This window comes from Crinia signifera, chromosome 12, assembly GCF_055691185.1.
Source record: "Crinia signifera chromosome 12, ASM5569118v1, whole genome shotgun sequence".
Lineage (NCBI taxonomy): Eukaryota > Metazoa > Chordata > Amphibia > Anura > Myobatrachidae > Crinia > Crinia signifera.
This window is the reverse complement of record NC_139228.1, coordinates 10,098,311-10,221,650: the sequence shown is the minus strand read 5'-3', so window position 1 is coordinate 10,221,650 and position 123,340 is coordinate 10,098,311. Positions and strand designations below refer to the sequence as shown.

At 48.2% G+C, this 123,340-nt stretch overlaps 3 protein-coding genes and 2 long non-coding RNA genes across 6 annotated transcripts; 4 read left to right on the top strand and 1 right to left on the bottom strand.

Moving 5' to 3' along the window:
- Positions 1-22,256: 22,256 nt before the first annotated feature.
- LOC146049447 (uncharacterized) lies at positions 22,257-93,937 on the bottom strand. 2 transcript variants are annotated; one of them, XR_014466134.1, is made up of 5 exons: positions 93,519-93,937; positions 86,641-86,739; positions 43,469-43,633; positions 29,459-29,646; positions 22,257-23,112 (listed from the first exon to the last, which is right to left on the bottom strand). It is a non-coding gene; the product is annotated as an uncharacterized LOC146049447 (long non-coding RNA). The 2 variants fall into 2 exon arrangements; XR_014466133.1 differs by lacking the exon at positions 22,257-23,112 and having other exon boundaries at positions 27,761-29,646.
- On the top strand, positions 24,088-45,815 carry LOC146049444 (coxsackievirus and adenovirus receptor-like). The gene is made up of 7 exons (XM_083165972.1): positions 24,088-24,322; positions 38,133-38,302; positions 41,517-41,721; positions 42,102-42,260; positions 42,699-42,821; positions 43,528-43,663; positions 45,032-45,815. The coding sequence occupies exons 1-7, from the start codon at positions 24,274-24,276 to the stop codon at positions 45,447-45,449; spliced, it is 1,260 nt and encodes a 419-aa protein (XP_083022098.1). The 5' UTR covers positions 24,088-24,273; the 3' UTR covers positions 45,450-45,815.
- LOC146050664 (uncharacterized) lies at positions 55,123-63,746 on the top strand. Its single transcript, XR_014466343.1, has 3 exons — positions 55,123-55,219; positions 62,677-62,810; positions 63,687-63,746. It is a non-coding gene; the product is annotated as an uncharacterized LOC146050664 (long non-coding RNA).
- LOC146049446 (uncharacterized) lies at positions 65,710-81,349 on the top strand. The gene is made up of 6 exons (XM_083165973.1): positions 65,710-65,839; positions 69,396-69,529; positions 73,500-73,633; positions 75,594-75,727; positions 76,518-76,576; positions 80,483-81,349. The coding sequence occupies exon 6, from the start codon at positions 80,546-80,548 to the stop codon at positions 81,128-81,130; it is 585 nt and encodes a 194-aa protein (XP_083022099.1). The 5' UTR covers positions 65,710-65,839; positions 69,396-69,529; positions 73,500-73,633; positions 75,594-75,727; positions 76,518-76,576; positions 80,483-80,545; the 3' UTR covers positions 81,131-81,349.
- Positions 93,938-97,531: 3,594 nt separating the features above from the next.
- On the top strand, positions 97,532-120,928 carry LOC146050566 (NACHT, LRR and PYD domains-containing protein 12-like). Its single transcript, XM_083167635.1, has 13 exons — positions 97,532-97,803; positions 103,308-103,355; positions 104,379-104,593; positions 105,798-105,975; positions 107,654-107,719; positions 109,088-110,798; positions 112,147-112,317; positions 113,036-113,206; positions 115,211-115,381; positions 118,002-118,172; positions 120,054-120,200; positions 120,482-120,576; positions 120,892-120,928. The coding sequence occupies exons 2-12, from the start codon at positions 103,331-103,333 to the stop codon at positions 120,501-120,503; spliced, it is 3,048 nt and encodes a 1,015-aa protein (XP_083023761.1). The 5' UTR covers positions 97,532-97,803; positions 103,308-103,330; the 3' UTR covers positions 120,504-120,576; positions 120,892-120,928.
- The last annotated feature ends 2,412 nt before the right edge of the window (positions 120,929-123,340 follow it).

Genomic DNA, 123,340 nt, shown 5'->3' with positions numbered 1-123,340 from the left:
TTGGTTCCGAGCCTATTGTGCGAAGTGCAATATCCAATGTACAGCAAAAACTAGGTTTGTCATGGAACCAGATAACACAGAACAAAGCCCCAATTTTCCTGTATGCTGAGTGGCCTAGTGAGCTAAAAGCAGCTCTCTATAAAGGTAATGGTGATGGGTTCCCTGGTTCAAGTCCCATCTAGGTCATTATTTAGTTCTGTGGATTTTACCCTGGCCTAGACAATAACATTTAGAAACGAAGAATTTAGTATCAGTTGGCTGCGTAGCCCAGTGGTAAGGTCCCTGCTTTCATTACTGGCAATGATGGTGGGTCCCCTGGTTTGAATCCCATGTAGGTTACTATTTAGTTCTGTGGATTTTACCCTGGCCTAGACAATAACATTTAGAAACAAAGACTTGAGCATCAGTCGGCTGCGTAGCCCAGTGGTTAAGTATCTGCTCTCGTTACTGGCAATGATGGTGAGTCCCCCGGTTCGAATCCCTCTAGTACAGGCCTGGCCTGCCTGTGGCTCTCCAGCTGCTGTGTAACCACAAGTCTCAGCATGCTGGGACTTGTGGTTTCACAGCGGCTGGAGAGCCACAGGTGGGCCAGACCTGCTTTAGCACCCGGATAATGATCCCGCTGGATGATGGACACCTGTGTGCTTGCGGGATGATGACGTAAGTCGGACCGCAAGCACACCCCCCACCCGGACAGCACAATGGAGAATCCCTATAGTTAGGTGTGTAGCTAGAGATGTGTCAGGGCACCGCCATCATTGCCAGTAGAGAGGGTAGGTACAGGGCAAGGTACGCAGCCGAATTTTAGTTAATTTATTGAATAATAATAATAAAAAAAACTTACAAGACACATCGGGATTCGAACCCCGGTCTCCATAACCACAGAGGACAAGGCACCGGTCCACTTACCCACTGAGCTATGGCAGATGTTATAGTGATAGAAGATTTTTCTCATTGTTATCATTACCCAGGCACTACACAGCAGGAAAATAGGTGTTCCACCATGATACTAGGAAACGGTTCCTTGTGTGTCAGTGGTCTCTTTGGCCTAGTGGGCTAGTATCTGTTCTCTGCACTGGGAATGGTGGTGGGTTCCTTGGTTCAATCCCCCACTTTTGTGGATTTTACACAAGACTACAACACTCGGGTAAATATAAATAACATTTGTCTGTTTGAGATTGCATTTTATTTACCAAAGACTGCATCTCTGTAATTTACTAAACACAACACCTTCCAAATCACAGCAGAACACACATTTGGGAATCAGTAGACCATCGGCCACACTCAGTAGGACTTTCCATAGGCACCAGTGCACCACGATAATTTATCAACATTCGTTTTGTAACTTTTCCATGAATTCAGCTTAAAACACACTGTTCCAATGGACCAACTATGGTCTGGCATGTTTGCAGAAGCATGCGCAATCAGTTATATAATAAACAATGGAAGTGAGCAGCGCTACAAGTAAAAATAAGAATAGAAAATAAAAGCAGATTGGTAAATCTAGTACAAGAATTTATTTTATAAACTAAAATGATATATTAAACCAGTGATAGATCAGTATTACACATGGATGTCAATACATGTGATTGACATGACTTTAAAAGCTGGATAAAAAGGTGTCACCAAACCAGGCAATGTATTGAGACGTGGCCAGGAGAGTCCCAACTTTATATATCCGAAATGGAGCAACAGTCCCCAATAGCACAGTCCAGAGGGAGGACCAGATGGAACAACCAGGAGTGGCCCAGGATGGCACAAATTACCAACTCCTACCGCTGAATGGATGAACAGAAGATGTTTTTACTTTGTATCCAAATGGAAGATGGAAGAAAGTTTGTATCCAAATGGAGGGTGGAAGGGGGATCTGGTGGTGTGTAGTCGGGTCTGCAATCCAAAGCCTCTTAGCTGTAAGGAGTGGTGAGTTTCCTGACCGGTTTCGCTACTCCAGGTAGCTTTATCAAAGGATAGCTGATACATGTTGGTGTCTGGCTTTAAATACCCTAATACAGGGGTTCCCAAACTTTTTTGAATCACGGCACCCTAGAGTATCAGAAGTTTTTCATGGCACCCCGAGGCCAAAAAAAGAAATTACACAATGAAGTAGATTGTGTTTATATGTGATCCTTAGGTTAATTTATGTAGTAAAGGGGACTATTTTCTTCTGTGTGTACACATATTCTATGATTGGCAGCCACCAGCACTGGTTTTGTCCATAAATAATTGACCATAAATATTTGAATTGGTCCAGGACCGGACCACCAACCCGTGGCACCCCTGCAAGTGTCCCATGGCACCCCAGGGAGCCACGGCACACAGTTTGGGAACCACTGCCCTAATACATGGGTCATGTGACCAAATAATTAGATCAACCAATCTATACAAGTAACAATAAAAATAGTGCTTGAGAGAGAGGCAAATAATAAATTCATAAACACAATTCTGTTCCCTGATACATTTCCAATTTTAAACAAAGGGTGAAAGGAACAGTAAGTAGAAGAATAAGGTGTGTGAGTTTGTTAACATACATTTGTTGCCGTGACACCGGGACTTCCGGGTCACGGATCCGGCCAATCTCCGTTTAGTGCGTGTTAATACTTATTACGCTTCTAGCTGGTGTGTAGAGTTGTATACTCTATTGAAGTGCTGGGTAGCGGTACTTCCGGGTCCCAGATGGAACCAATTTGCGGGACTCGCGAGTGTGGTGCAGCATACATACTTGTAATACTGCCGGGTGGCTACTTGTTGCCTAGGAGATGGCCTCAGGATGTGTTATCAACTTCCGGGCGGCCGTGCTGAGCTGTCTCCGTAGGTGATAGAGGATTGCGCATGCGCCGTTTGTTATCCAGGGAAGCTGGTAACGATGCGCTGATTAGACCCGCTAGGTAATGGGCGTACCTTATTCTCATTCACAGGTCAGCGACTTCTATGGCTAAATGGCTCATAAATGTATGGAAATGGTGACTCCTTGTGGCGACATTTTATAGTGCATGTTATATAAATATGAAAAGAATATGCAGTCAGAAGATCGGTATATCGATACATATTGTATAGATATAAAAAGAATGTACAATCAAAAGATCAGTATATCTAAGGAATAACAAGAAATGGAGGAAGGAATGCAGAAATATGTATATATATTTTCTACAAGACAGGGTGCAAATAACAGGGAAGCGGTCATCTATTAGAATGAACTTAGGTCTACAGTCATTAGGTCGACCCCACTAGGTCGACTGGCAGGAAGGTCGACCTGACTTAAGGTCGACATGGGCCAAGGTCGACATGACTTAAGGTCGACATGGGTTTTTCACTGTTTTTTTGAGCCGACATGTGCCTACAGGCGGTATTTCATGCCCTACCATCCACTAGGGCGTGGAGGAGGTTATTAAAGCTGTGGCGAGCGAAGAGAGCCACCGTGCCCGATGCATAGCGAGCGTCCGATTCTCATTGCCAACTGTGTCCATGTCGACGGTGTCGACATTCGGGTAAAAAAAAAAACAGTGAAAACCCCATGTCGGCCTTATGACCAGTCGACCTTCATGCAAATTCGACCTTAAGTCCTGTCGACCTTGGCCCATGTCGACCTTAAGTCAGGTCGACCTTCCTGCTAGTCGACCTAGTGGGGTCGACCTAATGACTGTAGACCTAAGTGTGGTCTGACAGATGTACCGATACCAAATCAAACTAATCATTAGTGAAAGGTATATAAGGAACAAAGACACATTGAACACATCCATGATCATAGTTGCCACCAATAATAGTCTCCGATGTATTTATGTTTTTAGAAGACAAAAACAAAAAAAGGGGGGGGGGAGTAAAGGGGGAACATGGGGAAGGAGTGAAACGGGGAAGGGAGGGAAAAAAACCGTAATAGCTTGAAATAGTATGAAATCCGGATATGCGACCCGTTCACACTGCCAAAAATCCTGTGTTAAAAGGAAAATTCCCAAGTCTACATGCTAGACTTGGGAATTTGGCTGCAGTGGGGGGCAGAGATGTTCTCCATCCTGTGGTAGAGGGGACGTGGGGCTGGGCTTTCCTCTCTGGACGTGGCCTAGGTATACCAGTAGGGGGAGCACGTCAGTCTGTGTTACTGGGTGAGATGTGTACATGAGGAAGAAAGGCTGTAGGTGTGCATATGCTGGGGCAAGAGGACACATTTATACTGTGTGTGACTGAGTCTGTATACTGTGTGTGACCGAGTCTGTATACTGTGTGTGACCGAGTCTGTATACTGTGTGTGACTGAGTCTGTATACGGAGCAGAACAGATCTTGTATTGGGAAAGGCTGCACATTGTAGCACTTTCTGTACAGATCGGAGACTCAGTGGCACACAGACATGCACGTGTCCTGTATCACATTTCCCAGCACTGTCCCCTGGTACACCTAATACCCCTTTTACACCAAAATCCCTGGTCGGACCCTGGTCTTTCAACACAGGAGTTTCCAGGGTTGGACCCAGCTTCATACCCCATTTACACAGCACTGTGACCCAGGTCGGACCCAGGTCTGCGCCGTTTCCACTGAACCTGGGTCAGCCCTGCTTTTCTTTTAAAAATGTCCATTTTAGGACTGATAAACTGCCAACCAACCTTTCCTCAATGATTTAAAATAAAAATTAAAAGACATGACAAGTTAGCATTGAAAAATGTTGGTTTGTTTATTTATTAAAATGATTTTTCAAAAAGTTATATCCAGTGCTCAAGGACACATAGCGGTATCAAAGTGCAGCATCTCCCATGTGCTCCCCAGCCCCTTCCCCTGCAGCAGCAAACCGAATCTACCATGTGCTCTTTTTATTTATTTATTTTTATTTATTTTAAGCCATGTGACACACAATATTTGTTATACAAATGCCAATTCAAATTGTGTACATGTATATACGTCAGTATATAAATAAAACCAGATTATTACATGTTTCAATCGTCTACGTTTGTCTTTTACAATGGTATTACAAATGTAACAAAAGTTCTCTTCTATTGTATAAAACTGCTGGTCTATCCCGGGACACCCCTTGTATATGCAGCTTGTGTGCGTCCCACTCTGGGGGAGAGAGCAGAGGATTTTTCAAAGTTAATATAAAAACTTGAGACCGACTCCCAGTCAGAAAATCATTCCATTGGGCCCATGATCCGCTCTGACAGCAGCCCTGATGGTGCACAGTCAGCACATGCAGGGAACGTCCCATACCCAGAGACCTGAATTAGGACACCCCATCATTGCCAGCAGGGGGGGCAGCTTCATGGCGCAGATTTTATTTTAAGTACCTTCAAAAGGAATTAAAAAAATAAACACAATCACCTGTAGATTCTTGCTGGGACCAGCATGGTGCAAGTAACAGCTGTGAGGCTGCACCAGGAACTCCGCGTCTACAACACACTTACCGACTGTCTTCCCAATAGAAAATGAGATTTTACTTAGTGTTCTCTATTACCTGAGTGTAATGGCCCAATATACTGCTCATAGACAGCAATACTGGAGGCTTTGGTTCCGTGCCTATTGTGCGAAGTGCAATATCCAATGCACAGCAAAAACTATGTTTGTCTGGGAACCAGATAACACAGAACAAAGCCCAGATCTTCCTGTCTGCTGAGTGGCCTAGTGAGCTGATAGCAGCTCTCTATACCGGTAATGGTGATGGGTTCCATGGTTCAAGTCCCATCTAGGTCACTATTTAGTTCTGTGGATTTTACACCGGCCTAGACTATAACATTTAGGAACGAAGAATTGTGTATCAGTCGGCTGCGTAGCCCAGTGGTAAGGTACCTGCTCTCATTACTTGCAATGATGGTGAGTCCCCCGGTTCGAATCCCATGTAGGTTACTATTTAGTTCTGTGGATTTTACACCGGCCTAGACAATAACATTTAGAAACGAAGACTTGTGTATCAGACGGCTGCGTAGCCCAGTGGTAAGGTACCTGCTCTCATTACTGGCAATGCTGGTGGGTCCTCTGGTTCGAATCCCATGTAGGTTACTATTTAGTTCTGTGGATTTTACACCGGCCTAGACAATAACATTTAGAAACGAAGACTTGTGTATCAGTCGGCTGCGTAGCCCAGTGGTAAGGTACCTGCTCTCATTACTGGCAATGCTGGTGGGTCCTCTGGTTTGAATCCCATGTAGGTTACTATTTAGTTCTGTGGATTTTACCCTGGCCTAGACAATAACATTTAGAAACGAAGACTTGAGCATCAGTCGGCTGCGTAGCCCAGTGGTTAAGTATCTGCTCTCGTTACTGGCAATGATGGTGAGTCCCCCGGTTCGAATCCCTCTAGTACAGGCCTGACCTGCCTGTGGCTCTCCAGCCGCTGTGTAACCACAAGTCTCAGCATGCTGGGACTTGTGGTTTCACAGCGGCTGGAGAGCCACAGGTGGGCCAGACCTGCTTTAGCACCCGGATAATGATCCCGCTGGATGATGGACACCTGTGTGCTTGCAGGATGATGACGTAAGTCGGACCGCAAGCACACCCCCCACCCGGACAGCACAATGGAGAATCCCTATAGTTAGGTGTGTAGCTAGAGATGTGTCAGGGCACCGCCATCATTGCCAGTAGAGAGGGTAGGTACAGGGCAAGGTACGCAGCCGAATTTTAGTTAATTTATTGAATAATAATAATAATAAAAAAACTTACAAGACACATCGGGATTCGAACCCCGGTCTACATAACCACAGAGGACAAGGCACCGGTCCACTTACCCACTGAGCTATGGCAGATGTTATAGTGATAGAAGATTTTTCTCATTGTTATCATTACCCAGGCACTACACAGCAAGAAGCCGGTGTTCCACCATAATACTAGGAAAAGGTTCCTTATGTGTCAGTGGTCTCTGTGGCCTAGTATCTGTTCTCTGCACTGGGAATGGTGGTGAGTTCCTAGGTTCAAACCCCCACTTTTGTGGATTTTACACAAGACTACATCACTCAGGTAAATGTACTAACATTTGTCTGTTTGAGATTGCATTTTATTTACCAAAGACTGCATCTCTGTAATTTACTAAACACAACACCGTCCAAATCACAGCAGAACACACATTTGGGAATCAGTAGACCATCCACCACACTCAGTAGGACTTTCCATAGGCACCAGTGCAACACAATAATTTATCAACATTCGTTTTGTAACTTTTCCATGAATTCAGCTTAAAACACACTGTTCCAATGGACCAACTATGGTCTGGCATGTTTGCAGAAGCATGCGCAATCAGTTATATAATAAACAATGGAAGTGAGCAGCGCTACAAGTAAAAATAAGAATAAAAAATAAAAGCAGATTGGTAAATCTAGTACAAGAATTTATTTTATAAACTAAAATGATATATTAAACCAGTGATAGATCAGTATTACACGTGGATGTCCATACATGTGATTGACATGACTTTAAAAGCTGGATAAAAAGGTGTCACCAAACCAGGCAATGTATTGAGACGTGGCCAGGAGAGTCCCGACTTTATATATCCGAAATGGAGCAACAACAGTCCCCAATAGCACAGTCCAGAGGGAGGACCAGATGGAACAACCAGGAGTGGCCCAGGATGGCACAAATTACCAACTCCTACCGCTGAATGGATGAACAGAAGATGTTTTTACTTTGTATCCAAATGGAGGGTGGAAGGGGATCTGGTGGTGTGTAGTCGGGTCTGCAATCCAAAGCCTCTTAGCTGTAAGGAGTGGTGAGTTTCCTGACCGGTTTCGCTAGTCCAGGTAGCTTTATCAAAGGATAGCTGATACATGTGGGTGTCTGGCTTTAAATACCATAATACATGGGTCATGTGACCCTCCCCTATATAATAATATCACATACGCAGCGTGTGCCGGGGGATTATCCCTCATTATATATCACTATACAGTCCCCTCCCCTATAGAATAAGATCACATACACAGCGTGTGCTGGGGGATTATCCCTCATTATATATCACTATACAGTCCCCTCCCCTATAGAATAAGATCACATACACAGCGTGTGCTGGGGGATTATCCCTCATTATATATCACTATACAGACCCCTCCCCTATATAGTAATATCACATCCGCAGCATGTGCCGGGGGATTATCCCTCATTATATATCACTATACAGACCCCTCCCCTATATAACATCACATACGCTGCATGTGCTGGGGATTATCCCTCATTATATATCACTATACAGTCCCCTCCCCTATAGAATAAGATCACATACACAGCGTGTGCTGGGGGATTATCCCTCATTATATATCACTATACAGACCCCTCCCCTATATAATAATATCACATCCGCAGCATGTGCCGGGGGATTATCCCTCATTATATATCACTATACAGACCCCTCCCCTATATAGTAATATCACATCCGCAGCATGTGCCGGGGGATTATCCCTCATTATATATCACTATACAGACCCCTCCCCTATATAACATCACATACGCTGCATGTGCTGGGGATTATCCCTCATTATATATCACTATACAGACCCCTCCCTTATATAATAATATCACATACGCAGCATGTGCCAGGGGATTACCCCCCATTATATATCACTATACAGACCCCTCCCCTATATAATATCACATATGCAGCGTGTTCCGGGGGATTATCCCTCATTATATATCACTATACAGTCCCCCTCCGCTATATAATATCACATACGCAGCGTGTGCCGGGGGATTATCCCTCATTATATATCACTATACAGACCCCTCCCCTATATAATAATATCACATACGCAGCATGTGCCAGGGGATTATCCCTCATTATATATCACTATACAGACCCCTCCCCTATATAATAATATCACATACGCAGCGTGTGCCGGGGGATTATCCCTCATTATATATCACTATACAGACCCCTCCCCTATATAATAATATCACATACGCAGCGTGTGCCGGGGGATTATCCCTCATTATATATCACTATACAGTCCCCTCCCCTATAGAATAAGATCACATACACAGCGTGTGCTGGGGGATTATCCCTCATTATATATCACTATACAGTCCCCTCCCCTATAGAATAAGATCACATACACAGCGTGTGCCGGGGGATTATCCCTCATTATATATCACTATACAGTCCCCTCCCCTATAGAATAAGATCACATACACAGCGTGTGCTGGGGGATTATCCCTCATTATATATCACTATACAGTCCCCTCCCCTATGGAATAAGATCACATACACAGCGTGTGCTGGGGGATTATCCCTCATTATATATCACTATACAGACCCCTCCCCTATATAGTAATATCACATACGCAGCGTGTGCCGGGGGATTATCCCTCATTATATATCACTATACAGTCCCCTCCCCTATATAACATCACATACGCTGCATGTGCTGGGGATTATCCCTCATTATATATCACTATACAGACCCCTCCCCTATATAATATCCCATACGCAGCATGTGCCAGGGGATTATCCCTCATTATATATCACTATACAGACCCCTCCCCTATATAATAATATCACATACGCAGGGTGCCCCGGGGGATTACCCATTATATATCACTATACAGACCCCTCCCCTATATAATAATATCACATACGCAGCGTGTTCCGTGGGATTATCCCTCATTATATATCACTATACAGACCCCTCCCCTATATAATATCACATACACAGCGTGTGCCGGGGGATTATCCCTCATTATATATCACTATACAGACCCCTCCCCTATATAATAATATCACATACGCAGCATGTGCCAGGGGATTATCCCTCATTATATATCACTATACAGACCCCTCCCCTATATAATAATATCACATACGCAGCGTGTGCCGGGGGATTATTCCTCATTATATATCACTATAGAGACCCCTCCCCTATATAGTAATATCACATACGCAGCGTGTGCCGGGGGATTATCCCTCATTATATATCACTATACAGTCCCCTCCCCTATAGAATAAGATCACATACACAGCGTGTGCCGGGGGATTATCTCTCATTATATATCACTATACAGTCCCCTCCCCTATAGAATAAGATCACATACACAGCGTGTGCCGGGGGATTATCCCTCATTATATATCACTATACAGACCCCTCCCCTATATAATATCCCATACGCAGCATGTGCCAGGGGATTATCCCTCATTATATATCACTATACAGACACCTCCCCTATATAATAATATCACATACGCAGGGTGTCCCGGGGGATTACCCCCCATTATATATCACTATACAGACCCCTCCCCTATATAATAATATCACATACGCAGCATGTGCCAGGGGATTATCCCACATTATATATCACTATACAGACCCCTCCCCTATATAATAATATCACATACGCAGCGTGTGCCGGGGGATTATCCCTCATTATATATCACTATAGAGACCCCTCCCCTATATAGTAATATCACATACGCAGCGTGTGCCGGGGGATTATCCCTCATTATATATCACTACACAGACCCCTCCCCAATATAATAATATCACATATGCAGCGTGTGCCGGGGGATTATTCCTCATTATATATCACTATACAGTCCCCTCCCCAATATAATAATATCACATACGCAGCGTGTGCCGGGGATTATCCCTCATTATATATCACTATACAGACCCCTCCCCTATATAATATCACATACGCAGCGTGTGCCGGGGGATTATCCCTCATTATATATCACTATACAGACCCCTCCCCTATATAATATCACATACGCAGCATGTGCCGGGGGATTGTCCCTCATTATATATCACTATACAGACCCATCCCCTATATAATATCACATACGCAGCGTGTGCCGAGGGATTATCCCTCATTATATATCACTATACAGACCACTCCCCTATATAATAATGTCACATACGCAGCGTGTGCCGGGGGATTATCCCTCATTATATATCACTATACAGACCCCTCCCCTATATAATAATATCACATACGCAGCGTGTGCCGGGGGATTATCCCTCATTATATATCACTATACAGACCCTCCCCTATATAATATCACATACACAGCGTGTGCCAGGGGATTATCCCTCATTATATATCACTATACAGACCCCTCCCCTATATAATATCACATACGCAGCGTGTGTCGGGGGGTTGTCCCTCATTATATATCACTATACAGTCCCCTCCCCTATAGAATAAGATCACATACGCAGCGTGTGCCGGGGGATTATCCCTCATTATATATCACTATACAGACCCCTCCCCTATATAATAATATCACATACGCAGCGTGTGCTGGGGGATTATCCCTCATTATATATCACTATACAGACCCCTCCCCTATATAATAATATCACATACGCAGCGTGTGCCGGGGGATTATCCCTCATTATATATCACTATACAGACCACTCCCCTATATAATAATATCACATACGCAGCATGTGCCGGGGGATTATCCCTCATTATATATCACTATACAGACCCCTCCCCTATATAATAATATCACATACGCAGCGTGTGCCGGGGGATTATCCCTCATTATATATCACTATACAGACCCCTCCCCTATATAATAATAATATCACATACGCAGCGTGTGCTGTATGACTGTCTCTCACATACAGACCCAACTCCAATATACTAATGATAATAAAGCCTCATTATACACAGGGGGCGTTAGGGATCCCCGTTATACCGCACAGTATAATATCCCGTTCTCATATCTCCGCCCGTGAGGAGAATAATAACATTATCACACAGACATTACCTCCGAGTCCGACCAGCTCACTGACCCGAAACTACATATACAACATGCATGAGTCACATCCGCTCGCCAGCTTCCAACATGGCGCCCGGGGGAGTGCGTAGTCCCGTCCCCTCCGCAGCATCACGTGTTGTGAGAAGGTTGATGAAAGGTTGCAAGGCAGGCTACAAGAAAATGGCCGCCAGTGTATTAAATCTCTACCAATATCAGCAGCAACAGTCTGTACTAATGTTGAAATTTGCCGGATAGTAGTAAAAATATTAGTCAGTATTTACACATAGTTTTCCTGATATTATTAACCGTCCAGAGTGACTGAGCGGTCAGGAACTTACTTTACTACATGTTGTATAATTTACTGTAAGCTGCTTTTACAGCTCTTCTGTGGGAAGACTGAGGGGACCCTGGTTTCATAGAGCCAGCTTGTTGTCACAGAGGCCAGTGGGCCTGATTCAGACCTATTCACAAGGCTTAATGATGCTGCGCTGCAGGTGGGCCAGATTAGAGGTGCAGAGAGTTACATTTGGTTATAGTGTGTTAATCTTAATCTAAATTGCAGTATAGAGAACAAAGCAGCAAGTGATTTATCTGCACAGAAACAAAATAACTCCCCCAAATCCATACTTACCTACCCTCCCGGCCATTCAAGTCACCGCTGCAGCCCCCACTTCCCCCTTCCCTGTTGTGTAAAATCCAGAATTTCGCGGGTAGGGGCTAAAATGGCCCAAATCGTGTCCTTTCCCGTCATTTTAGCCCCCAATCGGCGTACCTGACTGTCATGGGGGCAGGGCATGGTGATGTTAGCCTCATCCAGCCCCCCCTTTCAATCCTCTCCTGGCTTCTCCAGGAGAGGAGTGATAAAAAGTAGGCAGGTATGCCCAAATCTAACTCTGCCCCATGTTACATCTGCCCCTCCTGCAGTGCAGCTGGGTTTTTTCCATCTGCAAACACTGGGCTCAATTCAGACCTGTTAGTAAGGCTGCAGAGTCAGACCCCGGGCAGAGCTGGATTCAGGCTCTGTGGTTAGAAAGGGGGCCCTAAGGTCTAAAATTCAACAATAACATCAATCACTACAAATAATAAGTGGTTCCTGCTTGACAGCTGTCTTGGCCTGTGCTGGTTCTGCAGCACCAGCAGCTGTGACGACATTCTTTAGAGAGATTGGTAGCAGCTGGTGGGAGGCCCAGGGGTACTGATCCCCAGAGCCCACCTCTTAAACCAGTTCTACCCGGTGGAGACTTCGGTGTATGGGGCAGACGTAAAAATAAACCAGAAGGGTTTAAGTGAGTTCTAGGATGCGCAGGATATAAACTTGGTGTACAGGAGAATATGGGGACGCACAGATGTAAATTAAAACAACTTTTATTTCAGATATAGTCAAATTTCCTTATAAATGTACAGTGAAAATCTAGAAGTTAAAAATCACACACACAAACATAGACACAATAGTATGAAAGAAGTGTATTAAAATTACAAAACTGTCCACTTGAATATGTCCTTTCAATTTAGCATGAATTACTGTATGCAGGCAGTTTCCATATTATTACTTTAATAGTGTGGGTTCATGGGATTCTGGTAAAGCATTTGCTTTAATAGTTGGATTAACTCTGTTTCAATTTAATTTATGTCAGGATATATTCCAGTAAAGTACTGAAGGATATACAGATATTATTACTGGATTATTACTCTACCATCTACTCTCGGTCCTATAGCAATGAGCCACTGATCTGGCCTTGATAAAGAAGTTTTGAGAGTGAAACACGTGTTGGCATAATGTCCTTTGAATGTCTTAGATTATTAGACTTTTAGATTAACATTGTGAAATATTGATAATAGGGATCCTACCTATGCACCCAAATGCTCGGAACCACAAGCATTTTGGATTAGAGATTTTTGGTGGTCACCCAACATCTACAGTGCCCCTGGCGTCCACGACGGTCTTGGGAATCCTCTTCAACGGCATTTATGGTCCCAGGGGTGCATTGCGCAAGTGTGCGGGTGATGTCACCTGCTTGCCCGCGCAATGCATCCTTGGGACCGGCGATGGAGGGGGAGACGAACAAAAATAAGGAGAGACTGAACCTCTATTGGGAAAATTTTTGCTATAAAAAGTAATGTCAGTTAACGCTACCCTACTAGATTAGAATGTGGGCATTGAGTGAAGAATAATAATTTGGTGATTCTGGTTAGGATTTAACTCAGTGATACAACATTGCATTCGGCAGCAATTTAATGCTTATTATGTGGGAAACTGGCATGACTAAGTTTGTATCATATGACCAGCAGAAGGGAGCAAAGATCTACCAAAGTAATAAATACCAAAATACAAATATAATTTTACCTGCTGATCATATCTAATAACATAAATAAATTGGGTATTTTACCTGCACTATTTGCAATTACAAATAATCACTGGTTAATTATAAGTGTCTCTACTGATAGGACCCTCACTATAGGACCGAGAGGAGACTGTAGAGGTCCAGTAATAATCTGTATCTGTATATCCCTGAGGGGTACATTTATTAAGGGGTGATAAGGGGCATATGCGCTATCCCCATGCGCTAAAGCAGGGGATAGCGCTTCCACTGATCGATGACACCCGCTGAGCGGGTGTTTTAACGCACAGCGCTGTGGGGCAGGAGGCATAGCGTAGCTACGATATTTCGTAGTGCGCGCCTGCCTCCTGCCTAATTTATGAACGGTCAGCATCGCTGACCGTTCCGCTGCCTGCAGCTATCGACTTCGATGCCCTATGCCCACAGCAGGGACAGCGCTGTCCCTGCTGGCTCTGAGCTGCGCTGGGGATCTCGAGTGAGCAGCGAGATCCCACGCATGCGCAGTCCAGCTGCCCGGGGAGAAGCAGACAGCGCGTCAGTGTTAACTGATGCGCTGTCAGCTGGAGGAGGCATCGCCGGAGGGGGGAGTTAGTAGATCTTGTCACTCTCCCCTCCTGCTTCGCCTCGCTACTGAGGCGAAGCAGGAAGTGTTATAGTGGCGCTCTTAGCGTTGGCCGACATGTGCCGACAGGCGGTATTTCATGCCCTACCGTCCACTAGGGCATGGAGGGAGAATAAAGTAGTGTGCCAAGCGCAGCGAGCCATGCGAGGGGACGTGGTGCTATACTTCAGGGTCCACATTCGGCACAAAATTCAGACCTGTTAGTAAGCCTGCATTTTTCTCAGATGGACAAAACCATGCTGCACTGCAAGTGGGGCAGATGTTACATGCAGAGTTACTTTTTTTTGGGGGGGGGGAGTTATTGTTTCCATGCAGGGTAAATACTGGCTGCTTTATTCTTACACTGCAATTTAAATTTACAGTGGAGATAGCAAGAGTGTAGCAGGAGTGGAGGAGATTGCAGAAGCAGGAGAAAGAGAACAGGAAGCGAGACATGGGGGGAAAGATAGCGAGAGCGCAGGTGAGAGAGGTACAGAGAGAGAGAGTTGGAGAGGCAGTAGATCTGTTCTCTGGGTTGCACTGCAGGATGCTGAGCTTCATGCTGCCTCTGCTATTAGTTATACAGACAGGTGTGGGAGACTCTGGGACCGATAGTAGTGGTAGAGAATATTACTAATAATAAATATAACAAGAGTTTGCTTAAGCAAACTACCTAAGTGTGAGGTCATGGCTCCAGGCACCTGAATGATGCAGGAGATAGCGTGAGGATGGTCTGGGGCCAGTCAGTCACACACTGCCAACTCAATGGAGGAAGGAGTTGAGACTGAGTGAAATGGCGCCACCCCACTCTCAGCTCCTGCGGCGGTGACTGCGAAATCGCACAAGGGACTGACAGTGACTTTAAGGATAAACTATGGATATTTTGTACCTAGAATTTTAATCAGATTTACAATGAACCATCACAAAGTCAAAGGAGATGAATAATGAAGGCATATGTGCTCAAGCATGGCGGCTATCCTTATAACCTGGACTGGTAGTGTGCTTTGAGGACTGAGGGTAGAAAACAATGATATAGGGCAGAGACCCCAATTCCTGTATTTATGTGACTTGACTTTGGGTTCTATATCATTTCCAGAGACCGGATTCCACCCTGCACGTCCTGAAGTGTCAGGTAAAAATGACAGACAGCGGTGTCACCATGGGCAGTTCGGCCCGTACCAGGGTTTCACCACAGACCTGACTCCTCCCCAGGAGCTGGTAACTGAATTGTAACACCAATCCTTCCATTTGTAGGAACCGGCTCTGTAACCAAGTCATTATACCAGGGCAGCTTGGTACCACCTGGACCCCTGGAGTGACTAAAATGGGGGTTCAAACCACAAGGCCACGCCTGCTAAGTCACACCCCTTTTTGCCAGCACCACATGTTTTGAAGTCACTGCACTGGATGTCTGGAAAGGTAGGAAAGACACTGATGACAGGCATACCCTAATGGGCAACAATTAAAAATGTAAAACCAGGTTGGCTTTGACTGTTAAATTGGTGTCACTTTAAAATACGGGCGCCCGTGTCCTCATCTAGCCATACAGATCACATGAATTAGGTGTGTCTATGTAAAAGGCCAGGATGGACACTAGCAAGGCTGGGAAGACATCAGCCATAAGCCAAAAGTGCTGTGTTCTACAACCTGGTGCTTGGTATTGTTTGGTGATAAGACCATGGATTTACTTTTTCATGAGTAAACTAGTCTGTGGACAGAGCAATAAAATTAACTGTAATCCTATATAATACAAGGCTACCATGGCTCCTCCCTTCTGTCAGGGATCCAAGTGTTGTGCAAGACGACGGTCCCTAGATGGCGCCAGGCGGAACTATTCAAGCGTTGCGCTGTCCCATGACTCTTATGTCCCTATAAATGACATCATCTGGGTTTCCGATGTTGTGCATCTTTCATTTGTAATGCATTCAGTGCAGATAACAACATTGCCCAGCAAGCAGTATTACAATAAATCCTCAATTACAGCATACAGTAGTTAATAAAATACAACACCTGATTCTTATCTAATTCATTCTTAATTAGATGTCTAACTAAAAATCAGCATAGATTAACTGTATTACAATGGCAGTCACGTTGATACTCAAAAAAGATAATGATATGCTGATTAAAGGGGGAGGGGCCATGACAACATAATTTTATTTATGGGTCAGTCACATTGATGTATGAATGTGATGATATGCTGATTAAAGGGGAGGGGCCATGACATCATGTTACTTACGGGTCGGTCACATTGATGTATGAATGTGATAATGATATGCTGATTAAAAGGGGAGGGGCCATGACATCATGTTACTTACGTGTCGGTCACATTGATGTATGAATGTGATAATCAGAATCAACTTTATTGGCCATGTGTACTTGCGCATACTTGGAAGTTGACTTGGATTGCTGTGCAACAGCCAGTTAGGTACAATTAAACAGTGACAGATATACGAACACATTCAGGTATACGCTAGAAGTACCCTGGGGGATATAGACGCAGGGGGCACATACCTGCTGAGCTGTACAGCGCCTAGGCAGCCATCAGCGGTGTCACTGCTCGTTGCAGCAGCCAGGTAGGTGACAATATAAGAAGGGACAGTACAGTTATCACACAGGAGACGGGGTTACATTATCATATGGCCAAGTGCATAGTTCCTAGGCAGCCATTTGCGGGGCAATCTTGAAGGGCTCAACAAGCCATCTTCCTGTAGGGAGAGCCAGCGTGGGTTGTGGCAGAGGGGGGAGGAGAGTCAGTCAGTGAGGTCGGGGGAGAGTCAGAGGGGGCGGGGGAGGTGCGGTTCACCCGGAGCTGGTGCGGCCTGCTGGTGGGGGGGGGGGGGGGTAGCTGCAGTGCTCTCCTTCCTTCGGCCGGTTCTGTCTCCAAGCGGCCGGGTGTCGCCGCGTCCCGGCTCGGTGCTCGTCTCTGCAGCCTCTCTTTCCTTCAGCCAGGTGTAGCCGCATGCCAGGTGCCCGCCTCAGCAGCCTCCCTCTTCCTCTGGCCGGGTGTCGCCATGTCCCCGACTCTCGCCTCAGCATCCTCCTCCTTCAGCTCCCCTCTGCCACGCCGCATGCTGCTCCAGAGGCCGGGTATGATATGCTGATTAAAAGGGGCGTGACCATGACAACATCATGCGTTTGGCGGGGCGGAGATCACTGGTTTTGGTATAAAACATAGTCTGACTCGTGATAGTCATATGGTCGACCACTAATGGTCGACAGGGTCAAAAGGTCAAGGTAAAAGCTCGACAGGTAAAAGGTGGACATGGTTAAAGGGTGTCTATGTCGACATAGGCCATGCTATTTTATTCACCCTCCATGCCCCAGCGGATGGTAGGGAGTTAAATACCGCCTGTCGGCACATGTCGGCTGAAAAGTTTGTAAAAAAAATGCATGTCTACCTATTTCATGTCGATCTTTTCCATGTTGACCATGTCGACCATTAGACCCTGTTGACTGTCTACCTTTTGACCATTAGTGGTCGACTATATGACTGTCTATCATGAGTCAGTCTATGATCAGTCTGGGTACCGAGATTACCCGCTCACCAGGCAGCGAATTTACGCAGGTCTGAATGACCCCCCTTAATATTTAATAGAACCCAGATCTCAGGCTCAGCAGATCCCCAGTGATAGATAATGGGAATGTGATAATGAAGTGTCTTTGTTGTACATTGTTTCCGGCATGTGTGGAATAAATGTTTTGTATTGAATGTGCACTAGGTGTGTACTCGAGGTGGGGTGTGCCCAGGCATCTGACAGCAAAACATGTCCTGTCGTCACAGGTGTATTACTACATCAGCACTTCCCTGTCTACCTGCACCCACACACCAATACACGTCCTGTCGCCACAGGTGTACTACTACTACATCAGCACTTCCCTGACTACCAGCACCCACACACCAATACACGTCCTGTCCTCACAGGTGTACTACTACTACTACTACATCAGCACTTCCCTGTCTACCTGCACCCACACACCAATACATGTCCTGTCCTCACAGGTGTACTACTACTACTACTACATCAGCACTTCCCTGTCTACCTGCACCCACACACCAATACACGTCCTGTCCTCACAGGTGTACTACTACTACTACATCAGAACTTCCCTGTCTACCTGCACCCACACACCAATACACGTCCTGTCGCCACAGGTGTACTACTACTACTACATCAGCACTTCCCTGTCTACCAGCACCCACACACCAATACACGTCCTGTCCTCACAGGTGTACTACTACTACATCAGCACTTCCCTGTCTACCAGCACCCACACACCAATACACGTCCTGTCGTCACAGGTGTACTACTACTACATCAGCACTTCCCTGTCTACCAGCACCCACACACCAATACACGTCCTGTCGTCACAGGTGTACTACTACATCAGCACTTCCCTGTCTACCAGCACCCACACACCAATACACGTCCTGTCCTCACAGGTGTACTACTACTACTACATCAGCACTTCCCTGTCTACCAGCACCCACACACCAATACACGTCCTGTCGCCACAGGTGTACTACTACTACTACTACATCAGCACTTCCCTGTCTACCAGCACCCACACACCAATACACGTCCTGTCCTCACAGGTGTACTACTACTACTACATCAGCACTTCCCTGTCTACCAGCACCCACACACCAATACATGTCCTGTCGTCACAGGTGTACTACTACTACATCAGCACTTCCCTGTCTACCTGCACCCACACACCAATACACGTCCTGTCGTCACAGGTGTACTACTACTACATCAGCACTTCCCTGTCTACCTGCACCCACACACCAATACACGTCCTGTCGTCACAGGTGTACTACTACTACTACATCAGCACTTCCCTGTCTACCAGCACCCACACACCAATACACGTCCTGTCGTCACAGGTGTACTACTACATCAGCACTTCCCTGTCTACCAGCACCCACAAACCAATACACGTCCTGTCCTCACAGGTGTACTACTACTACATCAGCACTTCCCTGTCTACCAGCACCCACACACCAATACACGTCCTGTCCTCACAGGTGTACTACTACTACTACTACATCAGCACTTCCCTGTCTACCAGCACCCACACACCAATACACGTCCTGTCGTCACAGGTGTACTACTACATCAGCACTTCCCTGTCTACCAGCACCCACACACCAATACACGTCCTGTCCTCACAGGTGTACTACTACTACTACTACATCAGCACTTCCCTGTCTACCTGCACCCACACACCAATACACGTCCTGTCGTCACAGGTGTACTACTACTACTACTACATCAGCACTTCCCTGTCTACCAGCACCCACACACCAATACACGTCCTGTCCTCACAGGTGTTGTACTACTACTACATCAGCACTTCCCTGTCTACCTGCACCCACACACCAATACACGTCCTGTCCTCACAGGTGTACTACTACTACATCAGCACTTCCCTGTCTACCAGCACCCACACACCAATACACGTCCTGTCCTCACAGGTGTACTACTACTACTACTTCAGCACTTCCCTGTCTACCAGCACCCACACACCAATACACGTCCTGTCGTCACAGGTGTACTACTACTACTACTACATCAGCACTTCCCTGTCTACCAGCACCCACACACCAATACACGTCCTGTCCTCACAGGTGTACTACTACTACATCAGCACTTCCCTGTCTACCTGCACCCACACACCAATACACGTCCTGTCGTCACAGGTGTACTACTACTACTACTACATCAGCACTTCCCTGTCTACCAGCACCCACACACCAATACACGTCCTGTCGTCACAGGTGTACTACTACTACTACTACATCAGCACTTCCCTGTCTACCAGCACCCACACACCAATACACATCCTGTCCTCACAGGTGTACTACTACTACTACATCAGCACTTCCCTGTCTACCAATACTCACACACCAGTACACGTCCTGTCCTCACAGGTGTACTACTACTACTACATCAGCACTTCCCTGTCTACCAATACTCACACACAAATACACGTCCTGTCGTCACAGGTGTACTACTACTACTACTACATCAGCACTTCCCTGTCTACCAATACTCACACACAAATACACGTCCTGTCGTCACAGGTGTACTACTACTACTACATCAGCACTTCCCTGTCTACCAATACTCACACACAAATACACGTCCTGTCGTCACAGGTGTACTACTACTGCTACTACATCAGCACTTCCCTGTCTACCTGCACCCACACACCAATACACGTCCTGTCGTCACAGGTGTACTACTACTACATCAGCACTTCCCTGTCTACCAGCACCCACACACCAATACACGTCCTGTCGTCACAGGTGTACTACTACTACTACTACATCAGCACTTCCCTGTCTACCTGCACCCACACACCAATACACGTCCTGTCGTCACAGGTGTACTACTACTACTACATCAGCACTTCCCTGTCTACCAGCACCCACACACCAATACACGTCCTGTCCTCACAGGTGTACTACTACTACATCAGCACTTCCCTGTCTACCTGCACCCACACACCAATACACGTCCTGTCATCACAGGTGTACTACTACTACTACATCAGCACTTCCCTGTCTACCAGCACCCACACACCAATACACGTCCTGTCCTCACAGGTGTACTACTACTACATCAGCACTTCCCTGTCTACCAGCACCCACACACCAATACACGTCCTGTCGTCACAGGTGTACTACTACTACATCAGCACTTCCCTGTCTACCAGCACCCACACACCAATACACGTCCTGTCCTCACAGGTGTACTACTACTACATCAGCACTTCCCTGTCTACCAGCACCCACACACCAATACACGTCCTGTCCTCACAGGTGTACTACTGTTACATCAGCACTTCCCGGTCTACCAGCACCCACACACCAATACACGTCCTGTCCTCACAGGTGTACTACTACTACATCAGCACTTCCCTGTCTACCAGCACCCACACACCAATACCGACCTTCCAAAACCTCATGTGAAAGTGTAGAGGAGCCGTCTACAGGCTTCCAGGCACGGGTGCGAGGTCCTGCGCAAGGTCTGCTGGTGTAATGGAAGAGCCGGTCTTGGGGTTTGTGCAAGTGTCGATTGAACATCAAAAAAACGCACCAAGAGGGGTTTACACGCCACTAAAGGCTGCAGGAGGGCGTCACGTCCATGTGGGATTTAGAATAATGCTGCTCCTACACTTGTGAGAATGCAATCGTTCGATTTCGACCCATCTGTTTGATAAATCAAATGATCGTATGCATATTTAAGGGACCATTCAACACAATGCACAGTGCCGCCGTTGAATATCTATCGAATTAACCACATGCAATCGCTCTAATGCAATCCGCGGATGGGGGGCAGAGGGATTGCTTTTGACAGCATGGCGTTTGGGGAGAGGGGGCAGGAGGGACTGCTGTTGGTGTCCGTCTGGGTACTTTTGTGCTGTGAAGGAGAGTTGGCTGGCGACGGGGGTCACAGCGGTGGTGGCAGAATTGTTTAAAACACTTGGCAGCCCTCTGATTGGCTGAGCTCTCTGTCAGCCAATCAGAGGGCCACCCAGTGTTTTTCATTTTTTTTTCAAATTCTGCCGCTACACTAACCACCGCCGCCCGATAGCGCTACGCTTCCCGCCTTCTTTCAGCACCTGATGTGCCATCACAAGATGGCGTGCGACATCGGGTGCGGAAAAGGGGCACTTTTGGCACCATAAGATGCAATCCGTTTCGATGGGCATCACATTTTGATGTTGCATCGAATCCGATCGCATAGGTGTATGGGCGGCATACGGCCCTGTGTCATTTTACTTCAGACAATCTGCATTGCAATCGGAGCTAAACAAACACACAAGGGATTACAAACCAATACAAGCTAAAGTCTCTGGTTTGGCGACTCAGTCACCCGCGGCAGAGTCTCTTTCATGTGGGCTGCGCGATAAACAAACCAAACTCATCGGCTGAGGAAACACTTTATAACAAAGTACAGAAAGAACATAAAAGTGAGATTTCCACTGTAAGCTTCTCTGAGGCATTATCCCGCACCTGAAATCCAATCTCTGTGGGAAAGTAACATATTAAAAAGCGTACGGCCCTTAAGTACCCCAGGAATGTTACCGATTTCTAATGTACTGAGTGGATCCAAACTATACATTATACGATACAATCGCTCAATTCCTCCAGATGTGGCCGACTCCCTGACACCCCCCTTCCCCCACACTCGCTCACTGTGCCACTGGCCAGGCCTTGAGCCTCTTATGTAGGTGGAGCCTATTGGGTGCAGTTTCCTCCTTCTCACCTTCTTCAGGCTAGGCACGGCCAATGCAAATGTTTGCCAAAACACAAGCTTCCTTTTTGTAATATTGATTTGCAGTGACCAGCGCTGCAACACACAGTTTAAGGGCCCCAACTTGTTCCCGAACGCAGCCCGGGTGTGCCGAAGTTCAATCCTTCCAGGAAAACTACCGGAGGCATGCCAGCATTGGAATGCACAATGAGTTACATTGCTGATAGATATGTAAAGCGTTGTTAGGCCTGTAAGAATGATATTCAGATAAGTGAATAAGAATTCTTAGTAGATATTTGGAAGTATATAGGGTTTAGTTTACAAAGCTAATAGCTAGTACATTAACATACTCGATCTTAATTGAACTGTCCAGTGGATTTGTGAATCAGTCTTATGTAGCCTGCAGTGCTAATTAAGTGTCATTATTGTGACAAATCTGTTTTGCAAATCTGTTTTGCTTGCTAAACCCTCAAAACTATATCCTAAGTAATACTTTAAGCTACATGCACCTTATATTTATAGCGTTGTCCTTAGAAATAAATGCTGATTCTCGAATTAGTGTCTGGGGCAGAAATCCTTACCTCTCTGCTGTGGTGTGAAAGACACCCTATCAGCCCGGAGGGTCTAGTACTGGGGTAGCCAACTCCAGTCCTTCGGAGCTACCAACAGTTAATGTTTTCCAGGTCTCCTCACAGAATCACAAGTGAAGTAATTAGCTCCACCTGTGGATCTTTTAAAATGTGTCTGTGAGTAATGTGTGCACCTGTGCAGCAGCTGGGTAACCAGGGAAACAGGTCAGTGAGTAACGAGTGCACCTGTGCAGCAGCTGGGTAACCAGGGAAACAGGTCAGTGAGTAACGAGTGCACCTGTGCAGCAGCTGGGTAACCAGGGAAACAGGTCAGTGAGTAATGAGTGCACCTGTGCAGCAGCTAGGTTGTCTGGAAAATGTGAGCTGTTGGTAGCTCACGAGGACTGGAGTTGGCTACCACTGCCCTAGGATAATCCATACACAACAAAATTTTGAAACAAATGAATGTAATGGGTGTACCACATATTCTGGAAACATAGTTATTTATTAATACAAGTCTTTAAGTTGCCCCATACATTGCATGACGAGAATATTATCTTATGTACATAACCTATAACCAAGAGCGGAAACGACTGGTACAATGTCTGATGTAGCCTTGGAACATCCTCACTGGGCGTCACAAGGCAAAGAACAACAGTGTAATCTCTGTGGCAGAATACCTGCCCTCTCCCTGCACAGGTGTGTCTCCTCTCAGAACTCGCTACACAGGCTCTGCTGCTTCCGGGCTGTGTACCAGTAACCACAGGTGAGGTCTCACCATACACACAGATCTGAGGTAACACAGCTGCCGGGAAGTACCGGACACCCGCTGGGACCACAATGGGTGACCCTTGGATGGCATCGCTGCTTTTGGTGGGATTAATGCCGGGTGAGTACCCCTTTAATTGCTTTATGGAGCATATCTGACAGTTCGGTCATTGTCCGATCGGTGTGACTGTCACAGACAGGTGACAGGGAAACAGGTGTATCTTGGGTAGCAGATCACATCTTTTCAAAGCAGACTAATGTGGTATCAACGACCGTTTGTGGAACTACAAGCACCAGCATGCCTTTTCAGGCTCAGCTATCCCATCCGTCACTGGCTACCATTCTGGGACTTGTAGTTCCACAGCAGCTGAAGCACAGATTGCTTGGCTGAACCAGACCATAAGCGTTTGTCGGTTGTGGTCACTAAAACATCAAGTTTGCCAAAATCAATCTGCCATTCGCCATTATTTACGCCATGCAAAGCACACTTAGCGCGGACATGGATATGTAACTTACTGGTTGTCGGTACGCCACGCAGTGCGAGAAAACCGGCGTGACTCGCAGGCGCAAAGAAAGGCCGCTCACAGTACCTGCGACACCAGGCTGAGACTGTAACCACACAGGAACTGGCGTTACACATGTACCAATGTGCAGGAAAAGCCGCAGCTCCGGGGCCACTGTTACACAGAATCAGTCGCACACATGGGTACAGAAGTTGCACAATGCAGTGACCCGTGTATACTAGCAGAGTAGCTTTGTCGTTCTGTGTGGTTTTATCATACAAAATAAGAGGCACATTTTTATCTCGCCTGGCGCACCAAGGGGGACTTTAAAATGTGCATCACACTGGTTTGACGCAGTGACGGATCAAAAGGGGGGGGGGGGTTGCAGCACAGTCCCAAATGCGAATACGGGAACCCCACCAACTGCAGTGGGTCAGTTTAGAAGGGCAGTTGGAGCCATTTTCTGTGTCTCCCATTTGAATTTTGAACCCCCCCCCCCCCCCTCATGGCGAGGGCACCACCTCCTCCTCCTCCCACATTGTTGTATAGAGATAACATCAGCTGGAAACAGCGCTACAGATTAGCAGGAAGTGTTGCTTTCCGTGACAGCCTAGCACACAATCATAACTCTGCAATCACTGTGAGGTGTATTTAGGAAGCCGCTATGATCCCTTTATCTGACAGACTATCACCCCTTCCTCCTATATAGCAGCACAGGTGATGGTAATCATATAGTCAGAAGCAAGGATCAGAGCGGATTGCTGCAAGCTGAAAGGTTGTGCTCTGGCTACAAGGAAACCCTCAAATTAGACAATAAAATAATGACAACGGTACAAAGAAATCCCTTATGCTGCTGTTTTATTGGTTAATATGGTGTCTGTAGCACCTGAACAAACTCTGCGGGTGGAAGTCCTAAATGCCATCACCGGAGACGTATTTATGGGCCTCACACTGAAAGACACAGACACACTTGCTCCTGAGGAAGCTGGGAGATATTGCCCAGGGAACCCATTGAGCCTACTTGACAGCCACCTTTGCCCATTTGGACGCCCTTTATGTTTGGATGCCCCACTTGGACCTTGCTCCAGATTTCAGCTTGCAGCAATTAGCTCCAGACCAACAAGTGAGGAAGGATACCAGTGCCTAATCATCATTGGGGGACTGCAATCAGGATGCAGTTACTATCCTGGCGGTCGGAATCCTGGCGGTCAAAATCCCACCCGCCTGAATTTCTGACACCCATAGAGGAAGAATAAATGAGTGTGAAGAGCGTAGCGAGGCACTGGGCCCGCTGCGTTGCGAGCGCAACGGGGGCCATCCACATCCCCCCCTTGTCGGGATTTTGAATGCCGGGATTTACTACCAATTCCCTGCAACCTGCTCCTAAGCACTAATGCCGCCCATACACGTCCTGATACGGGCCTGCGTTCCGTGCTTACCTAGCACACATCACATCGCATTGCATTGCCTGTGCATGCATTGTGCATGCAATGCGATGCAATATGATGAAAACAAGCACATACTTTTTGTATTGTGCGATGAGGTGCCGCGGGAGCGCGCACCTCAAAGCACACATCGGACAGCCCGCATCGCAGCGTGTATGCTACTTAGAGACCTGCCACTCAGTGGACTACAGTCAGGATCTAGCAATTTACAGCTGCAAATTATCTATGGAGAAGGCCCTAGTCCTAGAGCAGTGGTCCCCAACCCTGGTCCTCAAGTACCCCCAACAGGGCACAGTTTCCAGGTGTCCACACAGAATCACAAATGAAATAATTAGCTCCACCTGTGGATCTTTTAAAATGTGTCTGAATAAAGAGTGCACCTACTGCTGGGTAACCAGGGAAATAGGTCAGTGAGTAATGAGTGCACATGTGCAGCTGCTGGGTAACCAGGGAAATAGGTCTGTGAGTAATGAGTGCACCTGTGCTCCTGCTGGGTAACCAGGGGGACAGGTCTGTGAGTAATGAGTGCACCTGTGCTCCTGCTGGGTAACCTAGGAAACAGGTCAGTGAGTAATGAGTACACCTGTGCAGCTGCTGGGTAACCAGGGAAATAGGTCTGTGAGTAATGATTACACCTGTGCAGCTTCTGGGTAACCCGGGAAACAGGTCAGTGAGTAATGAGCGCACCTGTGCAGCTGCTGGGTAACCAGGGAAATAGGTCTGTGAGTAATGATTACACCTGTGCAGCTTCTGGGTAACCCGGGAAACAGGTCAGTGAGTAATGAGTGCACCTGTGCAGCTGCTGGGTAACCAGGGAAATAGGTCTTTGAGTAATGAGTGCACCTGTGCAGCTGATGGGTAACCAGGGAAACAGGACAGTGAGTAATGAGTGCAGCTGCTGGGTAACCAGGGCAGTAATTAGTACACCTGTGCAGCTGCTAGGTAACCTGGGAAACAGGTCAGTGAGTAATTAGTACACCTGTGCAGCTGCTGGGTGACCTGGAAAACAGGTCAGTGAGTAATTAGTGCACCTGTCTGTGCAGCAGCTGGGTAACCAGGGAAACAGGTCAGTGAGTAATTAGTACACCTGTGCAGCCGCTGGGTGACCTGAAAAATGTTAACTGTTGGAGATATTCAAGGACCAGGATTAGGGACCACTGTTCTAGGTAGGGTATTCCACCTACAAACTCTATTGGGCAATTCTAGTAGCTTATAATTATTGTAACATTATATAGCAAAAATGATATCCATTTTTATGTCGAACATTAAACTAGACATAAGAAACCAATAAATACATCCTGTTAGGCCAGCGCTGGCAACCCTATTACCAGCTGCTGTTGGTAGCGCACCACACAATATTTTACTTTAGCCATTAGGAGTATCGCTGCTCAAGGCAATACTGTAACTGATGTGATTAATGCTTCCAGGGACAGTACCACAATCACTTAGGCCAGGCATGTCCAATCTATGGTCCTCCAACTGTTGTGAAACTACAAGTCCCATCATGCACTGCCACAGTTCTGCTATTAGGGAGAGGTAAAACTATGGCACGGCATGCTGGGATGTGTAGTTTCACAACAGCTGGAGGGCCACAGTTTGGACATGCCTGATTCAGGAGAATACTAAAGCCAGCTGGAGTAGCACACAATTTGTGCATAGCACATATCATATCAATTCATCTTGGGACAACAGAGATGGGAGCATGACAAACTGGGAAGTGATGGCACAGCACCACAATATGGGAGAGTACTCCCTTCAAATAAAATATATATATATATCTAGACCCAGCATCAGTTCTGCACCCACCATTTTCCAGAGGATTTGCGCAGGTGCAGTAGAGTAGTTACCAGGAACATGGTGCCATGTTCCCAGAGATTTGCCTACTTTTTTCTCCTCTCTAGACGCCCAAGGGCACACGGGAGGCTTGCCCACCTTCCAGATTGGCTGGGGATGAGGAACCCAATTTTCGGAATCCTCCTGGCCATTTTGGGTGGGTAGGCAAGTGTGCCTTGTGCCTGTGCTGCAGGACACAGTGTCAACATGTACTCACAGAGAGCAGAGGGACCACATTGAGGCTGCACACACCTCCCCTGCCTGGGGTAAGGAGGTTACTCTGTAATTCTCCTTCAGATCCTGGGGATATTTTTAACTGATTTTTGACAACATGATTTAAATCTCTGTATGGAGAACACGGGGACCAGGCCCTACCGGTCATGAGAAAGCGAGATTCTCTAAGCTGCCTGACCAGTTCCTAGTTTCTATTTGTCTTCTGCTGGAAATGCAGGTGAAAGTCCCTCGTATCAGCAGAGATTGTGTATATAATAGGCCCTGATTCAGCACCGCAATACCCGCACTATTGTCAGGAGCCAATCAGGACGTTTTCATGTCACCCTATACATTAAAAGGCAATCCTAACAAGGCGCAGTGTGGGTGGGTCCTAATGATGCAATTCACTGCGCAGTGGGCGGGATCTGACCGGGGTCTCTGCTGTCCCTGAAGTAAAAGTCTCCCTAAAGATACAGGAATCCCCTGGACCTTCTGATAGGAATATGGCCTTACACCAGAGGTTCCTAAACACGAACCTCACGGAACCCCAACAGTCCAGGTGTTACCCATGCTTAGCTACAGGTGACTTCATTAGTACCTCAGTCAATTTGATTTAACCATCTATGCTGAGCCAAAGATATACTTAAAACCTGGACTGTAGCACTCCCCCTGTCCATGTATAGAGCAGTGCACAGTATCACTTCCCCTGTCCATGTATAGAGCAGTACACAGTAGCACTCCCCCTGTCCATGTATAGAGCAGTGCACAGTAGCACTTCCCCCATGTATAGAGCTGTGCACAGCAGCAATTCCCCTGTCCATGTATAGAGCAGTGCACAGTAGCACTTCCCCTGTCCATCTATAGAGCTGTGCACAGCAGCACTTCCCCTGTCCATGTATAGAGCAGTGCACAGCAGCATGTCCCTGTCCATGTAGAGCGATGCACAGTAGCACTTCCCCTTCTGTATTCACAGTGCACAGCAGCACTTCCCCTGCCATGTCTAGAGCTGTGCACAGCAGCACTTCCCCTTCTGTATTCCCGATGCAGTTCCTCTTTTCACACAGCCCCCTCACCTGACCCAGTTGTCTTCATGAGGAAGCCCCGGCTGCCCACATTATTAGTATTGTAATTTAAATTCATTGGTTGCTACGAGCAACGCCACCATTCTTTTTACTGCTTCATACATCAACCTTTCATCCCCTTTAATCGGTCTCTGCCCAGTCATACTATAAACATTGGCAAACCCTCCTGTTCTCCTCATACCTGGCATATTCCCAGCAGCCCCAGGGGCTGACAGTAGCTAGCGTCACTGAAGACTTATTATGGATGTGGCAATGGATGGCGAGCGTATGTCACTCAGGATCGGCGCCGATCATACAGGTCACTCGTCACTAGCCGCTACATACCTGAACGCTTCTGTGCCTTCCATTTACATCTTAGGCAATATGCATCTGTGTTGGAAGAAAAAAAAAAAAAAAGATTTATGTTAAATAAATATATTGTAAGCTGCTTAATCCCAGAGATGGCCGTAGGGAAACAACAATGGACTACTTGTGTTTACATGAGAAGTTGTACGCCGTGTCGCAATCAGGAATGTGGTAATGGATTACCTGGCGCACGTGCGTCCATATAAAATGTACACTCAGATGACAGGGATATGTTGTGTTCCAACTAGGTAACAGTATAAGGCAATGTGTGGTACTCTGCCTACCATGGAACTACTACTATTAGGCATGCTAAAACTATGGCAGGGCATGCTGGGATGTGTAGTCCTACAGACAGTGGAAAGCTAGGACACAGTATCTGACAATACACAAAACAAAGATTATAGTTGATTAACCTCCAGCAGGAGGCTCCCATTTCAGTCATAAATCCCCTGCTGCCTGGCATTGTATTCCTAATCTCCCGGATTCTTAAGATTCTGTAAGGGAGATTCTTCACAAGGACAGTTATTTTCTGTTATCACTGTGAGTTGCTGTAGCTGCTCAGTCCCTACTGACAACTATCATTATATCCCCTCTTAGGAATGCCTGACAGGAGATAGAGATAGCAGAACTATGATCACACAGGGTCTTATCTGTGCTGGTGTGCACTGACCCATAGCATGCTGCTGCTGTTGGGATAAGAATATTTGTTCGTAATCTTTCTTTAGTTTAACACATTTGTGGTTTCCATCTGGTTTCCATCCTGATTTGGCTTATGTTATAATGATATGGAAAACCGCAAATCCAATAAATATAGGTAGTGCCTACAAGTTACAGACAGCCCAATGTACATAAACACATTTATATGCTTAGGGATGAATTCAAACAAGGTCAAATTGCATTTGGAATTTATTGCATAGGCATCACCTTATTAATATATACTGAGTGAAAAGAAAATATTATAGAGAATATATAGCTGCAAACAAGAAACCCCATATTGCAGACAGCAATGTTCGTATTGATACTTGCAAAACATCCCAAAATATACTGTTACCAATGTTATATAGAAATATCTCACACTAACGAGCTTGCCGTCAGTGAGGATAGAACAGGTTTTTGCAAATGATACAATGATTTATAACGAGGTTGAAGAGGAGTAAAACAGATGTATAACGATTTAGGAGCTTATTCATTGTCCTTTATGGGTTTATTACACATGCGGAAATGATAGCTTACGCATGTTTTAAGTAACAGGCCCCTTTTTTATTATGGATCCGATAGGGCTGCTTGTTATACACCAAACTCCAAACAAAGGGCCTAATTCTCTTACGATCGCACGGGGCCGAATTCATCCCCGAGCAGATAGTTGGGGGTTTGCGCATGCGTGTATTTGTGTATACCCCAGCACGAACGTCTTTGGCAAGTTATACACTCACCAGGCCGTTCCTTGTGGGGGAGGGAGGGTCCGGGGCGGACACGGCGCTCGACCACGCGAACTCCCAGTGTTTTATGGGCATCCCCATGGGAAAGCTGGGCTCTCCCATGGGAATGCAGGTGGGCTGATGCCTGACAGGACGTCAGTGCCCACCCTGTCTTCGGCGATTGGTTCCTGGAGTTCTGCTCCTTCCTATGAGATGGGCCGAGGATCTGCCAGGATCCTTCTGCCACCACCACACCATATCCCCTGAAGCCATGTGTGCCCAGTACGTTCCGGCAGGGAATGAGTCTGGTTTAGGCTGCGCATTCTGGAGCTTGGTAAATTTTACAATTTAGAAACCTATGGGCGCAGCCGTTACCTCCGATATATGAAGCAGTGTGCATAATTTAGACCTGATCGCAAAGCTGCTTTTTTTTTTTTTTAAAGCAAATTGACAAAATCATGCTGCACTGCAGTTGGGGCAGATGTAACATGTGCAGAGTTACATTTGGGCAAGTTATTTTGTTTCTGTGCAGGGTAAATACTGGCTGCTTTATTCTTACGCTGCACTTAAGATTATAGTTTGAACACACCCCACCCAAATGTGACTCTTTGCACATGTTACATCTGCCCCTACTGCAGTGCAGCATGTTTTGTCCATTTGCTAAAAAAGCAGCTTTGCAATTGGGACTGCATTAAGCCCGGTACCCCTACATACATGAAGGTCAGGACGCAGTGCACCCAGCAGGGTGAAAGATAGTAAAACACTATACTGTATATGTCACATAAAATTTAAGAAATTTGCCTAGGCATGCCCCACACAATGCGCCACACGCCAGGCACTTTTTTCATTTCCGTTTCTCAGTGTGGAGATCCAAGGAGGCATCGTAGGATAACTCCAGTCTCACATTGTGTTGTCAGAATAAATTGTAATAACAACAAATACACTGTTTATCAGCGTAATATTAGTATCCTGCCCCTTGCTGGTAGCAGCATGATACCACAGCCAGGCATAACCTTATTTGTTGTACTAGGGATGGCCATCGTTGTCGTTGCCATCGATGGCAATAGTGCAACTGCTCATCGATAGTGCTAAACCATGCAATGGAGGACAATCGATATATTTACCTACCTGTGTTTGACTGATTGGCCTGTGGGACAATCAAAACATGGGGGTGGGGCTTCATTGGTGTTGTGGGTGGAGCTATGGAAATGGTTGACACAGGAGAATGTTGATACATTTTTCACAGGTTTTTGGTGTATGTGTCGATATGGACCCCCAATTGGTGTAATGCGTACCCTTGCATTGCTAACTTTGCTTGGCACATATTTATCGTTCCCATGGACTGTTGACCTAACAACTGAAACCAGTGTAGGGTTGGCATACAGGGACTGGCTGGCATGTGCAGGTGACATCACTGGGAGGCACTGGCGGTGAATTGTAGAGATACTTTGAGAGTACAGATGAGACACAAGACTTACACTAGACTAGAAAGTATGTACATTCCTTTCCTGTTCTGCAGGTGAAACCTCCTCCAGGTCCTGTCAGAGCTGCGTACTTACCCTGCAGCATCCACGCCTGACAGAAACTGGTATTGTCCTCTCAGCGCCGCTCCCTCAGCCCCGGTGAGCTGCACGCTGCGGTGACATTACCAGTTCTAGAGCGTAACTGGTTTGTGTGCCTGACATTCCTGTGTGCGTGTTCATCACCCGCCATGTCTGAGGAGACACTCACCAGTGACAACGTCCTCTGCAGGAGATATAATGGACCTCACATGGGAATACACGAGTAAGATCGGAATTTGTGCTCGCCGGTCACAAAAGCGGAAGAGCTCACTTTCATGTTTGGTTAATTGGTAGGAAAAGTTTGACATAAACCTGTGAACTATACATACCAGCATGCCCTGCCACAGTTTTAGCATTCCCTAATGGCAAAACTGGTGCAGAGCATGATGGGCCGCGTAGTTTCACAACTGCTGAAGAGGCATCAGTTGGCCAGGCCTGGACTAGAGGGCTGCCCAGCTACATCCTAGTCTGGGCGGTACTGCTCCACATCGTGACGTCATCATGACCTCACATGTTTGGGGGCGGGATTGGCTCAGGGTGGATTACTGCTCTGCTATGGACCCGGACTGGATATTATTATATATAAAAAGTACAGGAGAGGAATAATGTACATACGATATCCGGTCAGTCAGGATGCAAGCGGTCAAAAGTACAAACCCGGCACGCAAACACTGACAATCCTGTCAGGGGTTCTGTATGTACCCTAACCCTCTCCCCCTATCCCTTCATTGCTGCAGCCTAACGATAACCCTAAACCAAAACCCCCCTGACCCCCTTCCGCCAATTCCACCCCCCCAGCGGACCCCCTCTCCCGCATTTCACGTACCCCCGTGACAATGGGGTATCCTGTACCGCCACAAGCAGGTGCCGCCCCTAGGTGGGAAATCCGGCCCTGACTGCCGCGCTGCAGGTTCCCCCACTGCCAGAAGTGACCCCACGGTCCTCTGCACCAGCGCCACAACTTTTATCAATGTCTTGCCCACATACCACTATTATACAGCCTCCTGCTCTCATGCACCCTCACTCCCTCCCAGTGGGAGGAGACGCTCACCCACTGCCGGGAGCTGCATACTGTCCCCCACCCTCCTCCAGTTCTAGGGATGCCCATCGACCATCAATGATTTCAAATAATCGATGGTTTATGGCCGATGTTGAATACTTTTGCCATCGATGTGGGAGGACCAGATGGTTTCTCTACATCGATGGCGAAGGAGAACCGAGCAAGTTTCAAATTTTTTTAAGGTGCCGGCACACGGAGCATAGCTCCGCCCCCCACACTCGGAAGTCCCGCCACCAAGTTCTGATTGACCCACGGCCTATTCAGTCAGATATAATGGATGACCAACTATAGCTACAACAATCGATGGTTATCCAAGTAATATGTTACTACTATCGATGGCAGGGTGCAAAATCGCCATCAATGCCAACCATCGATGGCGTCTGCACCAATGCCCATCCCTACTTAGCAACAGGCAAAAACCTTTACTACCCCTCATGCCCACACACCTCTATCACTGCCCTGACTCCTGTTCTCCTGCCCCGTAACTTTGACCAGTGGGGACCCGCTCACCCTGTGTTGCCCACATGCCCCTATCATGCTTTACCACCCAGCCTCCTGCTCTCATGCACCCTAACTCTCACCCAGAAGGAGGAGACACTGACTCAGGGCCACCGTCCTGTACTCCTGTGCTGCCACGCTGGACCCTCACCCACTGGCAAAAGCTGCACAGTGTCCCCCACCCTCCTCTTTAGTCCCCCTTATGCCCACACACCCCTATCACTACCCAGCCTCCTGCTCTCCTGTGTCGTGACCTCCGCCAGTGGGGAGCCGCTGACTCAAAAACACTTTATTATAATAGTGCACACACACACACACACACACACACACACACTACTCAACAACATGCACGCACCCCCCCCCCCCCACACCCACAAATGTCACTGTACCCTCCACACTATCAATTTACATCTTAAGGCCCATACACACTTGAAGATTTTCATTTCAAAAGACTTTGCCAAAATCTTTGATAGCTATATCTTTCACCAAAGTAGTGCGTACACACTGAGCTATTTTCCCCAAAGAGCAAGAGATTTTCAGGAGGCGAAAGACTTTGCTGAACATCTTTCATTATAAATGGGCTGGGTTTGAATTCCAAGGGTTCCATATATACAGTACATTGGTGGCAGTGGGCATATAAATATATAAACATTGGTGGGCATTGTTGGCACTAATGTATGCATTGCTGGCACAGACCAGCAATATATACGTTACCGCCAACACTGCCCATCAATGTTTATATATTTATATGCCCACTGCCACAAATGTATATTTATTTAAATGACCCCCCCCCCCCCATGTGCCCCTGGAGCGACTCGGAGGCAATCACCGCATCACCCTCCAGCCCCTTCCCTCCCTCGGAGAGATGTGGCCGCATAATTTCCCCGTGGAGCAACGCGGCAACCCCCCCCCCCAGTGGAGTGGGTAAGCGCCAAAGCGCCCTCCCTCCCCGCCTGGGGCACCCCGTGCCCTACACTATCCATGGCCGTCCCCAGCAGATAGCGACGCACACAGCTGCCCACCAATGTATTTAAATGCACCAACAATATATTATAATATATCATATAATAAATATATATATATAAATAAAATATATATTAATATATATATATATATATATATATTATATATGGGATGCAGTTAAGATCCCGGTGGTCGAGATCCCGGCGTTCAGAATCCCGACCGCCGAAATCCCGACCGCCGAAATCCCGACACCCCTGGAGGAAGAATAATTTAGTGTGCCGAGCGATCCACGTCCCCCCCTTGTCGGGATTTCGGCGGTCGGGATTTCGGCGGTCGGGATTCTGAACGCCGGGATCCCGACCGCCGGGATTCAATACTGAATTCATATATATATATATATATATATATATATATATATATATATATATATATATATATATATATATATATATATAATATATATATGTGTATATATATATATATATAATATGTATATATATATATATATATATATATATATATATTATATATATATATATATTATATAGGTGCATTTAATGAACACATTGGTGGCAGTGGGCACAATAATATAAACATTGGTGGCCAGCAGGGTGTTAGCACGGAGCAGTGCTGTCTGCTCCGTGTGTTTAGCCAGGCTGGGGGCGGGGCTAGCCTGGCCGGGGAGCAGGGCTCTGCAGCAGCAGCAGCAGCATCCATCCAGCCAGCCAGACGGAGCACAGGGTGAGTATGACAGGCGAGGGGGCGAGGGGCGGTCCGCCGGGCTGAAAGTGGTTAATCTTTCAGCCCGGCAGGCGTACACACACGGCGATGATGGATGGAAAACCATCCATCATCGCCACATCTGCTGGTAAAACCAGCAGATGACCCACTTTCCTAGCGATGATGCGGGAGCGCGCATCATCGCTAGTCGGCAATCTCCGGGGCATACACACTGGGCGATTTTCGGACGAAAATCGCTCAAAACGGCTGTTTTGAGCGATTTTCAGCTGAAAATCGTTAAGTGTGTATGGGCCTTTACTCTGTAACCGCTTTAATTAAACAAAACAACACACACCCCCTTCCAAATCAATTCTAACCATATTTCTCATATACAAACGTTCACAAATTAAGGGGGCTCAGCCCCTTACGCCGGTGTGAAGAGCGTCCGTAGGGCGAGATGAATCACCTAGTGTATATATCAGATAAAGGAGTTATGTATCCAGATATTACTATGATTAGCCGCCTGCATTAATTCCCGTCGGACAGGACACGGCAACCCGGGTAAGTATACCCTGTACCTTTCACACCAGCCAGGTCCCCGGGTTGAATCCGGGAACAACCCTGGTACCTAGCCGGGTTGAAATTTGCCCGGGATTTTGTCCCGGGAACCTTTCACACCAGCGCTAGTACCGGGTTGTTCCCAGACTCAACCCGGGAATTTAGGCTGGTGTGAAAGGTACAGGGTAATTATTAGGGTGGCAGAGTCCTGGGGTTAGGGGCTGAAAATATAGATAGATATTCTCACGTGCAGAGGAGAGAAGGCCCTGCACGTGAGAGCTTACACTCTGAATGTAATATAATACAGAGAGAGGAGTATTTTTACACGTTTTCCCGTTGTGTACACTAGTGTGTGCGACTGCTGGGAACCTCCAGTGTGGCCCCACAGGCTGTGGATATTGTGTACATATGTAACACTAATCACCAATACTTCCATGTCAAACCTACTACGGACTAACAGCCCCAGGAGCAATGGAACAGGTCTGGCCAGAGATTTGTACATCTCCAACTACACAAGGCCTGAGGCTGACTTGGATCCTCTGACAAGGCCTCCATGTCTTTCCCAGAGTCACCCTGACTTCCCACGGTATCTGTGGTGACATGTGAGGTATTACTTCCCCCGCCCTATTACAGGTGGATGAGGCTCCATACAGTACATTATAGAGTTTCCCAATGGGATCTGACAACAGTTGGACAGCAGAGACCAGTTGTGGTGACATCCTGGTGTATGTCTGCCAAGCCGGTCAGTCCCTCTGTGTCTGCTCTTACACAAGGACATTCTACGGGGTAAATTTACTAAAGGAAATTTGTAAAAAAATAGCACATCAATACGAATACGAATTGCCGTATTTTCGTGATAGTAAATGTCAAAAATAAATATATTTCTGGATACAAATACACCTATTTTTTACAAATTTCCTTTAGTAAATTTCCACCTACATTGTAACTGTATTATTGACTATAAATGTGTGTAGGTTTGTCTTTACATTGACAATGTAATAAAGTTTGACGCGTTTCTCTGCCTCATGTAGCGTTTCTCCCCCTCATGTAGTGTTTCTCCCCCTCATGTAGCGTTTCTCCCCCGCATGTAGTGTTTATACGCCTCATGTAGTGTTTCTCCCCCTCATGTAGCGTTTATACGCCTCATGTAGCGTTTCTCCACCTCATGTAGCGTTTCTCCCCCTCATGTAGTGTTTCTCCCCCTCATGTAGCGTTTCTCCCCCTCATGTAGCGCTTCTCCCCCTCATGTAGCGCTTCTCCCCCTCATGTAGCGCTTCTCCCCCTCATGTAGCGCTTCTCCCCCTCATGTAGCGCTTCTCCCCCTCATGTAGCGCTTCTCCGCCTCATGTAGCGTTTCTCCCCCTCATGTAGCGTTTCTCCCCCTCATGTAGCGTTTCTCCCCCTCATGTAGCGTTTCTCCCCCTCATGTAGCGTTTCTCCCCCTCATGTAGCGTTTCTCCCCCTCATGTGGCGTTTCTCCCCCTCATGTGGCGTTTATCCCCCTCATCTAGCGTTTCTCCGCCTCATGTAGCGTTTCTCCGCCTCATCTAGCGTTTCTCCGCCTCATGTAGCGTTTCTCCCCCTTATGTAGCGTTTCTCCCCCTCATGTAGCGTTGCTCCCCCTCATGTAGCGTTTCTCCCCCTCATGTAGCGTTTCTCCGCCTCATGTAGCGTTTCTCCCCCTCATGTAGCGTTTCTCCGCCTCATGTAGTGTTTCTCTGTCTATTGCAGCTCTGCTCACCGCGGTTACCATCAATGATCCCAGCACACAGACCATTACCAAAGCGAAAGGACAATCTGTAACACTGGCATGTACTTATTCCCTGGAGCCCACTGAGTCTGGGCCGCTGGACATCGAGTGGTCACTGATGAACCCGGACAGCACGGCACTGGACAAACTGGTGGGTGTCTAAAACAACATCTCTTCAGCCATGTTTTCCTGTTTGCCGCCATCTTGACTTTCTTTAGCGTGACTTTACAGAGTCTATGACCTCCCCGATAATTTTACAGCTGGGGTTCCCAATCTATTATGGGAAAACATCTCCACGGCTTGATACATCAACCCCGTGTCTTCATTGGCTCTCGAATGTGGGGTATATATACAAATTTTTGATATATCGCCCCCGCATGATTTTTCAGATGAAACTTTCCTGTATTTCACAATAATGTGACAGGAAACCGGCAATTATTGGCTTCTTTCCTGGATTATTACCCCGGCTGGCTGTATATAGCAAGTAATCTGCCACCTTCTCTCATTGTTAAGGGGATATTTATCGAAGCTCGGAGAGAGGAGCCAATCAGCTTCTGTCACTTTCCAAACACAGCCTATAGCACGGCAGTTAGAAGCCGATTGGTTGGAACTTTATCTCTCTCCAGACTTTGATAATTCTCTTGCTTAGATGAGTATGGGTCATACCTGTAGGGTCTACACAATTTAGGTCACTGTGCATTGGTTTGACCACTGCAGGTCGACAGGTCTTGGGTTGACACAAGCATTCGGTCGACAGTCAAAAGGTTATCATATTCTCCATCAGCGCCCTAGTGGATTGTAGGGCATGAAGTACCGCCTGTCGGCACATTTCGCCTCAACCCCCCCCCCCCCCATGATACTCATGTCGACCTTATGCTTGTGTCAACCTTTGCCATGTCAATCTATTTCAGGTGTCGACCCTGTCGCCCTTTAGTGGTCGACTCAATGCATTTTGACTGTCTGACCTACTGCATCATTAGTGCCGGCACAGTTCTGTTGTAACGGTCTGTAGCCACCCCCCCTCCCCTCCCCCCCAATGTACTAGGTAATTATCTTAAGAGTCACGCTTATATTATCGCTGTAGAACAGGGGTGTCAAACTCAAATTCATCGGGGCCGCATCAGCAGTTTGGTCACCCTCAAAGGGCCGGTTGTATCTGTAGGACTATGTGTCCACTCTTTATTATCATAAATTATTGTCACTGCATTCAATTATTACTGTTTTTTGGAATAATGTAAGTAATAACTAGCTCTGAAAGCAGAAACATAGTCAGAATAATGACAAGTAGATATTCAAATGTACAATTTTTTGAAAAATGATTTTGGGAGGAGTTACCTGGATAATACTTGAGAAAGTTCTCAGGAAAGATATTCCTTCCTGATAGGGGAGATTGGGGACCTGAAAATGACTTATTGGGCTAATATGAGCTGCTTGGATTTTGAGAAAGATGGAAATGGTCACATAGCTATCCTAACACGTCTTAAGTGGCTCAGTCGACCTGAACACGGTTTGGCCTTGAAGTCAAGTTAGGAGGAGAGCAAGGCCTGGTGTGTAAACGTCACCCTCAGTGACAGATCCCCATGTACAGCGGCCAGCCCGAGCTTGACACTACTAACCTATTCCAGTCAGCCGTCTCGCACACACGGTTACCACATGAATTCCACCAGTAGTAGCGACCAATCACATACTTCCATTGCTCCCATCCGCTACTACCAGCGCGGATCGCCAGCTGCGTGACGTCATAGTCCCAGCATTTCCCAGCTCCAACCCCGCAGCTCCGGCTATGTGAGCTGATTGAAGGGAGAGTGACATCACACAAGTTCCACAACTCCATCTGGATGCACGCCCTGATTGGCTGCTACTCCATGCAGTAGTAGTGCAAGCCGTCAGACGTGCGGCATGATGTAGGAGTCACAGAGCTTCTGGTAGCTCTCATGCATCTCATGGGACACACTGCCCCTGCATGCTATCTCCTCAGCAGACTGCAGGCCAGGATCTCAAAAAAAGAAGCGAGAATAAAAGGTGAAGGCTGGCGGCGGCTGCGCGGGCCACATGACGAGGTCTGGCGGGCCGGATTTGGCCCGCGGGCCTTGTGTTTGACACCCGTGCTGTAGAATATGATAACATTATTCACCCTCTGAATGCCAACATCTAAAAGATGTGCAAAATATCCACTACAAATGCCAGCGTTGCTCACATTTGTTATATAAATTCAAATAATAGAAAAAAAGATTGCTTGGCAGCTGGGTCTGTGTGGGTGCCGTAACCCGCTTGACGCACGGACATGCTGCTGCCTGCCGATGGCCACTGGCTAAGCACCGGAGGCGAGTCAGCCGCAGCGCGGGTGCGGCCATGGCAGAGATTACAAATCCCTCCACTGATTCAAGTGACTGTACACAGAGCCGGCTATTGGCTACTGTATACAGGATGGGCGGGCGGATGGGTGGCCTGGGATGCGTCGTTGCCAAGGGAAGCAGCAGTGTATGCTGGTATCTTTTCTGCTTCAGCTTCTCCGTTATCATACCTCCCAACTTTTGGAGCTCAGCAGTCGGGACGCTGCTGCTGCTGCGCGCCGGAGGCGTGCCCTAATTTGGGGGCGTGGCCTATACGTGCGGAGGCCACGCCCCCATTTTGCCGCTATGGGGGCATGACCCAGAGGCTCTGTGAGCCTCTAGCCATGCCCCCAGCCCCCTGGCTGCGGGAATAGAGGCTGTGCGCATGCGCACAGCGTTTATTCCACGCTGCTTAGCAGCTGACAGGGGGGACTCCCAACAGCCCCCCCCACACCGTGGGACACTGCCGCCCGCGGGTGGGACAGCGGGACAGGCCCTGACAATCGGGACTGTCCCGCTAAAATCTGCACTGTTGGGAGGTATGCGTTATGTGTGTGACGACGGGGAAACAAGCTGGAGAGGAGTCCGGGGGGGCGCCGCCACACATTTTTTGGCAGGGGGGAGCAAAATTTATAGCTACGCCACTGAGGGCTCCCTATTGTCTTGGTTCAGGTGGGACAGTGTTAATAATAACATCTCCGCACCCGCATTGCGTAGTATGTTCTCTGTCAGTGTTATTTAGGTAGGTATTCACAGTTCTGATGTACAGTATTATAATCCTAGTAACAATGCGGGTTATACATGGCAGATAATTACCTGTATTTGCGTTCTTACAAATTTGGCATGTGCAGTATTTACATTAGGAGCAGATTCCCATAATTGTTCATAGAACCTTGTCTACGAATCTTCCCAGAGGCCTCTCTGTCTGAGTTACCGGTGCGTACAAGCCAATGGACAAGTCGTGTGAAGGTGGAGGACCCCTTTAAAACAGTTTGGGAGTCTCCTTATACTTTTCCTCTTCTTCCTCCCCAGATCCTCACCTACATGGACAATGCTATTATCTCCAATGGACCACCGAGCCTCATGAGCCGCCTGTCGTTCGCGGCTACAGATCCCAGCCAGGGCAACGCCTCGATTACCATTGGCTCTCTGGAAGCCACAGATACTGGCACTTACCAATGTAAAGTGAAGAAGAACCCTGGGTCGGCTTCTAGGAAAGTCACGTTAATTGTCCAAGGTATAATGTCGTTATCTGTATGATACCTCTGCTGAAGAGGGGGGCACCCTCCCTACTACTAGCAGCAGATGACACCCAGCAAGTGACAGCCGAACCAAAAGCTCTGGATATACAGAAAAGTTGCTTACGGCACCTTGCCATATTTTTGTGAAAGACCACCCCACATTCTAAAGCCAGCTATTAAGCTGAGCACCCATTAGGCGACTTGGTCGTCCGATGCGCCAGACTGTGTGTATGTCCGCACCTGCAGCATGTACGTAAATAAAACCAGGCTGGTACGCATGGTCACATTTGTGCATGTAACTAGATGTAGCCGCTATGTTAGAACAAGTGCTTATTCTGCCATTTATAACAATGTGCCCCTCTCCCCCTGCATACAGTGATACCCGCTCACCCTCACTGCTGGATAGCAGGAGAACAGACCGTCGGACAAGATGTGACTCTGAAGTGCAAATCGGACGACGGGACGCCACCTCTGTCTTTTAAGTGGGAGAAGATAGCAGGCCCCCCCAACCCGGCCACCCCGGTTCTGAATATGGGTAGGTGGCTTTTATCAGGGATCGGGGTGAGGAGAGTGCAAAGTGCTTTGTGTAATACGTAAGATATTGGACATACGTGGAACATATTATAACATATTTGGTGGGTAATGATGTCGTCGCACATACTTTGATAGTGGTGATGTCACTACAGGAAAATTACAAGTTGTGTGCGGATTCTATTGCTGGACTAAGGGGTGGATGAGAGGGTCTTGTAAGATTTGCCCATCCTTACGTGACACCACTGAACATAGGCCTCTTTTTTGGGACCAGCTCATGGTGGGACCCATTTCTAGAATGCGGCATATGGGTTAATGTCAAGCCTTAGGTAACCAATGTCTTCTTTGCTGGGTACATCCATTTCCCTCATTACCCCTGCTAACCTGATTTATGTACAGTGACATCACAGACCCGAGTCTCTCATTTCATGTGTTTATACAGCTACTCTTACCGGGGATCTGCTGATCAAGAACATCTCTGATGCCTATGCTGGGGCATACCAGTGTACAGTGGGCAACATTGTGGGCAGTGGGACGTGCATCGCCGACCTCTCCGTGTCCTCAGGTAAGAAGACGCCACATAATCAGAGATTCCATATACTGCAAACTTCAAGGAGAGACCCAGTTTTTTGCCTTATCCCAAGGATAATGCCACCCTAGATCAGATTGTTAGCTATAGGTGGTGCTGGTTGAACAAGTGGATGTTATTAATGCAATGACAGATGTATTTGTACATTGGGCGTTTGCCATGTTTAGGACATTCTGCCCATAGAACTGCTATTTCCCCAACATGTTTCTTAACTGATCATTAGAACCGGAACCGGAGATATGATTACAAATCTGATGTTATAGTGTTCATCCTAACACCCTGCAAAACCCATACAGTTCCTCTTCCCTAACTGAGGTCTCTCTCTCGCTTATAGCACAAACTGGTTTGTATCTCAGTGCTGACATACAGACAACACTGTGCTAGAGCACCACAGCAGAGAGCGACTTCCCAGGCTGGACAGAGAAACTGCATGGGTTTTGAAAGGTGCAGGGTGCTTCCGTGATATTCTGTACACCTTAAAATCAGTTACAGGGGACACTTAGTGCACAAAGATATGCTGTAACCCATAGCAATTGGACTGTTCTAGTACAGCTCAGAGACCATGGGCATAAAATGCGTTTGGTTGCTATGGGTTACGCCAACTGTTCTAGTTACACAGTTACCTGTTTCGGTTTCCCTGCTGGATATCTGGTGGTGACCATCTCTCTCCTCTCTGGACCAGCTAACCGCACCGGGATAATCATTGGGGCTGTTTTCGGTGCTCTGCTTCTCCTCCTACTTCTCCTCCTCCTCATCTGGTGCATCATCTGCTGCTGCAACAAGAAGCGCTACGAGAAAGAGATGGCAAATGATATCAAGTGAGTGATGGCAAAATAAATACAGCTATTACATTCGTATTTATTTATGTGGCAGATCTACATTACAGACAATGGAAATAAGCAAGTCTGCCTGGCAGGAAGAATCCCTGAGAGTAGCGCTCCCTTAGATCGAGAGTAGCGCTCCCTTATATCGTTCCTACTGTCAGTTCCTTTACCTGCACTGACCACAATGGGCACAAGATGGCGATGTTGCTTCAGTTTTACGCATTGCTTCATCTTTGTTTCTGCCCCACTATATTGAAAAAAAAATTAGGTTGACAGTCAATAAGTCAATCACTGCTGGTCAACAGTGAAAAGGTTGACACATACATTTTTTTTATCAAAAAACAACATGGACTAGACCAGCATGGAGGAAAAGGTCAACAAGCAATAGGTTGACACACATTTTTTACAGGATCTGTTGACATGGACCGCCATGCTTTGGGTATGGTGCCTCGATCCACTTTGCTTGGCACACTTTACCGCTTACAATTGTATACCGTGTTGATTGTAGTAGTAACAAGTCATTTGGATGAAAAAAATCGTGAAAAACTAATTTTGGGTGCATATTGATCTTTTTACCATGTCGACCAACAGTGGTTGACCATTGAGCTAGACTCCTTTGACCTTTTATCAGGAACCAATAGTAAATATAACCAGGATTGTCTCTCTGCTTTACTCAATCCTTGTGAGCAAATATGGCGTACAAGTGCCGATATAATGGACTATCCCAGGCCTGTGGCTCTCCAGCTGTTGGGAAACTACACATCCCAGCATGCCCTGCCACCGCTTTAGCATTCTCTAATAGCAAAACTGTGGCAAGGCATGCTGGGACTTCTAGTTTAATAACCGCTGGGGAGCGGGTGCGGTAAAGCACACCGACAGTTGGGATCCACAGTCATTAGCCCGAAGTCAGGATCCCAACTGGCCGGACTCAGACAGCGAGGGGAGCGCAATGAAGCCCTTAGCATCCTAGTAAATGCTGCAGGCACAGTGGCTCACTACCTATTCTATTCTCCCTCTATGGGGGTCGTGAACCCCCAGGAGGGAGAATAGCCGGTGGCCATCATGACCCAGAGTGTCAGGGTTGTAACAGCCGGGATTCCAACGTCGGTGAAATGACTGTCTGTCAGTCATCCGGCACCCTGGAGAGGCACAGGTTGGCCAGGCCTGGACTAGAAGATCCCAGGGGACAGACATCCAAACGGCGCAGATGCTAATAACTACAGTTGATAGGTGTGGAAGAACAGGTGTCCTTATTAGATGTAATATCATAAAACCCCAGGTGTGGGCAGGATGGGGTGACACATAATACAGAGCGTATACATCTATGTGACTATTGTGCCTGATCATGGTGTCTCCTTACAGAGAGGACGTGGTGGCACCTCCCCCAAGCCACAGCAACAGCCGGGCCAGCAGCGTCCGCACCGCCGCCGGCTACAGACCTCACAACATCAGCTACTCTCTGAGAAAGGCCTACAGCTCACCACCTATAGACGAGACCCGGAACTCCTCTCCGAGACAGGCCTACAGCCCGGCACCTAGAGATGAGCCCTGGAACTCATCCATGAGACAGCCCTACAACCCGGCACTTAGAGACGAGCCCCGGACCTCATCTCAGAGCAGCAATGAGCTTGTTAAACCCGTGGTGGAGAGCAATGCGCCATCTCCAGAACTGGTCTTCGGCGTCCCCGAGGTCACAACTTACCACCCGTACAATATCCAGAGGGTAGGAGGAGTCCCAGTGATGGTGCCGGCACAGACACGAGAGGGATTCATCGTGTGACCTAGGAGATTACCCAACGCTACTTTCTACTGGCCTTCAGAACACTGCTCCGCACATAAATGTTCTACGCTCTGCATCTGGGGCCTGTACATTGGAGGGTCAGGAGGATCGTTTGCTATTGTTATAATAGACACTGGTTGTTCTGTGTAAGGGGGGTCCAGCTACTTCTAATTGGGACAGCACAATTCCCTCCATGGCCAGACAGGAGAATGGACAGCTGTACAGTGGACCTGTGGAGGGACGGAACCAGCCACAACTCCATACTTGCCAGCTATCGCTGCGTCTCTATTTTGTATCCGGGTTGGAAGTTGGGATATTCTAATAATTCAAGTGAATTTTTGCTATAAAATAATTGTGTGTTATTAATATGTTGTTGGAATGTGCTGATGGTGGGTAGACCGGCCTTTCCCAGGTGTAAATATATATATATATATCTAAGAGTAAACTCTTGTGATGTAACTACGTGGCAATACATGCTTCATGCATGGGCGGATGTGGGCACACAGTACAGTATAGAGGCAGTTTTGTTAGTGTGGGCATACATACACATGGTAAGGGTGATACTAATGATCAGCTACCCTCCTGTCAGCATCATTGCACCTGGGCAGCTCTCTGATTGGTGCTTCCTGTCTCTTATGTTCAGGCCGGTACTTGTGTATTATCAGGGCGCCCGATTTAATGTAAATCGAATACGATATCGCATACGATTTATCGGCCGATTTGCAGCAGATTCGATCCGCAATGCGATTTAGTGGCCGATTTTCGGGCGATTTGATTTGTATGCTATTCCATCCTTGCACACCCCCAGGTACTTGTTTCCTAGCATGGCACCCATCGCATACCATGGCATAACATATGCCATGGTATGTGATGCAATGCGATTTTCGGGAAAATGCCCCTGATTGTACAATTAAATACCGCATAGCACTGCGTGCCAGCAAGTGGCATGCGATGCGATCTGATTCGATTTTTAATTGTACAAGCACCCTTATGGGTGCTTACAATGTTAAATGCACCCCCATTGTCAACAACAAACCGAAGCGCAGCGAACCCGCAAGGGGCGGCGGTACGAGTCCTCTGACCTTTTCATACCCCCACTATCCACGTCGCGTGGAGTTGATATTAGATAGTGTGGCGAGCGCAGCGAGGCACTGAGCCCAAAGCGTGTCGAGCGCAGCGAGCCCCGCGTGGGGACGCGGATTACTTTACATGTATTCCGCGTCCGCTCGCCACACTTCGGGCTCGGTGTCTCGCTGTCCTCGCCACACTATCTAAAATCAACTCCACCCCGACGTGGATAGTGGGGGTATGGTCGGAGGATGCGTACCACCGCCCCTCGCAGGCTCGCCACGCTTCAGGACGGCGTTGATAGTGGGGGTGGCATTGACAATGGGGGTGCATTTAACATTGTAAGCACCCATCAGGGTGCTTGTACAATTAAAAATCGAATCAAATCGCATGCCGCTATATTGCATGCAATGCGATATGATGAAAATCGGGGGCGCCGTGTTAGGAAACAAGTACCCACCCCCATTATCCCTCAGCCCGAAGCGTGGCGAGTGGACGCGTCCTCCTGACCTGTTCATACCCCCACTATCCATTGCGGTGTGGAGTTGATTTTATAAAGCGCGGCGATCGCAGTGAGCCACCGAGCCCGAAGCGTGACGAGCGAACGCCGAAAACGATCCCGAAGCGTGGCGAGGGGACGCAGAATACACGTCAAGTAATCCGTGTGCGCTCGCCCCACTTCGGGATCGGTATACGCGCGCTGCGCTCGCCACGCTTCAGGCTCGGTGGCTCGCTGCGTTAGCCACACTTTATAAAATCAACTCCACGCCGACGTGGATAGTGGGGGTATGAACCGTTCGGGAGGACGCGTACCGCGTCCGCTCGCCACGCATCGGGCTGACTTGGATAGTGGGGGTGTGCAATGATGGAATAGCATGCAAATCGGCCGGAAAACCGGCCAAAATTTTCGGCCGCTAAATTGCATCCGATTTTTGCATGCGATTTGCGGCCGCCCTGATAATACACCTTCAGTCCTTTTCTTCCTATGACAACAGGTGCCAGTACTTACATATTCAGTCCTTTTCTTCCTATGACAACAGGTGCCAGTACTTACATAAACTCTCCTCCTGACGTGTGATTGGCCGGGCCTCTCTACCTTGTCCCCCAACCTTTGATAACTGTTCCTTCTGCACAGATGCCCATCACCTCTGCCAGGTAAAGTACACCTGCTCTCCCGTGGGTGGAGGTGTATCCTTTGCTGCCCCACCCATGCCAGGTGAAGGACAATTGCTCTCCCGTGGGTGGAAATATAACCTCTGCTGCTCCACCTCTGCCAGGTGAAGGACACCTGCTCTCATGTGGATGGAGGTGTATCCTCTGCTGCTGCCCCACCTCCGCCAGGTGAAGGACACCTGCTCTCCCCTGGGTGGAGATGTACCCTCTGTTGCTGCCCCACCTCCACCAGGTGAAGGACACCTGCTCTTCCCTAGGTGGAGATGTACAATCTGCTGCTGCCCCACCTCCACCAGGTGAAGGACACCTGCTCTCCTGTGGGTGGAGGTGTATCCTTTGCTGCCCCACTTCTGCCAGGTGAAGGATACTTGCTCTGCCCTGGGTGGAGGTGTACCCTCTGCTGCTGCCCCACCTCTGCCAGGTGAAGGACACCTGCTCTCATATGGATGGAGGTGTATCCTCTGATGCTGCCCCACCTCCGCAAGGTGAAGTACACCTGCTCTCCCCTGGGTGAAGGTGTACCCTCTGCTGCTGCCCCATCTCCGCCAGGTGACGAAAGCCTGCTCTCCCCTGGGTGGAGATATACCCATTTCTGCTGCCCCACCTCCGCCAGGTGAAGGACACCTGCTCTCCCCTGGGTGGAGGTGTACCCTCTGCTGCTGCCCCACCTCCGCCAGGTGAAGGACACCTGCACTCCCCTGGGTGGAGATGTACCCTCTGCTGCTGCCCCACCTCTGCCAGGTGAAGGATACCTGCTCTCCCCCGGGGGAAGATGTACCCTCTGTTGCCCCACCTCTGCCAGGTGAAGGACATCTGCTCTCCCCTGGGTGAAGGTGTACCCTCTGCTGCTGCACCACATCCACCAGGTGACGAACACCTGCTCTCCCCTGGGTGGAGGTGTACCCACAGTTAGCTGGAGAACCTCTATGAGATGCCACTGGGCTGTCCGAGATGTTGGGGTATATTACATACTATTGTTACTATCCAGCCATGTATGTACCATCTATTCATCTACAATGCATAGTAACACATGAAAGGGGAAGGTGGAGCGGATTTTACCTACGCTCTGTCTGCCATGGAAGGGGGCTCATCAGTTTTTTTAAAGCGGCAATCATTTACACTGCAAAATCAAACTGGATTTGCAGTGTAAATGATTTTCGCTTTAAAAAAAACAGGAGGAATTTTACCAAATCTCTCACTATCTGCATCTCTCATCCTGTTAAATCTCACCCAATATATTTTGCACAGACGCGGTTTGTGAAACATGAAAGGTGTGTACGCACAGCCAGAGTTCCCATCATGCACTGGAGATGATGGCTGCAATCCCCTCCTGGTTCTCTCACAGTAGTAGCACCAAGTACTATTTGGCACAGGACAGAAGCCAGGGATCTCCGCTGTAGGATGGAGATATTATGGCCTCTGCGATGGGCGTCTTTAGCATCCCCATGGGTGCCGTAAGCCACCTGATGGTGCCGCAGTGATCCGATGCTGTGTCCCAGTGCTGCCTGGTGACCAAAGTACACACCCTACTAACTGTCCTCCTAGCCATACACTGCCTCAGTGCTGCCTGGTGACCACAGTACACACCCTACTAACTGTCCTCCTAGCCGTACACTGCCCCAGTGCTGCCTGGCGACCAGAGTACACACCCGACTAACTGTCCTCCTAGCCATACACTGCCCCAGTGCTGCCTGGTGACCACAGTACACACCCTACTAACTGTCCTCCTAGCCATACACTGCCCCAGTGCTGCCTGGTGACCAAAGTACACACCCTACTAACTGTCCTCCTAGCCATACTTCTGCCTCAGTGCTGCCTGGTGACTATAGTACACACCCTAAGAACTGTCGTCCTAGCCATACACTGCCTCAGTGCTGCCTGGTGACCAAAGTACACACCCTACTAACTGTCCTCCTAGCCATACACTGCCTCAGTGCTGCCTGGTGACCAAAGTACACACCCTACTAACTGTCCTCCTAGCGGTACACTGCCCCAGTGCTGCCTAGTGACCAAAGTACACACCCTACTAACTGTCCTCCTAGCCGTACACTGCCCCAGTGCTGCCTGGTGACCACAGTACACACCCTACTAACTGTCCTCCTAGCCGTACACTGCCCCAGTGCTGCCTGGTGACCACAGTACACACCCTACTAACTGTCCTCCTAGCCGTACACTGCCCCAGTGCTGCCTGGCGACCAGAGTACACACCCTACTAACTGTCCTCCTAGCCATACACTGCCCCAGTGCTGCCTGGTGACCAAAGTACACACCCTACTAACTGTCCTCCTAGCCATACACTGCCTCAGTGCTGCCCGGTGACCAAAGTACACACCCTACTAACTGTCCTCCTAGCGGTACACTGCCCCAGTGCTGCCTGGCGACCAGAGTACACACCCTACTAACTGTCCTCCTAGCCATACACTGCCCCAGTGCTGCCTGGTGACCAGAGTACACATCCTACTAACTGTCCTCCTAGCCATACACTGCCCCAGTGCTGCCTGGTGACCAAAGTACACACCCTACTAACTGTCCTCCTAGCCATACACTGCCCCAGTGCTGCGTGGTGACCAAAGTACACACCCTACTAACTGTCCTCCTAGCCATACTTCTGCCTCAGTGCTGCCTGGTGACTATAGAACACACCCTAATAACTGTCCTCCTAGCCATACACTGCCTCAGTGCTGCCTGGTGACCAGAGTACACACCCTACTAACTGTCCTCCTAGCCATACACTGCCCCAGTGCTGCCTGGTGACCATAGTACACACCCTAATAACTGTCCTCCTAGCCGTACACTGCCCCAGTGCTGCCTGGTGACCAGAGTACACAACCTAATAGCTGTCCTCCTAGCCATACACTGCCTCAGTGCTGCCTGGGGATGTGGGACCAATGTTAGACAGCCATTACATCGTCACCATTAGTTCGACAGCTCAATAGGTCGACATGCTTTTAGGTCGACATACCATTAGGTCGACATGTCATTAGGTCGACAGCTCATTAGGTCGACAGTGTCTATGTCGACAGTCAAAAGGTCGACATGGTTTTTTTCACTGTTTTTTGGCCGAAATGTCGACACAGTCGACATGGACACAGTTTGAAGTGAACCGCAGCCCCTCGCATCGCTCGCTTCGGGCACGGTGCCTCGCTGCGCTCGGCACACTATTTTATTCTCCCTCCACACCCTAGTGGATAGTAGGGCATGAAATACCGCCTGTCGGCACATGTCGGCTCAAAAAACAGTGAAAAAAACCATGTCGACCTTTTGACTGTCGACATAGACACTGTCGACCTAATGGCAGTGTCGACCTAAAAACATGTCGACCTAATGAGCTGTCGACCTAATGGTATGTCGACCTAAAAGCATGTCGACCTATTGAGCTGTCGAACTAATGGTGTCGATGTAATGGCTGTCTATGTAAGTGCTGTCTAACAATAGTCCGGATACCGCTGCCTGGCGACCATAGTACACACCCTAATAACTGTCCTCCTAGCCGTACACTGCCCGAGTGCTGTGTGGTGACCAGAGTACACCCTAATAACTATCCTCCCAGCCGTAGACTGTCCCAGTGCTGCCTGGTGAACATAGTACACACATTAATTACTGTCCTCCTAGCCGTACACTGTCCCAGTGCTGCCTGGCGACCAGAGTACACACCCTAATAACTATCCTCCTAGCCGTACACTGCCCCAGTGCTGCCTGGTGACCAGAGTACACACCCTAATAACTATCCTCCTAGCCGTACACTGCCCCAGTGCTGCCTGGTGACCAGAGTACACACCCTAATAACTATCCTCCTAGCCGTACACTGCCCCAGTGCTGCCTGGTGACCAAAGTACACACCCTACTAATACCCCTTTTACACCAAAAACCCTGGAGTTTCCAGGGTCTGACCCTGCTTTATACTGCATTTACACAGCACTTCGACCTGGGTCGGACCTGGGTCTGCACCATTTACACTGGACCTGGGTCAGCCCTGCCTTTCCTTGTTGAGATACAGTATATATATATATATATATATATATATATATATATATATATATATATATAGATATCTATAGACATATATCTATATATATATCTATGGATATCTATATATATATATATATATATATATATATATATATAGATATATATATATATATATCTATAGATATATATATATATCTATGTATATATATATATATATATATATATATATATATATATATGTATATATATCTATATAGATATATATATCTATATAGATATATCTATATACATATATATATATATATATATAGATATATCTATATATCTATATAGATAGATCTATATAGATCTATCTATATAGCTTGGAGGGGGTAGAGGGGGGAAGCTGTCCCCGGGTGCAGTGAGGGTAGAGGGGGGAAGCTGTCCCCGGGTGCTGTGGGGGTAGAGGGGGGAAGCTGTCCCCGGGTGCTGTGAGGAGTAGGGGGGTCCCTGCGGCTGCTGAGGGGAGAGGGGGTACCTGTCAGCCTGACACTATGATTGCCGGCACTGCCGCTGCTGTATTTCCCCCTGGCGGCCGGTCCTTGCGGCGGATGGACAGTCAGTGTCGGCACCGCGGTCCCTCTGGCGCAGGGGAAATAGTACTATTTCCCCTGCGCCAGAGGGACCGCCGACACTGACTGTCCATCCGCCGCAAGGACCGGCCGCCGGGGGGAGATACAGCAGCGGCAGCGCCGGCAATCATAGTGTCAGGCTGACAGGTACCCCCTCTTCCCTCAGCAGCCGCAGGGACCCCCCTACTCCTCACAGCACCCGGGGACAGCTTCCCCCCTCTCCCCTGCGCCAGAGGGACCGCCGACACTGACTGTCCATCCGCCGCAAGGACCGGCCGCCGGGGGGAGATACAGCAGTGGCAGCGCCGTGTCAGGCTGGCCGCTGACAGGTACCCCATCTCCCCTCAGTAGCCGCAGGGAACCCCCTCCTCCCGCAGCACCTGGGGACAGCTTCCCCAGCGCTGCACCCGCAGCGGGACCATTTACACCGCCATTTACACGGGTCCCATCCGGGTTCTACCCAGGACCTGGGTAGAGGACCCGTGTAAATGGACACGGATACCCCCCATTTACACCGCCGAGGATCCGGGTCTGACCCGCCGCTGACCCGGATTTTTCGGCGGTGTAAAAGGGGTATAACTGTCCTCCTAGCCGTACACTGCCTCAGTCCTGCCTGGTGACCAGAGTACACCCCCTAATAACTATCCTCCTAGCCGTACACTGCCCCAGTGCTGTCTGGCGACCAGAGTACACACCCTACTAACTGTCCTCCTAGCTGTACACTGCCTCAGTCCTGCCTGGTGACCAGAGTACACACCCTAATAACTATCCTCCTAGCCGTACTGTCACGATCCGGGTATTACGTCAGGTCATCTTACCGGCTAAGTGCCTCCGCAGGCTCATCTTGCGCTTCAGATCTCGTCACAGCCGGCGTCCTGGCCGCCGTGCGCCATCATCGCTGCCATCCTCCAGTCCTCTCAGCGCTGCTGAGTCTGCGGCTGCGCGGTGCACCGCTTCCTCCACCCACAGAGACAGTGTCCAGTGCTCGGCAATCCGCCTGTCCGCCGCCATTGCTCCCGGCCACGAGCATGGTGCATACAAACAGTCTTTCCCGCCATAGCCTGACATGGGGGCTGCCATGTTTTCCCAGTCACATGTCATTCCTGTCCAATCCTGTTTGATCTGATCTCCCTGTCATACCTGCCCGGCCAATCCTGGCCACACAGTGGGTATAAGTATGCTGGGAGCTCTCAGATCAATGCTAGTGCTTCAGTTGTCATTTGTCTATGCAAGTGTTACCTGCTGGTGCATGTTCTCCATTGCTGCAGTGTGTTCCAGGTATTCCATCTCCTGAGAAGTCCGGGTGTTCCATCTCCGTGATCCACTATCTGCTGCCCAGCAATCCAAGCCTAGCTCCAGGACCTTGGTCCTATTCGATGTTCCACCATCGGCCCTGAAGTCCGATATTCCGGACCCACAGTCTACAGCTTCCGTCCGTTGTTCCGGACCTACAGTCTCAACTACAGTCCGTCATTCCGGACCCACAGTTCCATCTTCAATCCGATATTCCGGATCCGATGTTCCACCATCAATTCCATCATTCCATCCAGCTGTAAAGTATTGCTATCTACAGTGACTGTATATATTCCATCATTGCATACTTTACTGCCTGTACCGTGACAACCATCTGCATAATAAATCTGGTTGTACTTTTACCTCTGTCTGATTACTGGCTCTGGGTGCACTGTCTCGCATCACATGCGAAAGGGTCCTCTACAACCTCCCCGGTTCAGGTACCGGTCCAGGTCCCCACCAGAGGTCTCAGTCTGTGCGACTCAGACCCCTGGTGTGACACGTACACTGCCCCAGGGCTGCCAGGTGAACATAGTACACCCTAATAACTGTCCTCCAAGCCGTACACTGCCCCAGTGCTGTCTGGCGACCAGAGTACACCCTAATAACTGTCCTCCAAGCCGTACACTGCCCCAGTGCTGTCTGGCGACCAGAGTACACCCTAATAACTGTCCTCCAAGCCGTACACTGCCCCAGTGCTGCCAGGTGAACATAGTACACCCTAATAACTGTCCTCCAAGCCGTACACTGCCCCAGTGCTGTCTGGCGACCAGAGTACACCCTAATAACTGTCCTCCAAGCCGTACACTGCCCCAGTGCTGTCTGGCGACCAGAGTACACCCTAATAACTGTCCTCCAAGCCGTACACTGCCTCAGTGCTGTCTGGCGACCAGAGTACGCCCTAATAACTGCCCTCCTAGCCATACACTGCCTCAGTGCTGCCTGGTGACCAGAGTACACACCCTAATATAACTGTCCTCCTAGCCATACACTGCCCCAGTGCTGCCTGGTGACCATAGTACACACCCTAATAACTGTCCTCCTAGCCGTATACTGTCCCAGTGCTGCCTGGTGACCAGAGTACACACCCTACTAACTGTCCTCCAAGCCGTACACTGTCCCAGTGCTGTCTGGCGACCAGAGTACACCCTAATAACTGCCCTCCTAGCCATACACTGCCTCAGTGCTGCCTGATGACCAGAGTACACACCCTAATAACTGTCCTCCAAGCCGTACACTGCCCCAGTGCTGTCTGGTGACCAGAGTACACCCTAATAACTATCCTCCTAGCCGTACACTGTCCCAGTACTGCCTGGTGACCAGAGTACACACCCTAATAACTGTCCTGAAAGCTGTACACTGCCCCAGTGCTGCCTGGTGACCAGAGTACACACCCTGATAACTGTCCTGCAAGCTGTACACTGCCCTAGTGTTACCTTTGTGCAGCATGGGATATACCTGTGATATTCTGGTTACACTAATTGCCTAATGCTGCCGCCGCAGCTGCTGCCCAAGCAGCCTAATACAGGCCAATCAGGTGTGCTTATAACACCAGCCTTCATACCTGGCAGTTGAGTGCACGTGAGGTCTAGCTGCATGGCAGTGGCGTTCTGTTACTTCTGTAGGAACCTGCGTATATTGAGGAACGGGGGTGAGGTTTGTAAGATTTAATGTTTGGCTCAAAACTATTACTTGCATTTATCTAGATCTGTACTAGGGAGGAGAAGCTCCAAAACATTTTTGTTAAGCAATGAACGGATTCCTTGTACCCCACATTTCCCAGGTCCCCCAGCAGGTGCACAGGTGTACTCGTCACTCACTGACACATTTCCCAGGTCCCCCAGCAGGTGCACAGGTGTACTCGTCACTCACTGACACATTTCCCAGGTCCCCCAGCAGGTGCACAGGTGTACTCGTCACTCACTGACACATTTCCCAGGTCCCCCAGCAGGTGCACAGGTGTACTCGTCACTCACTGACACATTTCCCAGGTCCCCCAGCAGGTGCACAGGTGTAGTCGTCACTCACTGACACATTTCCCAGGTCCCCCAGCAGGTGCACAGGTGTACTCGTTACTCACTGACACATTTCCCAGGTCCCCCAGCAGGAGCACAGGTGTACTCGTTACTCACTGACACATTTCCCAGGTCCCCCAGCAGGTGCACAGGTGTACTCGTTACTCACTGACACATTTCCCAAGTCCCCCAGCAGGTGCACAGGAGCACTTATTGGTACTTGTGTATTATCACGGCGCCCACGATATTAAGTCGTACGACATATAATCGCATACACCCGATGCACAGTGATGCGATGCGATTTTAAATTGTATAAGCCCCCTAATGGGGGCTAACAATGTTAAATGCACCCCCCACTATGAACACCATAGTGGGGGTAGCGTCCTCCGACCTTTTCATACCCCCACTATCCACGCTGACGTGGATAGTGGGGGTATGAAAAGGTCGGAGGACGCGTACCACCGCCCCTCGCAGGCTCGCTGCACTCGCCACGCTTCGGGTTGGCATTGATAGTGGGGGTGGCATGGGGGTGCTTTTAACATAATAAGCACCCATCACGTTTAATTATGTTATAGGGGGCACTTTTAACATTGAAAAACCCATTAGGGTGCTTATACAATTTTAAATTGTATATGCGATACAATGGCATACAATGCGATGGTATACAATTTTTTAAATTGTAGAACATTGCCTGCCATCGCATCGCATACCATCGCTTGCCATGTTCTCTACCCAATTAAATGTGTTAGCGCCCAGAATTCTAATCTTCCTTGTTCACAACAGGACAAACTAAGAGCCACAGGACCATAACTGACAATTATCGATTGCTGCCTCCGACTATTGAACAGTTTCATCACAGATATGAGGGAGTGCACTGATACTAGAACAGTGTTGTGCGTTACAGATGTAACGTAGTATGGGTGTGTTGCTGACAGTGGCTGCATTGCTCACTATGCTGGACATCCTCAGACTGGCATCTAGCACATGGCTGGTGAAGTTCCAATGGTGGTGTCTGAAGATGAAAAAGGCGTGATTGCAGCATCTGTAGGCACTGACAGCGGACATCTCGGTCCTTTATTCGGACACATGGATGTACACTAGGGAAAGGCTTTGTAGTGACATTATCATGAACTGCAGCAGGCGCAAAGCCCACAACTGCATCCAACTCCTAATCCGGCGCTAGTGGGGACCCCGCCCCCTCAACAGACCACACCCCCTCCAAAGAACCCTCTTCTCCTCCTCCACTCTGCTTCCATCCCAATGCGCTCCATGTCAGCAAAAACATGAAGTGTAGAACTCTCCGGCCCCGGTGATGCATTAATGGCTAAGTCTTTCTACGCCTCGGGAATTTTACTGCTCAGACCGGAGTTTTTCACCTCAGCTAAAACCCATGTTTTTGCTGGATGCCAACCTTTTTGGGCAGTGTCTCTGTAGCTATGGTGCCTTGGCAGCTATTACACACAGCAGTGCGGACGGCAGCAACATGACAAGCACCCGGGATTGCTGCTATGTCCGACAGGGCCTTCATTCTCACCAGCCAGCCATATCTCCCTGCATCCCGCCTGGTGACCTGCTCCAGGAGCACAGTCCAATCTGAAATGCTGGTTCTGAACTAGCTGCGTAGGATGAGGCCCACTCTGCAGATCACCATGAGGCCTGATCACGGACACATAGGAGGGTAGAGTAGGGAGGGAAACAAATGTCTGAGGGTCCAGGCTTGCAAAAAGGCAACCCCATCCCAAATATCTCCCCTTCTTCAGTCTCTACAAATGTTCCCAATGTGGCTCTATCATGTCTCTCCAGTACAGGGGCCCTGATCTGTCCTGGCTACCAGGGTATGATACGGTTGTGCCCTGTCTCTCCAGTACTGGGGCCCTAATCTGTCCTGGCTACCAGGGTATGATCCTGACGTGCCATGTCTCTCCAGTACTGGGGCCCTAATCTGTCCTGGCTACCAGGGTATGATCCTGTTGTGCCATGTCTCTCCAGTACAGGGGCCCTAATCTGTCCTGGCTACCAGGGTATGATACGGTTGTGCCATGTCTCTCCAGTACAGGGGCCCTAATCTGTCCTGGCTACCAGGGTATGATACGGTTGTGCCATGTCTCTCCAGTATTGGGGCCCTAATCTGCTGTTGTGCCATGTCTCTCCAGTACAGGGGCCCTAATCTGCCCTGGATACCAGGGTATGATCCTGTTGTGCCATGTCTCTCCAGTACAGGGGCCCTAATCTGCCCTGGATACCAGGGTATGATCCTGTTGTGCCATGTCTCTCCAGTACAGGGGCCCTAATCTGTCCTGGCTACCAGGGTATGATCCTGACGTGCCATGTCTCTCCAGTACAGGGGCCCTAATCTGTCCTGGCTACCAGGGTATGATCCTGTTGTGCCATGTCTCTCCAGTACAGGGGCCCTAATCTGTCCTGGCTACCAGGGTAGGATCCTGTTGTAATGTAAGTGGAGGGTGGATCCGCACAGACTATGGTTCATATCAAGTAATTATGTTAGACTAATTTGAAAGACCAATATTTGAAACTATTGACGAAAAATCTCCTAGTCATCAATTGGTGGTGCGCCCAAACATTCAGAGAATACAACTGAATAGAAGGGGATTGACTTGCAAAGACGCAGGTCACAAAAAAGCAAAATGTGCTTTTTGGGCGCACTCTTTGTATATGATTATGTAATGTAGTATTGATTCATTAAAACGTAACTTTTATTAAGACTTTACCTAAAAGAAGGATGACTATCTAACTCTTCTTTGAAAAGAAAAATAAAAAATGGCGCTGGACTGACGAAGCCTACCGGCGAAACATGTTTCCGCGTCCTCCGCAGGCTTAACTCCCTCCGTTTGTCCTGAACTCCGGCTGCCAGGCTTAGAGTGACATGCCAGTAGCGTATAACAGACGCTACACCTCTTGATGTGAACTGAACAGCCGGCTACCTCGGACCCCCTCCCGACACGGCTATCCAGCCTGCCGGGTCAGGTACCACGCAACTGATCTCTGATTACAGAGTCAGTAGACATTCTGAGGCAGGAATCGTTTATATGCTTGTGGTTAGATAATATCCTGGTGGTATATGCACACCATATCCATGTGTACACAGCACCTCTTTCGCTCTGTAGATAATTAGTTTTTTTTGTGTGAATTTGCCCCAAACAGCTGATGTCAAACAGCGATATTTGATAGGAGACTACAGGTTGTAGCCTGAATACAGCGATGCTAACTGTTTGATGTGACAGCCCAGTGGTGGATATCTGTATATGGCACAGGTGGCTGTATGGTTATAGCACCATTTCTGTGCAAATTGACATATACAGAGTATTTGACTTCTGGTGCTGCTTTATTTCTTAAAGTGGCAATATTGATCCAATCATCTCATGATGTGTATGCGCTGCAAGTAACCAACCTTGTATGTAAATCTACCCTAACAGCTGCAATCAAGTAGCAGTAGTTGGTAGGGGATCACAGGCTGTAGCCTGACACAGTGGAGCTATCTGTGTACCATTTCTGTGCAAATTGACATATACAGAGTATTTGACTTCTGGTGCTGCTTTATTTCTTAAAGTGTCAATATTGATCCAATCATCTCATGATGTGTATGCGCTGCAAGTAACCAACCTTGTATGTAAATCTACCCTAACAGCTGCAATCAAATAGCAGTAGTTGGTAGGGGATCACAGGCTGTAGCCTGACACAGTGGAGCTATCTGTGTACCATTTCTGTGCAAATTGACATATACGGAGTATTTGACTTCTGGTGCTGCTTTATTTCTTAAAGTGGCAATATTGATCCAATCATCTCGTGATGTGTATGCGCTGTAAGTAACCAACCTTGTATGTTAAATCTACCCTAACAGCTGCAATCAAATAGCAGTAGTTGGTAGGGGATCACAGGCTGTAGCCTGACACAGTGGAGCTATCTGTGTAGTGTGATAGCCCAGCAGTGAATAGATGTATATGATACAGGTGGCTATAAGGCTATAGCACTAATCAGTACAACGTATGTATGCAGAGCGTTTTATTACAGGTGCTGTTTGATCTCCAAAAGGTGGTGACATCGATCTAATCATCTTTTTATGTGCACAGAGGAGTTATAAGGCAGCTTCAAATAAGGAATACGTATTATTGTGGTAAAAGACTGTTATGACAAACGATTAAGTTTACTAAAAAATCTATGTGCACACTGGGAATATACCCAAAAAAATTACCCATGTATGTATGTGCACTGTTTGAGAGTATCTAATAATTCCCGGGATCAGCAGGTGACCAGCAACAGGCTCTCTCATTGGGGATTCGATGTATTAATACAGATCCTCAAAAGCAGAAGCCTTGGTACACAAGCAACCCGACTATACTCCAGTAAACTGTGATCTCTTCAACACTCTCTCATCTGGCCAGGTTATATGAATAGTTCCCCTGCACTGCTAGACGCATCAGGGATGACATATATCTGACCCGACAGCAGAAGTGTTCTATTTTTTCCCCACAGCAGTCAACCTGACATCGTATAACGGTGACTACAACACACAGTGTACCTGTATACCCCTAAATACTTCTATATAACAATAGAATATATATAGGGGGCCAGACAAGTAATCAGAGGCCAAGTCCCTGGTGAACACCTGGTATGGTACACGCATGGTTGGTCATGACATGATGCCAAGGAGAAACCTACTGCAGGGGAATATTTCCATCTGTGTGTGAGATTCCTTTAATGAATGCGAGCCAAGACTCCCACATGGCTATTTTGATTGTCCGTTGCACAGCGAATAATTAAACTAATGGTTCAAATACTTAGACCTATTAGACCATCAATACATAACCACAAGCGTTGAACACAAGGAGCAACCTGACAGTGACCACAATAGGACATATATTCCACTATTAGTCACAATAAAATTGTCAGCACTTGCCCTGAAAAATAATCAGAGGGAGTGAGTAATCACGGTTACACAACGCCTCAATAAATAGGCAGCGTTACAAAAGGAATGCCTATGACCAGTAACGTTAACTGCATGCCTGACCAATTTATGCTCTGACTCATTCATAGCAGAGCAAAAACTGGCATTTGCGGACATTTTAATCTTTTTCTCTTTCAAGTGAGAATTTTTCTTTTCAAAGAAGAGTTAGATAGTCATCCTTCTTTTAGGATCCTGTTGTGCCATGTCTCTCCAGTACATGGGCCCTAATCTGTCCTGGTTACCAGGGTAGGATCCTGTTGTGCCATGTCTCTCCAGTACAGGGGCCCTAATCTGTCCTGGCTACCAGGGTATGATACAGTTGTGCCATGTCTCTCCAGTACAGGGGCCCTAATCTGTCCTGGCTACCAGGGTATGATACGGTTGTGCCATGTCTCTCCAGTACAGGGGCCCTAATCTGTCCTGGCTACCAGGGTATGATACGGTCGTGCCATGTGTCTCCAGTACAGGGGCCCTAATCTGTCCTGGCTACAAGGGTATGATCCTGACATGCCATGTCTCTCCAGTACTGGGGCCCTAATCTGTCCTGACTACCAGGGTATGATCCGGTTGTGCCATGTCTCTCCAGTACTGGGGCCATAATCTGTCCTGGCTACCAGGGTATGATCCGGTTGTGCCATGTCTCTCCAGTACTGGGGCCCTAATCTGCCCTGGCTACCAGGGTATGATCCTGTTGTGCCATGTCTCTCCAGTACAGGGGCCCTAATCGGTCCTGGCTACCAGGGTATGATCCTGTTGTGCCATGTCTCTCCAGTACAGGGGCCCTAATCTGTCCTGGCTACCAGGGTATGATACAGTTGTGCCATGTCTCTCCAGTACAGGGGCCCTAATCTGTCCTGGTTACCAGGGTATGATCCGGTTGTGCCATGTCTCTCCAGTACTGGGGCCCTAATCTGCCCTGGCTACCAGGGTATGATCCTGTTGTGCCATGTCTCTCCAGTACAGGGGCCCTAATCGGTCCTGGCTACCAGGGTATGATCCTGTTGTGCCATGTCTCTCCAGTACAGGGGCCCTAATCTGTCCTGGCTACCAGGGTATGATACAGTTGTGCCATGTCTCTCCAGTACAGGGGCCCTAATCTGTCCTGGCTACCAGGGTATGATACGGTCGTGCCATGTGTCTCCAGTACAGGGGCCCTAATCTGTCCTGGCTACCAGGGTATGATCCTGACTTGCCATGTCTCTCCAGTACTGGGGCCCTAATCTGTCCTGACTACCAGGGTATGATACGGTTGTGCCATGTCTCTCCAGTACTGGGGCCCTAATCTGTCCTGGTTACCAGGGTATGATCCTGACGTGCCATGTCTCTCCAGTACAGGGGCCCTAATCTGCCCTGGCTACCAGGGTATGATCCTGTTGTGCCATGTCTCTCCAGTACTGGGGCCCTAATCTGTCCTGGCTACCAGGGTATGATCCGGTCGTGCCATGTCTCTCCAGTACAGGGGCCCTAATCCATACCTCCCAACTTTTGCAGCTCAGCAGTCGGGACGAAATTTTCGGAGGGCGTGGCCTAATTTGGGGGCATGGCCTATACTCGCGGGTCTCCCATGAGGCCACGCCCCCATTTTGCCGCTATGCACTGTGAGCCTCTAGCCATGGCCCCAGCCCCCTGGCTGCGGGAATAGACGCTGTGCGCATAGCGTTTATTCCCCGCTGCTTAGCAGCTGACAGGGGGGACTCCCAACAGCCCCCCACACCGTGGGACACTGCCGCCCGCGGGTGGGACAGCGGGACAGGCCCTGACAATCGGGACTGTTGGGAGGTATGCCTAATCTGTCCTGGCTACCAGGGTATGATCCTGACGTGCCATGTCTCTCCAGTACAGGGTCCCTAATCTGTCCTGACTACCAGGGTATGATCCTGATGTGCCATGTCTCTCCAGTACAGGGGCCCCAAGTGATATCTCCCCAGCTGCTGTCTCTGTAATGTATACAGACGGCTAGAGATAAGAGCATCCACCCTACATTTAAAATCTGTGTTTCCCCCGTTGTATAAACTTTCCTTGACCTGGCGCACCACGCCCCCCTAAAGCATATACAGGATAAGATGAGAATTGGCAAAGTACTACACTGACCTCAGTCAGACCTATTTATTCTTGTTTCACTTTTTCTTTTGCAGGGAATGTTTATCCCCCGTTGCCGGCCCCTGGGAGCTTTATAAACCAAGGACGAGCACCAGCGCTGGGAGTCTGTCTGGTGGAGACACACAGCGACCTATAACACGCCAAGTCCTCGGGATCTCCGTGCTCTGGGGTAATGGTGCCCATAGACGGTCCGTTCCCGGACCGTCCCTTTAGTACTATGCGATGCGCGCTCCCGCGCATCGTATAGTACGGTACAAAAAGTATGTGCTGCACATACTTTTTGTACTAGCTATGCATCGCATCGGATCGCATTGCATGCACTAGGCATGCGATCCGATGCGTGCTAATAAAGTCCCAAACGGATCCGTTAAACGGACCGTGTATGGGCCCCTTAAGTCTGTAACTCTTCATCTCACCCCTGAGTCACACTTGGTACACGGTAACTTTACTTTTAGGGTAATACCTTTTTATTTTCTCTATCTTGACCGCCCACTAGCACTCTAAAAATGAGCAAACCCCTACACTATAGCCAAGTAGCCACAGAAATCTTGCATCCCCTTTACTTGTAGCACTGTCCTACAGGTAACCCCTATAGTGTGTGGGGGGTGAGATGTCCTCGCCAGTCTCGCTGCCATGTCATTAAGCCTCCAACGGCCTATTTTATACCTGTTATGTACTAAGATGGGAGTTTTGTTACCGATGGGATGTTGCTATGGGCAACCAATCGAATACCATCTATTATCTTCTAGAACAGGGGTGGGCCATAAGTATTCCTCCAGCTGCTGAGGAACTACACATCCCAGCATGCCTTGCACCAGTTCAAGCATGGCCAAATAACAAAACTAAGGCAGCGACTATTAGGGGGCTGAACGCGGGAGCGCGCACCCGGCGATTTATTGCTGCAGCACAAACAAATCACTGGCAATATGGTCGCTCAGCAACCATATTGCCAGCGATATTGCACAGTGTGTACACAGCTTAACATGCTAAGTATGGAATGTTAATGTTTATGGAACACTACAGAGATGTGTATCTTATATTGCAGGTCTAGAACACAGCGGCCTGGGTGTTGGCAGAACGCCAGTGTTGTGTCCTGAGAACAAGGCGAGTAAAGGTGCCCATACACGTTACAATTATTGTATACAATATTGTATACAATATCGCATCTCATCGCATCTCAGTTTTGCGATGAGATCAGATGAGATGAGATCTAGTACAAAAAGTATGTGCTGCACATACTTTTTGTACTAGATCTCATCTCATCGCAAAACTGAGATCGGATGAGATGCGATATTGTATACAATAATTGTAACGTGTATGGGCACCTTAACAGGATTACACACTTGTGTAGCAGACAGACAGGGGTGCGACCCTCCCGTGTGTATACCACTGTGGTTTCTAGATGTCTGTTACTTATATTGCTGTATACGAACTGAAATATTGCCTAGTAAATACATAGATAGGGGACTTCCTTATCCTATGGGACCAACTCAGACCTGATTGCAAGGCAAATTAGTTCTCAAAATGGGCAAAACCATGATGCGCTGCAGGTGGGGCAGATGGAACAGGTGCAGAGAGTTAGTATTGGGTGAGTTATTTTGCTTCTGTGCAGGGTAAATACCGGCTGCTTTATATTTACACTGCAATTAAGATTTCAAATTGAACACAACCCCCCCCCCCCAAATATAAACCTCTCTGCACATTACATCTGCCCCCTGCAGTGCAGCATGGTTTTGCCCATTTTGAGAACAAATTTGTCCTGAGCTGAAGTCTGAATTAGGCCCTATGTACAGTCAGGCACGCAGCGACCATACACTCTTGTTGTTTCTTTATGAGTAAAAGCTGCATACACAATGGCCAATATATCAATACACCATCGGTCAGCTTAGTGGGTGGGTGCACTGAAATGTGCCCGCCCAGTTATGAGGTCAGTCCTGACGGATCGGGCAGTGTGTATGGAGAACACTCTGCCCAATCCGTCTGTAGACGGATCTATAAGTGTGTACCCAGCTTGTAATTGTATGTACCTGCAGTAATTACTGATTTATGCTACCTGAGAACCATTAGGGCTGTTGTGGGTCTGTGCATTGGCAAGCCGCACCACCCGCCATCGGTTGTATTGGCAGCTGAATGACCCCCATGCTAGATGCAGAAGCTCACTCGGAAATGACAGATGTGTCCGCACTTACCCGTACGCTATACGGCACAAGACGCTCTGTGTGATGGAGATCCTCCAATGTGTGGCGTCCTGGCCTTGGTCGATGCAGGGCTGCTCGCTGTACCAGAGAAACCGGGCAGTGACGGGGATGGCGTAGAGTAGGGAGGGAAACAAATGTCTGAGGGTCCAGGCTTGCAAAAAGGCAACCCCATCCCAAATATCTCCCCTCCTTCAGTCTCTACAAATGTTCCCAATGTGGCCCTATCATGTCTCTCCAGTACTGGGGCCCTAATCTGTCCTGGCTACCAGGGTATGATCCGGTTGTGCCATGTCTCTCCAGTACTGGGGCCCTAATCTGTCCTGGCTACCAGGGTATGATCCTGTTGTGCCATGTCTCTCCAGTACAGGGGCCCTAATCTGTCCTGGCTACCAGGGTATGATCCGATTGTGCCATGTCTCTCCAGTACAGGGGCCCTAATCTTCCCTGGCTACCAGGGTATGATCCGGTTGTGCCATGTCTCTCCAGTACAGGGGCCCTAATCTTCCCTGGCTACCAGGGTATGATCCGGTTGTGCCATGTCTCTCCAGTACAGGGGCCCTAATCTGTCCTGGCTACCAGGGTATGATCCTGACGTGCCATGTCTCTCCAGTACAGGGGCCCTAATCTGTCCTGGCTACCAGGGTATGATCCTGACGTGCCATGTCTCTCCAGTACAGGGGCCCTAATCTGCCCTGGCTACCAGGTTATGATACGGTCATGACAGTTAGAGATCGGAGCACCCCCCCTCCCTCCCCCCTGAAGCATTTACAGTAACAGTAAGATGAGAATGCAGAATTGGCAAAGTACTATTACTACACTGACCTCAGTCAGACCTATTTATTCTTGTTTCACTTTTTCTTTTGCAGGGAATGTTTATCCCCCGTTGCCGGCCCCTGGGAGCTTTATAAACCAAGGACGAGCACCAGCGCTGGGAGTCTGTCTGGCGGAGACACACAGCGACCTATAACACGCCAAGTCCTCGGGATCTCTGCGCTCTGGGGTAAGTCTGTAACTCCTCATCTCACCCCTGAGTCACACTTGGTACACGGTAACTTTAATTTTAGGGAAATCCCTTTTTATTTTCTCTATCTTGACCGCCCACTAGCACCCCAAAAATGAGCAAACCCCTACACTATAGCCAAGTAGCCACAGAAATCTTGCATCCCCTTTACTTGTAGCACTGTCCTACAGGTAACCCCTATAGTGTGTGGGGGGTGAGATGTCCTCGCCAGTCTCGCTGCCATGTCATTACTATTTTATACCTACAGTATTATGTACTAAGATGGGATGTTGCTATGGGCAACCAATCAAATACTATCTATTATCTTGTAGAACAGGGGTGGGCCATAAATGGTCCTCCAGCTGCTGAGGAACTACACATCCCAGCATGCCTTGCACCAGTTTCAGCATGGCCAAACAACAAAACTCAGGCAAGGCATGCTGGGACATGTAGTTCATCAAAAACTGGGGGGGGCGCATTGTTCACCCCTGTTCTAGAACATGCAAAATAAGAAGTAGAATCTGAATGGTTGCTATGGGGATACGTGTAGCAAGCACCACACGTTTCAGGGGGGAGGCTACGTGTAGCAAGCACCACGCGTTTCAGGGGGGAGGCTACGTGTAGCAAGCACCACGCGTTTCAGGGGGGAGGCTACGTGCAGCAAGCACCACGTGTTTCAGGGGGAGGCTACGTGCAGCAAGCACCACACGTTTCAGGGGGAGGCTGAGTGTAGCAAGGACCACGCTTTTCAGGGGGAGGCTGAGTGTAGCAAGGACCACACGTTTCAGGGGGAGGCTGAGTGTAGCAAGGACCACGCGTTTCAGGGGGAGGCTACGTGCAGCAAGCACCACACGTTTCAGGGGGAGGCTACGTGCAGCAAGGACTTACATCCTGAGTATGGAATGTTAATGTTTATGGAACACTACAGAGATGTGTATCTTGTACTGCAGCTCTATAACACAGCAGCCTGGGTGTTGGCGGAACGTGAGTGTTGTATCCAGATAACAAGGCAAGTAACACGATTAAACACTGGGTGTGGATCACCAGCAAGTAGTTAGACATGCAGGAAGGTCGACATGGGGTTTTTCTCCCTTTTTTCTGGACCCGAATGTCGACATAGTCGACATGGACACAGGTTAAACTGAACCACGTCTGCTCGCAATGCTTTGGGCTTGGTGCCTCGCTGCGCTCGGCACACTATTTTTTTCTCCCACCACGCCCTAGTGGATGGTAGGGCATGAAATACAGACTGTCAGCACATGTCAGCTCAAAAAAACAGTGAAAAACCCCATGTCGACCTTTTAACTGTCAACCTACCCATGTCAACCGTATGACCCTGTCAACCTAATCCAAGTAGACTGTGACCGGACGCCTGCCCTTACGCTCTGGCTACACCCTTCAGGTCCACAGATAGCGGTTCCTGGACTTACGTGACCTGGCCAATAGGTGGGGATATCGCTGCCACCACCAGGCTCCTACTTAGGTGACACCTGGAATCACCGTTACCTCCTCAGGCCCAAATGCTGGCACCTGAGTACTACCTGCTGGAGTGGATATGTCGACCCGCTGCTGACAACCTTCCCCCCCCGACTGGCGTCAGTTGGTTCCCCACTGGTCACGGACCAGACCTCTGCGTTGGTAGCTAGCAGAGCAGAACTCTGAGACGCTGGATACTGGTACCCAGAACAGCCGGAGAACGGAATTATTGCAGTAATTCTGTTGGTCGCAAGATGGAAGTAGTCGTCTTGGGCAATAGATGGTTTATTTGCTCAAAATAGAAGCTCTTAAAAGAGCCCTCTCCTAGATCCCTAGGAGGCACAGCATACAGATGTTACAGCATTCAAGTCAGGGGAGTGCTGACCTGGCCGGGCGTCGATGTTCATATATATCAGCAGTGCTGCGGGAGTCGGGAGGGGACGTGGTGCCGGCCGTTCTCTGATTGGCTGAGAGCTCTCTCAGCCAATCAGAGAACGGCCGGTCATTTGACAGGTATTTTAAAAATCTAATAGCCGCCACTGCACGTCCCGTCCCCGCTGCTGCTATTTGTTATCACATGCCCGGCCAGGTCAGCCAGCAGCACTCGCCGCACCCGGCACCACGTCCCCTCCCGACTCCCGCAGCGCTGCTGATATATATGAACATCACCGCCCGGCCAGGTCAGCACTCCCCGGCGCTCAGGGACCTGCTGCCCGCCCCACTGCTCCCCCGGTGTCTGCATGCATATGCCTGTCAGGTGGGCAGGCATATGCATACAGGGAGGTCGGACGTGATCGTATGTACTGACCGTCCGACCTCCCTGATCCGGTCCGATGCGCACGGGACCGCGCATTGGATCTGATCAGATATCACACAACTGCGATTTTGGGCCGATTTCACCCAATTATCGGCACAAAGTGCTGAAATCGGATGAAATCGTCCCAAAATCGGATAGTGTATGGGGGCCTTTACACTTGTTAAACAGATAATAAAATTGTGAATTTATACCTCTATCAGAATCTTACATTTATTATAAAGGGAAGGTACACGTGACAGCGGGGTCCCACTTTGTAGGGATAGTCATATCCCGTTTTAACTACGTTTGTGTTTGTACGTGTAAATTTTGTGTGTTTTTATTTCGCTCTTTTAAGAAATATGAATTAAAAGTTAATTTTTATCAAATTTTTCTCTTTGGTGCGCCACAGAGAGACATTCTATTCTCTGTCCACCCTCTTTCTATGATCCGGTTGTGCCATGTCTCTCCAGTACAGGGGCCCTAATCTGTCCTGGTTACCAGGGTATGATCCTAACGTGCCATGTCTCTCCAGTACTGGGGCCCTAATCTGCCCTGGCTACCAGGGTATGATACGGTCGTGCCATGTCTCTCCAGTACAGGGGCCCTAATCTGTCCTGGTTACCAGGGTATGATCCTAACGTGCCATGTCTCTCCAGTACTGGGGCCCTAATCTGCCCTGGCTACCAGGGTATGATACGGTCGTGCCATGTCTCTCCAGTACTGGGGCCCTAATCTGTCCTGGCTACCAGGGTATGATCCGGTTGTGCCATGTCTCTCCAGTACTGGGGCCCTAATCTGTCCTGGCTACCAGGGTATGATCCTGTTGTGCCATGTCTCTCCAGTACAGGGGCCCTAATCTGTCCTGGCTACCAGGGTATGATCCGATTGTGCCATGTCTCTCCAGTACAGGGGCCCTAATCTGTCCTGGCTACCAGGGTATGATCCGATTGTGCCATGTCTCTCCAGTACAGGGGCCCTAATCTTCCCTGGCTACCAGGGTATGATCCGGTTGTGCCATGTCTCTCCAGTACAGGGGCCCTAATCTGTCCTGGCTACCAGGGTATGATCCTGACGTGCCATGTCTCTCCAGTACAGGGGCCCTAATCTGCCCTGGCTACCAGGTTATGATACGGTCATGACAGTTAGAGATCGGAGCACCCCCCCTCCCTCCCCCCTGAAGCATTTACAGTAACAGTAAGATGAGAATGCAGAATTGGCAAAGTACTATTACTACACTGACCTCAGTCAGACCTATTTATTCTTGTTTCACTTTTTCTTTTGCAGGGAATGTTTATCCCCCGTTGCCGGCCCCTGGGAGCTTTATAAACCAAGGACGAGCACCAGCGCTGGGAGTCTGTCTGGCGGAGACACACAGCGACCTATAACACACCAAATCCTCGGGATCTCTGCGCTCTGGGGTAAGTCTGTAACTCCTCATCTCACCCCTGAGTCACACTTGGTACACGGTAACTTTAATTTTAGGGAAATCCCTTTTTATTTTCTCTATCTTGACCGCCCACTAGCACCCCAAAAATGAGCAAACCCCTACACTATAGCCAAGTAGCCACAGAAATCTTGCATCCCCTTTACTTGTAGCACTGTCCTACAGGTAACCCCTATAGTGTGTGGGGGGTGAGATGTCCTCGCCAGTCTCGCTGCCATGTCATTACTATTTTATACCTACAGTATTATGTACTAAGATGGGATGTTGCTATGGGCAACCAATCAAATACTATCTATTATCTTGTAGAACAGGGGTGGGCCATAAATGGTCCTCCAGCTGCTGAGGAACTACACATCCCAGCATGCCTTGCACCAGTTTCAGCATGGCCAAACAACAAAACTCAGGCAAGGCATGCTGGGACATGTAGTTCATCAAAAACTGGGGGGGCGCATTGTTCACCCCTGTTCTAGAACATGCAAAATAAGAAGTAGAATCTGAATGGTTGCTATGGGGATACGTGTAGCAAGCACCACACGTTTCAGGGGGGAGGCTACGTGTAGCAAGCAGCACGCGTTTCAGGGGGGAGGCTACGTGTAGCAAGCACCACGCGTTTCAGGGGGGAGGCTACGTGCAGCAAGCACCACGCGTTTCAGGGGGAGGCTACGTGCAGCAAGCACCACGCGTTTCAGGGGGAGGCTACGTGCAGCAAGCACCACACGTTTCAGGGGGAGGCTACGTGCAGCAAGCACCATGCGTTTCAGGGGGAGGCTACGTGCAGCAAGCACCACACGTTTCAGGGGGAGGCTACGTGTATCAAGCAGCAAGCGTTTCAGGGGGAGGCTGAGTGTAGCAAGCACCACACGTTTCAGGGGGAGGCTGAGTGTAGCAAGCACCACACGTTTCAGGGGGGAGGCTACGTGTATCAAGCACCACGCGTTTCAGGGGGAGGCTACGTGTATCAAGCACCACGCGTTTCAGGGGGGAGGCTACGTGTAGCAATCACCACGTGTTTCAGGGGGGAGGCTACGTGTAGCAAGCACCACGCTTTTCAGGGGGAGGCTGAGTGTAGCAAGGACCACGCGTTTCAGGGGGAGGCTGAGTGTAGCAAGGACCACACGTTTCAGGGGGAGGCTACGTGCAGCAAGGACTTACATCCTGAGTATGGAATGTTAATGTTTATGGAACACTACAGAGATGTGTATCTTGTACTGCAGCTCTATAACACAGCAGCCTGGGTGTTGGCGGAACGTGAGTGTTGTATCCAGATAACAAGGCAAGTAACACGATTAAACACTGGGTGTGGATCACCAGCAAGTAGTTAGACATGCAGGAAGGTCGACATGGGGTTTTTCTCCCTTTTTTCTGGACCCGAATGTCGACATAGTCGACATGGACACAGGTTAAACTGAACCACGTCTGCTCGCAATGCTTTGGGCTTGGTGCCTCGCTGCGCTCGGCACACTATTTTTTTCTCCCACCACGCCCTAGTGGATGGTAGGGCATGAAATACAGACTGTCAGCACATGTCAGCTCAAAAAAACAGTGAAAAACCCCATGTCGACCTTTTAACTGTCAACCTACCCATGTCAACCGTATGACCCTGTCAACCTAATCCAAGTAGACTGTGACCGGACGCCTGCCCTTACGCTCTGGCTACACCCTTCGGGTCCACAGATAGCGGTTCCTGGACTTACGTGACCTGGCCAATAGGTGGGGATATCGCTGCCACCACCAGGCTCCTACTTAGGTGACACCTGGAATCACCGTTACCTCCTCAGGCCCAAATGCTGGCACCTGAGTACTACCTGCTGGAGTGGATATGTCGACCCGCTGCTGACAACCTTCCCCCCCCGACTGGTGTCAGTTGGTTCCCCACTGGTCACGGACCAGACCTCTGCGTTGGTAGCTAGCAGAGCAGAACTCTGAGACGCTGGATACTGGTACCCAGAACAGCCGGAGAACGGAATTATTGCAGTAATTCTGTTGGTCGCAAGATGGAAGTAGTCGTCTTGGGCAATAGATGGTTTATTTGCTCAAAATAGAAGCTCTTAAAAGAGCCCTCTCCTAGATCCCTAGGAGGCACAGCATACAGATGTTACAGCATTCAAGTCAGGGGAGTGCTGACCTGGCCGGGCGGTAATGTTCATATATATCAGCAGTGCTGCGGGAGTCGGGAGGGGACGTGGTGCCAGCCGTTCTCTGATTGGCTGAGAGAGCTCTCAGCCAATCAGAGAACGGCCGGTCATTTGACAGGTATTTTAAAAATCTAATAGCCGCCACTGCGCGTCCCGTCCCCGCTGCTGCTATTTGTTATCACATGCCCGGCCAGGTCAGCCAGCAGCACTCGCCGCACCCGGCACCACGTCCCCTCCCGACTCCCGCAGCGCTGCTGATATATATGAACATCACCGCCCGGCCAGGTCAGCACTCCCCGGCGCTCAGGGACCTGCTGCCCGCCCCACTGCTCCCCCGGTGTCTGCATGCATATGCCTGTCAGGTGGGCAGGCATATGCATACAGGGAGGTCGGACGTGATCGTATGTACTGACCGTCCGACCTCCCTGATCCGGTCCGATGCGCACGGGACCGCGCATCGAATCTGATCAGATATCACACAACTGCGATTTTGGGCCGATTTCACCCAATTATCGGCACAAAGTGCTGAAATCGGATGAAATCGTCCCAAAATCGGATAGTGTATGGGGGCCTTTACACTTGTAAAACAGATAATAAAATTGTGAATTTATGCCCCTATCAGAATCTTACATTTATTATAAACGGAAGGTACACGTGACAGCGGGGTCCCACTTTGTAGGGATAGTCATATCCCGTTTTAACTACATGTTTGTGTTTGTACGTGTAAATTTTGTGTGTTTTTATTTCGCTCTTTTAAGAAATATGAATTAAAAGTTAATTTTTATCAAATTTTTCTCTTTGGTGCGCCACAGAGAGACATTCTATTCTCTGTCCACCCTCTTTCTATGATCCGGTTGTGCCATGTCTCTCCAGTACAGGGGCCCTAATCTGTCCTGGTTACCAGGGTATGATCCTAACGTGCCATGTCTCTCCAGTACTGGGGCCCTAATCTGCCCTGGCTACCAGGGTATGATACGGTCGTGCCATGTCTCTCCAGTACAGGGGCCCTAATCTGTCCTGGTTACCAGGGTATGATCCTAACGTGCCATGTCTCTCCAGTACTGGGGCCCTAATCTGCCCTGGCTACCAGGGTATGATACGGTCGTGCCATGTCTCTCCAGTACAGGGGCCCTAATCTGCCCTGGCTACCAGGGTATGATACGGTTGTGCCATGTCTCTCCAGTACATGGGCCCTAATCTGTCCTGGCTACCAGGGTATGATCCTTTTGTGCCATGCCTCTCCAGTACAGGGGCCCTAATCTGCCCTGGCTACCAGGGTATGATCCGGTTGTGCCATGTCTCTCCAGAACAGGGGCCCTAATCTGTCCTGGTTACTAGGGTATGATCATGTTGTGCCATGTCTCTCCAGTACTGGGGCCCTAATCTGTCCTGGTTACTAGGGTATGATCCGGTTGTGCCATGTCTCTCCAGTACAGGGGCCCTAATCTGTCCTGGTTACCAGGGTATGATCCTGTTGTGCCATGTCTCTCCAGTACTGGGGCCCTAATCTGTCCTGGTTACCAGGGTATGATCCTGTTGTGCCATGTTTCTCCAGTACAGGGGCCCTAATCTGTCCTGGCTACCAGGGTATGATCCTGTTGTGCCATGTCTCTCCAGTACAGGGGCCCTAATCTGTCCTGGCTACCAGGGTATGATACGGTCATGACAGTTAGAGATCGGAGCACCCCCCCTCCCTCCCCCCTGAAGCATTTACAGTAACAGTAAGATGAGAATGCAGAATTGGCAAAGTACTATTACTACACTGACCTCAGTCAGACCTATTTATTCTTGTTTCACTTTCTTTTGCAGGGAATGTTTATCCCCCGTTGCCGGCCCCTGGGAGCTTTATAAACCAAGGACGAGCACCAGCGCTGGGAGTCTGTCTGGTGGAGACACACAGCGACCTATAACACACCAAATCCTCGGGATCTCTGCGCTCTGGGGTAAGTCTGTAACTCCTCATCTCACCCCTGAGTCACACTTGGTACACGGTAACTTTACTTTTAGGGAAATCCCTTTTTATTTTCTCTATCTTGACCGCCAAAATCGGATAGTGTATGGGGGGCTTTACACTTGTAAAACAGATAATAAAATTGTGAATTTATGCCCCTATCAGAATCTTACATTTATTATAAACGGAAGGTACACGTGACAGCGGGGTCCCACTTTGTAGGGATAGTCATATCCCGTTTTAACTACATGTTTGTGTTTGTACGTGTAAATTTTGTGTGTTTTTATTTCGTTCTTAAGAAATATGAATTAAAAGTTAAATTTATCAAATTTTTCTCTTTGGTGCGCCACACAGACATTCTATTCTCTGTCCACCCTCTTTCTATGATCCGGTTGTGCCATGTCTCTCCAGTACAGGGGCCCTAATCTGTCCTGACTACCAGGGTATGATCCTAACGTGCCATGTCTCTCCAGTACTGGGGCCCTAATCTGCCCTGGCTACCAGGGTATGATACGGTCGTGCCATGTCTCTCCAGTACAGGGGCCCTAATCTGCCCTGGCTACCAGGGTATGATCCGGTTGTGCCATGTCTCTCCAGTACAGGGGCCCTAATCTGCCCTGGCTACCAGGGTATGATCCTTTTGTGCCATGCCTCTCCAGTACAGGGGCCCTAATCTGTCCTGACTACCAGGGTATGATCCTGACCTGCCATGTCTCTCCAGTACGGGGGCCCTAATCTGTCCTGGCTACCAGGGTATGATCCTGACGTGCCATGTCTCTCCAGTACAGGGGCCCTAATCTGTCCTGGCTACCAGGGTATGATCCTGACGTGCCATGTCTCTCCAGTACAGTGGCCCTAATCTGCCCTGGTTACCAGGGTATGATACAGTTGTGCCATGTCTCTCCAGTACAGGGGCCCTAATCTGTCCTGGCTACCAGGGTATGATCCTGTTGTGCCATGTCTCTCTAGTACTGGGGCCCTAATCTGTCCTGGCTACCAGGGTATGATACAGTTGTGCCATGTCTCTCCAGTACAGGGGCCCTAATCTGCCCTGGCTACCAGGGTATGATCCTGTTGTGCCATGTCTCTCCAGTACAGGGGCCCTAATCTGTCCTGGCTACCAGGGTATGATCCGGTTGTGCCATGTCTCTCCAGTACAGGGGCCCTAATCTGTCCTGGCTACCAGGGTATGATACGGTTGTGCCATGTCTCTCCAGTACAGGGGCCCTAATCTGTCCTGGCTACCAGGGTATGATACAGTTGTGCCATGTCTCTCCAGTACAGGGGCCCTAATCTGTCCTGGCTACCAGGGTATGATACGGTTGTGCCATGTCTCTCCAGTACAGGGGCCCTAATCTGTCCTGGCTACCAGGGTATGATACGGTTGTGCCATGTCTCTCCAGTACTGGGGCCCTAATCTTCCCTGGCTACCAGGGTATGATACGGTTGTGCCATGTCTCTCCAATACTGGGGCCCTAATCTGCCCTGGCTACCAGGGTATGATCCGGTTGTGCCATGTCTCTCCAGTACAGGGGCCCTAATCTGTCCTGGCTACCAGGGTATGATCCTGTTGTGCCATGTCTCTCTAGGGCCCCAGTACAGGGGCCCTAATCTGTCCTGGCTACCAGGGTATGATCCTGACGTGCCATGTCTCTCCGGTACAGGGGCCCTAATCTGTCCTGGCTACCATGGTATGATACGGTCATGCCATGTCTCTCCAGTACAGGGGCCCCAGGTGATATCTCCCCAGCTGCTGTCTCTGTAATGTATACAGACAGCTAGAGATAAGAGCATCCACCCTACATTTAAAATCTGTGTTTCCCGTTGTATATTTCCTTGACCTGGCGCACCACGCCCCCCTGAAGCATATACAGGATAAGATAAGAATGGGCAAAGTACTACACTGACCTCAGTCAGACCTATTTATTCTTGTTTCACTTTTTCTTTTGCAGGGAATGTTTATCCCCCGTTGCCGGCCCCTGGGAGCTTTATAAACCAAGGACGAGCACCAGCGCTGGGAGTCTGTCTGGTGGAGACACACAGCGACCTATAACACGCCAAGTCCTCGGGATCTCTGCGCTCTGGGGTAAGTCTGTAACTCTTCATCTCACCCCTGAGTCACACTTGGTACATGATAACTTTGTCTCTATCTTGACCGCACACTAGCATCCCAAAATGAGACAACACCTACACCAGGACAGGCCAACCTGTGGCTCTCCAAATGTTGTGAAACAACAAATCCCAGCATGCCTTGCCACAGTTTTAACACTCCCTTATAGCAAAACTGTGGCAAGGTATGATGGGATTTGTAGTTTCACAACATCTGGAGAGCCACAGGTTGGCCAGGCCTGACCTACACTATAGCCAAGTAGCCACAGAAATCTTGCATCCCCTTTACTTGTAGCACTGTCCTACAGGTAACCCCTATAGTGTGTGGGGGGTGAGATGTCCTCGCCAGTCTCGCTGCCATGTCATTAAGCCTCCATCTATTTTATACCTATTATGTACTAAGATGGGAGTTTTATTACTGATGGGATGTTGCTATAGGCAACCAATCGAATACCATCTATTATCTTCTAGAACAGGGGTGGGCCATAAGTGTTCCTCCAGCTGCTGAGGAACTACACATCCCAGCATGCCTTGCACCAGTTCAAGCATGGCCAAATAACAAAACTAAGGCAGCGACTATTAGGGGGCTGAACGCGGGAGCGCGCACCTGGGGATTTATTGCTGCAGCACAAACAAATCACTGGCAATATGGTCACTCAGCAACCATATTGCCAGCGATATTGCACAGTGTGTACACAGCTTAACATGCTAAGTATGGAATGTTAATGTTTATGGAACACTACAGAGATGTGTATCTTATATTGCAGGTCTAGAACACCGCGGCCTGGGTGTTGGCAGAACGCCAGTGTTGTGTCCTGAGAACAAGGCGAGTAACAGGATTACACACTTGTGTAGCAGACAGACAGGGGTGCGACCCTCCCCTGTGTATACCACTGTGGTTTCTAGATGTCTGTTACTTATATTGCTGTATACGAACTGAAATATTGCCTAGTAAATACATAGATAGGGGACTTCCTTATCCTATGGGACCAACTCAGACCTGATCGCAAGGCAAATTAGTTCTCAAAATGGGCAAAATCATGCTGCGCTGCAGGTGGGGCAGATGTAACAGGTGCAGAGTTAGTATTGGGTGAGTTATTTTGCTTCTGTGCAGGGTAAATACCGGCTGCTTTATATTTACACTGCAATTAAGATTTCAAATTGAACACAACCCCCCCCCAAATATAAACCTCTCTGCACATTACATCTGCCCCCTGCAGTGCAGCATGGTTTTGCTCATTTTGAGAACAAATTTGTCCTGAGCTGAAGTCTGAATTAGGCCCATACACTCTTGTTTCTTTATGAGTAAAAGCTGCATACACAATGGCCAATATATCAATACACCATCGGTCAGCTTAGTGGGTGGGTGCACTGAAATGTGCCCGCCCAGTTGTGAGGTCAGTCCCGACGGATCGGGCAGTGTGTATGGAGAACACTCTGCCCAATCCGTCTATAGACAGATCTATAAGTGTGTACCCAGCTTGTAATTGTATGTACCTGCAGTAATTACTGATTTATGCTACCTGAGAACCATTAGGGCTGTTGTGGGTCTGTGCATTGGCAAGCCGCACCACCCGCCATCGGTTGTATTGGCAGCTGAATGACCCCCATGCTAGATGCGGAAGCTCACACGGAAATGACAGATGTGTCCGCACTTACCCATACGCTATACGGCACAAGACGCTCTGTGTGATGGAGATCCTCCAATGTGTGGCGTCCTGGCCTTGGCCGATGCAGGGCTGCTCGCTGTACCAGAGATACTGGGCAGTGACGGGGATGGCGCAGGAATTGGGTTACTGCAGATGAAGTGCAACAGCACCTGGCGTGAGAAAGCCGCTGCACGGTCACACTCTGTATACAGATTCAGACTGTCGCACACGTATGCACAAATGTCACATCAAATTACTCATAGGCTGGAGAAAAAGACATCCCACTGACCTGATTGGTTACATATGCAGTGTCCTAACCAAGGCAGGTTCTAGCATCTATATAGAACGCACTAGATAAAGGATATCTAGCATCTGATTGGTCACTGTGGAGAACACCTCCACCTGGTGCAGACAGGCAGGCTGGGGCAGCAACCAATAGGGCGGATATAGATCACAGAGCGCCCTACCCGCCTGCAGTGTCCGGGGTGACTCGCAGGTTTCTCTCTCTTGTCCTGCAGGAATATACTGAAGTTCCCCATACACACTGCGCGATAGGAACATCGTCACTCATTTTGGCCCTGCTGTGCAATATCGTTCATTATCGCCCAGTGTGTACTCTCTGCCCGACAGACAATGTGCGCTCCCGCATGTACAAACAAGGGAGTGCATTATTACTGAGGGCCCTGCTGCACAATGCAGCGTGCGTATCCCCCTTCCGTCACTCCAGTTTCCCAGGGGCCCCACCTTTCTAGCGGCCTTCAAGCGGGTGCCACAAGAGCTACTTGGAAGGTGAAGAGAGAACGCACCCGACCGCTCCCGATTGTGACTTACGCCCAATCAGAGCAGATAGGCAGCATTGTCTACACGCCTACCACCCTGCAGCCAATCGGCGAGTGGCTGTCAGCATGCTGATTGGTGGATGGCTGGAGCTTCCCAGCAATCACTGTGTGGGAGCAAGTGGTGAAATGGTGCGGGACTACAAGAGGGATAAATTGTACATTATATGGTTTGGAAGGGGCCCTAGAGTATTACATTACCTACAGGGTTAATATGGCCCCGAAGGTCTGTGTTCACTGATGATTCTGTATGGGTTGGGAACGTTGGCTCGACCACAACTAGGTTGACAAGCATTGAGTTGACACCAATAGGTCGACTTGGATCAAGGTCGACATGACATTAGGTTGACACAAGCATTAGGTCGACAGTCAAAGGTCGACATGGGGTTTTTCACAGTTTTTTTACCCGAATGTCAACATGGACACAGTTTCAAGTGCACCGCATCCCCCTCGCATCGCTCGCTTCCTTGCCATGCCACACTCGGCACACTTATTTTATTCTCCCACCCCCGCCCTAGTGGATGGTAGGGCATGAAATACCGCCTGTCGGCACATAAAACAGTGAATAACCCCATGTCGAGCATTTGACTGTCAACTAGCCCATGTCGACCTAATGTCATATCGACCTAGACCCATGTTGACCTAGTTGTGTCGACCTAGTTGTTGTAGACCTAATGACCATATCCCCTCTGTATTTGGAGGAAAGGAAGGGTGGTATGTCCTAATGACTCTGTATTAGGAGGGGGGGTGGGGTCAGAGTATCCTGGCATGTCAGTTATTAGGAAGAGGAACAGGTCAGGTCTCGATGTGTCTTAGGGCCTTATTCTGGTTGCGGCGGCCAAACGTACGTACGTTCCGTATCAGCGTAGGTTTACCGTACGCGGACGTTAAGCGAAAGTCCACCCACAAAACATCCGCATACGGGCGGCCACAAACACCGACAAAGGGGAGTGGCATACACTTGAGCGTACGCCACCGTACACGGACGGATAAGCGCTTATACACCGACAACTGGCGTACAACAGAGCGTACGCCACCGTTTACGGATGGGTCTCGCCTGTTTTCAATGGAAAACTCAGCATATGTCACCGATCGTGAGAGTTAGCGTACGTCCGTGCACGCTGGCATACCCTTCACATATATGTCCCTCATAATCTAGCCTTTCAACTATGATTAAGGCAATTAATGAATTATTCTAATTGTTATTCAATTATTGTTTTATGTATTTTTATCAAAATGAAAAAAAAAATTGTTTGTTTTCGAGTGAAAACGTTGACACATGTCGACTTGTGTAGATTGAGTGTGCTGCTGTGCTTAAGTATATTAAAACACTTAAGGTGGCCATACACACACAGATTTATCTTCCGATCTGGCTGGTTGGAACAAAAACCTGGTAATGGATGAGAGCAAATGACAGTTGACCATTTGCTTGGAAATGCTGGAAAACTGACAAACTGTCACTCATCCATAACCATGTTTTTGTTCCAACCAGCCAGATCTGAAGATAAATCTTACTAGTGTATGGGCACCTTTACTGAATGTGTGTAAATGGTTTCCAAATAACTACCTTAGCATATATAAGCAGGTCTTAAAAAGAATCTTAACTAAAATGAAACCAACCTTTACATGTAGAGAAGTGTAGAAAGATAAGCTTCCAATGTGTTTGAGTGCTGTGTGTGGCTTGCAGGTAGTGAAATAATGGTTTGGACTTAATAGGCTGCAGCATTGCTTATTACATTCAGGTGTATGTGTTTGAGTAGTAATCAGCATTAATTAGCAGACCCAGGCGTCCGGTCTCATGCGGTATCTGTAGGGGTGATCTGGAGGTGGCGTCCGCCCGTTTTGTGTCCGAAATGCACGTTGCTTTGGCCGATCGAGCGGTTGTAGCAGCGTACATTTTTTGTGCACACCCCCGTGTGCGCCCATGTTTACGCCCAGTTTTCCTCCTTATTTCGGCCGCTCCCCTCAACACGCCCCTATGCCGCCCACAATGACCGTACTCTTGCGGACAGGTTTTTTCGCACGGAAACAACCGTCCGTGAGCGTTGTGGAGTCGTCGCGCCTGCGCATTGCGGAAGGTACGCATGCGCAGATCAAAATAAAACCCGGAACGTACGCTTACGGCCCAGCCGCCCGAACCAGAATAAACCCCTTAGTATTATAGCATGTGTCGCTGGTTGCTGTACATAAGCTGTTGCTAGTAGTTACAGTAAAACATATAATCTGATCACTTGTGTTTCCTTGCAGAATAAGAGAAATAACCTTTGGTATATACGGAGGCACACCAAAGCCAGACGTTCCACTCTGCACATGGCGCTGAGGATATCTGGGAAGGACCCTGACTTCTACGAGGAATATGAACGCGTAGATGACGTCTATGATGACTTTGATTCCTACAATGACCCACTAGCAGCTGGAGTTAGAGCAGAGGTTGGCATAGGGAGGGTCCGGGTGCATAAAGATGGGGTTGGACTCCAAAGCAAAGTTGCTAATGTATCAGCCGGTGCAAACTTCGACCTGAGGCGCCTGAAAGCGGAGGCCATGGTCGGGGCAGAAGTATCAAGTATCAAGGTCTCCACTGATGCTGCCGAGGTTGAATGGGGGCCTGTAACGTTTGAGGTACCCCCATGTTCTGCTGAGGTCACCGCTCTCAGAGGGTCAGCTGGTGTCAAAGCGGATTCCAGCGGAGTCAAGGCTATGGCCAAGGCAGAGGTAGTTAGTATGTCGGCCAAAGCCGGACTGGTCAAAGGTAAACTTGGACTAGGATTTGACACTGGGTTCGTACTTGCAGAGAAAGAGGTTAACGTGCAGATTTTGGGTACCGGTGTGCGTGTGGGCGGAGGTAGGGTGAGCGCTTCCGTCTTGAATTCAGAGGTGGAATGTTGTGTATCATAAATGGGCACAGCCGGGCAGTGCCGAAGGATGTATGTGGCCAAAAGTGCCGAATTCTGTAATGAAGCCGCAAGATTACAAGATTTTATAATTATATTTTTTATGCCACAAAACATAGGCATGAGACATAGTAAGTGCCAGGATCTTGTAACCAGCCCATTTGCTTGGTTACATACATCTATAATGAAAATGCAATGTATAATTATAGATATATATATATATATATATATATATATATATATATATATATATTATCATTAAACAGTAAGCCTTCTCATCAGAGCCAAAAACTTGAGGTTTCATTGTGTTATTTGGTGTTGCATGCAAATGTGTCACATCCGATTTGGAGATGAAAGAGGGGGTTCAACAGCTGATTGGCTGCTACTATATCTCCAACTGTCATTATTCAAACACAGCTGTAACAGGAGTGAAGGTGCATCCGCACGGTGTGTACCAAAATCTCACAGCATTAACCCTGCTTGCTATACCGATGTGCGGCCCTGCCAGGTCAGTATCACATAGATAAGGCAAATTTGACTATGTCGCTTATAATGTATTTGGCCATATAGCACATAGTAAAAATCGCAAGAGAAGATAATCAAGATTGTATGGTTTTGGAGAGTTCAAGGGAAATCATACAGCCATAGGAAATACCGGTACTGATAGTATGTAGGGTACATACAGCAATAACATTACTGATGGGATATGTAGGGTATCTATAGCAATACTGGTACTGATAGCTGATGTAGGGTACATAGAGCAATGTATGAAGGTTGTATATAATTATGTGGCTGACGCCATGTACCAACACTGACATCTACACCTATATGGAATGGTATAAACAAGCTGGACATTTCTCCAGTCTGGTGCTGATGGCTGGTGAAGTTGTCACAGTCAGTCAGCCAGCTCATTGTGACATCACACACGTGGTAGAACCAACTGCTGCCTCTGTACCCTCACTTCTCAATACGAGTTGCTTGGTGAAGGAGCTTTGAAGTGATTGCGAGTGAGATATCAAGAACAAGACCGAAAATTGTGAGACAGAGCCTGAAAATGACTCTGATAATGGAGGAGATGACCGCTGCCAATTATAGGCAGATGGTCAGGTACCATACCATGACATTTGGCACAACTCTTACCACCTACATTGGGGATGAAGAGACCATGGCCCCAAGGGTTGTTTACTACAATGGTGATGAAGAGGAGGAAGAGGAGGAGGTGGTCACCACTGAGGAGACACAGCCAGATTCCTGCACTTACAGTGATCATCCACGTGCTAGTGTCCACGCTGGTGGTGACAATGACAAAGAGGATGTCAGAGAGACGGCGACACCTGAGGCTGGTAAATATGCCCAGAAAGACCTGAATCTAGGTGAGAGGAACCCTCCCGGCCCCACTATTATAATGGAGGAGATGACCGTTGCCAATTATAGGCAGATGGTCAGGTACCATACCAAGACATTTGGCACAACTCTTACTGGCTACATTGGGGATGAAGAAACCACGGCCCCAAGGGTTGTTTACTACAATGGTGATAAGGAGGAGGAAGAGGAGGTGGTCACCACTGAGGGGACACAGCCAGATTCCTGCACTGACACCGATCATCCACGTGCTAGTGTGCACACTGGTGGTGACAATGTCAGAGAGACGGCGACACCTGAGAATGGTAAATATGCCCAGAAAGACCTGAATCTAGGTGAGAGGAACCCTCCCGGCCCCACTATTATAATGGAGGAGATGACCGTTGCCAATTATAGGCAGATGGTCAGGTACCATACCAAGACAGTTGGCACAACTCTTACCACCTACATTGGGGATGAAGAAACCACGGCCCCAAGGGTTGTTTACTATACTGGTGATGAAGAGGAGGTGGTAACCACTGAGGGGACACAGCCAGATTTCTGCACTGACCGTGATCATCCACGTGCTAGTGTCCACATTGAAGGGGACAGAGAAGACGTCAGAGAGACGGTGACACCTGAGGCTGGTAAAGATGCCAAGATTTCCAGCCATGACCTGAGTTTAGGTGAGAGAAAACCTCCCGGCCCCACTATCATAACAGAGGTGATGACTGCTGGTAATTATAGGCAGATGGTCAGGTACCACACTGTGACATATCGCACACTTGTCACACCACTCGCTAATGTCACAAAGGAAGATGGAGAGGCCCAAGGCCCAAAGGTTATATACTACACTGGGGATGAAGAGGAGGTCACCACCGAGAAGGGTTCTGTAGGTGAGGCAGAAGAGCCTGCAGGCCTCACACACATAGAAGAAGACACTGATCCAACTGCAAGTGTCCACGTTGGTGGTGGAAAGGATGAAGAGGACGGCAGAGAGGCAGTCACACCCGATGCTGGCATATATATCCAGAAGTCTGGTCACTACCTGCCAGATGATGAAGATACGGACGGCATAAGTGAAGAAAAAGCCATCTGCAAGAAAACATCTGTAGGTGAGGACACTTCCCCCGGCCTCAGTGTCATGGAAGTGGATGAGCCACATGTAAGAGGCCACAAATATCTGGAGAATGCCACCATGGTTACCAGAAATAAAAAAACCAAAACCAATGTCTGGACCTGGATTCAGACAAAGCTGGGCAGACGTAAGAAGGCCGACGCTGAAAAAGCCGACACGGCAGATAGAAAGACCAAGAGAGGCTTTGTTGACTGGATCAGAACAAATCTGGGCATGAGGCGCAAGACGGCCGACAATGAGGAAGCCAACACTGCCGATAGAAAGCCAAAGGAAGGCTTCATTGCATGGATCCGAAAAAAGCTGGGCATAAAACCAAAGAGATCCATGTAAGAGGACAATCCATCCCTGACCACCTACAGATGGAACATTCATTATTTACCATCCTAAATTACCAGCTGTATAACATCAAGCAGCTGTATAACACCATAATATAATATCTTATACCAATAATAAATGTCACCACCAACAACAATCCAGTCTTCTCCGTTATTACCATTTCTTCCATTACTACGTATACTGTTATCTGCTACATTGGTGCTGTTATATCTATGTATAAATACAGGGGCCCGGTAAGGTGACAATAGCCCTGAAGCTGTAGAAGTGCTCTGGGTATGTGACGGTTATGGCCCTTATTCAGATCTGATCGCAGTACAAATTTGTTCTCAAAATGGGCAAAACCATGTGCAGTGCAGGTGGGGCAGATGTAACATGTAGAGAGAGTTAGATTTGGGTAACTTATTTTGTTTCTGTGCAGTGTAAATACTGGCTGCATTATTTTTACACTGCAATGTAGATTTCAGTTTCAACACCCCCCACCCAAATATAACTCTCTTTGCACGTTACATCTGTCCCACCTGCAGTGCACATTGTTTGGCCCATTTTGAGAACAAAATTTGTACTGCAATTAGATCTGAATAAGGGCCTATGGGCGGCGAAAAGAGTACAATGATAAGGAGGATTGCTGGGATTACAGGTAGCGCACTGAGTGCAGCGCTGTGCAGGATATAACTGTACATGGGACACATGTCAGGGGGTACATACAGGTGCAGTGTCACTAACACATACTGGAGCGCTGTGTATGTGATGTTATGTGCAGGGTACAGTACAATGATAAGGAGGATTGCTGGGATCACAGGTAGCGCACTGAGGACAGCGCTGTGCAGGATATAACTGTACATGGGACACATGTCAGGGGGTACATACAGGTGCAGTGTCACTAACACATACTGGAGCGCTGTGTATGTGATGTTATGTGCGGGGTACAGTACAATGATAAGGAGGATTGCTGGGATTACAGGTAGCGCACTGAGTGCAGCGCTGTGCAGGATATAACTGTACATGGGACACATGTCAGGGGGTACATACAGGTGCAGTGTCACTAACACATACTGGAGCGCTGTGTATGTGATGTTATGTGCAGGGTACAGTACAATGATAAGGAGGATTGCTGGGATCACAGGTAGCGCACTGAGGACAGCGCTGTGCAGGATATAATTGTACATGGGACACATGTCAGGGGGTACATACAGGTGCAGTGTCACTAACACATACTGGAGCGCTGTGTATGTGATGTTATGTGCAGGGTACAGTACAATGATAAGGAGGATTGCTGGGATTACAGGTAGCGCACTGAGGACAGCGCTGTGCAGGATATAACTGTACATGGGACACATGTCAGGGGGTACATACATGTGCAGTGTCACTAAAACATACTGGAGCGCTGTGTATGTGATGGTTATGTGCGGGGTACAGGACAATGATAAGGAGGATTGCTGGGGTTACAGGTAGAGCACTGAGGACAGCGCTGTGCAGGAAATAACTATACATAGGACACATGTCAGGGGGTACATACATGTGCAGTGTCACTAAAACATACTGGAGCGCTGTGTATGGGATGGTTATGTGCAGGGTATAGTGCAATGATAAGGAGGATTCCTGGGATTACAGGTAGCGCACTGAGGACAGCACTGTGCAGGATATACCTGTACATGGGACACGTCAGGGGGTACATACAGGTGCAGTGTCACTAACACATACTGGAGCGCTGTGTATGTGATGTTATGTGCGGGGTACAGTACAATGATAAGGAGGATTGCTGGGATTACAGGTAGAGCACTGAGGACAGCGCTGTGCAGGATATAACTGTACATGGGACACATGTCAGGGGGTACATACAGGTGCAGTGTCACTAACACATACTGGAGCGCTGTGTATGTGATGGTTATGTGCACGGCATAGTACAATGATAAGGAGGATTGCTGGGATTACAGGTAGAGCACTGAGTGCAGCGCTGTGCAGGATATAACTGTACATGGGACACGTCAGGGGGTACATACATGTGCAGTGTCACTAACACATACTGGAGCGCTGTGTATGTGATGGTTATGTGCGGGGTACAGGACAATGATAAGGAGGATTGCTGGGATTACAGGTAGCGCACTGAGGACAGCGCTGTGCAGGATATAACTGTACATGGGACATGTCAGGGGGTACATACAGGTGCAGTGTCACTAACACATACTGGAGCGCTGTGTATGTGATGGTTATGTGCGGGGTACAGGACAATGATAAGGAGGATTGCTGGGATTACAGGTAGCGCACTGAGGATAGCGCTGTGCAGGATATAACTGTACATGGGACACGTCAGGGGGTACATACAGGTGCAGTGTCACTAACACATACTGGAGCGCTGTGTATGTGATGGTTATGTGCGCGGCACAGTACAATGATAAGGAGGATTGCTGGGATTACAGGTAGTGCACTGAGGACAGCGCTGTGCATGATATAACTGTACATGGGACACGTCAGGGGGTATATAGGAGGTGCAGTGTCACTAACACATACTGGAGTGCTGTGTACAATGATAAGGCGGATTGCTGGGATTACAGGTAGCGCACTGAGGACAGCGCTGTGCAGGATATAACTGTACATAGGACAACTGCATTTGTTGGAAAACAGATAGAGAAGAGGTGACTGTGTGGTAGTTACAGGGACTGGCATTTCAGCAGAGGCACATACCCTGACCAATCACTTACCAGTTATGAGCTGGGCATCCTAAGGCTCCATGGCCCCCTCCAGGTGGCGCTGTCCTTTGCTGCATCGTAAGGGTCAGCGTAATCCTCCAAGATGAAGATCTGCATTTGGGAGAGGAGGAAAAGGATGGTAAATATATGAGAAGTTACTCATGTGGATATAAGCACCACACCCCCTGGTGCCCGCGCCTTTACAACACTGGTTACCTGCCCAGCACGGGCAGTCACCCTGCACACAGTATTCACGGGGAAACAGTCCTACTCCCTTCACTAGGAACTAGTACAGTCAATTCGTGCCTCATGCCTCAATGAGGTCCCTTTTTCCCAGTGAGAGGCAGGGCCAATAAGACGAAAAGAATTAGGAAAAACTGCGCTAATATTCTGGCACCATGTAAGAATTCACCTTCACACAGATTCGTTTTTAGAATGATGAAGCTCCGGGTGATGTACAGCTGTTGAGTGTCCCTCCGGTATGGGTGCAGGGAGGGGAGCTGACCTGAGTAGATGGAATGTGGGTCTTCGCTCTTACCCTCCCAGCCTCTCACTGTTAGATGTTGCACAGGGCTGGATGGTTCAGTGAGAGTGCACGGGAGTTGCGGACCTAACGATGTGAGGGTCCGAGCTTTATTCCTGTTCTCCTGGCTTGCCTTGCACCGCTGAGTGAGAGGGGCTGGAGGCGTCTCTCTCACCGACGCTGCCGTCACCCGTACGTTGATGGAGTGCTCAAGTCCCGCTGGAGATACTGGCACTGGAGGAAAGGAATGGATGATCGCAGGTGTGTCGACTTTTTCTCGCTGTTGACTTTTTAGTAGAACAATATCAAAGAAGCCCCAGCCAGAGACGCCTCCAGCCCCTCTCACTCAGCGGTGCAAGCCGGGAGAACAGGAATAAGGCTCGGACCCTCACATCGTTAGGTCCGCAACTGCCGTGCACTCTCACTGAACCATCCAGCCCTGTGCAACATCTAACAGTGAGAGCCTGGGAGGGTAAGAGCGAAGACCCACATACCATCTACTCAGGTCAGCTCCCCTCCCTGCACCCGTACCGGAGGGACACTCAACAGCTATACATCACCCGGAGCTTCAGCGCAGGTGAGAGACGCCGCACTTGGCGCTACTGCAACAGACAGACTGTTTAAAATTCTATTGCAGAGAAAAAATATATATTATAGTCACAAAGACTTATTATTATTTGTCTGACTAACAAGCAATTATCCAAGCTGTATATTCAATTTCTTGAAGTGAAGTAATTTTAAGATATATTATAAAAAAATATCTTTTAGTGTGTACAATATTGTTGTGTTTATAGGAGGCCACCTAAATAAAATTTTTTTTTTGCAAAATAGTTTTTAAGTCAGTACAAATTTAAACAAGAGGTACCTCACATGAGCCCACAACAGGTAATAAAAACGGCAGAATAGCAATGTATGGTACAAGTGAGTCAATATAACACAAACATATAGTGTACCGACGTATTTATCAAGTCAGAAGGTAAAGGCCCCCATACACTATGCGATTTGGGCACGATTTCATCCGATTCGGATGAATCGGGCGGTAAAATCGGCCCAAATCGCACTTGCAGACACCCCGTCCGATCCAATGCGTGGTCCCGTGCGCATTGGATCGGGGTCGGGAGGTCGGACGGGCTGCACATAAGATTTGTTAAATCTTATGTGCAGCCCAGCCCCGGAGCCGTGCAGGGGATGACAGCGGGCGGGGGATGCCGGCTATAGAGAGCCGAGCAGGGGGGGGCTGCATAGGGAGCCGGGCAGAAGGAGGGTGACAGCGGGAGCAGCGCGCTGGGCAGGGAGGATGACGCTGGCTGCCGGGCAGCGGCGGGAGCCGGGAGGAACACACTAACTTGAAAAAAAAAAAAGCCCATACAGATGACTAGCTTGGCTGAGACCTCTCTCAGCCAATCAATGGCTTGCTAGTCATTCTGTATGGGCTTTTTTTTTTTTCAAGTTATCTGTGTTCCTCCCGGCTCCCGACGCTGCCCGGCAGCCAGCGTCATCCTCCCTGCCCAGCGCGCTGCTCCCGCTGTCACCCTCCTCCTGCCCGGCTCCGTATGCAGCCTCCCCCTGCTCGGCTCTCTATTAGCCGGCATCCCCCGCCCGCTGTTGACCCCCCCCCCCCCCCCCCGATGATCCATGCGATTTATCATATGCAAACATTAGGCATATCAAGTGCCTAATCATGCAGGGTGAAATCAGGTCCGACTTGTCTTTAGGACAAGTCGGACTAATGTATGGGGGCCTTAAAATATAAAGGCATAAAGATAAAGACACAAAGGACAGACACACGTGGGTACAGACAAGTGGGTGGGAGGAGGGAGGGAGACCAGGACACTATCTCATATAACAGCAGGGTCAGTGGACAGTATCGGGGCAGGGTCCACCTGATATGAGATTCCTAGCGGGAGATTTCTTTTCTCTCTATAGGTACACCACTTAATCCACTTAAGGTGTATAGAATTGGCGGAAGAGGAATACTTGCAGTCAATCATTTCGAATAGATAGTGCTTATGAATTTTACCTAATACATGATGTAGATCGGGAGTCTCAGGGGACTTCCAGTACTGAATAAGGGGGTTTGGCTTGAAAAGAAGCAAGCCAGGAAAGAGCAAATGTGCTTTTTGGGCGCACTCTTTAGTTGTATTCATGAAATGTGATGTTGTATCATTAAAACATAACTTTTATTAAGACTTATACTCCTAAAAGAAAGATGACCTTCTCACTCTGTCTCTTCAAAATAAGATTTATAATGAGAGAGAAAAAAGGGGTTTAAAAATGTCCGCAGGTGCCAGTCTCGCTCTGCTATGATTTAGTCAGAGTGCACACTGGTCAAACATGCGGTTTATACGTTACTTTTATGGGCATTCCTTAGTAACGCCGCCTATTTTTCTAGGCTTTACATAGCACTTATATCATCACTCCCTCTGATTATTGTTCAGGGCAAGTGCCAACAAAAATTTTACTGTGACTGTTATTGGATTGAATTTCCTATTTTAGTCACTGTCAGATTGCCTCTTGTGTACACTTACAACTATTATCTGGAGTCCAACCAATTCAAGCACTTGAGAATTTGTTTTCTTATTCGCTGTGCAGCGATTTATTATGTAGCCACATAGGAGTATTAACATGCATTCATTCTAGGAGATTCATGCATACAGGTGAAACATACCCCTGCAGTAGGTTGCTCCTTGGCATCATATTGTTACTATGATCAGCCCTACGTGTACCATACCAGATGTTCACCAGGGATTAACTCTCTGATTACTGGTCTGGCTCCCTGTGCTTTCTCATAAGCTGGACAGGGCAGGTGGGTCCTCCGCGCCAAAGTTTGGCGAGACCCTCTGTAGATTTTCTTTTGCCTTGCGGCTCAGGGCTGGCCTCGGGGACCGCAGCTCTCCCCAAAAGAGAGCTTTGGTACGTGGGAAGTGGGTAGCCCATAAGGGTTGTACACACAGCCCTCCAAAAAAGTTCCAAAACTACAGAAAAACGTGAAAAAGTAACAATGTGACAAACGTGAGAAGGAAAAGAAATAAATAAATTAAGAGACCCCAGCCAGAAGGTCGGGGTTGGGGTGTGAAAACTGTCCTACTCCAGTCAAAAGGCCCAGGGAAAGGACGTGCAGCGCTAACCTAAAGGGAGAGTGCACAGTGAAGGTGCCATACTAGTGCATGGTGCCCCAAGGTCCACAAGTGCAGGGTTCAGGCACCCCCGAGTTTCTCCAGGGGCACAGTCCAAGCTCGGGCTCCAGGCAGCGTCTGACCAAGTGTTTCTCTGCTCCTACCTAGGGTGTTTCCAGATCCCGGGCATGGATACTCCACTGGGCTTTTCCATTGACTCCCTTGAGGGTTGAGGCCCCCTCGGAAGAGCAATCCACTCAGTCCCAGCATTTCATGATTGACAGTCAGTCCTGGATGATGCACCGTTTGCACACAGACATGATCGCCGGAGCTCTCATCCGCTCCCGGACTCTGATCTCCTTTTAGGATATGGACATGGTGACAGATGGGCGCTTTTATCTTGGAGAGAAACGAGGTAAGGGGACCTGACAACACGATATACCACACCACCAAATATTTCTTATCACAGCAGATAAAAGCGTCCATCTGTCACCATCTGCATATCAGTAAGTAAGGAGTACATCTGTACTTAAAGATGCCAATGCCGGGGCATTTTATCAATCGGGATTGATAAATGCTCAATCCCGGGATTCTCGGGATTGACATCTCTAACCAGTTTAGGGAGGTAGCCCCCCCCCCCCCCCGCCCCACACATCCATTTACTTACATGGGGGGTGGGAGGGAGGCCAGGAGCAGGGCAGACATCAGCGGGAGCAGGGCAGACAGGAGTGGGCGGGTGGTGGCGGCAACAGCAGCAGCAGAGCTGCCCGAAGGGTGGGAGGCTGAAGCTGCAACAGGAGGCAGGACTGGTGATGAGGGCTGAGGGATCACTCTCGAGTGGATATGGGCGGTGCAGCGTGACGGTCAGAGGTCACACTGCGCAGGTCAGACTGCCTATACCCTATTCAGACTGCAGGCCGGGGATCAGGAACTCCTGTGCAGCATCTGAGCACTCGCTCAGACGCTGCCTGCCATTAGATATGCGCATCTGATCCCGGAATCCCAGGATTGGAAGATCCAATCCCGTGATTCAAATCCCGGCGTTTTTTAGGCCAGATCCTGGGATTGGCCACCCTATCTGTACTGTTATGTGATGGCAGCTGCTTCAATGTAATGCATACACCTGTGCTCCTGTTATGTGACGGCAGCTGCGTCAATGTAATGCATACACCTGTGTTCCTGTTATGTGACGGCAGCTGCGTCAGTGTAATGCATACACCTGTGCTCCTGTTATGAGATTTCAGCTGCGTCAATGTAATGCATACACCTGTGCTCCTGTTATGTGACGGCAGCTGCGTCAGTGTACTGCATACACCTGTGTTCCTTTTATGTGACAGCAGCTGCGTCAGTGTAATGCATACACCTGCGCTCCTGTTATGAGATTTCAGCTGCGTCAATGTAACGCATACACCTGTGCTCCTGTTATGTGACGGCAGCTGCGTCAATGTACTGCATACACCTGTGTTCCTTTTATGTGACGGCAGCTGCGTCAGTGTAACGCATACACCTGTGTTCCTTTTATGTGACGGCAGCTGCGTCAGTGTAATGCATACACCTGTGCTCCTGTTATGAGATTACAGCTGAGTCAATGTAACGCATACACCTGCGCTCCTGTTATGTGACGGCAGCTGCGTCAGTGTACTGCATACACCTGTGTTCCTTTTATGTGACGGCAGCTGCGTCAGTGTAATGCATACACCTGTGCTCCTGTTATGAGATTTCAGCTGCGTCAATGTAACGCATACACCTGTGCTCCTGTTATGTGACGGCAGCTGCGTCAATGTAACGCATACACCTGTGCTCCTGTTATGTGACGGCAGCTGCGTCAATGTAACGCATACACCTGTGCTCCTGTTATGTGACGGCAGCTGCGTCAGTGTAACGCATACACCTGTGCTCCTGTTATGTGACGGCAGCTGCGTCAATGTAACGCATACACCTGTGCTCCTGTTATGTGATGGCAGCTGCGTCAATGTAACACATACATCTGTGCTCCTGTTTTGTGGTGGCAGCTGCGTCAATGTAACGCATACACCTGTGCTCCTGTTATGCGATGGCAGCTGTGTCAATGTAATGCATACACATGTGCTCCTGTTATGTGATGGCAGCTGCGTCAATATAATGTATACACCTGTGTTATGTGATGGCAGCTGCGTCAATGTACTGCATACACCTGTGCTCCTGTTATGTGACGGCAGCTGCGTCAATGTACTGCATACACCTGTGCTCCTGTTATGCGATGGCAGCTGCGTCAGTGTAACGCATACACCTGTGCTCCTGTTATGTGATGGCAGCTGCATCAATGTAACGCATACACCTGTGCTCCTGTTATGCGATGGCAGTTGCGTCAATGTAATGCATACACCTGTGCTCCTGTTATGTGATGGCAGCTGCATCAATGTAATGCATACACCTGTGCTCCTGTTATGTGACGGCAGCTGCGTCAATGTACTGCATACACCTGTGCTCCTGTTATGTGACGGCAGCTGCGTCAGTGTAACGCATACATCTGTGCTCCTGTTATGCGATGGCAGCTGTGTTAATGTAATGCATACACATGTGCTCCTCTTATGTGATGGCAGCTGCGTCAATGTAATGTATACACCTGTGTTATGTGATGGCAGCTGCGTCAATGTACTGCATACATCTGTGCTCCTGTTATGTGGTGGCAGCTGCGTCAGTGTAACGCATACACCTGTGCTCCTGTTATGTGATGGCAGCTGTGTCAATGTAATGCATACACATGTGCGCCTGTTATGCGATGGCAGCTGCGTCAATGTAACGCATACACCTGTGCTCCTGTTATGTGACGGCAGCTGCGTCAGTGTAACGCATACACCTGTGCTCCTGTGATGGGAGCTGCGTCAATGTAACGCATACACCTGTGCTCCTGTTATGAGATTTCAGCTGCGTCAATGTAATGCATACACCTGTGCGCCTGTTATGCGATGGCAGCTGCGTCAATGTAACGCATACACCTGTGCTCCTGTTATGTGACGGCAGCTGTGTCAATGTAACGCATACACCTGTGCTCCTGTTATGAGATTTCAGCTGCGTCAATGTAATGCATACACCTGTGCGCCTGTTATGCGATGGCAGCTGCGTCAATGTAACGCATACACCTGTGCTCCTGTTATGTGATGGCAGCTGCGTCAATATACTGCATACACCTGTGCTCCTGTTATGTGACGGCAGCTGCGTCAGTGTAACGCATACACCTGTGCTCCTGTGATGGGAGCTCATGCACTCACCGTTTCCTCTTCCCCGTGTCCCGGTTTATCGGTTGCCTCCGTTCCTCTCCCGCAGGTCGGGCTGCACCGGGATGAGGTGGTCAGTGTGTGGTCTCCCTCCGGTGCCCAGAGAGCAGCAGTCTAATCCCTGGGATAGTTCCCGCCTCTGCCCAGGATTCAAGAATAGACGCCGCAGGCCCCCTACCGGACAGCCCCGGCTATCCTCCACTCCTCTGACGACGGGTCCGTGCGATTCTCCACGGAGCAGCATCGGTGCGTAGCCGAATCAGGGAGAGAGGTGATGCTCCAGTGGCGTGGGGGGGAGCAGGGAGCCAGTCAGATGCCCCCGGTCCTATGTTGGGCAGGGCACTGTGAGTGGCCCGGCTGCTTGCGGCACGAGTCCGGGGCTGGCCGACGCCGGCTGCCAGGCACCCAGACACGTGACCAGCAGCGCACTGACACTTGTGTGTAGTCCCGCGCCCCTACCTGTGGCTGCGGCAACAGCCAATAGCTAGTTACTGCCAGCAGCGCGGAAGGTTATTGCGGAACTAGCAGGCAGGTGAGGAAGGTATGTCACTGGTCAGGAGTCGCCTCACTGTCTCTACTGGCCGGCGCACGCTTTTCACTGTCCCCGCCCCCCTTCACCCCTAACTTGTTATCCAGCACACCTACATACATCAGGGTTGCCGACTTTCTTATTCTCCTCTCCGGGAGAAGCCCGGAGAGGAGAGTTGCAGTAGCAGCTCAGGGGGCGGGGCTTAAGCGTGACATCACTAAGCCCCGCCCCATGCTGGTAAACCATCGAATTCAGGGATCTCCGTTAAGGGGGCGGGGCTAAAATGACGCGATTGTGTCATTTTAGCTCCGCCCCCTCCTCTGAGACCCAGCGTCCCTCCACCTCCTCATACCTGTTACCCAGCACACCTCCTCCTCGTTACCCAGCGTCCCTCCCACCTCCTCCTCATACCTGTTACCCAGCGCCCCTCCACCTCATACCTGTTACCCAGCGCCCCTCCCACCTCCTCCTCATACCAGTTACCCAGCGCACCTCCACCTCATACCTGTTACCCAGCACACCTCCTCCTCATACCAGTTACCCAGCGCACCTCCTCCTCATACCTGTTACCCAGCGCCCCTCCCACCTCCTCCTCATGCCTGTTACCCAGCGCCCCTCCCACCTCCTCCTCATACCTGTTACCCAGTGCCCCTCCACCTCCTCCTCATACCTGTTACCCAACACCCCTCCACCTCCTCCTCATACCTGTTACCCAGCGCCCCTCCCACCTCCTCCGTCCTCATATTTGTTACCCAGCGCACCTCCTCCTCATACCTGTTACCCAGCGCACCTCCTCCTCATACCTGTTACCCAGCGTCCCTCCACCTCCTCCTCATACCTGTTACCCAGCGTCCCTCCACCTCCTCCTCATACCTGTTACCCAGCGCCCCTCCCACCTCCTCATACCTGTTACCCAGTGTCCCTCCCATCTCCTCCTTATACCTGTTACCCAGCGTCCCTCCCACCTCCTCCTCATACCTTTTACCCAGCGTCCCTCCCACCTCCTCTTCATACCTGTTACCCAGCACCCCTCCCACCTCCTCCTCCCCGTTACCCAGCGCACCTCCTCCTCATACCTGTTACCCAGTGTCCCACCACCTATTCCTCATACCTGTTACCCAGCGCCCCTCCACCTCATACCTGTTACCCAGCGCCCCTCCCACCTCCTCCTAATACCAGTTACCCAGCGTCCCACCACCTCCTCCTCATACCAGTTACCCAGCGCCTCCTCCTCATACCTGTAACCCAGCGCCCCACCACCTCCTCCTCATACCAGTTACCCAGCGCCCCACCACCTCCTCCTCATACCTGTTACGCAGTGTCCCACCACCTCCTCCTCAAACCTGTTACCCAGCGTCCCACCACCTCCTCCTCATACCAGTTACCCAGCGCCCCTCCCACCTCCTCATACCGGTTACCCAGCGCCCCTCCACCTCCTCCTCATACCTGTTACCCAGGGCCCCACTACCTGCTCCTCATACCTGTTACCCAGCGTCCCACCACCTCCTCCTCATACCTGTTGCCCAGCGCCCCTCCACCTCCTCCTCATACCTGTTACCCAGCGCCCCTCCCACCTCCTCCTCATACCTGTTACCCAGCGCACCTCCTTCTCATACCTGTTACCCAGCGCCCCTCCCACCTCCTCCTCATACCAGTTACCCAGCGCCCCACCACCTCCTCCTCAAACCTGTTACCCAGCGTCCCACCACCTCCTCCTCATACCAGTTACCCAGCGCCCCTCCCACCTCCTCATACCGGTTACCCAGCGCCCCTCCACCTCCTCCTCATACCTGTTACCCAGGGCCCCACTACCTGCTCCTCATACCTGTTACCCAGCGTCCCACCACCTCCTCCTCATACCTGTTGCCCAGCGCCCCTCCACCTCCTCCTCATACCTGTTACCCAGCGCCCCTCCCACCTCCTCCTCATACCTGTTACCCAGCGCACCTCCTTCTCATACCTGTTACCCAGCGCCCCTCCCACCTCCTCCTCATACCAGTTACCCAGCGCCCCACCACCTCCTCCTCATACCTGTTACCCAGCGTCCCACCACCTCCTCCTCATACCTGTTACCCAGCGTCCCACCACCTCCTCCTCATACCAGTTAACCAGCGCCCCTCCCACCTCCTCATACCGGTTACCCAGCGCCCCTCTACCTCCTCCTCATACCTGTTACCCAGCGTCCCACCACCTCCTCCTTATACCTGTTGCCCAGCTCCCCTCCACCTCCTCCTCATACCTGTTACCCAGCGCCCCTCCCACCTCCTCCTCATACCTGTTACCCAGCACACCTCCTTCTCATACCTGTTACCCAGCGCCCCTCCCACCTCCTCCTCATGCCTGTTACCCAGTGCCCCTCCACCTCTGCCTCATACCTGTTACCCAGCGCCCCTCCACCTTCTCCTCATACCTGTTACCCAGCGCCCCTCCCACATCCTCCGTCCTCATACCTGTTACCCAGCGCACCTCCTTCTCATACCTGTTACCCAGCGTCCCTCCACCTCCTCCTCATACCTGTTACCCAGCGTCCCTCCACCTCCTCCTCATACCTGTTACCCAGCGCCCCTCCCACCTCCTCATACCTGTTACCCAGTGTCCCTCCATCTCCTCCTTATACCTGTTACCCAGCGTCCCTCCCACCTCCTCCTCATACCTGTTACCCAGCGCCCCTCCCACCTCCTCATACCTGTTACCCAGCGCCCCTCCAACTCCTCCTCATACCTGTTACCCAGCGCCCCTCCCACCTCCTCATACCTTTTACCCAGCGTCCCTCCACCTCCTCCTCATACCTGTTACCCAGCGTCCCTCCACCTTCTCCTCATACCTGTTACCCAGCACCCCTCCCACCTCCTCCTCATACCTGTTACCCAGCGCACCTCCTCCTCATACCTGTTACCCAGCGCCCCTCCCACCTCCTCCTCATACCTGTGTTACCCAGCGCCCCTCCCACCTCCTCCCTGTTACCCAGCACTCCTCCTCATATATGTTACCATACCTCTCAACATGACCCTGTCCAGGAGGGACAGAATACTCTATTCCTGGAGTTCCCTCTTTATTTAGGATCACCTGTGTAGTAACACCTTCGTTATCAATTAAACCTGTTTAAAAATAGGTGATGGAGAGGGTCATGTTGGAAGGTATGCTGTTACCCAGTCTGTGTGAGAACTGGTGATTTCGGGGCCCACTTGTTTAGGGGGGCGGGGCTATTGCTCTTTATTTCCCCCCGCCGCCACAATATCAATATCCCGGCGGCTGCAAGCAGGGCAGAGGAGCCTTCCTGGGACCCTGTCACACTGCTGCGCTGCGTCGTGCGTCATGACACATACCTCCCAACATGACCCTCTCCAGGAGGGACATATTGCTCTGCTCCTGAACTTTCCTCTTAATGTATGATTGCCATCACCTGTGGTGAAACACCTTTTTTATTAGTTAACCTGTTCAAAAACAGGTGATGCCAATCATACATTAAGAGGAAAGTCCAGAAGCAGAGTAGTTTGTCCCTCCTGGCATGGGCCATGTTGGGAGGTATGATGACATCAGACGCCACAAGCCACGCCACAGTTGTCCCGACTCCCACCGGCGCAGCGCAGGACTCTGCACAGGACGGGAGCAGCAAACACGGATCCCCGCCCGCACGGTAACCACCTCCCCCGGCTGCAGGATAAGAACTGCAGGGGTAGATGTCCCGAGAGGAGACCTCCCGGCTGGTGAAGAGGGAGCTGCTTGCTTTTGGACCCCTTCTGCAAAATGGTAGGTAACTAACCTAACCATGTGTTGGTGCTGTATTAACTTTTTTATATTTCCCCCCTTTTTTTTTTGAGGAGTATGTGCTGTATTGTGTGTGTGTGTGTGTGTGTGTGTGTGTGTGTGTGTGGGACCTATGTGCCTTATTATCTGGGTAGGGAGGACCTATGTAATGTACTATATGGGGGGGCTATGTCATGTGCTATACTATTTGAGTGGGGGACCTATGTAATGTACTATATGTGGGGGACCTATGTGCCATGTTATCTGGGTAGGGAGGACCTATGTTCTTTACTATATGGGGGGCCTATGTGCTGTACTATATGGGGGGGGCCTATGTGCTGTACTATATGGGGGGGCCTATGTGCTGTACTATATGGGGGGCCTATGTGCTGTACTATATGGGGGGGCCTATGTGCTGTACTATATGGGGGGGCCTATGTGCTGTACTATATGGGGGGCCTATGTGCTGTACTATATGGGGGGCCTATGTGCTGTACTATATGGGGGACCTATGTAATGTACTATATGGGGGGCCTATTTGCTGTACTATTATCTGAGTGGGGGACCTATGTAATGTATTTTATTGAGGGCCTATGTGCTGTACTATTTGAGTGGGGGACCTATGTGTTGTACTATTTGAGTGGGGGGACCTATGTGCTGTGCTGTACTATTATTTGAGTGGGGGGACCTATGTAATGTATTTTATTGGGGCCTACGTGCTGTGCTGTACTATTATATGAGTGGGGGGACCTATGTAATGTATTATATGGGGGGGCCTATGTGCTGTACTATTATCTGAGTGGGGGGACCTATGTAATGTATTATATGGGGGGCCATAGGCGAATCTAAGAGGTGGTCCAGGGGTGCACCAGACCACCCATTAGACCACCAGCCGCTTAAAATTTAAAGAAATGACAGCCAGGCAGAGAGAGCTGTGTGCTGCCCGGCTGTTTAGTCTAAGGAATTGCTCGTTGCCAAGGGGGATGTCTCACGCCGCTGGACGCACCTAATTGAAAGAAATGACTTCACAGTATGGTGAAGAGGGAGCTGCTTTTGGACCCCATCTGGAAACTAGGTAAATAACCATGTGCTGCAGTAACTTTTTTATATTCTTGCTATATGTGCTGTATTGTGTGTGGGAGCGGTGACCTATGTGTCATATTATCTGGGTAGGGATGAACTATTTTATGTATTACATGTGGGGATACATATGTGCGTTATTGTGAGTGGGGGACCTATGTAATGTATTATATGGGGGGCTATGTGCTGTACTATTTGAGTGGGGGGACCTATGTGCTGTATTATATGTGGGGGGACCTACGTGCTGTACTATTATCTGTGTGTAAGTGACCTATGCAAAGTATTATATGTGGGGGTACATATGTGTGGTATTATGAGTGGGGGGCGGTGTGCAACAATGTGTAATTGTCATCACGGTGTGCGATATAATGTGTAATTGTCATCACGGTGTGCGATATAATGTGTAGTTGTCATCACGGTGTGCGATCTAATGTGTAATTGTCATCACGGTGTGCGATATAATGTGTAATTGTCATCACGGTGTGCGATATAATGTGTAATTGTCATCACGGTGTGCAATATAATGTGTAATTGTCATCACGGTGTGCGATATAATGTGTAATTGTCATCACGGTGTGCGATATAATGTGTAATTGTCATCACGGTGTGCGATATAATGTGTAATTGTCATAACGGTGTGCGATATAATGTGTAATTGTCATCACGGTGTGCGATATAATGTGTAATTGTCATCACGGTGTGCGATATAATGTGTAATTGTCATCACGGTGTGCGATATAATGTGTAATTGTCATCACGGTGTGCGATATAATGTGTAATTGTCATAACGGTGTGCGATATAATGTGTAATTGTCATCACGGTGTGCGATATAATGTGTAATTGTCATCACGGTGTGTGGCGACATGTGTAATTGTCATCACGGATAAATAGTGTATAATGATTCAAGTAGCCTGTCATTGTTTGGCCTTGATCTGTGAGGCGTACTAGGTCACTGTGTGGGCCTTTATATTTTTATGTCACTGTGTGGCCTTCAGCCCGCCAACTAAAGTGCGGGAGGACAATGACAATTCCTGCGGTAACCAATGTCGGGACATGCAGGCTGCAAACGTAAGATGTAAGGTAATTGTTTTCCTGCTAGACCACGCCCTTATATTAAGCCACACCCGCGCAATTTCTATAATGGCGTGTTAACTTTTTTTTAGGGGGGGGGAGGCGCATTTTAATTCCTTTGCCCTGGGAGCTAAATTGTTTAGAAACAGCCCTGTTTCTGTATTATTATCTGTGGAACCTATGTGCATTATTATCAGGGTGGGGATTTAGGGATCAAATGTCATACAACTGCGATTTTGTGTCAATTTTGCCCGATTATCGGCCCAAAGTGCCGAAATCAGATGAAAATGCCCCAAAATCGCATAGTGTATAGCCACTCCTCTCTGGTCAGGTGGCCACACCCCTTCAAAAAGACCACACACCCCTTGGTGGGCCCCTGTGAGTGATTTCCCTGGTGGGCCCTTCATGCCCCAGTCCGACACTGATGGATAAACTTGGTGGTGTGAAACCATCAGGGTGGGAACCATCAGTGATTTCACCCACCGATGATCACCCTTGCTTTAGTGTTTAATGAGCTGCAATTTGTTGCAAACCAAGAAGTGCCTGGGTGTGGGGCTAGGATCCGTTTCCCAGCAAATTGGAGAAGAAAAAAAAAGTAGCCCTATGTCATCAATGGCAGAAAATCATTTTGTTCTCCCCCATCAATGGCAAAAGAAGTCACCATTAGAAATGGACCATCGATGATTTCAAAACATCGTTAGCCAATGGCCATCCCTAGGCAAGGCTTTAAATACTCTTTATAACTTTCCCAGCTCATATAAAGGAAAGGCTGATGGTGGCGTCACTGTGTTTATTTTAACACTTACAAATGACAGAATGTCCGATTTGTTTGCAGAGATTCTGGACCAGCCGGTTTCTGTTCTTATCAGTCCTCATTGTGCGCAGTGCTATAGTGTTCCTTCCGCCTATAGGGCTGGTCACATGACCTGCTGCCTTTGGGCTGGTCACATGACCTGCTCTATACTTAACCCGACATCCTGCTGTACATGCAGTATGTGACCAGTGCAGGTGGAGCCTGTGAAAGGTAAATCTTTGTTTATGTGTTTCCTAGGTACCTCATTTACTTGTGTGATAGATGGTGGCAAGTGTAACAATGGACTGAGGAGACAGTATAAATATACATAGACACCTAGTAACACCTCTCTGTATTACAGCCTGAGATGTGTCGTACCACTGACTCTGCTTCCCCAGGTCTCTCTCACCATAGTGCCCATCCTGTACTTATACTAGTACCCCTTGTCTAATGCCCCCACAGGAATCCTCTCAGCCTCCCACTCAGAGCAAGGCGTACAGGGGAGACTTACAGTGCATAGTGTGCTGCAGGTAAGTCCATGGAGGGAGAGCCACTTACCTGCTGGAAGGTCCCGGTGATAGAGACGCCGAACCAGCATGGTTCCCCTGGTCTCTCTCACCATAGTGCCCATCCTGTACTTATACTAGTACCCCTTGTCTAATGCCCCCACAGGAATCCTCTCAGCCTCCCACTCAGAGCAAGGCGTACAGGGGAGACTTACAGTGCATAGTGTGCTGCAGGTAAGTCCATGGAGGGAGAGCCACTTACCTGCCGGAAGGTCCCGGTGATAGAGACGCAAGGACCAGCATGGTTCCCCTGGTCTCTCTCACCATAGTGCCCATCCTGTACTTATACTAGTACCCCTTGTCTAATGCCCCCACAGGAATCCTCTCAGCCTCCCACTCAGAGCAAGGTGGACAGGGGAGACTTACAGTGCGTAGTGTGCTGCAGGTAAGTCCATGGATGGAGATATATATATTTTGTAGAAATGCCTGGCACTCTCCTTAATCGTGCAAATGGTTCTGGTGCTCTCAATCCCTTTGCAGGGAGAAATATATGGTAGATGTCCTGAGGCACTCGCAACTCCTTTCATTCAATTCAAAGTGTAGAAATAAATGACAGCATAGACCAGAGGCTGTGATATCGACGTTTCGGGCTTGTATACCCTTTATCAAGACATGTCTTGATAAAGGGTATACAAGCCCGAAACGTCGATATCACAGCCTCTGGTCTATGCTGTCATTTATTTCTACACTTTGAATTGAATGAAAGGAGTTGCGAGTGCCTCAGGACATCTACCATATATATATATATATATATATATATATATAAATGTAGAGATTGGCTGGCACTCCTCCTCCAAATAACAGTAATACCTCTGGTGCCCTTCCACAAACAGCAAGCAAGCCAGCATGTAAATAAGGGGTAGAGACGGATGGCACTCAGCAGGATTTGCGTTAGAAATAAACAGACCACACTTGGGAACTTCTGCCAACGTTTCAAATCTAATTGGATAGATTTTTCGTCAGGTCCCTGACGAAAAATCTATCCAATTAGATTTGAAACGTTGGCAGAAGTTCCCAAGTGTGGTCTGTTTATTTCTAACGCAAATCCTGCTGAGTGCCATCCGTCTCTACCCCTTATATATATATATATATATATATATATATATATATATATATATATATATATATATATATATATATAGATAGATAGCCTTTTATATTATGTACTGTATATACAGCTGCCTGGCATTTTTACTCCTCTGCACTCAGTGCCCACCCTGCCATCACCAGGGTCTAGAGCTTCTCTGCTGGCTGGACCTCAGCATGGCACTTACCAACATAATGGGCAGTATTCAATGAGAAAAGTTCTCCGTGTTTTGTGGAGAATTTGTGCTTTGTTCGCCTTGGACGGAGCATTTTGCTCTCCAAAAGCCAGCAACCCTATTCAATGTGAAATATTCTCCGTCTTTTTAAGTGATTTTCTCCGTCTCTCCGTGTAGCAATTCTCCATCTTTTGATGGAGAGCTGGAATGTGAACTTTTGAACGTTAAGGTTTTTTTTAAAAATTTTGGTGTCAAAAAATCAGGTTTTTTTTTCCTGTGAAGGGGCATGTTATTTTTATTCATGTGCTTATAGCACATGAATATATATTTAATTTAAAAAAAAATATTTTCTTACATTTTTTTTTTTTTTTTACACAGTGCAGCCAGCAGGGGGCCCGAGCGCTCGAGCCGCTCATTAGATATTCATATATTCACTGCACCCGAACGTAACTATGCACGAACGGTGCAGTGAATACTGGGTCCCAGGGAGACTTTAATCTCTCTGGCTGCTTCCGGCTCCCTGCTCCCTGCAGGGGTTAAGACTCGCCGCGAGTGGCGGCGAGTCTTAACCACATTGAATAGAGGGAGCAGGAGTGGCAGCGAGCCCTCCGGAACACGGAGAGTGCATGGAGAGCGAAATAAAACGCTCTCCATGCACGGAGAACTTTTTCATTGAATACTGCCCATAGAGGTCGTATCCCTAATATAATGTGTACGTATCTGTTCCTTTACAGGCTCTCCCATCCTGTGATACAGTATGGCCCAAAGACAAGGCCCTGAAGGTCAGTATATCTGAGAATGCATATGGATATTTCTGCCGTAAAGAACCACAAAACCTCATACACTACTGAAGTTATTTTATAGACAGTATTCAAAATATAAGTGTGTAAGTGTGTGTGTGTGATATAAGTACTGGACATGGGCCGCACCAGAGGTATGGAATGACGTGTAGGCTTGGCAGCATCACTGGATCCCAGAGTTCCTGTACTGCACAGATGGGATAATGCAGTGTAATAAGTGCACTGGGCTGTCTATCATGCAGGAGTGGGTTCACAAGTCAGCAAGGCCTCAGATATACGTTGGCCCTGTCCTGTGTGTTTATTGGATAAGTCATTTAGAGTTACGTATTGAGGGTGCAGCTGTAAATTGCTTCTACTACGGAATTTAATAGAATTGAGGGCACTGCCCCCCCCCCCCCCCCCTCCATATTCTTGATAGTCACAGTGCACTGAAGGACGGGGTGAGTTTATCCCCATTATAAGTGAGTGTGCACCTACTGACTGAATTCAAGTTGGAGGGAGTTTTCTGGAGACAAACGTGCACCACACTACACTGTGGGGGTTATTTTGGTTCACTGTTTCTGCCAAAATCCTTCTTAGATGGACAAAACCAAGTGCACTGCAGGGGGGCAGATGTAACGTGTGCAAAGAGAATTAGAATTGGGTGAGTTATTTTGTTTCTGTGCAGGGTAAATACTGGCTGCTTTATTTTTACACTGCAATATAGATCTCACTTTGAAGTAAAACCCCACCCAAATCTAATTCTCTCTGCACAAGTAACATCTGCCCCACCCGCAGTGCACATGGTTTTGTCCATCTACAGTAAGAAGGATTTTGTCAGAAAGAGTGAACTAGAATAAGGCCCTGTGTGAGCACAGCCTCTCCACTGCAGAACACAGCACCGTTCTGTCTCTCATATAAACCTCCTGTGTGTACAAGCTGATAGCAGATAAAAGTAGCCTTTCCAGCTTGCAAACACACACACAAAAGCAACCCTCGTAAAAAAAGAATTTGTGTTTCTGCCAGGCGCCGGCTTCTCTCTGCCGAAGCCTGCAGCCACGTCCCGGCCTGGCGACCAGAATGAATCCCAAAAGCTCCGGCTGCAACTGGCTAAGTATGAGATGTGTGAGCTGCGGAGGATCTGTGAGTACTTCCGGAATGACCTGATCTACGTTGTGGAATGTGTGGACACTCGGAGCCTCCTGAGCGAACTAACGTCACGAGCGACACTTAATGTAGAGGTGAGTACCCATTAAGAATAACATTGTACCATGTGTGAGCGGTGGTGGCAATACAGCGAGGTGTCCTCTCCAATGTGTGTCCAGCCCTCACCTATCTCCCTTATACCATTGTATGTCGCTATGCAAACCCCACTGTGTGAAGGCAATCCTGTTGGAGTAGAGTATTTGTGCAGTCGGAATACGTACGGATGACCATCGGACGGGGTGCTGGCGGTCAGCAGACCAACGGTGGCATAAATACCCCCTTTTGCAGGCTAATCCTTACCCTAACCTTCATACCCTGTACCGTAACACTCCTATTTCTTAGTGCCTAGAGCCACACACACCCTAACCAACCCCCTAGTACCTACACCTAGGCTTCCTCCTAGCACACAGCGGCATACTTACATTTAGGATGTCAGCGTCTACAGCTGAGGATCTCTGCCCACGAGTCAGGATTCCAGCATTTTGACTTCTGGCATTCCGTCCGTGCAGTCTCCTTAGTTCCATCCCCAAAGTGGGCATGTCCATCCAGCATCAGTGCGCCATGCAGCTGGAGATGTCTGCTGAGAGTGAGCTGCTAGGTCCCTTGCAACAAGGAGATGGTGCTGATTAATTTGATATACTGTATGACACTGTTGGTTTGTGGATCTCTCACAGTATAGGCTATGACCAAAAGTCATCAGTTGGACCTCAGCCATGACAACTTCAACTAAGAGACCTCACCTGTATTTAGCCTCTACAAAGCTAACAAGCTTTGCTTGAGCAGTGGTTCCATTTCTGCTGCTCTGTTGTGGATTTTAGGTCTTGTTATGTTTTCCTGTTCATTTTATTACAGGTCTGGCCAACCTGTGGCTCCCCAGCTTTTGTGAACCTACTAGTCCCAGCGTGTCCCAGGTTTGCTATTAGGGAATTCTAAAATGCTGGCAGGGATATTTATTTTAACAACAGCTGGGGAGCAACAGGTTGACCAGGCCTGGACTACAGCTTGGTTCCTTCACAGTGCTTCCTTCTTCAAATGATCAACCCACCCCGACACAATTCTTCCTTCTCCAAGTCCCCGACTACAGCTATGTCCCTCACAACCTGTACTCTCAGGGGAAATTGGCTTGGCCAGACATGGTGTGTCTATGGTAACTATCCCAGAAGACAAACCGCCCCATGGCAGCCTGTAGGTGACCTTCATGAGACACTTTTATGTTCTAATGTAGGATTTGTGTTCCAGAGCTACACAAAAATGAAAGAAGACCTTGGAGTCACTGTATTTTCTACAAACCTGATAGAAGACATTTTCAAGAATGGAAGAGAAGCCGTTCTAGGATTTTGGGAAAGCCTTCATGCGGTACAAAGGGATCGCCCACATCCTAACTGGACTGAGATTTTGAATGAGTTGATCAATACAGGTAACATCTAAAAACAAACAAACTTGTGCATGTCGCCACTTTTGGAGTTGACTTAATTACTATCTGCCCCATGATCCCCCCCCCCATGATCCCCACTTTATCCTCGCTTATTTTTTTCTTTATCACTTTCTAATCGTGACACCTCCAATACTCTAAAGGGGTATTCAATTAGTGCCAATTTTTACAGCAGTTGAAAAATTATCACTTTTCTACGGTTTTCAGTTGAATTTACATTCAACCTATTCAATTAAAGTGCAGATTTTTCGACTGTCGGAAAGATGGTCATGGTCAGAAAACACGTGCATCATGAATTACTCGCCAATCCATGTGTTTTTGGCAAATTTTCGGGTAGTTTTGCCCATATTTTAGTCCATTTTTGCCGACTTTAAAAAAAAAAAAGAAAAAATCTGTGAAAATCGACTAAAAAAACGGGCATAAATGCCCACAATGAAATGCTAAAGTCCGTTTTTTTGGCTAGCCAAAAAAACCCTTAATTGAATACCTCCCTTAGGGGGGTAATTAAATGTGAGGGTCACGGCGGTCGAGATTGCTCGACCTCCATGACCCAGTCCCTTTCTCGGTCAGCTTGACCGAGAACATGCAGGCGTGATTCAATGTCCTGCTTGCCTGGGAGCGAGAAGGGGGCGTGGCTGCGAGTTGCGGCCGGGAAGAGGCGAGCTGCAGCTCGTCACTTCTTGGCCGTTCTCGGCAGAGCGAGCCTGACAGCTAGTGAAGTCGGGCTCATTCTGCCGAGAAACCCTGCTCAATGCTGTCGGGGAAGACAGCATTGAATAGGGCCCGGTGGGCATCTCCCCGACGGGAGGTGCTCGCCGGAGATTGAATATCCCCCTTATAGCCTCTTTGTGGATGATGTTTTATTTGTGACTGGCCATGAGACCTCGCTGGACTCTCTCCATATTATTATGGATCGCTATAGTGCAGCTTTATATTATGTATATCAAGTATTTTCACATTGATGTCCCTCCGCTCTCTCTCTGTACTGTACAGTATATAGAATATCATCATTTAACAATGCGCCATTTATCATTCAATATTTGCAGCGCCCGTTTTCAGTATTCAGCTCAAAACTAATCTATAAGGCATTAGTGGTACAGACCACATTGACGCAACAGTGACCCAACAGAAGCCTTTCCGATTTAAGCCAAATGTTTTGTGAATCACAACGCCTTAGACATACCTCCCAACACTCACGATTTCAGCGGGACAGTCCCGATTACCGGGTCCTGTCCCGCTGTCCCACCCACGGCCGGAGGTGTCCCGCTGCGGGGGGGCAGTTGGGAGCCCCCCCAATTTAACAGAATATGCGCACAGCGTCTATTCCCGGCCGAAAACGGACATTTGCATAAGCCGTGCCCCTCATTTACATAAGCTTCGCCGCGCGAGTGTCCCTATTTCTGCAGCTACAAAGTTGGGAGGTATGCTTAGAGTATCACAATTTCTTTCATGGCATCCCTAGTCCAAAAGAAATTCAGAAACAATCTAAAATAAAGTATCCTGTCTTAAAATGTCCGAAATGTATGAAATTTGCTGGAAAAAATTAAATACCGCTTTGCACCGGAGCTGACTCGGCACAAAGCCTTAAATACGGCCCCAGTCATTGGTTTGGAAAACACCTCTGGTCTTGTTGAGGTTCATTCATTAACGCTGTTATTTTTAGGTGATACTCTGGTAAAGCAGATCCTGCTGGATGAACTCGGGCACCAATTATCTCCAGCGGTGACAGGTAAGTATCCTGATTATTGTATATAGCAGAGGACTGTGGGTACTAGGAAAACCCATTCCAGGGGTGTGTCAGGAGATAGACAGTAAAAAGGTCAACCGCTATTGGTACACAGTCAAAAGGTGGACACATGAAAAAGGTCGAAATGCATTTGGTCGACACGCTCAAAAGGTCGAGTTTTTCATGTTTTTTTTTTTAACCGACTTTTTCATACTTCACCATCCAAGTGAGCATAGAGATAGATTATAATAGTGTAGTATAAGCGCGGGGAGGCACCGTGCCGGAATCATGGCGACATAGACACGAAATAAACATGAAAAACTCATGTCAACCTTTTCATCATGTCGTTTTCATGCATCAACCTTTTTACTGTAGATCTAATGACCCGTACCGAGTAAAAGTAGACCGTCAATAGATTCCAAATGGGCCACGGGCAAAAGGTCAACAGGGTTAAAAATTCTACATGAAAATGTCGCCACAAGTTGTTTTTTTGTATTTTTGTTTATTTCAACATATCTGTGAAATTAGTGAACCCTTGCGGGTTTGCAATTCTTCGGCATGGTGCATCACTCTGCTAGCGCTGCGCCAGGCGAAAGTTACTATTCCCAATTGTAGACTGTGGTAAATGATGAGAAAGTTGAAAAATAAAACTTTGTGTCGACTATGTGTGTTGACCTTTTGACCATTTGCTGTCAGCCTATACTATCTGTGAGTTTACTGTAGATCTATCAACCCATATGCCACATTCCCAGCAATATACAGTGTGCAGGTCACATTTTGGGGGTATAATACTGCTGAGCATTAAACTCTGTGCATTTTGAACTATAGCATATACTTTTTTTTTTTTTTACTTTTAACCCCCCTCTCTCAGGCTAACCCTAACCTCCCCTTCACTCAGCCTAAATCTAACCTCCCCCTCTCTCAGGCTAACCTTCCCTCTATCTCAGCCTAACCTCATTAGACTGCAGGATTTGGCATTCTGAAGCAAATGGTGGGTCTCTGTACACAGTGTCTGTGCATATGCAAATGTATGTATTTTTGGTTGTATACATCCTATTCTGAGTTCGCCGGATCGGTCTTACGGTAACATTGGGCATTTTGGGGAGGGAACTAGGCATGTGTATGAGGAAGGGAAACCTGTTTCTGGCTTCTGTGGAACTATATACAGTATATATATACTGAGGGGTATAAAAACATGCAGGTTTTTAGATGTCTAGATGTTGCCCATAGAAATCAATCAGATCTAAGTTGTTATCTTCTAGAACGTGCTAGGCAGATATGTAGAATCTGATTGGTTGCTATGGGCAACATAGCCACTATTAAAATCCTGCACTTATTATTTTTTTTTATTGTTTTTTCAAACCTCTACAGATATTCAGGAAAGTCATAGGCAACATCTGCTGGAGAAAACTCAGAACTTGGTGGAGCACAAACCCCCAGGGTCTACCCAGGAACCGCAACATTTCTACATCTCAGAACGTTATATCAACTTGATTGTTGTCTCTACCGATCACTTCAGGCGGCGTCCTCAGAATGAGCTGGTAGAGACCGGGCAGGAACATGAGAGATACTTAAAGAAGCAAGAGAATGAGCTGAAGCGTATTTATCTGAACCGACTGTTTCACTGGTGTCCCGAAACAAAACATGTGCCGCGGAGAGTAATGGTGAGCGGAGTACCGGGCATAGGGAAGACCACGCTGATGCAGAAGTTTGTCTATGACTGGGTGGTCAGAAAACACTATCAGAGATTTGCCTTTGTCTTCTTCTTCAAATTCCGGGAGCTCAACAGACTGGAGAAGACCAGCTTGGAGGAGATGATCCTTCAGCAATACCCATATCTAAAAAGTCAACTTGGAAACCTTTTACAGGATCCAGAAAAACTGCTCTTTATATTTGATGGCTTAGATGAAAGCATTCACCAAATTGATATCACATCGGAGAATGTGTGCCGTAATCCCAAACAGGTAGAAGATCCAGGCACAATTATTGGTTGCTTGTTAAGAGACTTTCTTCTTAAGGGTTGCTTTGTATTAATGACCAGTCGTCCAACCAAACTGGCATCAATTAATACTGAAGTCTTCCAACGAATAACTGAAATTATGGGTTTCTTTTTTAAAGAAAGACAGATGTACTTTGAACATTTCTTCAACAACAAGAAACTGTCCGAGAAGGCGTTTCGTTATGTGAGGGACAATGACCTACTGTACACTTTCTGTTATATCCCATCTTACTGCTGGATCATCTGTACGGTACTATCAATGTGCTTCAAGGCCCAACCGGCAAACCATGAGCAGCTGATGTTAATATTACCCAAAACTGTAACTCAACTCTTTGTGACATTTGTCGCCAACATCCTGTCCAATCACAGCCAGGATAAATGTGGTGCTCTGGAACTGGTGAAGTCCATTGGGTGGATGGCAGAACATGGAGTAATGAATCATCTTCTTCTATTTGATGAACGAGATCTGGGATCTTTCAGTGTGGATGCTTCCTCCCGCCTCTTGTCAAGTTTCATGATGGAATCCGGTCAACCACCTACTGTTACCTATTCCTTCCTACATCTCACCATCCAGGAGTTCTTTGCAGCTTTGGTTCATTATATTGATTATTGCCCAGAAAAGTTGAGGAAGTCACTACAGCAAGCCCAATCGTTCGAAGACTGTCGCGGGGAAGTTTTTGTTCGTTTTCTTTGTGGTCTCTCCGATGTGTCCACCAAATCCATTCTGAAACCTTATCTAGGAGAATTTACCATTCAATCTTCCAGGGACGTCATCACCTGGCTTCAGAAACATCACCATGAATTAGATACTCCACTTACATATAAAAAGGACATAAGGAAGACTCTGAATTTATTCACCTATTTCTTTGAATCTAAAAATAAGACTTTAGTATATGACACTTTTGGATCCAACAGAAAAATAGATTTTTCTCATTTCTTCTTGACACCTCTTGATTGCACAGTGTTGTCCTTTATCCTCGAATCCTGCAAAAAGATGGAGGTGCTCAATGTTGGCAGTTGCGCAATTTCAGACGAGGGACTGGAGAGGCTTGCTCCAAATCTACACAGAGTTGTAGACCTCAGGTAAGAAAAGAGCAGATGTGGAAAATAAGCAAGCCGCCTACATTCTTCCCTCTCCGCTCATAGTTTCGGTAATAGGTCGACAGGCACACGGTTGACATGGAAAAAAAGGCAAAATATTGACATGTCAGTGGTTCGACATGAGGTTTTCACAATTTTTTTCTTTCTTTAAACTTTTATGCTTTACGAGCCACATGGACGACAACTGGAAACAGTAAAGTGAGCCGAGTGAGGCACCACTGCGAGGTTACCCAAACCCAAAAATAATGTGAAAATCGCATGTCGACCATTGTCGCGTTGACCCATTGTCTGTGACGATCTAGTGCATGTCGACTTTCTTCTCATGTTGACATTGTACCTGTCGACTATTTGTGGTCCACGTATCTATTGTTGACCTAGACGCTGTTGATGCTCACAGCCTGATTGACAGGCTGTGGGTGTGCCGGGGGCATGTCCACATTAACAGCGCCCATAGAAATGCTGGGAGTGGCTGACACAATGTAGGTGTTCCTTTGCCTGCTAGGGGGGCGCATGACTTCAGCGCCCACCCAGAAATCGCTGAAATTCTCCCAGTTGCCGACTAATCCACCACTTTTAGTGTTCCCTCTAGAAATGAGGGCGGGCAGGGCGCCGCTGCACGGGGACAGCGCAAGGGGGGACAGTTGTGGGCGGTCCCCGGCAGCCGCCATCACTAAAGGGGGCATGCCTGGCCCCGCCGAAGTTACCGTGCTGCCGGGGAAACGCTGGGAATCGCCATCTAAGGTGGCGCTACACTTCCCAGTGCACACAGCCAGGGTAGGCACCTGGCTGTTTTAGCGGGGCGCTGCTAGCAGGGCAGGGCGCGATTTTGCCCTGTAAAAATCGGGCAGGGCGCAGCGCCCCGCTAAAACAGCCTAGCGGGAACACTAACTTTGTTAATATAGCCAATTTCGGGACTAATTCAGCATGCATCACAAATTGGATATGACGTATACGCTCGCATCGCACGCAGGCGGCCATGAATATCGACTAAAAATGCAAAGGCCTCACAATCCAGTTGTAGTTTGACTTACAGCAAGCCAGCGTGGGGGCAGCAGCATGGTTTATTCTGAGAGTGGTTGGAAAACCGTTCGTCCCCGCGCGTTGTTGCGGAGGGTCTGTGACATCAAGGCTGACCACTTCCAGCCTGTCTCCATTGCAGATTAGTTAAGGCCTCAGCGATTACTCTCCGATGTTCTGGGAATTGCGTATGGATGTAATGGCAGATGTGCACGGGGCGGTTTATGTATCAGACTGGGCAGCGGCTTTATCCTCACAGTCCAGTGCAAATTCTCTAGTTGGGCTGATCTTGGTCCATGTATCTCTTCTGCAGAATGCCTGGTAATGGTCTGACGGAGAAGGCGTGTTCCCTGCTAGCATGTGCTATAAGTAAGAACCCGTCCCTGAGGGAACTGGATCTGTCCAGTAACAAGATCGCTGCTCCTCCCTTCTGTGATGTAATAACCGCTCTCTGCAGTCCAACATGCAAAATAGAGAAACTACAGTAAGTATAACACACTAGCTCCCAACCTGTCCAACATAACGGTAATGTGCGCACCCGAATGGAGCAACACTTATATTGCTCCGCTGGGTGCCATCTAATGACAGCACTCAAAACACTTTAATCCCTTCTTAGAGGTGAGGAGCAGCATAAGGAACAGCCGTACTACAGTAAGCCTTGGAGAGAGTTACAGTGGGTGGAGTAAAGTACCCAGCAAAGTACCTAGCAGTGCAGGCGGGAGGCGCCAGGGTCACAGCCCATGGGAACTCCCAGCGTTTAGTGGGGTTCGAATGAAAACACTGGGCATTCCTATGGTAATTGCAGGTGACGTGGGTGGGCAGCTGTAATGACCGGATGTCAGGACACTCGGAGATCAGACACCATAGAGGTGTCTCTGATCTGCGAGCGCTGGAGAAATCATTCGATGGTCTCCGACCATCGATTGATCTCTCCCCAGCTGCGATTGGATGATTATGCAAATCATCCATTTGTGGGGGATCACAGCGTGTAACCGGGGGGCTGCGGACAGCCTCTGGTGGGCTCACAAGGCTGTGAAAATCGCAGCCTTGCGAGTCAACCAGAATAAGGTCCTGTATACAGAATGTGATTTAGGAACAATATACAGCAGCAGCATTAATTAAGCAACACTTATTGGAATAAAGATGTTCTGTATTGTGTTGTACGACCTTTCTTGGGGGAATTCTCTTCATTTATCCTTCAGATTAAATAATACGGGCCTGACAGACGCCTTCTCGCCCCCGCTGGCAATTCTTATAAGTAACAATCATTTCCTGAAGGAGCTTGATCTGTCTGGTAACACTCTGGAGGGTCCTCACCTCGGTGACTTGATGAGGACATTGTCGAGCCGACAGTGCAGACTGAAGTGTTTAAAGTAAGTGACCACTCTGCATCACCACTGCCCATCACTCCTCTGCATCACCACTGCCCATCACTCCACTACCTCACCACTGTCCATCACTCCTCTGCATCACCACTGTCCATCACTCCTCTGCATCACCACTGTCCATCACTCCTCTGCCTCACCACTGTCCATCACTCCTCTGCATCACCACTGTCCATCACTCCTCTGCATCACCACTGTCCATCACTCCTCTGCATCACCACTGTCCATCACTCCTCTGCATCACCACTGTCCATCACTCCTCTGCATCACCACTGTCCATCACTCCTCTGCATCACCACTGTCCATCACTCCTCTGCATCACCACTGTCCATCACTCCTCTGCTTCACCACTGTCCATCACTCCTCTGCCTCACCACTGTCCATCACTCCTCTGCATCACCACTGTCCATCACTCCTCTGCATCACCACTGTCCATCACTCCTCTGCATCACCACTGTCCATCACTCCTCTGCATCACCACTGTCCATCACTCCTCTGCATCACCACTGTCCATCACTTCTCTGCATCACCACTGTCCATCACTCCTCTGCATCACCACTGTCCATCCCTCCTCTGCATCACCACTGTCCATCACTCCTCTGCATCACCACTGCCCATCCCTCCTCTGCATCACCACTGCCCATCACTCCTCTGCATCACCACTGTCCATCACTCCTCTGCATCACCACTGTCCATCACTCCTCTGCATCACCACTGCCCATCACTCCTCTGCATCACCACTGTCCATCACTCCTCTGCATCACCACTGTCCATCGCTCCTCTGCATCACCACTGTCCATCGCTCCTCTGCCTCATCACTGTCCATCACTCCTCTGCATCACTCCTCTGCATCACCACTGCCCATCGCTCCTCTGCCTCACCACTGCCCATCGCTCCTCTGCATCACCACTGTCCATCGCTCCTCTGCATCACCACTGTCCATCACTCCTCTGCATCACCACTGTCCATCACTCCTCTGCATCACTCCTCTGCATCACCACTGTCCATCACTCCTCTGCCTCACCACTGCCCATCGCTCCTCTGCATCACCACTGTCCATCGCTCCTCTGCATCACCACTGTCCATCACTCCTCTGCATCACCACTGTCCATCACTCCTCTGCATCACCACTGTCCATCACTCCTCTGTATCACCACTGTCCATCACTCCTCTGCCTCACCATTATCCATCGCTCCTCGGCATCACCACTGCCCATCTCTCCTCTGCCTCACCACTGTACATCTCTCCTCTGCCTCACCACTGTACATCGCTCCTCTGCCTTACCATTCTCCATCGCTCCACTGCATCACCACTGTCCATCACTCCTCTACCTCACCACTGCCCATCACTCCTCTACCTCACCATTCTCCATCGCTCCTCTGCCTCACCATTCTCCATCGCTCCTCTGCATCACCACTGTCCATCGCTCCTCTGCCTCACCATTCTCCATCGCTCCTCTGCATCACCACTGTCCATCACTGCTCTGCGTCACCACTGTCCATCGCTCCTCTACCTCACCACTGTCCATCACTCCTCTGCCTCACCATTCTCCATCACTCCTCTACCTCACCATTCTCCATCACTCCTCTGCCTCACCACTGTCCATCACTCCTCAGCCTCACCACTGCCCATCACTCCTCTGCCTTACCACTGCCCATCACTCTTCTGCCTCACTACTGCCCATCACTCCTCTGCCTCACCATTCTCCATCACTCCTCTGCATCACCACTACCCATCACTCCTCTACCTCACCACTGCCCATCACTCCTCTGCCTCACCACTACCCATCACTCCTCTACCTCACCATTCTCCTTCGCTCCTCTGTATCACCAATGTCCATCACTTCTCTGCATCACCAATGTCCATCACTTCTCTGCATCACCAATGTCCATCACTTCTCTGCATTACCACGGTCATTTCCAACACAACTAACTAACTAATTAATGTATATTATTAGACCACTCTGACAGAATGTTTTCCTTTATCCTTCAGTTTGTGTAATACAGGCCTGAAAGACACTTTCTCACCTTATCTGGCATTTATTATACGGGACAATCATTTCCTCAAGGAACTTGAACTGTCTGGTAACGAATTGGATGGTCCTCATTTTGGTGATTTGATGGGGTCCTTGTCAAGCCCAGAGTGCACACTAACGCATATGAGGTAAGTGGCCACCCTTCCTCACCACTGCCCATCACTCCACTGCCTCACCACTATCCATCACTCCTCTAGCTCTTCATTATCCATCACTCCCTGCCTCACCACTATCCATCACTCCTCTGCATCACCATTGTCCATCACTTCTCTGCCTCACCACTGTCCATCACTTCTCTGCCTCACCACTGTCCATCACTTCTCTGCCTCACCACTGTCCATCACTCCTCTGCCTCACAACTGTCTATCACTCCTCTGCCTCACCACTGTCCATCACTCCTCTGCCTCACAACTGTCTATCACTCCTCTGCCTCACCACTGTCCATTACTCCTCTGCCTCACCACTGTCCATCACACCTCTGCCTCACCACTATCCATCACTCCTCTGCCTCACCATTCTCCATCACTCCTCTGCATCACCACTGTCCATCACTCCTCTGCCTCACCACTGCCCATCACTCCTCTACCTCACCACTGCTCATCACTCCTCTGCCTCACCACTGCCCATCACTCCTCTGCCTCACCACTATCCATCACTCCTCTGCATCACCATTCTCCATCACTCCTCTGCATCACCACTGCCCATCACTCCACTGCCTCACCACTGCCCATCACTCCTCTGCCTCACCTCTGCTCATCACTCCTCTGCCTCACCACTGCCCATCACTCCACTGCCTCACCACTGTCCATCACTCCACTGCCTCACCACTGTCCATCACTTCTCTGCCTCACCATTGTCCATCTCTCCTCTGCCTCACCACTGTCCATCTCTCCTCTGCATCACCACTGTCCATCACTCCTCTGCCTCACCACTGTCCATCGCTTCTCTGCCTCACCATTCTCCATCGCTCCTCTGCCTCACCATTGACCATCACTCATCTGCCTCACCTCTGCCCATCACTCCTCTACCTCACCATTGTCCATCACTCCTCTGCCTTGCCATTCTCCATCACTCCTCTGCCTTGCCATTCTCCATCACTCCTCTGCCTCGCCATTCTCCATCACTCCTCTGCCTCACCATTCTCCATCACTCCTCTGCCTCACCATTGTCCATCACTCCTCTGCCTCACCATTGACCATCACTCATCTGCCTCACCTCTGCCCATCACTCCTCTAACTCACCATTGTCCATCACTCCTCTGCCTTGCCATTCTCCATCACTCCTCTGCCTTGCCATTCTCCATCACTCCTCTGCCTCGCCATTCTCCATCACTCCTCTGCCTCACCATTCTCCATCACTCCTCTGCCTCACCATTGTCCATCACTCCTCTGCCTCACTATTGTCCATCACTCCTCTACCTCACCTCTGTCCATCGCTCCTCTGCCTCACCTCTGCCCATCACTCCTCTGCCTCACCACTGCCCATCACTCCTCTGCCTCACCACTGCCCATCACTCCTCTGCCTCACCACTGCCCATCACTACTCTTCATTAATTTGTATATTTTGCAGACCAATCTAACTGAGAATAAGAAATATAGGTTTTATCTTAGATTCCAACACAACTTAGCAGCATTAACATACATGCACCCACATTTTTTTAGCATTGTAGTAATACATGTGCATTGTAGTAATACATTAGCATTGTAGTCATACATGTGCATTGTAGTAACACATTAGCATTGCAGTAATACATGTGCATTGTAGTAATACATTAGCATTGTAGTCATACATGTGCATTGTAGTAATACATTAGCATTGCAGTAATACATGTGCATTGTAGTAATACATTAGCATTGTAGTAATACATGCATTTTTAGTCCCATGTAATTAAACCTTTGACTGAATTAAGATACTGAAGTATTTATACAACAGAGGTAGAGACCATGGGGCCAATTTAGCAGCAGTTGCAGTTTTGCTAAAATGTAAATTCTGCATGTGATTTCTTACGGTCCCCATACATTAGGGTAACTTCCTCCCCCCCTTGAGACCCCTGGGAAGCTCATGGACAGCAGGAACGCATGCGATATATTGAATACTGTCCTTTAGTGAGGTTGATAAATGCCAGATTATGCATCTTGGGAGACACAACCAGTGTGCAAGTTCTAACTTAAGTGGGGTGACATTGGGTAAATCAGAATTGAAAAAGGATCTAGGAGTAAATTGACAACTGTCAGTCAACCTGTTTGGTTTGAGGAAGGACTCTAGGACACGTGGGCATGCGTTTAGACTAGAGGAGAGAAGATCTTGTACCCTTAGAAGGAAAACCTTTTTTACGGTCAGGACAGTTAAATTGTGGTGTCGGCTGACACAATAAATACATTTAAAATAAGGTTGGATAAACCTTTATTGGTTAAAAACATCCAGGCTTACAACCAACATTCATAATTTGTATCAGAATACACAATTTATATAGAGGGATGTAGCAAATAGATCATACCCTCTAACCATACAGTAGGTTGAACTTGATGGATGTACGTCTTTATTCAGCCTTAACTACTATGTAACTAGGGAACACAAGACAACCAATCTCTATTGATGACATAAGACCAGCTATACATCAGCACCATTGCTGTGTTAGACAAACCCTTTACAAACATGATTTTCCTTCCGCCGATGGGTCACTGGTAAGTTATAGAATTACTCTGTATTCAGGCTGAGCCTCATAAGTATTTTTCTGTTGTCTTCCAGTTTGACCATCGATGATTTTACAGAGAACTCTTACGCACCGTTTATGTCGGCAATTGCCAGTAACCAGTCTCTACATCAGTTTGCTCTGTCTAGTGCTAATATGGATGAGTCACAATTTGGGTCATTGATGACAAGTCTCTCGAGTCCCAACTGCAGGATTGAGAGGTTTTTGTGAGTATTGCAAATCCCAAATTGAATAGTAAATGTATTTAAAGTTTTACGTTTTGTTGGCTTGCGTACACCCGATGGTATGGAACCAGTTGGCACACAATGGGGGTTATTCTGGTTCACTTGCAAAAGCACAATCACTCTCTAATGAACTAAACCATGCTGCACTGTAGGTGGGGCTGATGTAACATGTTTGTTTATTTATTTATTACCAGTTTCTTATATAACGCACACATATTCCGCAGTGCTGTACAGAGAATAGTTGAACATTCACATCAGTCCCTGCCCCAGTGGAGATTACAATCTATATTCCCTACCACATGTACACGCACACAGACATTCCAGGGATAATTTGTTGGGAGCCAATCAACCTACCAGTATATTTTGGGATTGTGGGAGGAAACCGGAGTACCCGGAGGAAACCCACGCAAGCACGGGGAGACTATACAAACTCTGCACAGTTAGAGCCATGGTGGGAATCGAACCCATGACCTCAGCGCTGTGAGGCAGTGCAGAGAGAATTAGATTTGGGTGGGGTTTTGTACTTCAAACTGATATCTATATTGCAGTGTAAAAATAAAGCAGCCGGTATTTACCCTGCACAGAAGCAATAAAACACCCATATCTAACTCTCTCTGCACATGTTACATCTGCCTCCCTGCAGTACACATGGTTTTGTCCATTATAGAGCGATTGTGCCTTTGCAAGTGAACCAGAATAATCCCCAATGTTGTAGTGAACAGTGCTGCTTAATCAACTGCTGTTATCAACAGCATAATACATACAGATGTCTCCTCCCAATCGTCTTTACATGCTACCTGGTGCGAGATGTCCTACTCAGCTGCACACAGATATACAAGTGTCACATATCATAGTGATCAGTGCCGTCTCCTGGTATGTACTAGCCATTGTGATTTGGATGCAGTTTCCAGCAAATGGATATGAAAAACATGAGTCGCACAGGAACTGGCACGCCGTGATGGCACAAGTGCAGTAATAGTGTATGAGGACGTGTCTGTAGGTGCACGTGAGGATCAGTGTCACACCAGCTGTACACATGGGGGGCATGTTGATAACATGCAGGTGAGGAGCAGATATACGCCAGGTTTCCATCCATCTCTGGATCAAAGTACTTTTGCGGCCTTTTGGCTAAAATCAGGTGTAAAAAAAATAATAATTGGCTGCGTTCCTAGTGGTGTAAAGCTAGACAATAGCTTTCTTCTATTCAGATTAGTTGTGGTGTCTCTGCATGAAGCTCATTGTTGTATGAACTATGGTTACATAGTAGGTAACGGAAAGACTTGTGTCCATCGAGTTTAACCTTGGTTACTGTGTCTGATCTATTAGCTTCATCCCTTGTTATGCATTGTGTATTCTGATATATTTAAGGACAGATTATGATTATTGGTTGTACCCCTGGTTGTTTTTACCCAATAGATATTTGTCCAACCTTATTTTAAATGGATTTATTGTGTCTGCCGACACCACATCTCCATCTGCTGACACCACATCTCCATCTGCTGACACCACATCTCCATCTGCCGACACCACATCTCAATCTAACTCATCTTTCACTTTTTTGCCCATTCATCTAGTTTATTATGATCACATCCTCGGTTGTTCTAATTACTCTGCTCAGTTTTGTGTCATCAGCAAAGATGGAAACATTGCTGAGAATTCCCACCCCAATGTCATTAATAAATATGTTAAATAGCAGAGGCCCTAGCTATGAACCCTGTGGCACTCCAATTAGTATCATACTTGATAACACCCACCCCCTAGTCCTAAATCCTCCATTTTATTTATCAACTTTTTGTGGCACCGTATCAAAAGCCTTAGGTGTTTGCTGACATCTTCCCCTGTGTGTTTTTCCTCATTCTCCAGTTTCATGAATAAAGGCTGCACAGTCATAAATTGCTCGCCAGCAAGCGAAGAACATTCACAAAGAGAACTTTCTATCAATCTGAAAAATGAAGACAAATTTAGTTATGTGATTGCAGCTTTGTACAGTCCGACATGCAAGGGTTTAAGGTCAGTCAGTCCATCTATGCTATCCCTCTGTCTATGTGTCAGTCTAGGCCAGGCATCTCCCACCTTGGCCCTCCAGCTGTTGTAAAACTACACATCCCAGCATGCCATGCAATAGTTTTAGCATTCCCTAATTGCAAACCTGCAGCAAGGCATGATGGGACTTGTAGTTTCACAGCAGCTGGAGGGCCAAGTTTGGACATGCCTGGTCTAGACCTAATGTGTATCTCATATTTGTCTCTTTCCCAACTGAATTCCCTGGGGGTCATCATTGCCAAACCAAGCACCTTCTCAGTAAGTCGCTGACCAGCGGGGATCGGAGAAACCTTCTACTGTGCCTTTCATTACACTCCATCCTTCTTAACTCTTTGAGTGCCAAGTGAGTTTGTCAGAAGTGGTGTGAAAATTGCCAAGCAAACATCTTTATTCATCGCAATGACCTGTAATGTCACCTTATATAGGAAATATAATCATTTATTACACAAAAAAATTATTTAAATTTAAATTACAAATGTGAGTGAAGCCGGCCTTTATAGGCGATATTTAGCAAATCTCTCACAGAGATGTTTGCATTTATAACAAATATTTTGCCCATCTCTCACAGAGAGGTTAAGAGAGTTAAGACGCGGCATGTTTATAAAATTAAATCAACCTCCCCAGCCTCTGAGGTATAACCCTCTCCTTTCTTCTCTAGTCAATGCACTCTTCTTCCGATGGATTGCCGCATTAACGCCCTCCCAGGAGCCGCAGCCCATTCTCGGGCGATGTTTGAGCTGGTGATAAATACAAATAAATGGTTTCCTTCTGTGACCTCGGTGCTGAGTGATGTAACATGCAGGATGGAACGCTTAATGTGAGTATATCAGATTTATACTGAGTTGTTATTATTACATGTGAAACCAGTGCTGGAAGTGTGTCGGTATATGACGGTATATTATACGTGCACTCATTATTTTAATCTTTTTCCCAGCAACCACGGCTTCCCAACCAACACTCTACCCGACACTAGTCCACACCCTCCCACACCCTTACCCTCCCTGCGGCTATCTCTGTCATTATTTTTAGCTTGTACTAATAAACCCACTCAGTGCAAAAGCTTCGAAAGCTAGCCTTCTACGTTCTGTGTTTGTGCATGTGTGAGAAAGAGATTGTAGTTTCACTCGCTGCCAGCAGATGGCAGTGTTTCGGAGACTCCCGGGCACTAGACATATTTATAGATCATCACATGGACCCACAATCCGTCCCTTGATTGTCTCGTTTCTCGCACCATGCTCCGCTAGTGCTGCGATCTGCAATTATTTACCGGTCCCAATCATAGTCCACGTAGATGGTAAAGGTATAAAAAAGAAAAAGTTTAAAAAAATTGTGAAAAACTCATGTCGACCATAGGCTGTGTCGATCATTACCATGTCACTCTTTTGAAAATGTCGACCAGTAGTGGTTGATTTATCTACTGTCCATTTTTATTACTATGGACCTAAAGTCCAGATACCGCATACATGGTGTATAACGCTTTCTATTGTTGATTATATGTATCACAGGGCTATAGATTGGGCTGTATATTATATGTATCACAGGGCTACAGATTGTGCTGTGGATTATATGTATCACAGGGCTATAGATTGCGCTGTAGATTATATACATTATGCGGCTATAGATTGTGATGTAGATTATATACATATGTGGCTATAGATTGTGCTGTAGATTACATATATATCACAGGGATATAGATTGTGCTGTAGATTATATACATTATGTGGCTATAGATTGTGCTGTATATTATGTACATTATGTGGCTATAGATTGTGCTGTAGATTATATACATTATGTGGCTATAGATTGTGCTGTAGATTATATACATTATGTGGCTATAGATTGTGCTGTAGATTATATACATTATGTGGCTATAGATTGTGCTGTAGATAATATACATTATGCGGCTATAGATTGTGCTGTAGATTATATACATTATGCGGCTATAGATTGTGCTGTAGATTATATACATTATGCGGCTATAGATTGCGCTGTAGATTATATACATTATGCGGCTATAGATTGTGCTGTATATTATATACATTATGTGGCTGTAGATTGTGCTGTAGATTATATACATTATGTGGCTATAGATTGCGCTGTAGATTATATACATTATGTGGCTATAGATTGTGCTGTAGATTATATACATTATGTGGCTATAGATTGTGCTGTATATTATGTACATTATGTGGCTATAGATTGCGCTGTAGATTATATACATTATGTGGCTATAGATTGTGCTGTAGATTATATATATCACAGGGCTAAAGATTGTGCTTTAGATTATATACATTATGTGGCTATAGATTGCGCTGTAGATTATATACATTATGTGGCTATAGATTGTGCTGTAGATTATATATATCACATGGCTATAGATTGTGCTGTATATTATATACATTATGTGGCTATAGATTGTGCTGTAGATGATATACATTATGTGGCTATAGATTGTGCGGTAGATTATATACATTATGTGGCTATAGATTGAGCTGTAGATTATATACATTATGTGGCTATAGATTGTGCTGTAGATGATATAAATTATGTGGCTATAGATTGTGCTGTATATTATGTACATTATGTGGCTATAGATTGAGCTGTAGATTATATATATTATGTGGCTATAGATTGTGCTGTAGATGATATAAATTATGTGGCTATAGATTGTGCTGTAGATTATATACATTACGTGGCTATAGATTGTGCTGTAGATTATATACATTATGTGGCTATAGATTGAGCTGTAGATTATATATATTATGTGGCTATAGATTGTGCTGTAGATGATATAAATTATGTGGCTATAGATTGAGCTGTAGATTATATATATTATGTGGCTATAGATTGTGCTGTAGATGATATAAATTATGTGGCTATAGATTGTGCTGTATATTATGTACATTATGTGGCTATAGATTGAGCTGTAGATTATATATATTATGTGGCTATAGATTGTGCTGTAGATGATATAAATTATGTGGCTATAGATTGTGCTGTAGATTATATACATTACGTGGCTATAGATTGTGCTGTAGATTATATACATTATGTGGCTATAGATTGTGCTGTAGATTATATACATTATGTGGCTATAGATTGTGCTG

Excerpts from the sequence above, each read along its gene's own strand:
- LOC146049444 (XM_083165972.1), top strand. The coding sequence starts at position 24,274 with ATGGGTGACCCTTGGATGGCATCGCTGCTTTTGGTGGGATTAATGCCG. Across the intron at positions 24,323-38,132 it reads TTTGGTGGGATTAATGCCGG|CTCTGCTCACCGCGGTTACC; the intron begins GTGAGTACCCCT and ends TGTCTATTGCAG. Across the intron at positions 38,303-41,516 it reads GCACGGCACTGGACAAACTG|ATCCTCACCTACATGGACAA; the intron begins GTGGGTGTCTAA and ends CTTCCTCCCCAG.
- LOC146049446 (XM_083165973.1), top strand. The coding sequence starts at position 80,546 with ATGGCGCTGAGGATATCTGGGAAGGACCCTGACTTCTACGAGGAATAT.
- LOC146050566 (XM_083167635.1), top strand. The coding sequence starts at position 103,331 with ATGGCCCAAAGACAAGGCCCTGAAG. Across the intron at positions 107,720-109,087 it reads ATTATCTCCAGCGGTGACAG|ATATTCAGGAAAGTCATAGG; the intron begins GTAAGTATCCTG and ends AAACCTCTACAG. Across the intron at positions 112,318-113,035 it reads TGCAAAATAGAGAAACTACA|ATTAAATAATACGGGCCTGA; the intron begins GTAAGTATAACA and ends TTTATCCTTCAG.